At 45.2% G+C, this 144,179-nt stretch overlaps 1 protein-coding gene across 1 annotated transcript; it reads right to left on the bottom strand.

Moving 5' to 3' along the window:
• Nucleotides 1–65,496: 65,496 nt before the first annotated feature.
• Nucleotides 65,497–131,609, bottom strand: LOC143927162 (vomeronasal type-2 receptor 26-like). The gene is made up of 4 exons (XM_077451111.1): nucleotides 130,863–131,609; nucleotides 88,655–88,876; nucleotides 70,396–70,519; nucleotides 65,497–66,389 (listed from the first exon to the last, which is right to left on the bottom strand). Exons 1-4 carry the CDS (start codon nucleotides 131,607–131,609, stop codon nucleotides 65,497–65,499), a joined length of 1,986 nt encoding a protein of 661 aa, XP_077307237.1.
• Nucleotides 131,610–144,179: the final 12,570 nt, after the last annotated feature.

The following is a 144,179-nucleotide window of genomic DNA, read 5'->3' as shown; positions in this document are numbered from 1 at the left end:
GAACAGAAACATTTGTTTCCATTCAGATCGATTCATTATATTACTAATTTAATTTCTTTATGGAATTTGTTTACTTTGGTTTCAGAATTAATTTTGTTTCCTTTTCATTAAATTTTGTTTTGTTTTCATTAAAATTTGTTTCATTTATAAATTTTCTAACAAATTCCAACTTTTCAGAACAATTAGCATTTGGATCGTTTTAGTTGGAAAAAACAATCAACTGTTCAAATTCTATGTGAAGAAATATCTGGTTGTTAAGCAGAGGGATAGGAAGCCGGCTGCCTGCTCCTTAACAACCGTGAGTCATCATCTGTCAGCGGGATTCCCAACTGACAGATGAATGTAACGATAAAGAAAGCCGGGAATAGAAAAATGTTTAAAAAAAATGGTGTAAGGTCCCCCCATGTCCATACCAGGCCCTTCGGGATTTTAGGGGGTACACCAAAATTAAAAAAAAAAGTCAGAGCATGCAAATCAGGAAAGGGGGGACACGAGCGAGCACCCCTCAAACCACACCAGCCCACATGCCTCAAAGTACCTTGTCCCCATGACTTCCAGATGCATTTGGTCCCTGCCTTCTTCTCCTTTTGGGGTGCCTATAAGTCTGTGACCACTTGTTAACCCCATGGCCGGGTTGCCACCATTGGGGTGAAGGTGAGGATGGCTCGCTGGGAGTATCCGGGACCATCAGTGGGGGAATCGACTATCTTTTCTGTGTGTGTTTTTTAGTAAAAATAAGTCTTTGGATAAGCGAGCCTACTCGGTGGAAAAGGTAAATATGAAGTGACTACCAGTTTTTACATATGATATATGCACAAAAAAGTGACTGTACATCATACTATATAATATTGAAATCTATCTTTTCGATGTATCTATAGACGTATAAGAACCCCCTGAGGAAGACCATAATCTTTAAAGTGGTGTTGCCACCAAAAAAGAAAAAATAGTTTATAATTCTTAAAAAAAGAAATAAATAAATAATTGGAAAAACATTTTTTTACTCACCTCTAAATGCCTGTTGAAAGGGGGTCCCTCGTAGTCTGCCTTCTTAATTGCCTGGGCTGGTGACATCACTTCCACTCACGTGTCCCAGATGACTGTGCAGTGTATCACGGCGCCCTGCTCCGCTCGCACATGCGCAGTGGATGCCCGTCTGTGAAGCTACACAGTATGAATGACGGCGCCGCGAGCGGAGTGGGGAAACGAGGGGGGGCTCTGTTCCCCCACATCGCTGGACCCTGGGACAGGTAAGTGTCTGATTATTAAAAGTCAGCAGCTGCAGTATTTGTAGCTGCTGACTTTTATTTTTTTTTTAGGGGGCACCCCACTTTAAGTTGGAAATGCATTGAGGAATTTCTTGAACATTGGACAGGACAACCATAATCTAAATGTTGTGGGTTGATATTTTTGAATGCACATTTTTTCAAATTTAATATATATGGTATAGGGGTGGGCTTTATGTTCAGGTCGAACATGAGTTTGACTCGAACATTGGCTATTCGCGTGTTCGCCAAATACCGAAAAAATTGTGGTGTTCGTGACAAATTCGAAAGCCGCGGAACACCCTTTAAAAGTCTACGGGAGAAATCAAAAGTGCTCATTTTAAAGGTTAATATGCAAGTTATTATTATAAAAAGTGTTTGGGGACCCGGGTCCTGCCCCAGGGGACATGTATCAATGCAAAAAAAATGGCAATTTTTTCGGGAGCAGTGATTTTAATAATGCTTAAAGTGAAACAATAAAAGTGTAATATTCCTTTCAATTTCATACCTGGGGGTGTCCATAGTATGCCTGTAAAGGGGCGCATGTTTCCCGTGCTTAGAACTGTCCCTGCACAAAATGACATTTCTAAAGGAAAAAAAGGAATTTAAAATCTCTCACGGCTATAATGAATTGTCAGTCCCAGCAATACACATAAAAGTTAATTGATAAAAACGGCATGGGATTCCCCCACAGGAGAACCCCAAACCAAAAAAAATGTGTGGGGGTCCCCCCAAATTCCATACCAGGCCCTTCATGTCTGGTATGGATATTAAGGGGTACCCCATGCCAAACTTAAAAAAATGGCATGGGGTCACACTCAAAATCCATACCAGACCCTTCAGGTCTGGTATGGATTTTAAGGGGAACCCCTCAACAATATTTAAATAAAAATGGCCTGTGGTCCCCCAAAAATCCGTCCCAGACCCTTATACAAGCACACAACCTGGCAGGCCGCATGAAGAGGGGGGACAAGAGAGCACCCCCCTCCCCAAACCATACCAGGCCACATGCCCTCAACATTGGGAGGGTGCTTTGGGGTAGCCCCCCAAAGCACCTTGTCCCCATGTTTATGGGGAGAAGGGCCTCACCCCCACAACCCTTGTCTGGTGGTTGTGGGGGTCTATGGGCGGGGGGCTTATTGGAATCTGGAAGCCCTCTTTATCAAGGGGACCCCCAGATCCCACCTTCCTTTGTGAATTGGTAATGGGGTACAAATGTACCCCTACCATTTCACAAAAAAAGTGTCAAAAATGTTTAAAAAAAGACAATAGACGTATTTTGACAATTCCTTTATTCATTTCTTCTTCTTTCCCCGCTTCTTCTTCCATCTTCTTCTGGTATTCCTTCGGTGTTCTTCTTCTTCCTCCATGTTGTTCTTTCCCCGCATCTTCCTCTATCTTCCTCTGATTCTTCCTCCGGTCTTCTTGTCTGGCATCTACCTCCGGCTTCTTCTTCTCCACTTCATCCTTCGATCTGCCTCAATGAGAGATTTACGTAAACGGGTGAACCCGCCCACTCTGACACCAAGGGAAAAGCCAAAGGGATGTCCCCGTGCGTCAGAGGGGGTGTGGTCACCAGGTGGTCCCGCCCTCTGTTTTATAAGAGCTGTCACCTGAACAGAAGCATCACACAGTGGGAGACTCCCATTGAGGTGGATCGGATGATGAAGCGGACAAGAATAAGCTGGAGGAAGATGCCGGACGGGAAGACCGGATGAAGAAGTGGAGGAAGATAGAGGAAGAAGTGGGGAAGAGCAACATGGAGGAAGAAGAAGAGTGCAGAAAGAAGACCAGAAGAAGATGGAAGAAGAAGTGGGGAAAGAAGTAGACATAAAGGAATTGTCAAAAACTGTCTATTGACTTTTTTTTAACATTTTTGACACTTTTTTTGTGAAATGGTAGGGGTACATTTGTACCTCATTACCAATTCACATAGGGGTGGGATCTGGGGGTCCCCTTGTTAAAGGGGACTTCCAGATTCTGATAATCCCCCCACCCACAGATCACTACAACCCCCTGGCAAGGGTTGTGGGGATGAGGCCCTTCTCCCCATCAACATGGGGACAAGGTGCTTTGGGGGGCTACCCCATAGCACCCTCCCAATGTTGAGGGCATGTGGTCTGGTATGGTTCAGGGGGGCACTCTCTCGTTCCCCCTCTTTTCCTGCGACCTGCCAGGTTGCATGCTCGGATAAAGGTTTGGTATGGATTTTTGGGGTGACCCCAGGCCATTTTTTTCTATTTTGGCGCAAGGTTCCCCTTAATATCCATACCAGATCTGTAGGGCCTGGTATGGAATTTGGGGGGACTCCACACATTTCTTTTTATTTTTTTTGGTTCAGGGTTCCCCTGTGGGGGAATACCATGCCATTTTTATCAATTAACTTTTATGTGTAGTGCCGGAACCGACAATTCATTGTAGCTGTGATTAATTTTAAATTACTTTTTTTCCTTAAGAAATGTAATTTTGCTGTCAGACTGTTCTAAACACAGGAAACACGTGCCCCTTTACAGGCATACTATAGACACCCCCCAGGTACAAAATTTAAAGGAATATTACACTTTTATTTTTTCACTTTAAGCATTTTTAAAATCACTGCTCCCAAAAAAAGCCTGTTTTTAAAAGTTTATTTTGCATTGATACATGTCCCCTGTGGCAGGACATGGGTCCTCAAACACTTTTTAAGACAATACCATGCATATAAGCCTTTAAAATGAGCACTTTTGATTTTTCACGTTCGTGTCCCATAGACTTAAACTGTTTTCGAACAATTTTTTTGCCTGTTCGCATGTTCTGGTGCGAACCAAACTGGGGGGTGTTCGGCCCATCCCTAATATGGTATTGTCAACTGTTTGTTTCCCCTTTTCAAATCCATTAGCCTCACATTTGTATATCAGAGCTCATATTTTAACTCTTGTACTAATATTGTCCAATTGTCTTTTGATAATAAAATTATTATAGATTTTTTACAAAAACATTTTGAATCATACTTGCTGCTAAAAAACCCCATGGGGAATTTTCCTTTTTTCTCAAATATTTATTATCGGGATGTACAGCCCTATCAGACTCCGTATATGTGTCATCCAATGTTAGGCCGCGTACACACGGGCGGACTGTTCGCCCAACTTTGTTCGTCAAACAGTACGACAAACAGTCCGCTCAAAATTTGCATGAACGGACTTGACCACACACGATGAACAAACAGTCCGCTGAAAGCGTGCGCGATGACGTGAACGGCACGTACGACGGGACTAGAAAAACGACGTCCTATACACTGCAATGCAACCTTCGCCGTGTAAATCCTTTGTGAGCATGCGCGATACTTAGTTTGACGAACAAGCCTACACACGAGTGGACTGTCCGCTCAAACCAAGTTTCAGCGGACTGTCTTACGGGAATTCCGAAAAACGTTGTTCGTCAGACTGTCCGCTGAAACTGTCCACTGAAGCCCACACACGAGCGGACTGTCCGCTGAAACACTGTTCAGCGGACAAAGTTGGGCGAACAGTCCGCCCGTGTGTACGCGGCCTTATAGTTTTTATTCTTTTTGGGTGGTTAAACACCCCTTCCTCACTTCCTTGACACATGTGAGCTGAAATATGAGCTTTTGGTACATTGTTATTGTATTTTTGGTGATCGTGTATTGAGTTTACATTTGGTTTGACAAGTTTTATTTAATCTAGTACTCTATTGATATATTCTCCCATTTCAAAATGAGTGACTTTCAGGGTGAGGAATGGACTAAACTATGAAACTATGAAACTAACTATGAAACTATAATGTCGGACTATGAGACTGACTTTAAACAGGGAGACCAGGTAGAAACACAGATTGTTTCTCTTATCCAAAAATTCAGTAGAGCCTTGGAGAAAAAAATCTGCCCTTCGCTGGCATACTAAATCGTTTGATTGTTTGAAGAAAAAAATCAATCCATACGGGTTACGGGTCCAGATCTTTCCAAATCTGGAACTAATTAGTGAGGAGTGCAAAAAAGAATGGCAAATTAATTTACAGAATTGCTCACAAGTAATGATGACAATACTTATTAAAGAATATACTAAACAGATAGCTCAACTGGTTTTGTAAATAGGCACTTTGGAGACAATATACTCAAAGTTGCAGACCAAGCTAAAAGAGCACTTGTCAGTTTACAACAAAAATATTCTCCAGAACAAAGAAACAACATTTTGGAGGAACAATACGTCATTTTCAGAGGGAAAAGCCTACATATGGTCAAGTAATAAATCGTATTTATGAGGACGGGCATGAGATCGCCCCCAATCCAATAAACCATTTACCTATTCTCAATCCAACTCCCCTCCGCCCACGCATAGCCAATATACAAAATATCAATAATAGAGGGCGTGGATGCCAAAAGAGGATGGGAAACAATAAGGGTTCTCTGGAATAGGATCAGAAGAAACATACTGTAGACACTGATTCTGATTACATCCAACAAAGCAATCTGAATGAGTGCTTTCCTATGTCGGCAAGAGGAGGTGAATCCTTTTACACAGCACCTGGTGAATCTGATTCGTCTTTATTGGCTGCCACCACTGCTACAACTCCACCATTAAGTTTACTCGAATGTACAGCAATGTACAGAGGACTTTAAACTCCATACGGGGAGTGAGCTCCCCACAATCCAACAAAAACATGAAAGGGATGGACCCACACGTGATTAGTCTGTAATGCAACCCCTTAACGTCATTAACTTGTCTGTACATCATATTAGAGAAGCAGAAACTTGCCTTTTATCGAAGGGTTTGAGTTTTTGCCCTCAACATAATTTTGATTTGTTTGAATTGGTTACAGGTCTGCATCTTTTTGCTTGAAAATTACTTTTAAAATGCCGATATGAATCTACACCCAATGAGACAGATACCACAGATTGATTTATGTACACCATTAAAGAATTTAAAGAGTTACGGGATTTGACCCTGTTATTCCAAGAAAGTAATTCAGATGACTTGATAGATCAACTTGTTCTGGATAAATTATTCGAAGAAGTGAATAAAAAAATTCCCACCAATGCACATGAATCCAAGTGTAGCTACATTCGTGTGACAGACACTGAAGGATATTGCCAAAATATCCTGCGGTATGAATATTCTACAAAACCAGTTGAGGAAAATAAGGTATTAGAATCTCTACGCATGAATGATTCAATCGTAGTGAAGCCATCTGATAAAGGAGGCAATGTTGTCCTGATGGACAACACAATGTATAAAACAATGTATCGCAATATACTCAACAGGGAATGGTAAAAAAAATCCACCTCAGACACTTAGAAAAATCTAATCAGGCTGTCTATAAATTGATTGACAATGCAAATAGAAATGGGACTATCAATAAAGATCTTTATGACTTTATAAGGACCAAACATCCTACACCTTCCCGAAAATCCACAAAAACCCTACCCAACCTACAGGACGAACAATAGTGTCAGGCAATGGTGTGATCTCAGAGAATCTGAGTAGGGTGATTGATTTGTATCTCCAACCTTTTGTGGTAGCATTAACTTCTTTCACAAAAGATACTATTCACTTCTTACGGAAGATAAATGAATTCAAAGTCTCTGAAAACTCAATCTTGGTTACAATAGACGTGGAAGCCTTATATTGTTTAATCCCACATGGGAAAGGACTTTTGGCTATCCAAAATGTATTACACCAGGGTCATGCTATAACAATGCTCTTAACAATTTTATTTTAAGTGGACTTGACCATATCCTTAATAACAACTATTTTTGTTTTGACGGCTCCCACTACCTCCAGGTGCAGGGTGTAGCGATTGGGACATGTTGTGCTCCATTCTACGCCAATCTGTACATGGGGGAGAGGGAGTGGTCGCTTTTCAGTGAAGAGGACCTCGTTGTGTACCTAATCATGTTACTACATGGCTCAGGTACATCGACGACGTCTTCCTCATGTGGGCAGGTCCCGAGGAAACATTGATTCGATTTTTTTGACCATATAAACGCAAATGGTCTTAATCAAAAATTTACTATGACCTAAGATGTCAGATCATGACCTTTCTAGATGTTAAGGTAGAGTGTGACACACAGGGAAATTTAACCAGCACGCTTTATAGTAAATGTACAGCAGGTAATGCTTTATTACATGCAGAGAGTTTCCACCCAAGTCCCCTGAAGAATTCTATCCCATATGGACAATACCTTTTATTGCGGAGGAACTGTTCTATTAAGATACTATTTAAAATGGAGGCTAGTAAGCTTCAGAATTGACTTTTGGAGAGAGGTCACAGTTGTTGCTGTTTATGTAAAGCTTGCAATCAAACCATTGCACAAGCTCGTGAAACCTTGCTGTCTAGACCACAGACCAAAAGTAAGAAAAAAACAGACCCTATGCGCATTATTATGCATTTTTCACGACAACACAAACAAATTTGCAACAACATTGAGAAACATTGGTCTATTCTAACAGATGATGACAAAGTAAAGCATTTTGTTTCCAGTCCCCTCTATCACTTTTAAAAGAGCTGCGTCTCTAATAGACAAACTGGTAAAAAGCGAATATCGGAAGTTTAACAAAAAACATTGTTCGATATATGGCACTTTTCCTTGTGTACATGGTGCCCACTGCCCATGGATTAGAAAGTCTTTATTCTCCCCAATGGTCAGGTATTTAAACCTAAACATTTTGTAAACTGCCAAACTCCTGCAGTAGACTACTTAATGACCTGTGAGTGTGGCACATTTTATGTGGGCAAAACCAGGCAGAGGTTCTGGTGTAGAACGTCTAAGCATGTCTATAGCATGGAGATAGGTAACATCTACCTCCCCCTTGGCAGACATGTGGTTACACAGCACCACTATAAAATGCCAAAAATCGCCTTTGCCACCCTAGACAGGATTCACACCGGAAGAGGTGGCGATTGGAATAAAAGGCTGTTACAAATCTAACAGATATGGATATACAAACTTGGGGCCACTACATATCCAGCCCTCAATGAGTCAATCTCTTATGTTCCCTTTCTTAAGGGCTTTAACTTGGGAAACACCAGTTAGGATTATGTGACTGGAAGAGCATGGGCATAGATGGAGAAAATGGGGAGATATATCTCCTTTTGAACACCATTTGTAATCCTACTCCTTGATGGAGAGAGCATATGTTAGGTATTATATATTATATTTCCATAACCCGGATATGAGATTTAGGTTTCTCTGGGTTTAACAATACATACATACATACCTATGTTTTTTTATATTAATATGTTTCAAGAATAATAACAATAGAGATATCCCCATGTTTTCTATCATTTCCTTCATGCCATCATGTTCATGTATTCCCCACTGGCCATCATATCCTGCAAATAGACTCTGAAAAAATCTATATATTATTTTACTGATGCTTAGATTACCATTTATATCCTATACAATGTACCTTTATTTACTTATTTGTGTTTATTGCAATTAATTAAGAAATACAAAGGTAACAAATCAATATTTATACCAAATTGTGTTGACTATTGGATAATTCTGAAAAAGGATTAATGTATGAATATATAAAGTCTGACAGTGTACCTTTATGTTCTTCTTTCCACTAAATTCTGGACTGCTGTGGTTTTGCCCTCCCTCTGCCTCCTTTGGGGTCAATTTGGGTCTGGTGGTTTCCCGGCAGGGTAGGGAGATGTGATCCATTCACATCTCCTCTGCCTAGTATCACTCACAGTTTCAACAACTACCACAGTGGGGAGCTCCAACACTGTGGGCGGCGTCCTGTGTTCGCCGCTGGACTGGGAGATGATGTGGCGCGTATTCGCGTTACGATCTCCTACACTGAGCAGGGAGTATCTCAGCCGCGCATGTCCCCAGTCACGTAAATTGTGTTGGAGGCGAAGGAGGGGTCCGGGGCATTTCCGCCTTCCAGAATGCCAAGATGGCCACAGAGGGGCTGCCATTAGTGGCTTGATGGCGCCACCGTTTGGGGGAGGTTTTCTGGGGTTAAACTGCACACACCTGTGGATCATTAACATGGATATCTCAAGCTAGGGGTTCCTCAGTTGTCCCCTGAAGAGCACAGTAATATGCATATGTAGATTACTGGATAAGAATATATAGCAGCATATGGTGATATAGCACCATCGTTGTTATACATATTTCACAGTTAGTAAGGTTGAATAGAGACACCAGTCCATCCAGTTCAACCTGAGTGTCTACAATTGTCCCTATCCCTGTACATTGCACACTCACATTGGTCCCTACCCTCAATGAACCCACAATCCAAGGTCCCCACTCATATACTAGGGCCAATTTTGGACAGAAGCCAATCAACCTACCTGCATGTCTTTGGATTGTGGGAGGAAACTGGAGTACCCGGAGGAAACACATGCAGGCACAGGGAGAACATGCAAACTCCAGGCAGGTAGTGTTGTGGTTGGGATTTGAACCAGCGACCCTTCTTACTGCTAGGTGAGAGTGCTAACCACTACACCACTGTGCTATTTCTTTTAATATATTTGTGTAATATCTCTTATTCTTTTCCCCACTTAGAGTCTACATGTATATGTAATTGATTTAAACAATTGGACCTGATTCCTCCTATTATAGAGGCCACAGTGTTCTAACAACTTCTATATAATAATCAGGTACTCATTAGGCTGTTTTTAAACTCACTTGCACATTAATAAGCACGTTTGTCTTTGATATCTGCCTGAGAATATATAATCTTTATATTTTCTTTGCACCAATATCACATTTCAGCACTTACTCCTATTTCACTTTTATTACTTTTTACACAGGTTCACATGTTTCACAATTTTTTCTATTTTAACACACCTTGTACATGTTTTCACTTTAGAATTCTTGAAGTTTTAAATTAGATTAAAAACTGGGAAAGGGGGTGATACAGCTTGTTTGCAATTTTATTAATTTCTGTTTTGTTTTATTATGCCACTAATGCCGCGTACACATGATCGGACTATCCAGCAGACGTAGTCCAGCGGACACACCTCCGGACTTTGCAGCAGAGGTCCACCGGACTTTTGAAATGAACGGACTTGCCCGCCCCACACATGGAGAAAAGTCCATTCATTTTGAACACGGCTCCAGGTAGACGGGACTAGCGAAGGAAGTCAATGTGGCCACCCCCATTGGTGAGATTGACACGTCGCTAGCCTCGTCACCTGGTATGAACTTAAAGGGGAAGCCCTATGCCGAAAAAACGGTGTGGGGGTCCCCCCAAAGTCCATATCAGACCCTTATCCGAGAATGCAGCCCAGCCGGTCAGGAAAGGGGGTGGGGACGAGCGAGTGCTCCCCTTCCTGAGCCATACCAGGCTGCGTATCCTCAACATGGGGGTTGCTTTGGGGAAGGGGGGCTCTGCGGTCCCCCCACCCCAAAGCACCTTGTTCCCATTTTGATGAGGAGAAGGGCCTCTTCCCGACAACCCTGGGCGTTGGTTGTCGGGGACTGTGGGCGGGGGGCTTATCGGAATCCGGGAGCCCCCTTTAATAAGGGGGCCCCCAGATACCGCCCCCCCACCCTATGTGAATGAGTATGGGGTACAATGTACCCCTACCCATTCACCTGGTGAAAAAAGTGTAAATAAAAAAACCCAACACAAGGTTTTAAAATAATTTATTAGACAGCTCCGGTGGTCTTCCGTCTTGGGAGTCTTCTCGCCGGACTCTTCCACTTCTGCTCTTTTGCTAGCTCTTTTACTAGCGGAGGAGCCCGGCTTTATTCTTCGTTGCCACCGCCGTCCGGGGGTCTTCTTCCAACTTTGGGGTCTTGTCCCGATCTTCGGGGGTCTTGTCCCCCTCTTTGGTTCTTCTTGCCGGGCCTCCGCTTTCTTCTTCCAGCTCTTTTGCTAGCATTGGCCCGGTCTTCTGTCTCCACCGCCTCCTTCTTGCCTTCTTGCCTTCTTCTCTTCTTCTTTTCTTCTCCCTTGCGATGTTGACACAATGCTGTCTCTGGCTGATCAGGTGTAAGGGGCATTACACTTCACGTAATATTCCATTTAGTGATCAAACTCTTTGGGCATAAATGATTATACCGGAACCCAAATGGAGATTGGCCATAATATAAAATAGTTTCTATCTACAAAAGTAAAACAATAGGGGAATTATGCGTTTTATAGCACATATGTCACATCATGGCTTGAGATTTTCCTCTACTTCAAACTTTTAAAAAAAGGCCCACTCCCTGTTGTCTCTTAGTGCATATTAATCCCTCTTTAATCCATGCCATCATATTAATATAATAAGATAAATATAGCATACTAATTATTATAATTATGATGACTTCCAGGCTTTAGGTCCCTGCCTTCTTCTCCTTTTGGGGTGCCTGTCTGTGACCACTTGTAAGCCCCACGGCCGGGTTTGCCCCCCTCGGGGTGGAGACGAGGACAGCTCCACAGGAGTAACCAGTACCATCAGTGAGGGAATCGACTGTTTTTTCTGTGTGTGTTTTTTAATAAAAAGAAGTCTCTGGATAAGCGAGCCTACCCACTGGAGAGGGAAAATATGATGTGACTGTACATCATACTATATAATATTAAAATCTGTCTTTTTGACATATCAATAGAAGTATAAGAACCCCCTGAGGAAGACCATAATCTTTAAGGTCAAAATACATTGGGGCATTTCCTGAACATCGGACAGTACAACCATAATCGAAATATTGTGGAATGCACATTTTTTAAAATTAATCTATATGGTATTGTCAACTGTTTGTTTCCCCTTTTCAAATCCATTAGCCTCGCATTTGTATACCAGAGCTCATATTTTAACTCTTATACTAATATTGTCCAATTGTCTTTTCATAAAATTATTATAGATTTTTTTTTTAAAACTTTTGACTCATACTTGACTCATACTTGCTGCTGAAAAACCCCATGGGGAATTTTCCCTTTTTTCCCCTTAAAATCTATACCAGACCCAAAGGTATTCAGCTATTTCTTGAATTCAAAACGGTTTATTGTTCTTTGACCAATCCGAATTCTAATTGTTCTGAAAAGTTGGAATTCATTAGAAAACGTATAAATTAAACAAATTTTAATGCATTTCAGTGAAATCTCTTTCTATTCCTTACTATTTTATTTTAATTCGGATATATCTGAATCTCTGAATAACCAAAAGTTTGTCTGAATTTGTATTTAGACCGAAACAAATTGCACATGTCTAATTCCAGGCACTAGTTTCAAAACACAAGCCTAATGCCGTATACACAAGCCTAATGCCGTATACACATGATCGGACTTTCCGCCGGACTTTCTGAAAAGCACGAGGCTAAAAAGCGTGAATCGTCTCTTACCAAACTTCTACTAACACGAGATAAACACGAGATTAGATGAGATTCTTGTGCTTGTGGGTTCGTATCTGTAACCATAACTAGAACGAAAGGAGGAGGGCCAGTGCCTCATCTGTGAGGAGATAATACTTTGGGCCCTAAACAAGGGGATGAGGGGCCAACTCACAACAAAAAGCCACGTGTGTGAGTTGGACCATATTACTCCTCCACCACCTCCAGCAACACCACCAACACCTCCAGCAACACCACCAGCCACACCCAACCCACCACAGCAGCCTGGAAGGAAACGTGGAAGGAAGAGTTGAGAGCGATGGCCTGGCTTTTGTGTGGTCTGGCAAAAGACACAGGCTGTTTTAAGACCACAATTTTGGGACATATATATGTCATCTGCTGCTGTTCCCGATCTCTTGGAGTCCAGGACCGGATTGTGCTCCCTATTAAATGGACTCTTCAGGTTACCAATTTTGCCTGTCAAATAATTGATGTCTGCCCTGGGGTACAAAGGCTTCACCAATCCCAACTGTTTCAGCAGCATTGCCTACTTCTTTATTTTGTTATGACCCCTATTACATTTATAATTTTGGATTTGACAAATACTTGCCTATGTGTTTTACTTCAAAAAGGACAACTTGTTTGTGAGTAGGCAGGTACAATTAAAAAATACAATGTCAAATTAACAAGCAACATCAACTCTTGTATCTCTTTGAGGTTAAAAAATACTAGGTAATAATGGTGTTGTGGTAACTTGACACACAAAACAACAAGAAATATTATGGAGATAACTATAAAAAAAATTATTCTGCAGATCTGGAGAAAAAAAGGAGATTACTAGAAAAAAAAATATTATATTCTGGAGATCTGGAGAAAAAAAAGAAAAAGATTATTCTGGAGATCATGAGAAATAATAAAAAGTCAGTTTGTCAGAACTGTGTGTGAATATCAGCAGCAAAACAACTTAATTCTACTAGCATTATAAAAAAAGAAGAGAATGTGCTGCATTGAAAGATTAAAAAATTTGCAGCGAGATGAATGTGCTATCTCCATTACGAACGCTAGTTTTACCAGACCGAGCGCTTACGCCTCGTACTTGATTCTGAGCATGCGTGGACTTTGGTGCGAGGACTTGTGTACACACACCCAGACTTTCCGACAACAAAGTGAAGTTGGCAGAAAATTTGAGAACCTGCTCTCAAACATTTGTGGGGCGAAAATTCAGACAGCAAATTTTCGATGGAGCATACACACAGTCGGACTTCTCTGACAACAGGCTCACATCGAACATTTCCCAACGGAAAGCCTGACCGTGTATAAGCGGCATAAGAACCTACCAAAGGGACACGGTGGGATTGAACCCCCTGGATTGCTCTCTCATTCAAGCAAATGAAACTGTTAATTAAAGTGGTGGGACTGAGTGGACTGTGTGGATAATAAGCATTGGATAATATCCCCAAGTTACAAAATTCTGTGTACCTGAAATACTCACATTTCTGGTAATTCTGATCTGCACACATTCTAGAAAAGTAAAACTATGAAAATACAACTTAGACTAGACATGTGCACTTTGTTTAGTTTCAAATTCGTTTTTTAATGAATTTAGTCATATTTGTTAATTCGTAAATATTTGAATTTCCAAAGTTTTCGTTAATTCGGAAATCCAAAAATAAGAACGGAAATCCGAAAATTCAAAAATCCAAAAATTAGAAAATCTGAAATAATAACTAACTAATCATAACTTAACTATTACTGACTATTAAATTATAGGTATTGGAATTTCCTTTCAAATTTGGCTGTTAGTGAACGTAACAAATACAAATTTATCTGAAGCTACAAATTATCCGTAAAAACGAAGTCCGTATCTAAAGTAATGGAACTTAACGAATTAATAATAATAAAATCATAAAAATGTATTATTATTATGTATTATTATATTGTTCCGTTCCCTTTGTTTGGATGAGGCATTCTTTATTTTAGATAATTCGTAACTTCAGATCAATTTGTATTTGTTACATTCATTAACAGCCAAATTTGAAAGGAAATTACAATACCTATAATTTAATAGTTAGTTATTGTTAGTTATTGTTATTTTGAATTTTTGGATTTTCGGATTTTCCTTTCTTATTTTCGGAATTTTAGAATTTTAGGTTTTTTTAATTTCCGTAAAAAAATAAAAACAAATGAAACAAAAATGAATGCCGCGTGCACTCACGACAGGACTTTCCAGCACACTAGGTCCGATGGCATCAGTCCGATCGTTATAAAAATCAGATGGACCTAGAAATAGAACATGTTTCAAATCATCTGTCCGACAGACTCAATTCCTATCGGGAAAACTGACCAAATACGCGCGCAAGTGAAGCTATTGGCTACTGGCTATTGAACTTCCTTTTCTAGTCCCGTCGTACGTCATCACGTACAAAACAAACTGATTTAAGCTGTTCATGTGGGGCCAAGTCCGTTTGTTCAGAAGGTCTGTTGGAACTCCGCTGAAAAGTCGGTCGGGAAGACCGTCGGGCCTAGTCTGCCGGAAAGTCCGGTCGTGTGTACTCGGCATAACAAATTTTTCGGCAGTGCACGTGTCTAACTTAGACTGGACTGAGCCATCTATTGAACACAACCTATTATTACATAGATAATATATTGCAGTGATCACTTACCTGTGTATACCGATACAGACTAAGGAGCTGGGCCAGCGCATGATTTGTAGGTAAAGTGCTGTCACCAATAAAAGCGGCCACTTCTCCACCCCCCTTACAATAATAGTTAGGAGCTTCCTTTTCTCCAGACAATATCTTTATGGCATATCCCAAAGTCTTCATTGGATCATTACAAGTACTGAATATACGATAGCCCAGGGTCACATTGGGCAGAAGATCGGGGTTATTGTTAATCTCCTTGATTGTAAACATCATCACTATCATGCTTCTGTACTCTTCAAGGTCAACACTGAAGGATATTGAGAGGATTTAATACTACATAAAAATCGTTACTTCTGAGATTACCGCAGCCTGAAAAATGAAAACACTTTCATAAAAAAATAATTATTTAAATCTAAAAGGCAAATTCAGATTAAAGTAGAACTCTAAGCAAAACTTTTTCTTTCACTTTGGATAGAGCGGGAGGGTTATAACCCCGGTCAGATTTTTTTTTCAGCATTTGTGTCCCATTGAGGAGCTTTCCCTTCATTCACTGCTTCATAGCCAAACAGGAAGTGAGAGGAAATTCCTGACAATAAAGGAAATTCCCCAGGTCACCATTGGAAGACTACTCTTCCATTACTTTTCTGTGGACAAAATGTGTGATTTTCTTTTACTTTTAATGCTAATGGTAAAGATGACAAATAGAGGCAGGTATCGCCGTGGTTGGCATTTGAACCAGCGATGCTTTTGTATATTTATAGATTATCATTTCCAATTGATCTCACCTGTGACTAACGATACAACGCCCAGCCACTCTAATGCCGCGTACACACGTAGCAGACTATCCAGTGGACTTAGTCTAGCGGACTTTCCGCCGGACTGTCCGCTGGACTTTCCGAACTAGCTACTTGCCCACACACGGCACTTTTTCAGCGGACTAATACGGCGTACTAAGTCCACCGGACTATCCAACGTACTATTGAAATGAATGAACTCGCCTACACACGCGGAGGAAAGTCCGCTCATTTTGAGTGCGTCTCCAGGTAGCTGGGGCCAGTGAAAGAGGTGTCGCTGGCCCCGTCACCTGGTATGGACTTAAAGGGGAATCCCTATGCCAAAAAATCGGCATGAGGGTCCCCCCTAGGTCCATATCAGACCCTTATCCGAGCACGCTACCAGGAAAGAGGGTGGGGACGAGCGAGCGCCCCCCCTTTCTGAGCCATACCAGGCCGCAACATGGGGGGTGCCTTGGGGAAAGGGGGCCATGCGGCCCCCCCACCCCAAAGCACCTTGCCCCCATGTTGATGAGGACAAGGGCCTCCCACCCTCAGACCCCGACAACCAACGGCCAGGGTTGTCGGGGTCTGAGGGTGGGGGGCTTATCGGAATCTGGGAGTCCCCTTTAATGATACCCCTATCCCTGCGGTGGCCTGGCAAGAATAACCGAAGAGGGGGACAAGACCCCCGAAGAGGGGGACAAGACCCCCGAAGTTGGACCCCCGAAGTTGGAAGAAGAGGGCAGCGGCGAAGAAGAAAGCCAGCTCCTCCGCTAGTGAAACAGCTAGCAAAAGAGCAGAAGATAGCGGAGGAGTCAGACGAGAAGACCCCCGAAGACGGAAGAAGACCCCCGGAGCTGTGCAATAAACTATTTTAACCCTTGTGTGATGTGTTTTTTTTTTTTACATTTTTTCACAGGTGAATGGGTAGGGGTACATTGTACCCCATACTCATTCACATAGGGTGGGGGTCGGTATCCGGGGGCCCCCTTATTAAAGGGGGCTCCCGGATTCCAATAAGCCCCCCGTCCGCAGACCCCGACAACCAACGGCCAGGGTTGTCGGGAAGAGGCACTTGTCCTCATCAACATGGAGACAAGGTGCTTTGGGGTGGGGGGCCGCGCGCCCCCCTTCCCCAAGGCACCCCCCCATGTTGAGGGCACATGGCCTGGTATGGCTCAGGAGGGGGCACTCGCTCATCCCCACCCCCTTTCCTGGCCGGCCGGGTAGCGTGCTCAGATAAGTGTCTGATATGGACCTAGGGGGGACCCCCACGCCGATTTTTCAGCGTAGGGATTCCCCTTTAAGTCCATAAAAGGTTACGGGGCCAGCGACGCCTCCTTCGCTGGCCCCGTCTACCTGGAGATGAGCTCAAAATGAGCGGACTTTTCTCTGGGCGGGAACAGTCTATTCATTTAACAAGTACGGCGGACTGGCACACACACGGCCGGATTGTCCACCGAAATGCGAGTCTGGCGGACAGATTGGAGTGCAAAAATACTTTCTTAGTCCGTAGACTTTTGGGTAAAAAAAGTCCGCCAGAGCCCACACACGGGGGGATTGTCTGGTGGACTTGAGTGCGCTGGACTTTTCCACCGGATTGTTTGATCGTGTGTATGAGGCATAAGTCTGAAGTATGATGATGGGTCAGTGACTCCAATGAGTCGGTGATGAAATGTATATCTTCACCACTTTCAGCTCCGGACCACTTTTGCTTGCTTAAGACCAGACCACTTTTTGCGATTCGGCACTGTGTCGCTTTAACTGACAATTGCGCGGTCGTGCGACGTGGCTCCCAAACGAAATTGACACCCTTTTTTCCCCACAAATAGAGCTTTCTTTTGGTGATATTTGATCACCCCTGCGGTTTTTATTTTTTGCGCCATAAACAAAAAAAAGAGCGACAATTTTGAAAAAAAAAAAGTTTTTTTACTTTTTGCTATAATAAATATGCCCCAAAAATGTATAAAAAAAGATTTTTTTTCCTTCAGTTTAGGCAGATACGTATTCTACATATTTTTGGTAAAAAAAAATCGTAATAAGTGATTATTGATTGGTTTTCTCAAAAGTTATAGCGTTTACAAAATAGGGGATTGTTTTATGACATTTTTATTATTTTTTTTTTTTACTAGTAATGGCGGCGATCAGCGATTTTTATTGTGACTGCGACATTATGGTGGACACATCGGACATTTTTGACACATTTTTTGTCATTTATAAAGCATGTGACATCACCCTGTGACCCCGCCCTTATGCCTATATAAGTCTCCGCGCACCGCGTCCATGGCATTACAGTTGGAGAGAGCGTTGTGTCAACATCGAAAAAATAGAAGGAAGAACAGAAGGAAGAAGAGGAAGACGACGATGGCGACGATGAAGGAGAAAGCTGGGCTCCTCCACTAGCAAAAGAGAGGCAAAGAGCAGAAGATAGCGGAGGAGCCCGGCGAGAAGAATCTGAAAACACTGAGAAGTTGGAAGAAGACCCCCAAAGTCGGAAGAAGACTTCCAGAGTCAGAAGAAGACCCCTGGAGCTGCCTAATAAACTACTTTAAAAATCTGTTTAGTGTGTTTTTTATTGACACTTTTCCCCCCAGGTGAATGGGTAGGGGTATGATGTACCCCATGCTCATTCACATAGGATGGGGGGGCAGCATCTGAGGGCCCCTTTATTAAAGGGGGCTCCCGGATTCCAATAAGTCCCCCCCGCAGACCCAGACAACCAATGGCCAGGGTTGTCGGGAAGAGGCCCTTGTCCTATTTAACATAGGGACAAGGTGCTTTGGGGTGGTGGGGCTGCAGGGCGCCCCTTTCCAAAAGCACCCACCCCCCATGTTGAGGGCATGCGGAGGGGGGGTGCTCACTTGTCCCCACCCCCCTTCCTGACCGGCCGGTCTGCATGCTCGCATAAGGGTCTGGTATGGACTTTGGGGGGACCCCCATGCCGTTTTTTCAGTGTAGGGGGTTACCCTTAAAACCCATACCAGGGTGGCTCACAAGGTGTCAATCTTGCCAATGAAAGCGGCGACATTGACTTCCTTCTCTAGTCCCATCGTACCTGAAGTCACATTCAAAATGAATGGACTTTAGTCCATGTGTTGGCAAGTCCGCTCATTTGGAAAGTCCGTCGGACCAGAATACGGACTTTTGGCAGAAAGATTTAAAACATGTTTTAAATCTAGGTCCGGTATACTTTGGGGAAGAAAAAGTCCGCTGGAGCCCACGCATGCTTGAACTGTCTGACGGACTCTGGTCCGGCGGACTTAGATCCTTTTTAAGGGGCATAAGAATTGTTAAGCTTTAAAATAATGCATGTTGATCTTTGGGTTTGATACCACATTCATTGTACATCAATTGATTCTGATTCACAGTGATTCATATATAAATATGTATATGTAGCAAGGTCTCCGGCCTCCTTCAATCTAATGAGAACCTTCAGGGCCAGAGATAGTCAACGTCCTTCTTTATGTAGTGGGTTGTGAGGCATAGTGGGTGCAAGATGGATAAAGTTATTGGGCGCCAGACACTTCTTGAATGCAAAAGAGATGTTTATATCTCTTTCAATCTTTTATGGGGGAAAGAGAGTTAGGGCCAGGACACCCTTAAGTAGTTCAATTGGCAGACTCTGAGAGTTCAATAGGAGGACAGCCATGTAGGGAAAGGCCCCCACCCAGCAAGGTGCCACATTACAGCGCCTAGAGGCGATTCAGTTCGCATTGTGCGCTATATAAGTATTTCATTCATTCATTCATTCATTCATCTGCACTTGCTGGAATGCTGTCTCCTATGGCAACAGTCTTTTAACAATCCCTAACCCAAGCTCAACAGTTCCTAACACAAAGTGTAACAATTCTTCCAGCTTCACTACAACTTCTACTTGTAGTTCTTCAACACACTGAGCTCCCGGTCTCTCACTAGAACCCCCGGATACTCTAACTCTGAACCCCTTGAGCTCCTCCAATCTTTGCGGTGGTATCTCCCTCAAGTGTCACCCTCGCTTCCCTACTGGGTCCCTAGATTGCCACTCCAGATACTTCTCCAGCTTCCCCCCCCCGATGGCCTGCTTGGTCCCTGGCTTGACATACAAAGCTGCTCTGCAAACGTCACCTCCGCTAGTTGAGTCCCTGACTTGATCACCGCCTGAAGTTTCCCAATTCTCCACCGTGCTGCTCCGGTACTTGCTTCAGTTACTCACTGTGGTCCCTGGTAATAAGGTGGTTGGTCCCTTAATGGCAACTGCTTCCCCTCTACCTTCGACCACTGACTGGTTCACCGGCTGGCAGAACTGTTGCTTCTGGTTGGACTGCAAGCTGCAATCCCAACCCTGCACTACTCTATTGCTTCTGGATAGGCCCTCAGATAGCCTAGCAGCCAGACATCCCTGGGATAGGCCCAATTTCTGACCTAGCAGTGCGGGCACACGACACATGTCCACCCAGACAGCCGACCAGGTGGCACAGAACATAGATCACCTGACTCCACACAATATATAGGCTCTCCCAGCAGGCCAAGGAATTCAAGAAAACTCCTACCCATTGGCTGAGATACCCCATACCCATAACCTGACCTTGAGTTGTCAAGTCTCAAATCAGCCAATGACAGCTGATCACGTGATGCAAACAGAAGATCGGTGATCTTTTTTTTCTCCTCGCGCTGACAGCTTGAGAAGAAAAAAAAGCCAATCCCTGGCTTTTGTTTAAGGGACATTGGTCCTGAAGAGCAAGAGGCACAGCCACCTCATCTGTACCCATCAGTGCCGCCTGCCAGTGCCTACGGTGCATATCAGTGCCCACCAGCGTATATCAGTGCCACCAATCAGTGCCATATATCAATGCCCATGAGTGTCAACTATCAATGCCCACTAGTGGTGCCAATCAATGCCTCATCAGTGCCACCTATCAGTGCCGCCTATTTGTGCCCTTCAGTGCCCCTATCAATGACCTTCAGTGCTGCCCACCAGTACCACCTCATCAGTGCCCACCAGCGCCGCCTTATCAGTGCCCATCAGTGCCCATCAGTGCACCCTATAAGTGCCCATCAGTGCAGCCTTGCCAGCGTACATCAATAAAGGAGAAAAATAACCTGTTTACAACATTCTATGACAATATATAAAACAGTTTTGTATTTTTTCAAAATTTTCTGTATTTTTTTTTTTCATTTTTTTTACAAAAAATAAAAACCAAGAGATGATCAAATACCACTAAAAGAAAGCTCTATTTGTGGGGGAAAAAATTATAAAAATTTAATTTGGGTACAATGCTGTATGACCGCTCAATTGTCATTCGAAGTGCAACAGCGCTGAAAGCTGAAAATTGGTCTGGGCATGAGGGGGGTTTAAGTGCCTGGAAAGCAAGTGATTAACCACTTCAATACCAGGCACTTATGCCGTGTAAACACAATCAGACTATCCAGCGGACTTAGTCTGGCATATAATCCACCGGACTTTGCAGCGGAGATCCGCTGGACTTTCCACCTGCCCACACATGCCCACACAACCCAGCGGACTATGGCGGGGGTCTGCCGGACTTTTGAAATGAACAGATTTGCCCACACACAGAGTAAAGTCCATTCATTTTGAACGTGGCTCCAGGTAAATGGGAGTAGCGAAGGAGGTCTATGTCGCCGCCTCTATGGGCTAGATTGACACCTCGCTAGCCCAGTCACCTGATATGGATTTAAAGGGGAACCCCTATGCCAAAAAAATGGTGTGGGGTCCCCCCAAAGTCCATACCCGACCCTTATCGGGTCAGGAAAGGGGGTAGGGATGAACGAGCACCCCAAAGCACCTTGTCCCCATGTTGATGAGGACAAGGGCTTCTTCCAGTCAACCCTGGACGTTGGTTGTCAGGGTCTGCGGGCAGGGGGCTTATCAGAATCCGGGAGCCCCCATTTAATAAGAACCCCCCAGATTCCGGCCCCCCACCCTATGTGAATGAGTATGGGGTGCGATGTACCCCTACCCATTCACCTGGGGGGGAAGTGATAATAAGAACACTGCCAGGCCTCCGCTTTCTTCTTATAGCTCTTTTACTAGCGTTCGCCTGGTCTTCTGTCACTGTCGCTGCCGACGCCTTCTGCTTCTTTTTCTTCTTCCTGGTTCTTCTTCTTCTTCTTCTCTTCTTCTGATGTTGACATGACACTCTCTCTGGCCGTAATGGCAGGGACGCGTTGTGCGGCGATTAATATAGGGATAAGGAGTGGGGTCACCGGGTGATGTCACGTGGTGACCCTGCCCTTTATGATGTCACAGTCCCGGAGGATGCTGGGCAAGAAGAACCGAAGATCGGGACAAGGCCCCTGAAGTCAGAAGAAGACCCCTAGATGTCGGCGGCGACGAAGGAGAAAGCCGGGCTCCTCCGCTAGTAAAAGAGCTAGCAAAAGAGCAGAAGATAGCGGAGGAGTCTGCCAAGAAGACCCCCGAAGATGGAAGAAGATCCCCAGAGCTGTCTAATAAAGTATTTTAAAAATCTGTGTTGTGTTTTTTTAGTAACACTTTTTACCCAGGTGAATGGGTAGGGGTACATCGTACCCCATACTCATTCACATAGGGTGGGAGGCCGAAATCTGGGGGCCCCTTATTAAAGGGGGCTCCGGTATTTTGATAAGCCCCCCACCCGCAGACCCCAACAACCAATGTCCAGGGTTGTCGGGAAAAGGCTCTTGTCCTCATCAACATGGGAACAAGGTGCTTTGGAGTGGGGGGACGCACATATGAAGCCTACTGTCCGATCAGAGCATTTTGTCGGAAAATTTTACCACCAAGTTGGAAAACTTGGTCCGTCGGATATACCGACGGAAACAGTCCGATGCAGACCACACAAAGTCGGAATATCCGACAAAATGGTCCGATAGGAAACATTCCGTCGAAATCTCCGACCGTGTGTACAAGGGCTTTCACTTACGATAAGTTTGGTAGACTTGTGCAATTAGTGGATTTGTTTCAGCACTAGGGATGAGCTCGACTCGAACATTGCCTGTTTGCCTGTTCAGTGAACAATTTGGGCTGTTTGCAGGAAATTCGAAAAGCCGGAACAAGTCTATGGGAGAAATCTAAAGTGCTAATTTTAAAGGGTAATATGCAAGTTACTGTCCTAAAAAGTGTTTGGGGACCCGGGTCCTGCCCCAGGGGACATGGATCCATGCAAAAAAAGTTTTAAAAATGGACGTTTTTTCAGGAGCAGTGATTTTAATAATAATGCTTAAAGTGAAACAATAAAAGTGTAATATTAAATTAAAATTTCGTACCTGGGGGGTGTCTATAGTATGCCTGTGAAGGGGTGCATGTTTCCCGTGCTTAGAACTGTCCCTGCACAAAGTGTCATTTCACAAGGAAAAAAAGTCTTTTAAAATCACTTTGAATTGTCGGCTCCCGTAATACAGAGAACACTGAATGAGTGTTCTCTGTATTACGGAGCCGACAATTCATTCATTGATAAAAAAAAAAAAAAAGTGTGGGGTTCCCCTAAATTCAATTACCAGGCCCTTCAGGTCTGGTATGGATATTAAGGGGAACCCCGCGTCAAATAAAAAAAAAAATTGTCGTGGGAGTCCCCCTAAATATCCATACCAGACCCTTTATCTGAGCACGCAACCTGGCAGGCCACAGGAAAAGAGAGGGGGACGAGAGCGCCCCCCCTCCTGAACACATTCCACATGCCCTCAACATTGGGAGGATGCTTTGGGAGTCTGTGACCCCTCAAAGCACCATGTCCCCATGTTGATGGGGACAAAAGCCTCATTCCCACAACCACTGGTTGTGAGGGTCTGCGGGCGGGGGGCTTATCAGAATCTGGAAGCCCCCTTTAACAAGGGGACCCCCAGATCCCAGCCCCCCTGTTTGAAATGGTAAGGGGGTACAAAAGTACCCCTACCATTTCACAAATAAATGTAAAAATCTTTAAATAAGACAAACACACTTTTAAAAAATTCCCTTATTATTAAAAATAAAAAAAGATTCCAGCGGTGGTAATCCACTCTTGCTATCCAGCGATGGATGATCCTCTCTCCGGGGTCCAGCGATGGCTGATCTGATCCAGCGACAGGTGATTTTCAGTCCAGCACTGTCCATACATGCATCCGTCTTCTGTCTCCACTGAGGAGACACTATGGGATCCCGGCGCCTGACGTTTATAATATTATGAGGGCGGGGCCACCTGTCACCTGACCCCGCCCCCTCTGACACTGGTGAATTGAAGCCAGGGGTTCCCTAATGATGTATGGGTGACCCCGCCCCCTCTGAGGTAACGGAAACCTGCATTACATCAGAGGGGGGCGGGGTCACCCATACATCATTAGGGAACCCCTGGCTTCAATTCATCAGTGTCAGAGGGGGCGGGGTCAGGTGATGGGTGGCCCCGCCCTCCTAATATAAGAAACGTTAGCGCTGGGATCCCCGCAGTGTCTCCTCAGTGGAGACAGAAGATGCATGGATGGACTGCACTGGACTGAAAATCACGCGTCGCTGGATCAGATCAGCCATCGCTGGACCCCAGAGAGATGATCATCCGTCGCTGGATAGCAAGAGTGGATTAGCACCACTGGAATCTTTTTTTTATTTTTTATTTTTAATGAAGGAATTTTTCAAAAGTGTGTTTGTCTTATTTAACCATTTTTTTACACTTTCTTTGTACCCTTTTGTACCCCCTTACCATTTCAAATGGGGGGGCGGGATCTGGGGGTCCCCTTGTCAAAGGGGGCTTCCATATTCCGATAAAACCCCCTGCCCGCAGACCCTCACAACCAGTGGTTTTGGGAAGCCCCCCGCCCGCAGATCCCATCAACATGGGGACATGGTGCTTTGAGGGGTCACAGACCCCCAAAGCATCCCCCCAATGTTGAGGGCATGTAGTCTGGTACGGTTCAGGAGGGGGGGGCGCTCTCTCGCCCCCCCTCTTTTCCTGCGGCCTGCCAGGTTGCGTGCTCGGATAAAGGGTCTGGTATGGATTTTTAGGGGGACCTCCACGTCATTTTTATTTTTTTTTAATTTGACACGGGGTTCCCCTTAATATCCATACCAGACCTGAAGGGCCTGGTACTTGAATTTAGGGGAACCCCCACGCTTTTTAATTTTTTTTTTATCAATAAATGAATTGTCAGCTCCGTAATACAGAGAACACTCATTGAGTGTTCTCTGTATTACGGGAGCCGACAATTCAAAGTGATTTTAAAAGACTTTTTTTCCTTGCAAAATGACACTTTGTGCAGGGACAGTTCTAAGCACGGGAAACAAGCGTCCCTTCACAGGCATACTATAGACACCCCCCAGGTACAACATTTAAAGGAATATTACACTTTTATGGTTTCACGTTAATCATTATTAAAATCACTGCTCCCGAAAAAAATTACGTTTTTAAAACTTTTTTTTGCATTGATCCATGTCCCCTGGGGCAGGACCCGGGTCCCCAAACACTTTTTAGGACAGTAACTTGCATATTAGCAATTAAAATTAGCACTTTAGATTTTGAACAATCGAGTCCCATAGACTTTAATAGGGTTCTAAAGTTCACACGAAGTTTCGGTCTGTTCGCAGGTTCTGGTGCGAACCGAACAGGGGGGTGTTCGGCTCATCCTTATTCAGCACTTTCCACTTTAACCACCTCAATACTGGGCACTTAACCCCCTTCCTGACCAGACCAATTTTCAGCTTTCAGCGCTCTCAAAGTTAAATTACTCAGTCATGCAACACTGTACCCGTATAAAACTTGAATACTTTTTTTTCACACAAATAGAGCTTTCTTTTAGTGATATTTAATCACTAGTGGGTTTTTTATTTTTTGTGCTATAAAAAAACAGACCGTAAATGTTGTGAAAAAATGCCCTTTTCTGTCATAAAATTTGGATAATTAGTAATTTTTCTTCATAAATTTTGGCCAAAATTTATACTGCTACATATCTTTGGTAAAAAAATAGCCCAAAATAGTGGATATCATTTCGTTTTTGTGAAAGTTATAGAGTCTACAAACTATGGTGCCAATCACTGAAAATTGATCACATCTGATCAGGCCTTCAGTACATGCATACAACAAATTACACCCCAAAATTCATTCTGCTACTCTTCCCGAGTACGGCGATAGCACATGTGTGAGACTTTTACACAGCCTGGCCATATACAGAGAACTAACATTGAAGTAGTACCTTCAGGCGTTCTACAAGCATAAATGACACATCTCATCTCTCAACCACCTATTACACTTTTGAAGGTCCTGGAGTACCAGGACAATGGAATTGCCCACAAAATTACCCCATTTTGGAAAGCAAACACCCCAACGTACAGAGGCAGCTCTCCAATTAGGCAAAGTAGGTGGTGGCCTAAGGCCTCTCAGTCACAGAGGCCTTGCACGACTCGCCTACTTTGTATGTAATGTATGAGAACTTTGTTTGTTTGTAATGTATGTGAGAGGGAAATGTCCCTGGTCAGCGGGTAAAGCCATGAAGCAGGTTCCAGTTGTGCCAGCTGTAACTTCCCAGTCACACGGAGCTCATGATCTCTACTGCCTTCTCAGAAAGCCGACACTAGAGCTGGAAGGGGGGGACTGTATTGTGAGCTGCACTATGCTCATTCAGTGCAGGAGAAAAGGCCTGAGCTGAGGTTGTATACACTCTGCTAGTAAGATGAGGTACTAATGTATTTTCTGGATTACTAGTGTCAGCAATACCATTGCCATACATTGGACATTGTAAAATGTCCTGGCTGTGTCAGTCTGCAATCAGTGCTTGCAGATTGCTGTTAAATTATCAGTATCTTGCAACTCTGATGAGATCACAGACCAGCAAAACTTCACTACTTCTCAGGCTCAGAAAACTTTACTGGACATTTACTAAAGGCTATGTGTTTTGCTTGCAAAGGGGGTGAGGGTCTACTAGAATTAAGCCCCAAGCCTGTGATCAGTGACATATGCAGTTATAAATGTAAAAAAAACCTCTCTGCAGTGACTCATTATCAATCATTTTGGGTTATCACGTCTGCATGGTCTCTGGCCATCTCCTGTATCATGTCTGCAGTCTCTGACCATCTCCTGTATCATGTCCACGCAGTCTCTGACCATCTCCTGTATCATGTCTGCACAATCTCTGACCATCTCCTGTATCATGTCCACACAGTCTCTGACCATCTCCTGTATCATGTCCACACAGTCTCTGACCATCTCCTGTATCATGTCCACACAGTCTCTGACCATCTCCTGTATCATGTCTGCACAATCTCTGACCATCTCCTGTATCATGTCCGCAGAGTCTCTGACCATCTCATGTATCATGTCTGCACAGTCTCTGACCATCTCCTGAATCATATATGCAGTCTCTGACCATCTCCTGTATCATATCTACAGTCTCTGACCATCTCCTGTATCATGTCCATACAGTCTCTGACTATTTCTTGTATCATGTCCGCAGTCTCTGACCATCTCTTGTATCATGTCTGCAGTCGCTGTGGGGGGTCTGAACTCTGCCAGGACGGGGGTCACGTGAGGAGTCAGATGTGTGCAGAATGTGCAGATGATAATATAGGTTGGAACCAGAGCCACCAAGCTGGAGCCTAGAGAGGATCATCTGACTGAGCCGTGCAAGGTGCACCTGAGAGGAGGTCAGTCTGAGAGGGGTAACTGATGTAAGGGGGAGTGAATACAGTAAGGTAAGGGGCCACTGATATAAAAGTTCCACCTTACCTTAGTGCATTCACTCTGTGGAAGGTGGTCTGTGGTCACCATAGTCCCCTCCATATCAGAGTTCCTGTTTTAGATGCAAGTTGGAACTCTGCGGACCCTGATGTAAAGGGGACTACTGTGCACTCTGATATAAGGTGATCTCTGGTCATCAGAGCCCCCTTACATCAGAGTTCCCCTTTACATCAGTCTGCAGCATTCGCCTTTACATAAAATGTTCCCTTTCACTTTAAAGGGGAATCCTGCAGACTCTGATGTAAGGGGCAACTCTGTGTTGGGTTATATTACCCTGACCTTCATGTAATTGGAGAGATATGTTATTTGACTTTTGTTATAACCTAAACACATTTGTTTGTACCAGCTACACAAATTGTATCTATATTTGTGTGGGTGTAAAAAAATGTATACATACATACCCTATGTTGAATGATATTTGATTAAAGAATAATTGGTTAGAGAACATTTTAGAAACTGTGAATTCATAGTTCATAGGATTTAAGTCTCTTAATATAGGTGATGTATACCATTAATTTTTTATCGCTTTCATTATTTTTCTTATTATGGGCGTGACTAAGGCCTCACAAAACCCAGAGCCGCCTCTGTCAGTGTATAATCTATGAGGAATAATGAGTCTTTTGAATGGTTCATTTGTTTCCAGAAGTTTTTGGAAAATGTGGGGAAAAAAATTAAAACACTTTTTTTTTTTTACACAAAGTTGTCGATTTATAAGATATTTCTAACACATAGCATGTACATAGCAAAAATTACACCCCAAAATACATTCTGCTACTCTTCCCGAGTATGGCGATATCATATGTGTGAGACTTTTACACAGCCTGGCCACATACAGAGGACCAACATTGAAGTAGAACCTTCAGGCGATCTAGGAGCATAAATTACACATCTCATTTCTCTCCTACCTATCACACTTTTGAAGGTCCTTGAGCACCAGGACAATAAAATTACCCACAAAATTTTGGAAAGCAAACACCCCAATGTATATTCTATGAGGCATGAGCTGCAAATAGGTACTTGTGTACTCTGATGGGCTGGTGACAGGTACTCAGGTACTCTGATGGGCTGGTGACAGGTACTAGGGTAACTTGATGAGCTGCAGACAGTTACTTGGGTACTCTGATGGCCTGATGACAGGTACTCAGGTACTCTGAAAGGTGGTGACAGGTACTCGGGTACTCTAATGAACTGTGACAGGTAGGGATGAGCCGAACACCCCCCCGGTTCGGTTTGCACCAGAACTTTCGAACGGACCGAAAATTCGTACAAACTTTAGAACCCCATTGAAGTCTATGGGACTCGAACGTTCGGAATTAAAAGTGCTAATTTTAATGGCTAATATGCAAGATACTGTACTAAAAAGGGTTTAGGGACCTGGCTCATGCCCCAGGGGACATGGGTCAATGCCTAAAATGTTTTAAAAAATGGCCGTTTTGGCGGGAGCACTGATTTTAATGACGATTAAAGTGAAAAAAAAAGTGAAATATTACATTAAATATCGTGCCTGGGGGGTGTCTATAGTATGCCTGTAAAGTGCCACGCACAATCTCCTACACCTGACTGCAAGCTCTATTAAAAAAGAGCAAGATAGCTAGCTATATAGGTGGATATAGCGGTATATACTGCGGTCAGGACACAAAGACAACAACCACTACAGAAGATCAAGAATGCAAAATCGGCCGATAACGATCAGTGTACACTGTGTTGAAGGTACACAGAACACCCACTAACTCCTACAGACGCCAACACACTACACAAGGCCACCTCGCTGACGGCCTTATATAGTGTGGGGCGTGTACTACACAGCCTGAGCTATGATTATGGCTCTCCTCGCTGCCGGCGCTGTGATTTGCCAAGCATGCGGGGTCACAGTGCATGCTTGGCCAATCATGAGCCAGCGATGCACTGCAATGGTGCAGTACATTGTGGGCCATGAGCGCCACACGAATTTGGCGCGAACGGCCCATAACGTTCGGTATTGGCCGAACGGGCGAACAGCCGATGTTCGAGTCGAACGTATGTTCGATTCGAACACGAAGCTCATCCCTAGTGACAGGTACCCGGGTACTCAGATGAACTGTGACAGGTACTTTGATGGATGGTGACAGGTCCTCTTTATTGGGGGGGGCGCAATCAATGTGTGTTGGTGTGTACAGGTACCCGGGTACTCAGATGAACTGTGACAGGTACTAATTTGGACTGACAGGTACTCAGATGAACTGTGACAGGTACTTTGATGGGTGGTGACAGGTCCTCTTTATTGGGGGAGTGGCGCAATCAGTGCGTGTTGGTGTGTACTGTGGGCAATAACATCTCATTATTACAGTTTGTTGACATTTAGTGATCCTTTCACAGCCGATCACTTGGTAAACAGCGGCTGGCCAATGGCTGTTTACCAGCGTCGGTGATGAGCAGCGTCCCCGGGAACACGCCACCACCGACGTGCAGGCGCAGTGCACTCGAGATCGGGCACATGTACTGTGTAAAGTAGGGCGTTGCCAGCTGTGTTCGGCCGTGACTTCATCATAGCCGATCACGTGGTAAACAGCCATGACCAGTGGCGAGCGGTGTCTCCGTGACACACCGCCGACGAAGGAACAGGGATGCATGCGCATTCCCCTTTTAAATGGACGAATGTCATATGATGGTTCACAGAAGTCTCTACTTTAGGTAGTTTCTATCCGCATTTAGCGCAGTTTATTCCCTTTTTATGTTACCAGTTTTCACCGGGCTGACTATGCTGTGAACGGCCTTTATTGTGAATAGTAAGAGATCACACACACATTATTAAATGACAGCACATCTCCCTCCCTCCTGGCAGAAACAAGGACCATCTAGATTTTCAGCCGCAGGAGGCGTCAATATGTACATGACATGACTATTTCTCAGAAATTCCAGCATGGCCTGAAGAGAGAATACAATGGAAGCCTTGTGTATTACTTGTATATTGGTGAAACACAGACTGTAATCTAATAATGAGAAAATAGATAAATACATTTTCATAAAATATTTCAGTGAAAATAAATAATCGTATTTTCTTTTTGCTGACAGAGAGAGCAAGAAGGAAAAAGAGCAAAAAGAGACTTACTGTGTACAAAAAGAAAAGCTTAGAGGTGAATCATCAGGGCCAATACTGCCATAATCTACATCTCCACAATATGAGGAATGACTGTGAGCAGATATTAATCCTCCAATAATGACATCTCCAGCCTGGTAATATTCATACTCAAATAATGGCTTGTGCATGTTAAGTCTACAAGGTGGTGCTGAGCTCCGGGTCAGTAGTACTCCATAGTAGGTGATGGGAAGGATGAGTATCAGCAGGAAACAGACACAGAACACCGGAGAACATTTCATATCACACGGCAGATCTTCTCAGTCACCGGCAGCTCTGCTCAGGAGGAGACGCAATCACTGGAGCTTTATACACATCGACTGACACCGGTTTACACTACAGAACAAAGAACAGAAGAATAGTAACTTCAGTCTGAAAATAAGAAATCCATATCTGAAAGTGTAACTGATATAATAAAATTGTTGTATTCTTATATTTCATATTCAGTAAAATTTTCAGTAGTTCTGAAATAATTTATTCATTTAAAAGATACAATATACTTTTTCTGGTAAAATTACATTTTTTACATCATAGGATGAAAAGTGAATGTCCAATAGGGGTGAATGAGACACTCAAAAATCACTTAGATTTGTTCAGTTGTTGGACACCAAACTTATTCTGCTAGCAAGAATCAACAACACAAACTGGTAAATCAATAAGATGAGTTACTATAGTGTTGAAGGAGTTTGGGGGTCATGTTATTCAAGCATTTATATTTGTATATAATTACTGAACCACCATAGCACCCCATTATACAGGTATTAGGTACTGGATGCTGGAGGCCAATGGAGAGAGGGCTTCCCTTACAGCTAAATTCTGGACTTCCCTGGAGGTGAGATAGGAGGAGTCGGGCACAAAGTAGCACAGGCCGCCTGTGGAGTTGCTAGAAGATGTATTCAGAAACACTGTTGATGTGAAGAACAGCGTCTGCAGGCAGAAGGCACCTGTGAAATGTGACAGGTCTGTAGAATCACTGAGACAGTAGGATTGTCAACACAAGCTGGGATCAGAAACCAGGTGGGAAGTAGAGCAGACAAAGTCAGGTGGAAGCTGAGGTCAAACACGAGAAGCAGGTAGAGGGTATCTATTAGACAAGCCGGGGCTGGGGACTGGAGACAGGCAGGTAACTGGTCAAGAACAAGCTGGGTCAGAAAATGGGGATCACAGGAAACAAGGAATTATATGAAGACAGGCAACAAGCTGAAGATCAATTAGCAACTTCAACCACTGACAGGTTTCCTTATAAAGGCCAATGTGAAGTAATGGTGGAGGTGCTGGGTCCTAGAGTCCTTCTCCTGCTGTTGGTGCGCTGACAGATGCTGGGTTGTAGAGTCCTTCTCTTGGAGTTAGAGTGAAGCTGAGAAGATCAAAATATTGTTCAGATAGACAATCAGAAGCAGGTTAAGTTACTCTCTGAAGATATTGTTCACAAAATGTTGGAATGTTTCAGGAGCATTGCATAGCCCAAATGGCATCACAAGATATTCAAAATAATAAATAATAAAGTGAGTTCGGAAAGCAGTCTTCCACTTGTCCCCTCTTCTAATGCAGTTAGAGGCCAGCTTTGTGAATACTTGAGTTTCTTGTAACCTCCGAAATAACTCTGGAATGAGGGGAAAGGGGTACCTGTTCTTGATAGTGAATTTTTGAGCTCCCTTGGTTGATGCATGGCCAGAGGGAGTGGTCCATTTTTTTTATTTTTTTATTTTATTTTTTTCTTTGAATTGTTTTTATTGATAAGAATCGGTATACAATACAGGTATAATGTAATCATTTCAAATGAAAATGTGTTACAAGTACATGACTTATATCAAATAAAGTAAGAAAAAAAAAGGAGATGCTGAATCGCGGAAAAAATACAAAAGAAACAAGGGAAAAGTAACAGGAAAAGAAAAAAGATATTGCAGTACGATTGAAAATATAAAACCGTTTTTTCTCACGTGGCTCAAATACACAGCGAAATTCTATAGGCTTATCTCTAACATTTAACTCTAGCGCAACAAAAGTAACTAATGCTTTAAGATGAAACACATACCCCCATAAGGAAGCGGTATCTGTATGACTCCTCCGCACCCCTAGTGGGATCACGCTGTGACAGAGGGGCCATACAGAGCCTCGTTGAGTAAGGTTGTCCACAAAAAGTATGGTATTGCATTGGACAACGGGGAGGAGGCTATTTTCTATACCAGTCCGTCCAACATTTCCACTGCGTGTCTACGTTTTTACCACAAGAGTTCCTAAGGGCCAATAACCGTTCATATTGAAAATTGAGGTTCACTTGAGTTAATACTTCCGATGGGTTGGGGGACAGTGTGCTTTTCCAGTGGCGTGCGATAATCAATTTGGCTGTGTTCAGAATTTGAATTACTACTGTACGGAATTGGGTCGGATAATTATCAATTCCGAGGTGCAAAATTGCTAAGGCGGGGTCTGGAGATTGTAGCACACCTGTAATTTCAGCGAGGATGCTGAACATTTTCCTCCAGTAACTAGAAATACTCTTACAATGCCAAAATATATGTAAGGTAGTACCTACATTGCCACAATCTCTCCAGCAGAGAGGAGATTGTGTGTTGAACATCCTAGCTAGTTGGCGGGGAGCCCTATACCATTTATGTAAAATCTTTTGGGTAAGCTCCCAGTGACTGACACATCGAGTAGCAATATAAGTACATTTAAGGGCTCTACTCCAGTGGATAACATCATAAGATTTGTTCAAGTCCCTTTCCCACGTAAGCATGGACGGGGACTTCACCATTTCCTTTTTATGTTGAAGGGTGTTATAGAACACTGAAATACCCTTTCCCACCGTGGTGGGGGAGAAAAGGAACTTCCATGCCGAACTGTCAATTTCAATGACTGGTGGAGGAGTCTTTAGGAGAAAGGATGAAACCTGGTTGTATAGAAATTCACTCGATTGGGGAATTGCATAAGTGGTTTTTAAGGAGTGGAAAGGTAGTAGCTTTGAATCGGAGTATAAGTCGTCAACCCACTCTAACCCATTCTCCTTCCATAAAGTAACTTTACTATACGGGAGTAGAATGTCCAGTGTTTGAATTGGGAATCTGATGGTGGCACCAAGGTTTTCCCTCGGTTGTTGCAGGCGTAAATGTCTCCAAGCTAGGATAGTCGCCACGATCGTAGGGGAAAGGTATGTTAAGGTTCTAGGTCTCCAAGCGTCTGCCAGTAGAAAAAGACTTAAGTGGGAGGTTTTCGCTATGGAAGCTTCTAGGTTAGCCCATAGAGGATCAGGGCTTTGTAGGAACCAATGTTTGGCTTGCGCTAGAACTGCTGCCCAGTAGTAGTCCTTAAGGTCAGGGAGGCCCATTCCTCCTGCATTTCTATGTAGTATAAGTTTGTTAGAAGGGCATCGAGCCCTTTTTCCCTGCCATATGTATTGTTTAAGGAGCTTATTTAGGTCCTGGAGGTGTGACTGCTTATATACTATTGGGAGGGTTCTGAATATGTATAGTATTTTCGGCAGAATCATCATTTTGTAGGACGCTATTCTTCCTGCCCATGACAACTCTGTTTTAGAAAATTGTGATATAGCCTTCTTCACATCTTGTAGAAGGTTTTTGATATTTACCTCTGCTATATGAGATAAGTCAGTCGTTAGTTGTATACCTAAGTAGGGGATTTGTTTGGAGGTCCATACGTACGGGAACGTTCGTTTGAGATGCGAGCTCGTGTGTTGGTTTATTCCTAAGTTCAATATTAGAGACTTGGTAAAATTCACTTTATAGTACTAAATTTGGCCGAATGTTTCTAAGATTTCATGCGCGAATGGTAGTGATACAGCCGGGTTCGTTAAGTATAGGATGAGATCATCTGCGAACAGATTAACTATATGAGCTTTGTGTTGGACCTTGAGACCTGATATGTGTGGATGTGATCTAATGGTCTCCGCCAGGGGTTCTATCATCAGATTAAATATAAGAGGTGACAGGGGGCATCCCTGGCGGGTGCCATTCGATATGTGGAAGGATTTAGACAAGTGTCCCATAGTAAACACCTGAGCTGAGGGGTTGGAATATAATGCTAGGATAGCCGAAAGGGCCTCCTCCCTAAAACCGAATTTTCGCAGTGCCGCCGCCATGTAGTCCCACTGGACTCTATCAAACGCCTTCTCTGCATCTATAGAGAGAAGCAGAGAAGGCGTTTTTCGAGCCGTCGCCTGGTGGATGATATTAAGCAAGCGCCGTGTGGCGTCCGACGCCTGCCTCCCCTTCGTGAAACCAGTTTGATCCGGGCTTATTAAGGTTGGCATAAGGTCAAAAATTCTATTGGCTACTATCTTAGCGTATAATTTAATGTCTCCATTGAGGAGGGAAATGGGGCGAAAATTAGCTGGTGTATTAGGAGATTTACCTGGTTTGGGTAAGGTAACGACATATGCCTTGAGCATTTCTGCTGGGAACGAACCCGTCGTCCTGGCTGTATTAAAAATAGAAAGAAGATGAGGGGACAGTATTTTGGAAAAAGTTTTATAATATGCATTTGATAGTCCGTCAGGGCCAGGGGACTTTCCTAAAGGTAGGGAGTGTATAGCTTTCTCTAATTCGCTAAGTGTGAATGGAGCATTAAGGTCATGTAGTTGGGTACTGGATAGTGAAGGTAGTTGGATTTTGTCTAAAAAAGAGTTTATTTGTTCATTAGATGGTCTGGAGGTGTTGGGATCAGTGTGTAGGTTGTATAGGGATGCATAATAATCCGCAAATGCATTTGCAATTTCCTGAGGGTGTTCCAGTCTATGTGCAGTTTTAGAGTGGAATAAGAAGGGAATTGCTGTTTTGATTCGTTTTTCCTTCAGGCGATTGGCTAAGAACTTACCTACTCTATTGTTATTCCCATAGTAGTTAAGGCGGAGCCTTTTCATGGCTCGGTCATGAATTGTGCAGTACCATTCTCTAATTTTGTAACGTACGTTAAATAATTGGTTTGCGAGATCAGCAGACGGGTTTAATTGATTACGGAGTTCTAAATTACGTAAGTCAGCTAATAGGTCATTTGGTGTGGAAGCTCGGATTTTTTGGATCTTGGATTTGATTTTAATTAAGACTCCCCTTACATATGCTTTGTGGGCGTTCCAATTGTTGAAAGGGCTAGTACTGTTAGGGTCATTAAGAATAAAGTATTCTTCGAGCTGTTGGGCGATTTCTTTGTGTAATTTCGGGTCTTGTAGGATGGTTTCATCATTTCTCCAAATGCGTACTGGGACATGGGTTCTACCACATTCAATATGAATTAGAACGGGAGCATGATCCGACCAGGTAATGTCAAAAATAGAGGATTTTGTAATTCTATGTAACATGGTCTTATCAGTAATAAACATATCCAATCTGGAGTAGGAATTAAATCTGGGGGAGTAGTATGTGTAAGATCTTTCACTGGCGTTAAGACAACGCCAGGCATCAAGTAATTCCTAGACATGTGCATTCGTTTTCGTCCGAATGCATTTTCGTCCGAATTTCAGCTATTTCCGTTTTCGTTTTGACAAACGATAACGAAAGCACAAAATCCGAAAAACGAAAGATCCGACATAAATAAATGCTTTATTTTCGTTTTCATTGTTACAACAGTTCGATATAGAATAGGAGATTCGACATGACTCTGACAACAATCTGTCTATAGAACCTGTGGTCGAATGTGCCTAACCTTACCTCTATTAGTCCAAGATTATATAGAGAAAATATTCGACAGAGAAAAAAGATTTGACAGAGAGAAAAGATTCTGCAAGATACTGTCCTAAAAAGTGTTTGGGGACCCGGGTCCTGCCCCAGGGGACATGTATCAATGCAAAAAAAAGTTTTAAAAACGGCCGTTTTTTCGGGAGCAGTGATTTTAATAATGATTAAAGTGAAACAATAAAAGTGTAATATTCCTTTAAATTTCGTAGGGGGGGTTGTCTATAGTATGCCTGTGAAGGGGCGCATGTTTCCCGTGCTTAGAATTGTCCCTGTACAAAGTGTCATTTATGCAGGAAAAAAAGTCCTTTAAAATCACTCGCAGCTATAATGAATTGTCGGCTCCGTAATACAGAGAACACTCATTGAAAGTCATTGATAAAAAAATAAATAAATAAATAAATAAAAAAAAAGTGTGGGGGTCCCCCAAATTCAATTACCAGGCCCTTCAGGTCTGGTATGGATATTAAGGGGAACCCTGCCTCAAATTTAAGAAAAAATTTGACGTGGGGTTCCCCCTAAATATCCATAACCAGACCCTTCAGGTCTGGTATGGATATTAAGGGGAACCCCGCGTCAAATTTAAAAAAAAATTGACGTGGGGTTCCCCCTAAAAATCCATACCAGACCCTTTATCCGAGCACGCAACCTGGCAGGCCGCAGGAAAAGAGGGGGGGATGAGAGAGCGGCCCCCCCTCCCTCCTGAACCGTACCAGGCCACATGCCCTCAACATTGGGAGGATGCTTTGGGGGTCTGTGACCCCTCAAAGCACCTTGTCCCCATGTTGATGAGGACAAGGGCCTCATCCCCACAACCCTGGCCGGTGGTTGTGGAGGTCTGCGGGCGGGGGGCTTATCAGAATCTGGAAGCCCCCTTTAACAAGGGGACCCCCAGATCCCGGCCCCCCCCCTGTTTGAAATGGTAAGGGGGTACAAAAGTACCCCTACCATTTCACAAAGAAAGTGTAAAAAATGTTTAAATAAAACAAACACACTTTTGAAAAATTCCTTTATTAAAAATAAAAAAATAAAAAAAAGATTCCAGCGGCGGTAATCCACTCTTGCTATCCATCGACGGACGGTCATCTCTCCAGCGATGTCTAATATCATCCAGCGCAGCGCAGCATCCTTCTTCTGTCTCCGTGGAGGAGACACTACAGACATTCCGGCGGCTGACGTTTGTTATATACGGAGGGCGGGGCCACCCGTCACCTGACCCCGCCCCCCTCTGACGCAAGGGGAAACCCGGGGTTCCCCGTGACGTAGGGGTGACCCCGCCCCCCTCTGATGTAACGGAAACCTGCCTGTGTTACATCAGAGGGGTGCGGGTCACCCCTACGTCACAGGGAACCCCGGGTTTCCCCTTGCGTCAGAGGGGGGCGGGGTCAGGTGACGGGTGGCCCCGCCCTCCGTATATAACAAACGTCAGCCGCCGGAATGTCTGTAGTGTCTCCTACACGGAGACAGAAGAAGGATGCTGCGCTGCGCTGGATGATATTAGACATCGCTGGAGATATGACCGTCCGTCGATGGATAGCAAGAGTGGATTACCGCCGCTGGAATCTTTTTTTTATTTTTTTATTTTTAATAAAGGAATTTTTCAAAAGTGTGTTTGTTTTATTTAAAATTTTTTTACACTTTCTTTGTAAAATGGTAGGGGTACTTTTGTACCCCCTTACCATTTCAAACAGGGGGGGGGCCGGGATCTGGGGGTCCCCTTGTTAAAGGGGGCTTCCAGATTCTGATAAGCCCCCCGCCCGCAGACCTCCACAACCACCGGCCAGGGTTGTGGGGATGAGGCCCTTGTCCTCATCAACATGGGGACAAGGTGCTTTGAGGGGTCACAGACCCCCAAAGCATCCTCCCAATGTTGAGGGCATGTGGCCTGGTACGGTTCAGGAGGGAGGGGGGGCAGCTCTCTCGTCCCCCCCTCTTTTCCTGCGGCCTGCCAGGTTGCGTGCTCGGATAAAGGGTCTGGTATGGATTTTTAGGGGGAACCCCACGTCAATTTTTTTTTAAATTTGACGCGGGGTTCCCCTTAATATCCATACCAGACCTGAAGGGTCTGGTTATGGATATTTAGGGGGAACCCCACGTCAAATTTTTTCTTAAATTTGAGGCAGGGTTCCCCTTAATATCCATACCAGACCTGAAGGGCCTGGTAATTGAATTTGGGGGACCCCCACGCTTTTTTTTTTATTTATTTATTTATTTTTTTATCAATGACTTTCAATGAGTGTTCTCTGTATTACGGGAGCCGACAATTCATAATAGCTGCCAGTGATTTTAAAGGACTTTTTTTCCTGCATAAATGACACTTTGTGCAGGGACAATTCTAAGCACGGGAAACATGCGCCCCTTCACAGGCATACTATAGACAACCCCCCCCTACGAAATTTAAAGGAATATTACACTTTTATTGTTTCACTTTAATCATTATTAAAATCACTGCTCCCGAAAAAACGGCCGTTTTTAAAGCTTTTTTTTGCATTGATCCATGTCCCCTGGGGCAGGACCCAGGTCCCCAAACACTTTTTAGGACAGTAACTTGCAAATTAGCCTTTAAAATGAGCACTTTAGATTTGGAACGTTGGAGTCCCATAGACTTTAATAGGGTTCTAAAGTATGCTATATACTAGCTCCGTCGAATCTTCTTTATACATTCGACAGACACCATAAGCCTTCAAAGACAGATTCGACCGTGATTCATGTGGATTTTCGGACGAATGCAATTTTTGAACGAAAAATGAAATAAATAAAAACGAATTTCGGGAGCAACTAAATAAATTACGAAAACGAAGACGAAAACGAAATTCCGAAACGAAATATTTTACTCTGCACATGTCTAGTAATTCCTCTTTAATCAAGAGATCTTTAAATTTGGGGAGATGATTCCGAACTCCAGAGGATGTGTCTAAATCTTTATCCAATATCATGTTGAAATCCCCACAAATCAGGATGCTGCCAACCCGCATCAGTTCTATGCGGTTGAGGACTTTTTTCAGGAACCTTAACTGGTGCGAGTTAGGAGCATAAATACATGTAAAAGTAATAGGGATTTTGTTCACTTTACACACCAGAACAATAAATCTTCCATCAGGGTCAATAAAAGAGTTATCAAGTTCAAAATCAACTGAGTCTCTTACCGCAATCATGACACCCTTTTTTTTTGCTGAAATCGAAGAGTGCATGATGAATGGGAAGTTTTTATGGGTGCAAAGAGGCATAGACAGTTTGTGGAAATGCGTTTCTTGTACCGCCAGTATATCTACGTTCAGTTTAGTTGCTTCTTGCCATAAAGATCGTCTCTTGGCGGGGTGATTGAGTCCCCGCGCATTAAGCGACAGTATATTAATACTCATAGGTCGTTAGCATGGAGTGGTATGTGCTACCAGGTAATAGACTCCAAATTGTTGTCCTAGAGAATACTCCCAGCAGTAAGCAATGGAATAACAAAAATTCAGCATAATCTTGTGGGAGGTGAACACCTGTGACCGAACAAATGTTAAATGTAGTAGAAAGTTTGCAGGGTAGTTAACAAAGGAAGGCAATCCATGAAGGAATAGTTCCATCTGAAGTCTGTCAACCTTTTAAACGAGGCTAAGCGCCAAGAAATAGCAAACCGTGAATGCAATATTTGGAAAAAAAGGTGTAAATAACCTAAAACAAAGAAAAACATAACGTCATAACCAGAATAAAAAGTAAGGCCTTCAAAGGCCGGGCACTGAGGTGCCCAATGTGAGGGGGTAATGGTACGATGACAGGTACCCGGTGCGCTCGGGGAATCCTGAGAGATCCATTAACGGGGGGAGAACATGTGAACAGATCAGGTGCGACGTGTTTTCGACCTTCTTGACCGTACTACTTGCCAATCGTCATGAAGCTTGGCTGGAAGGTGTCCTACCTGTTGATGAACAGAAGGAGTTGAGTCGGGAAGCACAATTTGCCATTGTCTCAGAAGGGGGAGACCTTCCTCCAAAGAGCGGATGACGTGGGTGGAACCGTTATGGGTTACCTGTAGGGTAGCAGGATATTTCCATTTATATAAAATTTTGTGATTTCTCATGGCCTTAGTTAACGTTGCCATATTGCGACGAAGTTGCAAAGTGTATTGCGACAAGTCAGGTAGAATCTTAAGGGTGGACAGTCCCTCAGGTATATTATCCCCTTTACGTAATGCTTCCATGACTTTCTCTTTAGTGGTATAGAAGTGGAGTCGAAGCAGAACGTCCCTGGGAATTTCTTGAGGCAGGAAAGACGGTTTAGGGACCCTGTGGATTCTGTCGATTGTCAGATCCAGTGGTGACAATGACGGTACTAGGGTGCGAAAGAGGTCTTGGGCGTAGGGCAAGAGTTGTTGCGTAGTGATCATTTCTGGGACCCCCCGAATTTTAAGATTGTTCCTACGGGAACGGTCCTCAAGGTCCGCCATTTTCCGTTGGATTTTATCAATAGCCTCATGGTGTGCTGAGTGCGAGTCCACCAGTGTATTAAATGAGGAGGTGACATCACTCATTTTGACTTCTACCTGTTGTACTCTTTCACCTAGTTCATTTATTTCAACTTTGCATTGGCGTAGGCATGTTGTTATGTCTGTTTGCAATGAGGATCTCAGTAACATTAATAATTCTTTCAGCGTAGTGTCTGAGATGGGCTGCCCTGTGGTCGGAAACTGTGCAAAGGGGTCTTGTGTACATTGAAGGGCATATCGACCGCTGGGCGGGCCACTCACCTCCATGTCCCTGTCTGTTGCTTTGGGTTGCAGGTGGGTGGCTGGCTCCATCCTGGGTTTAGACTTGACTGGGCTCCTGGACGACGGAGATGTATTGGGAGAGTCAGAGTCTGAAGATGGAGTTCCTGTATCTTCCTCCATCTGCGCTGTGTCTTCTGCTCTGGCTAGTGACTCTGTGCGCACTTGAGGCTGCTGGAGCTGCGGCGTGTGTCTCCCTCCGCCATCTTTCTGTGGCCCGCGGTCTATGGCCGGGTAGAAGTCCGGCAATTTCAACTCATTTGGCTGCTTCTGAGATTTCCGCGGCATGTTAGATTGCACGGCGGGTGTCTCCGAGGTGCGGATCGGTCGTTCTTTCGGCTATGTTGGGCCTATAGCGGGCGGTTGCGGCCTGGTTCCCCGAGCGCTGAGCAGAGCTCTTTTAGATAGCGGCCATCACGCTGCGCGGTCGCCACGCCCCCCGTGGTCCATTTTTTTTTGATGAAGAAGATGCCTGCTCCCAGAGGAGGGATAGAAGAAGCCCTTTGCTAGATTGTCATCGACATATTGCCTTAATACCTTCAATTCAACCTCGGACAATGGGAAGATGCGCCCAAAGGAATCCCTGCCCCAGGGGTCAACTCAAATGGACAGTTGTAAAGACCAGTGCAGAGGCAGAGGATTGGTTTTTCTTTTGTCAGACATGTCAAGGACGTAGACTAAAAGGGATGATCTGACTAGTGTCTGTTTAGGGTTGGATAGTTAGGCACATAGGACAAACGACTTGTGTGGGGATGCCACAATGTTGATAGCAGTAACTGGATGAGAAGATGACCTCCCCTTTAGACCAGGTGATCAGTGGGTTGTGTTCCTGCAACTAAGGGATTCTGAAGATGGCTGGAAATAGAGGAGATCAGATTATATCAAAACAGAGGAGTTCCTGATGACCTGTATCTGTGGTTACGAGGATAGGTATAGTCTCTTGGGTAAAAGGCCCTGATCTAGGTGAAGTGCCATCAACAAGATGTATGTCCAGCCTTTGTTCTTGAGATGGAGAGGAATATGTAAGTCTCTGGCAAGATTAATATCCAGGAAACAGCTGCAAGCTCCCAAATAAATGATTGCCCGCAGCTTGAACTCCCTTTCAGCCACCTGCAAAGGGATATGAAGAATGATGTGAAGGCCCTGAACCTCCATCAGTCCCTTGCAAAACGCTCAGGAGTGGGGGCTCTGGGTTCTGGAAAAGGCAGTAATACAGCAGATGGAGCAGCAGCGGCAGCCAGACTGGAGGGTGTCATCATAGGGGAGGAAGTTGTGGTTGGGTTTGGTTTAGCAGAAGTCATTGAAGTAGAGAGGTTATGGAGATGCCCCTCAAGCTGGAAGTAGCCATCTTGCAGGTTCTTGACTGCTTGCATCAATGCTGTCATTTTTTAACATAGAGCTTCCAGTCCAGAAGCACCACTCTCGGCCTCAGACATAGTGGCTGTTTGATAATAGCAGGTACCGGGTGCTGGAGGCCCATAGAAAGAGGGCTTCCCTTGTGGCTTTGTTCTGGACTTCCCTGGAGGTGAGACAGGAGAAGTCAGGCACAAAGTAGCCGGGTCAGAAACTGGGGATTGCAGGAGCAAGGCATCACAGGAACACAGGTAGCAAGCTGAAGATCAATCAGCAAATTCAACCACTCACAGGCTTCCATATGAAGTCCCATGTGAAGTGCTGGTGGAGGTGCTGGGTCCTAGAGTCCTTCTCCTGTTTTTGGTGCCCTGACAGATGCTGGGTCCTAGAGTTCTTCTCCTGCCATTGGTGCCCTGAGAACAGGCTTGGTGGATCATTTCTGCCATCTTTCTAGCTATTTAAAAATGTCGCCCCGAATTTTCTTATACTACCAATGCCAATTAATTAACAATGCATGATATAATATGATGTGGGGGGAAATATCCAAAACAGACAAAGGACTAAAATATTGGACTATTGACTATAATGCACAAAATGGGTTTTCCTGGTTGTCTATGAGTGATTACCTCTCACTTTGTTTCCCAGATAGCATTATCACCAAGAGATATGTGACCCATCACCTTGATCTCCCTCTACACAAAGCAATAGACATCAAAGAAATTCTGAAGGTAATCAAATTGCTGCCCCTGGATCTCCCTTTCAGGTCTCCTATGTTGTACAACCACCACAGCCTGGATATTCAGCAGATCCTGTCATTTGAGTTAGATTCTTTGCTGTGCTAGAGCAGGGCCTAGACAAAACAAACCATCTTTGTGTGATGGTTAATCAAGGGCCTGTATAGGGTTCATCACTTTTTTAACAAGATGAGGGGCATGGCTTGACAATGGCACTGTGATGCTGCAATTTCAGCAGCTCCGTGCTACGTTTGGGCATTCTACAGTGCACAGACCTCAAGCTTTTTACATGTCAGCGACGGACCGAGTGCCCGGGACACCCTCTGCACATAGGGGTACAGACATTTCTGCTTACATCCTTCGGAACTCGGCAACCCCAGTGCAGGCTGCAGAGCCTAACATGGCACTGGTGCGGACTAAAACCACCGGCACGGGCAATGCAAAGAAGACCAGCAAAGGACTGCACAACCTGCCACAAGAGGTGCAGATGCCCAGCGGCCAAGTGGACTCCCCGATCCCTTCCCAGAGATGCCAGGGGTTGATGAAGCCCCCATATTGCCGGAGACTGGCCCGCAGGGACAGCCGCCCACTGAAACCAGGAAGAAAATAATGGCTCTCCTCCCCATGAAGCAGGACATCGCAGAAACTGTGGCAACAATTGTGAGTATTTTATCCAGGGAGATTCATGATTTTAAACAAAATATAGACTCTGTAAACACACAGGTGGTGGTGGTGGAGACCTCCTCATGTGCCATGGAAGCCAGAATGGCAACACTGGAGGAGGCACAGATTAACTACATACGTCATCTGATCATGCTACAGCTATCAGTCGATGATGGGGAAAACCGTACCCGCAGAAACAACGTTAGGCTGCGCGGTGTCCCCGAAGCCATCTCAGGCGGGGACCTCAAGGCCACTGTCACTGCCATCTTTAACATACTATTGGACAAACAATTGAGAGCAGAGCTAGAACTGGACCGGGTACATAGAGTACATGGCCTCAGAGGTGGAGATGTTACTGCACCGAGAGACGTTTTGGCCCGGGTACACTTCTATGCAATTAAGGAGGAATTAATGCATGGGCAAAAGGCCCGGTAGACTTTGATGGAGCCTCCAAACATTTTTTTCCAGACCTATCGTGACTCACACTGAGGATGAGAGGCATGATGCGCTCATTACTAGACACCATCAGAAAAGCAGGAGCCACATACAAATGGGGCCACCCCTTTCATCTCACAGTCCTCAAAGGTGACAGCTCCTTCACCCTGAGATGGCCGGATCAGCTTGCGGATCTATTTTCGTTCCTGAATGTACCAGAGATACTCATCCCTGATTGGCTGGACTTTCCAGTCTCCCTGGATATTGCACGGCCATCACTACCAAGATCCTAAAGACCCAGCAGACGTCATCAACGATCCAAACCAAGGCGAGAATCCAGAGATGGTCTTAGATCCCCTGAACCCTAACAGGGACAATCATAGAAAGCAACACCCACAATAAGTAGACTTTAAATATGAGTATTTCTGCAATATAGACAGGCTACGGACAGTTCATAGTTAATTTGAGTTTACAGAGGTTCAATGGGACAGTTTACCGCAAACCGCCCTAAACCTATACCTAGTACCTGCCTATTAGATTGTTGGTCACTACTATGGGTGCTTGTTATGTAGAGTCAGGATCTGGAGCTGGATGGGGGTGCTCCAATGGCGCCCACCTCCGTCGCTATTCCACCGGCTGGATGTTCCCTTTTTTCCTTTTTTTGATTTCAGCCTGCCTTTTGTTGGTGGATGGTGGGGGTGTGGCGGGTCGCGGGTGTGGCGGGTGAAGGCATAAACACCGGTTGTCTTAAAGGTTAGAGTTCACATAGTTAGTTATGTTATGCCTGACTCACACAATTTAGCAGGGAATGTATAGACTATAGACTTGGGAAGTAAACTGCCGCCAAGATCACTGGTAAAATATATATGCTGGGGAGACTGAGGCGTTCCCCCTATAGGAGCAGTCATTCCCAAATCGAGGCTGTAGTATACCACCTTTTTTCCTAGATGAGGACCCCCACCTGAGCGCACGTCTCCTATTGGTCTGACTGAGTCAATCTTCAAATCCAAACATATAGGTTGCGCATCTGTGTGCAAGGCTTTATTAACACCTTGTAGGGCACCCTAATACTCCCCTTCCCTTCTATACCTTTCTACCCCGGGTGCCTATCTTCTTCCCGCTCATCTTATTACCCTACCTTTTTCTCCACCCCTGTTTCTTTTCCTCACCCTTCCGTACCGACCCCGCCCTTCCACAAGAGAGTAGATGGGGGGTTTGTTCCTACCCCCTCAGTACGACATCCCATGAGAGGTCCACCCAAGGCCGCCCAAGCCAAGGGATCAAATTTAACTCACTAAACACACGTGGCTTGTCCACCCTGGAAAAACGCTCCAGACTCCTCTCAGACCTCAAAAATTCCACACTCAGATAGCGTTATTGCAAGAGACGCACTTCAAACAGCAAGCTGTTCCAAAGCTTAGCAACAGAAACTTCCCCTACATATACCATGCGCCCTCTCATCTACCGAAATCTAAGGGAGTTAGTATCCTGATTGCTAAGTCAATACCATGGACCCCACTAGAGGAGCGGGTTGACCCACAGGGCCGCTATTTACTCATAAAGGGGAAAATCAAGAGTACCATGGTGATCCTGATGAATGTTCACTTCCCAAACACAAACCACATCACTTTTATGAGGTCCCTAACCCCAATAATCTTGGATAGTGATGGATGAACTTCCGACGGGATGTTTCGCGAACGTGAACCACGAACGCGGCCAAAGGTTTGCGAAACGCAAAGTTTGCGGCGGACCCCATTGACTTTAATGGCAGGCGAACCTTAAAAACCTACAGGTCATATTTTCAGCCACAAAATACTTACTAACTGTGCACACATAGTCCCACAACACGGACACTGACATACCAGAAGTATTAAGTGAATCTGGGATTGACAACGACAAGCATTTTTTTTTATCGGTGAAATTTTGACAATTCAGGAGCACGTGAAGGCTATGGAGGAGAGGCAAGGTCGGGCCAGGTTATGAAGGGGGTGCAGGAGATGATCAGTGCAACTGTCAGGGCAGCACAGTCCTGTGCCAGTGTCCCAGTGTGCCAACCTGTGCTTGAGCCCCTCCCTCTGGCCGGTCCTTACCCCCACCTATGCAGGGCTCCACTGCGGTGGTCCGGAGGTGCCAGTCCAGTGCTGATCCTCAGCCATGGTGCTGGCACTGCCTGCTGATTGGCTTCTCCGCTGCTATCTCCCTCACTGTCTGAAACCAGCACCATGATAGAGACTGAGCACTGACACCAGCACCATGATAGAGAGCACTGACACCAGCACTGAGATAGAGATCACTGACACCAGCACCGTGATAGAGGGCACTGACACCAGCACCGAGATAGAGAGCACTGACACCAGCACGAGATAGAGAGCACTGACACCAGCACCGTGATAGAGAGCACTGACACCAGCACCGTGAAAGCACTGACACCAGCAACATGATAGAGAGCACTGACACCAGCACCGTGATAGAGAGCACTGAAACCAGCACCATGATAGAGAGCACTCAGACCACACCAGCACCGAGACAGAGAGTACTGACACCGTGATAGAGAGAGAGCACTGACACCAGCACTGAGATAGAGAGAGAGCACTGACACCAGCACCGTGATAGAGAGCACTGACACCACACCAGCACCGTGATAGAGAGCACTGACACCACACCAGCACCGAGATAGAGAGCACTGAAACCAGCACTGATACCAGCAACTCACTGCGGGACCCAAAAATATGACACCGCTCAACCTCTTTAAACAGGAGGGTATGGGCATATAGTACGGTGTGCTTTTTTTGTACAAGGAAGTGAGCCAAAGGTAGAAAAAAGGTCTGAGTGCTCGATTAAATAAATTGTTTATAGAGTTATGCTTATACATGGTCTACTGGTCACATGTGTTGAATTCCTCCGAGATCCATGCCTCATTCATTTTTATAAATGTGAGGTAGTCAACACTGTCGTGAGCTAGGTGAGTTCGCTTATCGGCCATGATCCCCTCTGCTGCGCTGAACGTCCTTTAAGAAAGGACACTGGACTAGGGGCAAGCCAACAGTTCCATTGTAAATTGTGCAAGCTCTGGTCAGAGGTCAAGCCTGCCCACCCAGTAGTCCAGGGGTTCATCACTTCTCAGAGCATCCACATTGGCCGTTAACCCAATGTAGTCGGACACCTGTCAATCTAGGCGTTCCCTGATGCTGGATCCGGATGAGACCTGTCGATGGGTCGGCTGAAAGAATGATCTCATATCAGAAGTGACCAACACATCTTCAAACCACCCTCTTCTTGCAGGCGCTGTGCTGTTGGATTGGTACCGCAACTCTTTCTCTGGGAGTGGGAATTCCTCTGCCAGCGCACTCAAAAGCAGAATGCAGCATTTCTCTAAGCAAAGCCTGTAAGTGCTCCATTCTGACAGCCCTCTGTGACGGCGGTAACATTTCCGCCATTTTATGTTTGTACCGGGGGTCTAAGTACGTTGCCACCCAGTACTGGTCCTTGACCTTTATGCTTTTTATATGGGGGTCCCTGTTAAAACACTGGAGCATGAAGGCCCCCATTTGCACTAAACTGGAAGTGGTGGCCTGGCTCCTGCTCATCATCCAGGATAATGTTGTCCTCCTCGTTCTCCTCTCCCCATTCATGGACAACAACAGGGATCCCAGAAAGGTTTAAAGCATGCTCTTCTTGCTCCTCCTCATCCTCCCCGGCACCATCCTCCTCTGACTCATCTTCAGACTGCTGTTGTTGACTTGTCTCAGATAGAGTAGCTCCCCTGGGAATTCATCCAGCATTGCGACTTCCTCATATTCCTGCTCCTCCACGGCTTGATCAATGACACAACGCAATGCATGCTCCATAAAGAAGGCATAAAAGTACGATGTCACTGATAGCACCATGGCTGCGACTGACCAGTTTGGTGATCTCATCAAATGGCCACAGAAGTCTGCATACATCGCGCATGAGCAGCCACTGGCACGGTGAAGAAAACAAGCTCCCCAGAACCTGTTCTGCCACAGAGTTCATACAGGTAGTCGTTAACTGCACGTTTCTGCTGGAGCAGCCTATCAGGCATATAGAAGGTTGAGTTCCATTGCGTTGGGCAATCGCAAATAAGACATCTGACCGGCAGATTGTGTAGATGCTGAATGTCAGTAAGGCAAGCCATGGCCGTGTAAGATCTTCTGAAATGGGCGGAGATTTTCCTTGCCTGCCACAAGATGTCCTGGACCCCAGGGTATTTGACAATGAATCGCTGCACGACCAAGTTTAAGACGTGTGCCATGCATGGCACGTGTGTAATTTTGCCCTGTTTCAATGCGCTAAGCAGATTGGCACTGTTGTCACACACCACTTTACCATCTGTCAAATTGAGCAGTGTTAGCCACTGATCTGCCTATGAATGCAAAGCTGAAAGGAGTGCAGGGCCAGTGTGGCTCTTGGCTTCCAGGCACAACAGATGCAGCACAGCATGGCAACGTCTCACCTGGCAAGTAAAATAGGTTCTGGGATCTTGGACGGCGCAGCGGAAGAGACTCTAGCAGTGGAAAAGGAGGAGTCAGCCAAGGAGGAGAGGGAGGATGGCGTAGGAGGAGGAGAAGAAGAGGCAGGCCTTCATGCAATCCGTGGCGGTAAAACCAAATCTACACGAGTGCCACGTGTTACATGCTTGATGGCCATTAGAAAGTTCACCCAGTGGGGAGTAAAAGTTATATTCCCTGCCCATGTTTGCTAGACCACGTGTCTGTGGTCAGATGTATCTTGGCACAAACACTATGTGCCAGAGATGCATTCACTTGCCACTGAACATGGCCATATAGCTCTGGCATGCCCTTCTGTGAGAAATAATTCCTTCCTGGGACCTTCCATTCTGGCATTCCAATGGCCACAAATTTTCGAAAGGCCTCTGAGTCCACCAGTTTATATGGCAGTAGTTGGCGAACTATCAGTTCTGACAAGCCAGCCGTCAACCGTTGGGCAAGAGGGTTATCCGGCGTCATCATTTTTTTACGCTCGAACATTTGACTCATGGAAGCCTGGCTTTTTCCAGAAAAACGTGAGGACGGCATGTTGGAAGGTGGAGTGGAGGACAATTCTGAGGAGAGAGGAGAAGGAGAAGTAGAATAGGCTGGATGGTGAGAGCCTGGAGTGTGGCTTTGTGGGTTCTGTTGCTCCCACTGGGCTCAGTGATGGCAGCTCATGTGCCTTCTTAAGGCGGTCATCCCTAGGTGAGTGTTGGGCTTACCGTGACTAATGCATTGACTGCAAAGGCTGCAGATGGCAACACTATTGTCAGCAGCAGACGCGTTAAAAAAAAGCCCACACTGCGGAGCCATGTGCCAGCGTCCTGGGAGCGCCAGATGTGACCGTACATGGTTGATGCCTCGCTCCTGATATATTAGCAGTCTGTTTTGTCCCTCCTGTGCAATGTAGGTTCCGCCTGCTTCTCCTCCCTATCTGCTGGTCCATATCTCCCTCTGAACTCCCCTCCTCTTCCTCTCTTGTGGGCACCCACGTGACAACACTAGACACGTCATCATCGACGTCACCTTCCCTACTGCTATAATTAGAGATCTTGGAGTAGGCAGCAACACTGGGGACCAACCTCCTCCTTGGGCTGATTTGGGTACTGTCGTCAGACTGCTGCGTGGCGATTGTTGCTACCTCCTATTCCTGATCCAATGCCAAGAGTGACTGCGCATCGGCAATGTCTTGTGATGGATCGGAAAATTATTCCTGTGACTCAAGCAGAGGGTATGTGGTGGTGGTGGTGTTGGTGGTAGTGTCTTTGGGGGTGCACACAGCAGAGAGTGAAGAAGAGGGTGCAGATTGAGAGGATGAGGAGGGTCCATAAGAGTAAGGCTGAGTGAGCCACTCAACCAAGTCTGCTGTGTCCTTTGATGTAATCGAATGCACCTTCTGCAATTTGCCACTTTGGCTCAAGCCTGTTGCTCCTGCCCTACCCCTACCACCCCTGCGGAAGGGCCTGCCTCTTCCTCTGCCTGTCATTTTTTAAATGACCCTGTGACAAAAGTCTCTAGAAAAGTGCAGTATGTATGTGGAAGAAGGTATATAACACCCTGCTTCAATCTGTCGTTTTGGGGGGCCACTGGTCTATCACACCAGTTATAATACTTTTTTCTAATTGCGTTTGTCACTCTTTGTAGTATCGCTGCAGAACCGCTCAGCAGTCACAATGCTGCACAGTGGAAATGCACTATACTATGCTTCTATATGTGCAAGTATTTTATATGTGTATTACACCCCTATATACTGTACACCAAATAGTACACCTATACCAGTCCTTAAAAGGACCTTTGTGTACCCAATAGTAGCTAGCTAGTAGCTAGTGAATTGCAGACTGTCCCTGCTCAAAACACCAAACTGTCCCTCCCTACACTGAGAAAAAACAGCTGCAGAATCGGTCAGCAGCACAGCAGTGCAGTATAATATACTTTCTATATTTGTAAGAAAGTATATTCTAAGTGTATTACAACCCTATATACTGTACACCTATACCAGTCCTTAAAAGGACTTTTGTGGACCTAATAGTAATAGCTAGTGATTAGACTGACTGTCCCTGCTCCACACAGCATCCTGTCCCTACACTGACAAAAGACAGAATGTAAAATGGCCACAAGATCAGGTCTATTTATATGGTAGGGGATATGTCCATGTGCTGCAATTTCTCAATTGGCTGTCCTGTACGCCATTATGGATGTGTCATGGGTCAAAGTTCTTCACAATGTAAACGAATATGTCAGCCACGAACAGTGCCAGAAGTCCATGGGTTTGGCGAATCGCGAACGAGCAAAGTTTGCCATGAACCGACCACCAGGCGAACCGCAAGGACATCTCTAATTAAAAGCAATGAACCAAAAGGTGAGGGACAAGGGCCAGGGCCACCTTACTGAGCGGGCACCCCTGAGCACTGTCCAAGGGGACCCAGATTCACTGTGGGAGCACGGTGACGTACAAGAGGTACGACTAGCCGAGAAAATTGTTCAATAGCCAGTGCGGCTCCTTCTGCTTGATTCCAAGCATGCGTGAACCTTTTTGTAAAGCTCTCCACCTTGAAGCTATTATCAGCTCTTACTTATTGAAGCCAACATCAAGCCATGTATCTCACTTCACCTACTATCTTCAGGGCCGACTACCTTGTCCCAGTGTTTCCTCTGGTCTTTTCCATGGCCATTTGGTGGGGTTATGGATATGGTGGGCCCCGCATAACGTGGAAGCATAACATCTACAGGTGTTTTGGCTCAGATGCTTAATACCATTCATTCTGGGAGCTTTTGAAGCTAAGAAACCATTCAAAGTGCCTGACTTGTTCTGTTGTTTTTAACTATAAACATCATTTAATGTCTGTCTAATACTCTACTCTGATATGTAAGTGCATTATATAGAAATCTATATAATATTTGTAAAGATATATGGTGATTTCTATTTTTTTATAATTGTCATTTGTTTATTGAATAGAAATGCGCTTTTGCTTCACACTCACCCCTGAGGAAGGAGACATGAGTGCTCCGAAACGTGTAGAGTGTTAAAGCAATATAGTTTATTGTATTGTATATTCACTGACAACCATGCTGTTTAACATGTCTTTCTACGATATGTTTGTAATGATATTTTCAATCAATAAATGTATTTTTTATGCTATACTTTTATCTATTGTATGTGCCTTAAAGGCCTTAAAGTCCACCATCAGGGGTCTCCTTTTGCTAGTTCTATAAGAAAAAGTGCAACACAATTAACAGTGTTAGCGAATAGATGTGTTAGAGTGGATACATGAATCACTAATTGACTAATTATTATAGTAATAAGAGGTTTACAAACTCCCAAACCAAACTTTGGGGTAAGAATCCACACAGAATATGTATATTTGATGTATTAAAAAAAAGTCCCAACAGAAACAAATTGACAAGGTGATGAAAAAAAACAACTTTTGATGCCGCCCCTCACCCTCTACAATGGTAACCGATCAGGATACTTTAAATCTGGATAGGAGAAGGGAGCTTTAATAAAGCCAGATGGCCTCTTACCAAATTTGGTGGACCCCAAATTATGAGGGTCAGGCCGCGTACACACGCGCGGACTGTTCGCCCAACTTTGTCCGTCCAACAGTTTCGGCAAACAGTCCGCTCAAAATTAGCATGGACGGACATGGCCACACACGACGAACGAACAGTCCGCTGAAACCGTGCGCGATGACGTGAACGTGCCGTACGTCGGGGCGAAAAATACGACGTCCTATACACTGCATTATAACTTTCGGCGTGTAAATCCTTTCTGAGCATGCGCATTACACATGATTAAACAATTTCAAACATATATATTACTTACATACATAATAATCACATTTATTATTTTATTTCCTCTTTTCCCCCCTCCCAAACATATCTTGAATATTTTAACATTTAAACAAAAAAAAAGGGAAAAAATACACATCCAACCCCCCCCCCATTTCTCTCTCCCTTCCCTCTCTTCTCTCTCCTCCCCTCTGCGAAATCTTTCCTTCCATTTCTTCCCTCCTTCTTCCTCAATTTTTTACCAGTTTCCTATACTGTCTCCAGGGAGTCCAAACCAGGAGGCACCTTTCATACGTATCTAATTATTGTGCTAAAAGTATCTCCATTCTCTCTATGTTATCCATTTCTAGGGCCCATTCGTTTATCGAAGGAGACTGAGTTGATCGCCAGTGCCGCGGTATCACAGTTCTTGCTGCCGTCAACCAGTATCCGAGAAGATTCTTTTTAATGTTTTTATATGTTCTTGGTAACATAGAGAGAAGGGTAATTTGTGGTGTGTTTGGGATTACCTCCCCAGTAACTATTGTGTATAATTGCATAATCTTTTCCCAAAAACCAAAAATTAGGGGACATTCCCACCAAATATGAAGCAGTGAGCCCTTGTCTGTATGGCACCGCCAACATACTGTATATCTGATTTTTCTGGGTATATATGATGGAGTGTCACTGGGCTCCAGTACCATCTTGAGAGCAACTTGTAATTCGTCTCTTGTGCTTTAATTGATAAACAGTGAGAAAAATTAAATGCCTTCTCCCATTCCCCAACCTCAATTTGAGCATTGATCTCATTAACCCATTTATTTATATATTCCGGGGGCTCCGGGTGATTTTTAATAATAAACATCTTATATAGTACTGATATAACATGTTTTGGTTTTTGATCTTGTGTCAGGAGAGTTTCAAGTTGTGTTAAATCTCTACCCAGAGACTTGCTTGAATGAATTGTACACAAAAATGACAGTAACTGACAAAATTCCAACGTTTGCATAAATGATGGTCGCTGTGTAGGGAATAGATTTAATAAAGACGGAATTGTCCCCTGGCATAAAATATTGCTCAGTCTATAATGGGATTCCCTATTCCATATAAGAAAACTTGTCCTATTTAATGCTGGTGGAAAAAAGGGGTTGCCAAATAAAGGTGTCATATGTCCTTCATAGGAGGAAAGTTCCAATTTTATAGCTGTTTTACCCCATATATTCAACACATGAGATGTGAGGGAAGGCATAGACTCTAACAACTCTCGATGTAAATTACTACCAGACAAATCTAACCATGGCAACACCTTTAAATCCAGTTGATTCAACCCTTGTTCTATTTTTACCCATTGTTTAGTTTCCGGACAATAGAACCAATCCACCAATCTAGTCAAAACAGCCGAGACGTAATAATAATACAAGTCAGGTGCACCCGCACCTCCTTTCGTTTTTGGTAATGATAATAATTTCCTTTGTAGTCTTGGTTTTTTATGGCCCCAAATAAATTTTGTAAAAGCCGATTGTAAAGTGGAAAAAAATGATCTAGGGACACCAACTGGGATAGTTTGAAAAAAATACAAGAACCGCGGTATTATATCCATTTTTTAATATATTAATCCTCCCAAACCATGAATGTTGCTTAACATCATATTTTTTTAGATCTTGTAAAGTACGTTGCAGAAGAGGAACATAATTCATTGAATATAGATGGATTGGGTCCGGGGGGATTTCAACACCTAAATATTTTAAAGCTGCAGAGCAAATCTTAAACGTAAAATTAGCTCTCAGCATTGCAACCTGTTCGGGTACGAGCGACACATTAAGGATTTCTGATTTTGATACGTTTACTTTAAAGTTGCTCAGTTTCCCAAACCGCTGGAATTCAGATAGTGTAGAGGGAATTGCAATGTGTGGATTAGTGATATAAAGTAGTAGATCATCAGCAAACAAAGCCAGTTTTATTTCCCTTTGTTTTATCTGTATACCGGTAATGGAAGAGTTCCGTCTAATAGCCGTCGCTAAATATTCCATTACTATAACATAAAGCAAAGGGGATAACGGGCATCCCTGACGGGTACCATTTTGTAAATTAAAACTTGTTGTCAATGAACCATTAATTTTTATTCTAGCTACTGGTTTAGTGTATAGTGCCATGATCTTATGGAATATATTTGACCCTAGTCCTATTTGCATTAAAGAATGTTTAAGGAAGAGCCATCCCACCCGGTCAAATGCCTTTTCCGCATCGACTGAAAGAAGGCATACTGGAATTTTAGCCCTTTGTGCATAATTCATTAACAAAAAAGTTTGTGGAATTCGCAGGATTCTCCTTCTCCCTCTGATACTGTTCTCACCCTCAACCATCAGTGCAAGATGGAGAGACTCTTAGCCTTTATACATTTTAAAGCCATGCCGTTTAGGCTTAAATGGAGTAGCTGGCTCTCCCACCCCAGCTGTTCGGTTAAAGATTGAGTTCTAAGGTTGAGAACTTGGTTTATGAATACAATCCGATTTATACTCTGTTGGGATGTTTAATATACACCTGTTCTTCGTGTTACAAATGGTGACCTGTTCCCCCTCCCCCTACTTCCCCCTCTCTTATCCTCTCCCTGTGTCTGTTCCTTCCTTTCATTGTTTTGGTTAATGTACCATTTTTGGCGGGAAAAGGGGTCTCCACCCTTGCTGGCACAGTGTGATCCCATTGGGGTGCCAGTAAGTGTGTGCGGGATTCCGTCTTCCTGATTATCACTCTAGCCTCAGTATATCTGTAATTTGCCTTATTATTGCTATTGCTTATTATTGTTATGTTATGCTATGTTACTCCACTCTTTCATGTTGATTGTTTACTATTTGGCGGATACTAGCTCTACACATATCCTACTTGGCTGTATTTGTATGTTCTTTCATATGTAAACTCAATAAAAAACTATTTTAACTAAATAGAGCTTGCAGTCAGCGGTAGGAGCTTGTGCGTGCTGTCTGCGTGCTCTGAACCCAGTATACACTGCTATATCCACCTATATAGCAAACTACCTTGCTCATTTTAAATAGAGCTTGCAGTCAGCGGTAGGAGATTGTGAGTGCTGTCTGCGTGCTCTGAACCCAGTATACACCACTATATCCACCTATATAGCAAACTATCTTGCTCGTTTTAAATAGAGCTTGCAATTAGCGTTAGGAGATTGTGCGTGCTGTCTGCGTGCTCTGAACCCAGTATACACCACTATATCCACCTACATAGCTCTTCTCTATTTGAGCCATCTGCAGGAGTTAGTGGAAGTTGTGTGTGCCTCCAGCACAATATACACTACCCAATTGCTGGTTTTCCCAACTCCCTTCAGGCCATTATAATGTCTGGAAGGCCGGCAAGGAGAGGCAGACAGGCGCAAGCCGATAAAAGAGGGCAAGCAGGCTCTGGGTCTAGAGACAACAGTGCTGGTCGTGGACGCGGTGCATCGTCATCATCAGCACGTGGCCATGGGACACGCTTGTCCTTCTTTTCGGCAGCTGGACATGTTGAGCCGCAACATGCCAACGACTTGGTAGAGTGGATGACCAAGCCCTCTTCATCCTCCTCATCCTCTCTCACCCAGTCTCAGGGTACTAGCAAAGCAGCTGCCAACGCATCGTCTTCCCTCCTCTCAATGTCATCATCAGTGACTCCTTCCCTAGACCCACCACGTCCTCCTGAGGAGTCTCCTGAACTCTTTGAGCACAGTGTTGGGTACATGCTCCAGGAGGATGCCCAGTGTTTTGTAGGCTCTAATGATGATACTCAGCTAGAGGAAGGCAGTAGCATGAGCGCAGAGAGAGGGGATGCTCAAGAAGGACAGCAATCTGGCAGTCATGTTCCACAAGCTGCAGCATACTACCAGGTTTGCTCCAGCGATGAAGAGGGAGGGGATGATGAGAGCACTGACTCCACGTGGGTGCCTGGTAGGAGAGAGGAGGAGGAGGAGGAGGAGGCACATGTCCAACGAGGCAGGATGCCCTCCGGGGGCAAGCTTAGGGGCAGCACACCGACTGAATCACACTGCAGAACTCCGCCTGTGCAGGGCGCTGCCTCTGCGCGTTATTCTAAAAGTGTGGGCCTTTTTGAGATGAGTGCATCAGATCTCACCACTGCTATTTGCAACATATGTCTCAAGCGTATCTCGTGTGGCCAAAACATCAGCCGCTTGGGCACCACATGCTTGACCAGACATATGTTGACCTGCCATGCAGCTCGTTGGCAAGCGTACCTCAAAGACCCACACCAAAGAACAAACCGGACCTCTCCTTGCTCCTCATCAACTGGAATCTCCAACCCCACTAGACCTTCAGTCCTCTCTGAAACCTGCTCTGAGAGGAATGAAGGTGTAGAATTAGGTGTGTCACAGCCAAGTGCTTCCAGGCACTCTGCTAGCAGTACACCCACGTCCGATTATAGCAGGCAAATGTCCCTGCCCCAGCTGCTGGACCGGCGAAAGAAGTTAACTCCCAGCCATCCACATGCCCAGCGGTTGAATGCTATCTTGGCTAAATTGCTAGCACTTCAACTGCTGCCTTTTCAGTTGGTAGACTCGGCCCCTTTCGTGAGTTTGTACAATGTGCGATTCCTCAGTGGCAGGTCCCCAAACGCCACTTTTTCTCACGGAAGGCGATTCCGGCTCTCTATTGGCATGTGGAAGGCAATGTCCTTGCCTCGCTGGACAGGGCGGTCAGCGGTAAGGTGCATATTACCGCTGACTCATGGTCCAGCAGGCATGGACAGTGACGTTACCTGTCTTTCACGGCCCATTGGGTCACTCTTCTGGCAGCTGGGAAGGATGCAGGACAAGGTGCAGTAGTGTTGGAGGTTGTTTCGCCACCACGACTCCAAAATGCTACTATTGGTTGTGACACTCCTCTCCCTTCCACCCCCTCCTCTTCTTCTTCCTCCATGGCCTCTTCCAGTGCTCTGTCCTCAGAACCAGCGGTGCTCCATAGGCGTTCCAGGGGCTACGCAAGTATGCAGGCAAAACGATGCCATGCCGTGATTGCGCTGGTTTGTTTGGGGGACAGGAGCCACACTGGGGTGGATGTTTTGTCAGCTCTGCAGTGGCAGGCCGAGAGGTGGTTGACGCCATGCCAGCTTAAGCCAGGAATGGTGGTTTGCGACAATGGCACCAACCTCCTCTCCAACAGGGACAACTGACCCATGTGCCCTGTGTAGCTCATGTCCTTAACCTGGTGGTGCAGCGGTTCTTGGGCAGGTACCCGGGCTTACAGGATGTCCTGAAGCAGGCCAGGAAAGTCTGTGTGCATTTCCGCCGATCATTTAATGCCTGTGCTCGGCTGGCTGAGCTCCAAAAGGAGTTGAACCTGCCCAAGAACCGCCTTATATGTGACATGCCCACCAGGTGGAACTCAACGTTGGCCATGCTTCAGCGGCTGCACATGCAGCAGAGGGCCATCGATGAGTACCTGTGCGACTATGGCACCAGGACAGGGTCAGGGGAGCTCGGTTTTTTCTCACCACGCCAGTGGGGCATGATGAGGGATGCATGCACTGTCCTGTCACCGTTTGAGGAGGCTACAAGGATGGTGAGCAGTGACAGTGCATGCATCAGTGACACTGTACCTCTTGTCTACCTCTTGGAGCATACGCTGCGTGGAATAATGGACAGGGCACTTGAGGCAGAACAGAGGCAGGAAGAGGAGGACTTCCTTGCCTCTCAAGGCCCCCTTTATCCAGACAGTGTTCCTGCTGTGCCACCCATCACACAGGAAGAGGATGAGGAGGAGGAGGAGGAGGATGATTGTGTCAGCATGGAGGTGGAGGCTGGCACTCAGCATCAGCAGCAGCAGCAGTCTTGTAGGGATGATTTACAGTCCCAGGAAATCCGTGGACATGTACGTGGCTGGGAGGAGGTAGCTGTGGATCATGTTGTCCTTAGTGACTCCTCGTATTCTTCGGATCAAGGAGAGGGACCATTACTGCCTGGCCACTCTCCTTGATGCAGGGTACAAGGGTAAGGTTGCCGTCCGTATCTTGCCATCGCAGAGGGAGCAGAGGATGAGACATCTCCGGGAGGCCTTGCAGAAAGGTCTGTGCAACGCGTTCCCAGAGACTGGGAGGTTACAAATTCCTGGTCCTGGACAACGTGTTGCTGAGGCATCGGTCAGAAGGAGCGGTGTAGAAGGTGGCCGTCTGACCGATGCTTTCAGACAATTTTTTAGTCCGCAGCCCCAAGGTATGATCGGTTCTAGCAAGCATCGCCAGCGTCTGATTTACATGGTGCAGGATTACCTAGGGGCAAGGTCAGACTTGGACACCTTTCCCACCGAAAATCCTTTGGCTTACTGGGTCTTGAGGATGGATCACTGGCCAGAGCTTGCACAGTATGCAATTGAGCTACTGGCCTGTCCTGCATCCAGCGTTCTTTCGGAACGCACCTTCAGTGCTGCTGGTGGCTTTGTTACCGATCACAGGGTGCGCCTGTCCACCGAATCAGTTGATCGACTGACCTTCATCAAGATGAATCAGTCTTGGATCACCCACAGCTACCAAGCACCTGAAGCTGAAGTAACCGAATAATTTTTTTTGAAATATCACATCCCTTCAAGACTTCCTATGCTGATGCTGAGTGACTGTCCTGTTATGTTAATTGTTTATCCTCTTCCTCCTCCGCTGATATGTTGGAAGAACATTTCTGGTTCTGGGTGATGCCATCAGCGCAATTTTTCTGCCCCTGTTTAACAGGGGCGTTTAATTACAATTTTTGATGCAATGCTTTGCAGCAGGGCTAATTCCTGCACTACAACTAGAGTATATGGGAGAGTTTGCAGTGTCGTGGCACCAGCACCAGTGCCTAAGGCCCAATTTTTCTGCCCCTGTTTAACAGGGGCGTTTAATTACAATTTTTGATGCAATGCTTTGCAGCAGGGCTAATTCCTACACTAAAACTAGAGTATATGGGAGAGGTTGCAGTGTCGTGGCACCAGCACCAGTGCCTAAGGCCCAATTTTTCTGCCCCTGTTTAACAGGGGCGTTTAATTACAATTTTTGATGCAATGCTTTGCAGCAGGGCTAATTCCTGCACTAAAACTAGAGTATATGGGAGAGGTTGCAGTGTCGTGGCACCAGCACCAGTGCTAAGGCCCAATTTTTCTGCCCCTGTTTAACAGGGACATGTAATTACAATTCTTGATATAATATTTCACAGGAGGGCCCATTCCTGTGCCCACCCAGTGCAACTGTGAGGACTTATAGTGTTGTGGCACCAGCACCACAACAACCAAAGGTCAATTTTTCTACCACTGTTCAAAAATGGCATGTAATTACAATTCTTGATATAATCGTTCACAGCAGGGCGCTCCAGCGCCCACCAAGAGTCACTTTGAGGGCTTACAATGTTGTGGCAAAACCAACACCTTGTTCCGCCATTTCTGCAGAGCATATAGGGCAGGCCCCTACTTTCAAACATCCAACTTACAAACATCTCCTACTTGCAAACGGAAGGAGACAACAGCAAGTGAGATGAAAAAAGATGGACGACAAAACAAATTATACAGGGGTGATAACCCTTCCCTATGTTTTCCAAAAAGCTTAAAAATATTTTTTTTGACTGGAGCTACACTTTAAAAATGAACCAGATGAAAATTACAAACAGATTCAACTTAACACAACAAACCTACACAGTCCCTGTCTTGTTTGCACCGCCTGTATACTGCTGTTCTGAGTATATAGGGCCTGGGGGCCACACGCATTTCCTTTTTTTAATATGGGTACGGGGTTCCCCTTAATATGCGTACAAGACCCAAAGGGGCTGTTAATGGGCAGGGGGGGCTACCCATGCCATTTTTCTCAATGATTTTCAACCATATTGCAGGAACCAGATATAATATTAAAACCGCAAGCAGTTTTAAATGATGTTATTTCTGTTAAATGTCATTTTGTGCAGGGACTGTTCTAAACACTGGAAACACATGGCACTTCACAGGCATACTACAGACACCCCCAGGCACGATATTTAAAGGAATATTTCACTTTTTTTTTCACTTCAATTGTCATTAACCACTACAATACAGGGCACTTTCACCCCCTTCCTTCCCAGCCCAATTTTCAGCTTTCATCGCTCTAGCGCTTTCAGTGACAATTGCGCGGTCATGCTACATTGCACCCAAATGAAATTGTTATCATTTTGTTCGCACAAATAGAGCTTTATTTTGGTGTTATTTGTTCACGACTTTTATTTTTTGTGATATAAGCGCAAAAAAAGCGGAAATTTGGAAAAAAAACTATATTTTCTTTTTTCTATTTGAAAAGAAATCCAATAAAATCAAATTTTGTCATAAATTTAAGCCAAAATGTATTCTGCTACACCGTTAAGTGTATAATAATTGGTTTGTGTGATCACGGATATATGTACGCAAATGATCATGTACATATGTGTGCAGATAATCATTGGGACATGTGATTTTAGTGGGACATATGTGGGGGACATGTTTTTATTATTAGGGTCATGTGTTTTTATTATTTGGGGACATGTATGTTTTGGGGACATGTGTGTTTTGGGGACATATGTGGGGACTGTGTTTGTACTGTGTGGTGTGTTGTGTGTTGACACTAGACTGATGATCAGTGAGTAAAAAGCTGTAAAAAACAGCTCATACTCACTGATCATCAGCCGGCTGCAGCGTTCTGCTCTCCTCTCCTCAGCGATGACTTCTGTGTGAGGAGAGGAGAGCCGATTTCCTAGCAACCGGCTGTTTGTTTACATCACATGACGGCCGTGATTGGACATGGCCGTCATGTGATCAGGAGGGCCAATCATAGAGCCCTCCTGCAGATCTGAGATGTGCAGTGTCCAGGTGACACGAGACACCGGGATCGCGCCGCTGCGCGGGCACGCGCGCGCGCGATCCCGCTACTTCTGAAGGACGTTCCGGAATGTCCTATCAGGAGTAGACGGCTCCCACCAGGCCGTATATATGCATTGGCCGGGTGGGAAGTGGTTAAAATCAGTGCTCCCGCCAAAACGGCCATTTTTAAAAACATTTTAGGCATTGACCCATGTCCCCTGGGGCAGGAGCCAGGTCCCCAAACCCTTTTTAGGACAGCATCTTGCATATTAGCCGTTAAAATTAGCACTTTTAATTTTGAACGTTCGAGTCCCATAGACTTCAATGGGGTTCTAAAGTTCGTATGAATTTGGGGTCCGTTCGAAAGTTCTGGTGCGAACCGAACCGGGGGGTGTTCAGCTCATCCCTAGGACAGGCGAAAAAGACGCCTACAATGGTGGGGTCAGGTAGGGTGTCAGGTACCAATTGTCCAACACTGGGGGAATTCTAGTGTCCTCATAAAGCGCACAGAGATCTAAACGATAGACCTTAGTGATGTCTTGTAGTGTATTTCCTTTGCGTTTTAATTGACCAATCTGGTAAGATTTTTCCACTTTGAGGTGGACCTTGTGGGTATGGAGGTATGTTTGGAGCTCTTTCTGGTAGCAAGATTTGCCAATTTTGTAGCAAGCGGATTCCGTCCTCCAACGTGTTTACCAGATGGTTTATGCCATTGTATGTAATAATGAGCTTGGCTGGATATTTCCAACGGTACATTATTTTGTGGTTACGTAATGCCTTGGTGAGTGTTGCCATGTTGCAACGCTGTTGTAAAGTATATTGTGACAGATCAGATAAAACTTGAATGTTTTGTGCTTGTTCTGGTATGTTTTCAGATTTTCGAAATGCTTCTAAAAAATTTTCTTCGACTTGAAAAAAGTGGACTCTTAGCAGAACATCTCTGGGGATTTCTTGCGGTAGGAAAGTTGGTTTGGGTACCCGGTGGATTCGATCAATAATAAGATCTGTTTGAGTCAATGAAGGAATGACTGCTTGGAACAACTCCCGGGTGAATTGCATCAGGTTTTGAGCCGAGATAGATTTATTTTGGATCCGAACTAGAACCGCTCGGTACCTTTGTTTCTGTCCCCCTGGCCAAATTAATCCTCAATATAAAAGTGTGCACACTTGAAGTCAAACACTGACGCAGACACAGTTCAGTATTTAGATACTTCCCTATTTTATTTCCTGAACTCCGGCTGATATACAATGAGCCGGATATCTTACTATCAAATCAAAAATTAGATGAAAGACAGCGTGTACAAACCAAAAATTAGACATATTCATTATTGTGACGGAGTATAAGCTTTTTAGCTGGGTTATGTCTTAAAAAGGGAAAAGCAGACTATTGTAGCTATATAGGGTCTTGCTTTCAGCCCCTTCTTCCTTTTGGGTGTAGTCTCATGGTGCCGAAAACAGGCGCAATCTTATTTTTGACGTTGCTCTTTTTAACCCTTGCAGTTTCGTTCCGCATGAAGGGAGAAGCTGGCAGACATCTTAATTATGATTAAATGAGTATGATTACGGTTGATAGCTGATAGTGAAAGCTAAGCACTTATATCTACCTGTATATGAGTACCATAAATAGGCATTTCACTTATAACACTCATGATCACAGATTCAGGTTTTCCCCCGAAGTTTTAGATTATTTCTGCGAGAGCGATCTTCAAGATCTGCCAATTTTGATTGTATCTGGGATACGGTCTGTTGTTGTGCTGAGTGAGAATCCACTAGTGCATTAAAGGATGACGTAACCTTGCACATTTGTGTTTCAACTTTATGTACTCTATCACCGATGTCTCTTATTTCCTCCTTGCACTGCTGAATACATGCGATGAAGTCAGATTGGATAGATGTACACAGTGTCATTAACATTTCTTTCATGGTGATATCAGAAATTTGGTTGCACTGTTGTAGGGAATTGGGACATGGGATCTGTGTATGTTTTGCCATATGACACTTGGTGCTGTGGGTCAATCACCTCCATGCACTTTGATGTCCCTGTGTAGGCATCTGCTGTGTCTGATTCCAGCCTAGGTTTAGATTTGGCAGGACTCCTGGACGAAGGCGAGACACAAGTGGAGCGGGTGTCACTGGAGTCAGAATCTTCTGCTGTGCTGCGCTCACCCTCCTGTCTCTGCATTGTTCCACCTTGCTCCGGCGGGATGGATGGCTGAGCGCTGTGCATCTGCGAAGGTCCGGCAGTTTAAGTGCTTGTGACTGCCTCCTCCTTGTTGACATTGTGTCGCTGAGTCTCTCCGCTATGCTCCGGTGATTCCGCTGTGCTCTGTGCGCTGTTACACCCGCTGTGGATTTGTTAATTCCCCCCATGTGGAGCGGAGCTCCTCTCTATGCGGCCATCTCGCTCGGCGGTCGCCACGCCCCCAAGTGTAATTACAATTTTTGATGCAATGCTTTGCATCAGGGCTCATTCCTGCACTCCAACTAGAGTATCTGGGAGAGGTTGCAGTATCGTGGCACCAGCAAGCAGTGCCTAAGGTCCAATTTTTCAGCCCCTGTTTAACAAGGGCATGTAATTACAATTCTTGATATAATATTTCACAGCAGGGCCTGTTCCAGTGCCCACCAAGAGTAACTGTGAGAACTTATAGTGTTGTGGCACCAGCACCTCCACCACAACCACCAAAGGCCCAATTTTTCTACCACTGTTCAACAATGGTATGTAATTACAATTCTTGATATAATCGTTCACAGTAGGGAGCTCCAGAGCCCATCAAGAGTCACTTTGAGGGCTTACAGTGTTGTGGCAACACCAACACCTTGTTCCGCCATTTCTGCAGAGCATATAGGGCAGGCCCCTACTTTCAAACATCCAACTTACAAACATCTCCTACTTGCAAATGGAAGGAGACAACAGGAAGTGAGATGAAAATAGATGGACGGCAAAAAAAAGTATACAGGGGTGATAACCCTTCCCTATGTATTCCAAAAAGCTTAAAAATAGATTTTTGGACTGGAGCTACACTTTAAAAATGTACCAGTTCAAAATTACAAGCAGATTCTACTTAACACAACAAACCTACACAGTCCCTGTCTTGTTTGCACCGTCTGTATACTGCTGTTCTGAGTATATAGGGTCTGGGGGCCCCACACCTTTCCTTTTTTTAATTTGAGTACGGGGTTCCCCTTAATATCTGTACAAGACCCAAAAGGGCTGGTAATGATGGGCGGGGGGGGGCTACCCATGCCATTTTTCTCAATGATTTTCATCCGAATTGCCGGAACCAGATATTACATTAAAACCGCAAGCAGTTTTAAATGTCTTTTTTCTGTTAAATGTCATTTTGTGCAGGGACTGTTCTAAACACAGGAAACACGTGGCACTTCACAGGCATACTATAGACACCCCCAAGGCATGATATTTAAAGGAATATTTCATTTTTTTCACTTTAATCGTCATTAAAATCAGTGCTCCAGGAAAAAACTCAGTTTTTAAAAAATATTTAGGCATTGACCCATGTCCCCTGGGGGAGGAGCCGGGTCCCCAAACCCTGTTTAGGACAATATCTTGCATATTAGCCATTAAAATTATCACTTTTTATTTTGAATGTTCGAGTCCCATAGACTTCAATGGGGTTCTAAAGTTCGCACAAATTTTTGGTCCGTTCGAAAGTTCTGGTGCGAACTGCAGCATACGTTTCCTCTCACCCTGATCTGTGGATCCCACCCCATGATGAGAAACATCCAGTCAAAACACAGTAAAGGCAGCCAATCCTGTGGAAGTTGGAGGGGAGGGGAAGGGAGGTAAGGGGAGGGGAGAGGAGAGGAGGGGAGGGGAGGGGACTCTGTGTGGCAAGACTGGGCTCAAATGATAGGAAATCTTATTCTCCACATTATGACATCAAACAAAATAAAATTTGGGGTTGACATCCACTTTAATAATGTTCATTCTCAATACATTAGCAAAATACTACAATTAACAATAATAGAGATAATGCTATAGCTGCTGGTAACCCAGCGTTGCTCCATACTTATTAGTGGATAAATGTTTTTGTGTTCAGGTCAGGTCTGAACAGAATTATGTAACATTTTGGGAAAAATATACAACCAAGAAGTCCAGAACTTGAGGCTATTAGAGCAAAAACCTCCACAGCCACCATGTATTTCCCTCTGGTGCTCAGATAGGCCGGGATCATGGCGATCCAGACACTGCAGAACACCAGCATGCTGAAGGTGATGAACTTGGCTTCATTAAAACTGTCCGGTAATGTCCTGGCTAAAAAAGCGATAATGAAACTGACAGCTGCCAGAAGCCCCATATATCCCAGGACAGAGTAGAAGCCGATAACTGAACCCTCATTACACTGAATGATGACCTTCCCCTGATAAGAGTGAGTGTCCCGATCCTGGAAGGGAGGAGAAATAGACAACCAAGTGACACAGATTAAGACTTGAACCAGTGATAAGACACAAATGATAAAAGTCGGTAGTTTGGCTCCCATCCATTTCCTCCAGGGGCTCCCAGGTTTGGTGGCTTTAAAAGCAATACACACCATGATACTTTTGGCAAGAAGAGAAGAGACGGCAACGGAGAAGATGACACCAAAAGAGGAGACACGGAGCATGCAGGTCACATCTACTGGATGGCCGAGGAACAAGAAGACACAGAGGAAGCTCAGCATGATGGAGACCAGGAGAAGATAGCTCAGGTTCCGGTTATTAGCTTTAACAATGGGGGTGTCCTGGTAATGTATAAATATCCTCAATATTAAACCAGTCAGAAGACAACAGAGGATGGAGACAGCCGAAAATACTACAACAATGGTATCATCAGTGTAGGAGAGAAATTCCACCAGTTTTGGAACACACCGATCCTTCTTCTTATTTGGCCATTCTTCATCAGGACATTTCATGCAGTTATCACTGTCTGCAAGAAGAACAATACAAACACAATGAACATCGGGGTCAGAGCTTCAATCAGTGCATTTTAGGGACTCAGGAAATGAGATCGGCCGTCACTACATCAGGATTGATCGATTCTCACATATACAATATATCCCATAGTCTGTAGACTCTATAACTTTCACACAAATGATATACACTGATTTGGGGTATTTTCACCAGAGAAATGGAACAGAATACATTTTGACCTAAAAATGTGAAGAAAGATTATTTATTTTCAAAATGTTATAACAGAAACAAAGAAAAATGTGTCTGAGTAATTGTCATTCAAAATGTGAGAGCTCTGAAAACTGAAAATTGGCCTGGACAGGAAGGGGGGTGAAAGGTCGGGACTCTGTGCAGTCCAGTCAAGTTTCTTCACCCCAAACCAGCTCATCCATGTCTTTATGGACCTTGCTTTGTACACTGGTGCGCAGTCTTGTCGGAACAGGAAGGGGCCATCCCCAAACTGTTCCCACAAATTTGGGAGCATGGTATTGTCCAAAATATCTTGGTATGCTGACGCCTTAAGAGTTCCCTTCAATGGAACTAAGGGGCCAAGCCCAACCCCTGAAAAACAACCCCACACCATAATCCCCCCTCCACCAAATGATGTGGACCTGTGCACAAAGCAAGGTCAAGGTAAAGGCAGGAGTCCCAATACTTTTGGTAATAAAGGGTATCTCTAATGGATCTGATCAGTCTTTACATTTCAGCTGTTTTGGGAGAGGTGAAGTTTTCTTTTTGTTCTAATGTTTTTCACAATGCTCCATCAGTCGGGGGGGGGGTATTGGCAGACAGACCTGACGAATCCTCCCTCAGTTACTGCGCCTCCGACCAGCAGGTTCCAAAACTCAGGAACAGACGGATCCATACCCCAGACCAGGCAGGTCTATCAGGGGCCACTGACAGGAACATGTTGCAGGGTGTCGGACACCCCATGACCAGGACCCCTCACGGGGCTACGCCGGTCCTGGAACCAGACCAGGCCACACAGTCTCTCGAACAACTCCGGAACCCCGAACACGTGACTCACACCCGTTTAAATACCCCCTCCCAGACTCCTCAGCGGGCCCCGGCACTCCCACTGATTGGCTCCGAGAAGGCCAATACCCAAACATCCAACCAGACTTGGTTCTAGCCTGTCGTGTGCAACTCACCGTCCACATGATCAGGCAGAACTTACAAACACAGCCTGGCCAGACTGGTGTTAAGGCCTATCTACACAATTAACCTTCAGAACCTTTACTGTTCTGAGGCCAAAAACTAAATTTACAGGCGTGTGACATTTGATCCCAAATGTCATCCGCTACACCTTTATTATCTATTTTATTCTCTTTGGAAATTGGAAAACTATTCAAATTTAGGTCTGTTTAGGCGGGGTTGCTCTTAAATGTACCTATCCTGGGGACATCTGGCTGTGAGGCTGTCTGAGGGTCGATCCAGAAGCAAGAGAGCAGCGTAGGGTTGGGACTGCGGCTTGCAGTTCAACCAGAAGTGACGCCGTCCGGAGAACAGAAGTTCTGCCGTCCGGAGAACCTGTCGTTGTTGGAGGTAGAAGAGAAGCCATCGCCACTAAGGGACCATCCACCTTGCTACAGGAGATCACAGTGAGTAGCTGAAGCAAGTACCGGACAAGTATTCTCACCAAACGGGGACGGTGAACAATTGGGAAACTTCGGCAAGGTGTCAAGCCAGGGACTCAACCAGCGGAGGTGATGCTTGCAGAGCAGTCTTATGTGCCAAGCCAGGGACCGAGCAGGCCAGTGGGGTGATGCTTGAGGAGTGTCTGTGAGTGCCAAGCTAGGGACCCAGCAGGGAATCGGGGGTGACGATTGAGGAAGATACTGAGTGAGAAGGTTGGAAGAGCTCAGGAGATCCAGTGGCAGCGGATCAGCAAGTCTAGTGAAAGACTGGTAGCTCAGTTGAGTGAAGATCTACAAGAGGAGATTGTAGAGGAAGTAAAGAAGCTTGTTACAACTTGTGTTAGAAACTATTATTAGACCGTTGCCATAGGAGACAGCGATCCTACACATGCAGATGTGGTGTCCAACTGGGTGCCTTTCCCTGCATGGCTGTCTACCTATAGAAGTCTCAGTGTCTGCCAATTAACATTGCAACCACTTAAGGGTGTCCTGGCCCTTGGGTGGCTTAAAGTGGCAGCAGGATAGACAGAGGGGTAGACAATGAGCAGCAGAATGGACAGGGGGCAGCAGAATGAACAGGGAGCCAGCCAAATGGACAAAGGGGCAATGGGAGGGACAAGGGGGCAGCAGAATGTACAAGGGGCAGAGGGGGAGACAGGGAGGTAGCAGGATGGACAAGGGGCAGAGGGGGAACAGCAGAATGGACAAGGGGGCAGAGGGGTGGACATGGGGGCAGCAGAATGGAAAAGGGGGCAGCGGGATGGATATGGAGGCAGTGGGATGGACAGGGGGCAGCAGAATGGACAAGGGGAAGAGGGATGGACAGGTAGGCAGCGGAAGGGACAAGGGGGCAGTGGGGTGGACAGGGAGGCAGCAGGAGGGACAGGAGGCAGCAGAATGGACAAATGGGCAGAGGGGTGGACAGGGAGGCAGAGGGAGGGACAGGGGGCAGTAGAATAGACAAAGGGACAGAGGAGTGGATGGGGCAGCAGAATGGACAAGGGGGCAGTGGGATGGACAGGGAGGCAGAGGGAGGGACAGGGGGCAGCAGAATGGACAAGGGGGCAGAAGGACGGACAGAGAGGCATCGGGGTGCACAGGGGGTGGACAGAGAGGTAGGGGACTGGATAGAGGGGCAGCAGGGTAAAATTGAGGGGGCAGTGGCGTGAACTGGGGGGTGGACAGCTGGATGGGCAGTAGTCAGGTGGACAGTGGGGTGTACAGTGAGGAGACAGTGGTGGACTCCATAAGTGTCTCCTGCTGTCCCATTCTGTAGGATGTGAGGAGCTCCCATGTGTTACAAGCAGTGAGCGATCGGCTGCACCCGCTGTTCCTTGTATTGGGCTCCTGTGAAGCTGGACGGTCCTGTCATCAATGAGACACACAGACAGGGAGAAGAGGGGTCCTTTAGCTGCTGGTGGTCTGTCCTGAGGGGTACCTGCTGTTTTGGGCACTTAAAGCCTGAGGTGTAAACTCTGAATGTCAGTGAGGGGGACAGAAACCAGCAGAAGTAAATAGAGAAGAGTGTGTGGTCACTGGAATGGGGACAGAGATGAGGGGAAGACACTTGGGGGACACCGGGGACACCTCACTGACAAGTATGCTGTCTGAATAATGTAATTAGTCCCGGAGAGGTGGCAACCCTACTGGCATGCCCTATTCCTATTACAAGCAATGTTTACATTCCTTCTAATAGGAATAAAAGTGGTCAAAAAATAAATAAAGGGAAAGTGTCAAAATATAAAAATAAAATAAACAAAAAAAAAACTAAATTTAAAGTGCCCCCCTGTCCCCGTGTGCTCACACACAGAAGCAAAGGCAAACGTAAGTGGCACCCCCATATGTAGACGACATTCAACCACACATGTGAGGTATCACCGCAAACGTCAGAGCGAGAGCAATAATTATAGCACCAGATCTCCTCTTTAACTCTAAATGGGGAATCTGTAAAAAAAAAAAAAAAAAATGAAAACTTTGCCTGTGGGGATTTTTAAGCACCGAACTTTGGCGCCATTCCATGACATCATCTTTCACATTATACAAAAAAATTGAGATAACTTTACTTTTTTTTTGTTTTTTTTATTCATGAGACCTAAAAAGCGTTTGAAAAATTGCTGCGCAAATACCGTGTGACATAAAAAGTTGCAATGACTTCCATTTTATGCCTAAAGTCTTTGCTAAAAAAAAATAAATAAATAAAAAAAAACACATAAAATGTTTGGGAGTTTTGAGTAATTTGATGATTTTTCCATGTAGGAGAGGAGTGCCGGAATGGGTCTATAAAAGGATAAAACACGGGGATGACAGAGATGTACAGTACTTCATAAAGACAAATACAAACCTTACCAGAAATGTTGGAGATCTCTCCTTCTGGACATGAGACACACTCATAGCAACATTTATGAATTGAAGACCCAAACTTTTTTCTGGTGCCGGGAATACAGGGATCCGAACATCGAGATACTGTGACCTGAAAATCAGATATTATTATTATTATTATTATTGTAGTGGATGACATTTGGGTTCAGATGTCACACGCATTGTAAATTTAGTTTTTGCATCAGGACCTTACAGTACTGAGGGTTAATTGTGTAGGGAAGCCTTAACACCAGTCTGGCCAGGCCATGATTGATGTTCTGCCTGGTCATGTTGGCGGTGAGGTGCACATGACAGGCCAGAACCAGGTCTGGTTGGATGTTTTGGTATCGGCCCTCTCTGAGCCAATCAGCGGGAGTGCCGGGCCCGCTGAGGAGTCTGGGAGGGGGTGCTTAAACAGGTGCGGGTCACATGTTCGGTGTTCTGGAGTTGTTCGAGAGACCCGTGTGGTCTGTTCTGGTTCCAGGACCAGGGTGGCCCCATGAGGGGTCCTGGTCATGGGGTGTTTGACATCCCGCAACATGTTCCTGTCAGTGGCCCCTGATAGACCCGTCTGGTCTGGGGTTGGGATCCGTCTCTTCCCCGAGTCTCGGAACCGGCTGGTCCGAGGCGCAGTAACTGAGGGAGGATTCAAAGTGTCCGGGTGTGCTCTCGGCTTGGAGGGACACCACAGCTTGTGGAAGTGACCGGGGGAGGACACTTCAGAGGAGGGCCGGCAAATGACATCCTGAGAAGTGCCTGGTTACTGAGTTGGGAAGGATATTGACGAGTCCACACTTTTCCAGTACCACAAAGGAAGCGGGAAACATTCCAGATACAGTTGGAAAAAGGTTCCTGTTCATCTTTAGTTGATTGTTCAAGTTTTGAGCCAACGTGCTGACTGCAATGACCTCTGGCTAGAGATCTGTTCAGCCTTGAAGTACCCAGCTGCGAGTGGCTAATCTCTGGGTGGAAATAGAGACTTTGTTATACCTGCAGTTCAAGGTACCTGAGTTCTTCACCCCGTGCCCTCTGTTCCCTAAGAGACTGTGTTTTGTGAAAGTTCTACTGCAAAATAAAACCTTTGAAAGGGCTTTATCTGTGTCAGTGTAGTCATTGGGTCATTGGGTATCAACCCTGGGAACCCCTAGACGAGGAGGAGCAGGCCAGGAGAAGGTAACCGGTAAGCCCATTAAGTCAAGGCCGCCCTGCAACGGGTTATGGCCGCTACATTATTATTATTATAGTTTAAAGATCCATCATATTTCATGAAGCTTTACAAAAGTGTTACAAAGTCCCAGAGGATGCTGGGACTGTGACATCATAATAGGCGGGGACATCATCCGGTGATGTCCCTATATAAGTCGCGTCGCGTAGCGTCGGTGCCATTGTGAGCAGAGGATGTGACGAGGCAACATCTGAAGAGAAGAACAGAAGGCGGCGACGACAGCGGTGACAGAAGACCGGGCCACCACCTGTAAAAGAGCTAGAAGAAGGCGCGATGGCCCGGCAAGAAGAACCGAAGAGGGGGACAAGACCCCCGAAGTCGGAAGAAGAGGGCGGCGGCGAGGAAGAAAGCCGGGCTCCTCCGCTAGCAAAAGAGCTAGAAGAAGATAGCGGAGGAGTCCGGCGAGAAGACCCCCGAAGACGGAAGCCCCCCGGAGCTGTGCAATAAACTATTTTAACCCTTGTGTGTTGTGGTTTTTTTTTTACTTTATTTTACAGGTGAATGGGTAGGGGTACATTGTACCCCATACTCATTCACATAGGGTGGGGGGCCTGTATCCGGGGGCCCCCTTATTAAAGGGGGCTCCCAGATTCCGATAAGTCCCCCGCCCGCAGACCCCAACAAACAACGGCCAGGGTTGTCGGGAAGAGGCCCTTGTCCTCATCAACATGGGGACAAGGTGCTTTGGGGTGGGGGGCTGCATGGCACCCCCCATGTTGAGGGCACGCAGCCTGGTATGGCTCAGGAGGGGGGGGGCGCTCGTTAGTCCCCCCCTTTCCTGGCCAGCCGGATAGCGTGCTCGGAAAAGGGTCTGATGTGGACCTGGGGGGGACCCCCACGCCGATTTTTTCAGCGTTGGGGTTCCCCTTTAAGTCCATACCAGGTAGCGGGGCCAGCGACGCATCCTTCGCGGGCCCCGTCTACCTGGAGACGTGCTTAAAATGAGCGGACTTTTCTCGCGGGCAGGAAAAGTCCATTCATTTCAAAAGTACGGCGGACTGGCATACGCACGGCCGGATTGTCCGCCGAAATGCAAGTCTGGCGGGAAGATTGGAGTGCAAAACTACTTTCTAAGTCCGCCGTACTTACGGGTAAAAAAAGTCCGCCGGAAGCTACACACGGGGGGATTGTCCGGCGGACTTGAATTTCCTGGACTTTTCCACCCAATTGTTTGATCGCGTGTACGCTGCATAAGGCCCCATACACACTATCAGATTTTCTGCTGATTTTTTCCTTCAGATTTACCAAAAAACATATAATATGAGGTCAAACCTTAGGGGTTTCAATGTGTATGCAATCAGGCAGGCCATTGCACTAGATGGTTTTGGTAAATCTGAAGACAAAAATCAGCAGAAAATCTGATAGTGTGTGTGGGGCTTAACACCCCTTTCACACTGCAGGTTTTTTTCAGGTGCTACAAAGTTAAAAATAGCGCCTGAGAAAAACAGCTCCATTCACTCCAGTATGAAAGCCCGGTTTTCACACTTTCATACTGGAGCGGTGCACTGGCAGGACGTCACAAAAAGTCCTAACAGCAGCTTCTTTGGAGTGGTGAAGGAACGGTGAACTCACCGCTCCTCCACCGCTGCTCCCCATTGAAATTAATTGGGCAGCCTTGTGATACTGTGGGCAAAACTGCGATCCGGTGGCGTTTTGCAATTTAGCCCCTTTTCGGCCGATACAAGGGGGTTAAAACCACCCCACTAGCAGCCAAATAGCGCTGCTAAAACGATGATGATGGTGGCAGCACAGTGTGAAAGGGGTCTTAGGGTGTCCCAGCCAAGAAGAAGGAGATAAACAGCACATGAGGGCACAGTCAGCAGGACTGCGACTTACCCGTCATGCTGCACTCTCTGATCTGTTGTTGGTGTCCGTATCCATGTGCACTGTCGACGAGCTTGCCACTCCCCCTGGCCCGGTCTTGCCCAATCACAGTCTGAGCAAATCATTAGGCTCTGCCTCCGCAGGGATGTAGCAGTATATAATAGCCAGCCGATAAGCAGGTGGGTGATCCCTTCATGTTTGCTCTCCTCCTCTTCAGCTGCCAGCTGATAAGGGTGGGGGGATGTGTGCTGGCGCAGTGATCTACACGTTTCCTCTCCTCCTCAGCTGATAAGCTGTATCATGTCTTATACGCTCTGCCATGGTTGATGGGTGTAGCACCTGCCAAGCATGACCCATTTAAGTGAATGGGGCCGCTTTGTAAGTGCCCTCCAACCTTGTGCAAAACAGCAAACAAGGGATTAAAGCAGGCAGCGTTGTGTTGCTTTCTCACCACCTGCTTTAACCCTTTGGACCCCACAGAAGCATGCAGTTGCAGGGTGCTTGCAGAGTGGCCCTGTTTACTTAAAGAGGTTGTGGTTGGCAGAAGGTAGCACCCACCAAAAGCCTCAGCAGCTAAATTGGGTAGGGATTGAGGACAATAAAACTTCAGGGTTTTACCACCCCCCTAACTTTACATGTCAACGAACCCTAAGGGTGCTGCTGCCGACTGCAACTAAGGGCTCATTCAGAAGTACAGCAGGCACTACTGCTCCTCTGAAAAAGCGATTTGAACGTGTTTGACAGGTGGTGAGGAGGCGATACGCACACAATTGTGACACGGTAGTATGGCAATTCAAGGTTTGAATCAGGTGTGAGAAGGCAACGCTGTGCCCGGTGATCTTTGACTTCTCCCATGTTGTTCAGGTAGATCACCACCTCTTTAAGGTTGCGTACCTCTGCAATCAGGGGTCAGTATTTTGGGGTATTCAATTATTTGGGGTGTTTATTATATGTAGCACTCTCCTAGATAGGTGCTAGAATGTAGTTAATTAATATAGTGGGGTCTCCTAATCCTCCCATTGAATCTCTCCAACAAACATGAATCTCTACTAAAGAGTCTCCCCTTTACTTGGACTAACCAAGCTATCACATACCTGGGAATTAAACTTTCTCCCAAACCAGCTAGACGACTTAAACGATAGAGCCTTCCAAAAACAACTTCCCCAAATACTCCACCAACTGCGACTTCCTGGACTATCCAGACTCGGGAGAATAGCCTCATTCAAGATGATCATTTTGCCCAAACTCATATACCTAGTTCTCACGGTAGTATTGCCAGTTGCCCAAGATTTTTTTACTCCATTCAAGGACAGATCACAAAATTCATACGGGATAAAAAGGCACATAGATGCGCTCACAATAACACAAAGACACAATAACCAGGGCAGGGTAGGGATTTCCCACATCCGTACTTACTACTATGCCCTCTATCTTGGGCCAATTATACTACTGGTGGCACCCATCCTCCAACAAAGCTTGGGCCAACTATGAAATCTCCACATCCCACAACTTACAATCTGCTGGACACCCTTCTCCTCACCACTGTGGGTTCCCAGTTACCTACAACACCCTCCTTCCTATAATCTAGAGCATCATTACTGGCTTGGAAGAAGTACACATGGAACACACCACCCAACCAACCCTAACGACCACCCATCTCTATTAGATTACTAGCAGGTCAAATTCCAAATCTTAGGATCCAGCACTGGCACATGTATGGAATTTACTCCCTACTATATCTCAAATCTCAACAGCCCTTAAATACCTTCAATGACCTCCAAAACTAATTTCATCTCCCAGAAGCATATACGCATGTAAGGATCAGCCACCTCCTTAAAGCTTCTAAACTCCCCCATGAAGTCTCAATCCCTGAAACACTACACAGACTTTACTCCCAGCCCACATACCCAAAACATGGAATGTCCACAATATATACAGCTTTAAATGACCAGAGGCCCTACTCCCAACTTAATACTTTATCAAAATGGAAAGCAGAATTGAATCTCAGTACAGCCCCTACCATGTGGAATAAGGCATTCAAATACACATTTGCAGCATTCCATTGCTCCAATCGTTGGGAAACCTATCAAAAAACCCGACAAAGGTGATACCTGACACCCTACAGATTATCAAAAATGTATCAGAACTCTCCCCCTACTTGCTGGAGGAGATGCATTAATATAGGTACTATTGCACACCTTCTTTGGTTTTGCAGATCCCTTAGCTCCTTCTGGAGGCAAATCTTTTCCTTAATTTCCTCTATATCACAGATCTCTTGAACACCCACCCAATCGTTATCCTTACTTCACTTGGGTATAGAAAAATTTCCTCCCAGGTCATGAGTAGTAATAATACATCTCCTACTTGCAGCAAAAGTAAATATTACTAGACACTAGAGAACTACAGAACCCCCCTCCCTGGCGTCTACACTTGCAGACCTCAATCTCCAATGTGAGATGGAGAGAATAGTAGTTAGGTAAAATGTAGCCATGGACAAGTTTATTTTCAAGTGGTCTTCTTGACTATCACATTCTAGATGTACTGTACAAGTATAATGTTCTTGGTGAATGTTCCTTGTTGAAATGTACTTCACCGGATCAATATGCTGGTACTCCCATTCCCCCCTACTTCCTTCTCATCCCTATCCTATCCCAACCCCCCCCCCCCCCCTCCTCTGGAGCCTCCCTCACCAAAATATCTGCCTGTAAACATATTACACTGACCTGTTTTGAATTTAATTATCTTGTCAATATTCTATATTATGAGTTATTCTTTGTAAAGCTCCAGTTGATTCATTTTGGCACATTGCTACTGCATAGATACAGACAATGTAAGTACTTTTGAGAGTGTTTTTTGGGGGGGGGGGGGGTTATCCTAGCTAATATTACCTCTAATTACTTTAATCTCTACTTTCCGTGACAGGGTCAGACCTTACAGATATTATTCGTTATTATATTACAGCATTCAGTTTTCCACGTGCATGCTCCTGAAGAGTGGATGAATCCACGAAATGCATAGAGCTACTATATGCCATGTTTTATGCCAACCATATGTTTTACTTACTTAATGATCACTTGTAATATGTGATTTGTATTTTCGTGGGTAATTGTTATTGCTGTATGTCTATCCATTGAATGGAATATATTGGTCTTCTTGGTGTACTCATGACTACCCTCGTGCAACTTACCATTGATTTTCCAATAAATGTAAATGTTTTACACCTGCCTGCTTCATTTAAAGTCCCAACCCCCAGTTTCCTGATTGCTTTAATCAAATAGGGATGGAGGCAACTGACCTTACCTGGTCACCGCCTCATTTAAAATCCCAACGTTCTCTTTTTCTTCCAATGTCAGCCATGTCCTTCTCCTCCACCCCTGTGTTTTCCAGACCCCCATCCTCCTCTGACTGCTGTGTCCTCTTCCAGCCTTGTGTTCTCTGCCCCCTGTCCTCCTCTGCCCCCCGTTCCCCCGCAACCGGCTCCCTCCTCTCCCAGCAGCCAGCAGGTGATGTATCAGGATGGAGAGCGGAGGAAGGAGCTGGTAAATATGTCATTTACTGGCTCCTTCCTTTTCTGAATTGGACATAGAGAGCGATCACTAACAAACGCTCTTTTTGTCCTGTGTGTTGCTTGGCTTCAGGTAATGAATGAACAGGAGGAGCCTCTGTCTTCTGTCCATTAATCTTCAATGCTGAGAAAGGGACTGGGGAATCTATTTTCTCAGCCTCTTTCTCTGTCTCAAAGGCAAGACGTCAGGAATCTACAGACATTCCACTTCCCAAAAACACTTAATCGGTGATATTGGCATCAGGGGCTTCATAGCCCCTGGTAATCCAGGAGTAATTCATTTTGATAAATGTTAGATGGTCCACGGAGTCTGCGGACAGATGCATTCTATTATCAGTAACGAGACCTCCATCAGCACTGAATGCCCATTCGAAAAAGCATGCTGGATGCAAGGTTGCCCAGCAGCTCAATTGCATACTGGGCAATTTCTGGTTAGTGGTTTATTCTCATGAGCCAGTAAACCAGTGGATCTTCAACTAGAAAGCTCTCCATCTCTGTATTCGCCCCTAGATAATCATCCACCATGTGATGCTGATGGGATGTGGAAGCTGACCTGAGCCCCGAAATGTGTGCGATGGGAACGAGTACACCAGCCCTGGCCGGTGTCTTGCGCCCTGATTGGATAGATTGGAGACAGCGCAGCCATTGGCTCCCGCTGTTGTCAATTAAATCCAATGACAGGGGGGCCGAGTCATACATTTGATGGCTTTGGACGCCGAAATGCTGGACTTGGGAGTGCCCCCACAAGGAGCGCTTCTCCTAGGGGGTTATCTGATGTGGGGAGGAGCCGCGAGAGCCACCAAGGGACCCCAGAAGACGAGGTTTGGGGCCACTCAAGCTGCACAGTGGAGGTAAGTATGATATGTTTGTTATTCAAAAAAGAAAAACCCTTACAATCACTTTAACAGTGCATGTCAGAGCACAAACCAAGCCATGAAATCCAAGAAATTGTCTGTAGACCTCCAAGACAGAATTTTATGGAGGCACAGATCTGGGGAAGGGTAGAGACAATTTTCTGCATTTTCTGGTCCCAATGAGCACAGTGGCCTCCATTATCTGTAAATGAAAGTTGTTTGAAATAACCAGGACTCTTCCTAGAGCGGGCCTCCTGGCCAAAGTGAGTGACCGGGTGAGAAGGGCCTTAGTCAGGGAGATGACCAGGAACTTGATGATCACTGTGACAGAGCTCCAGCATTTCTCTGTGGAGAAAGGAGAACCTTCCAGAAGAACAACCATCTCTGCAGCAGAGGAAACCAGGCACCGCTCATTACATGGCCAATAGGGATGGCCAAACTGTTCGCCCAGCGGTCGCTTCACAGAGAATTTTGCGTGTTCGCGATTCGCCAGATCGGCGGACTATTGCCGCTGTTCGCCCGGCGGACATATGTGTTTACCGTGTGAAAGAACTCTGACCCATGATGACACATCCATTATGGGGTACAGGACTAGAGATGGACGAACTTCCGACGGGACGTTTCGCGAACGCGGTCGAAAGTTCGCGAACCGTAAAGTTTGCGGCGGGCCCCATTGACTTCAATGGCAGGCGAATTTTCAAAACCTACAGGTCATATTTCCAGCCACAAAATAATTACTAGCTGTGCACACATAGTCCCACCACATGGCCACTGACATAACACATGTGTGAATCTGGGATCGACAACTACAAGAATTCTTTTTTCATATGTGAAATTCTGACAATTCAGGACTCAGGAGCGCATGAAGGCAATGGAGGAGAGGAAAGGTCAGGGTAGGCTATGAAGAGGGTGCAGGAGATGATCACCAGCACCGAGATATAGAGCACTGACACCAGCACCGTGATAGAGTGCACTGACACCAGCACCGTCATATAGAGCACTGACACCAGCACCGTGATAGAGTGCACTGACACCAGCACCGTGATATAGAGCACTGACACCAGCACCGTGATAAAGAGCACTGACACCAGCACCAAGATAGAGAGCACTAACAGCAGCACTGATAGCAGCAACTTGCTGCTGGGCCCCAAAAATATGACACTGCTCAACCTCTTCAAACAGAAGGGTACGGGCGTATAGTATGGTGTGCTTTTTTGTACAAGGAAGTGAGCCAAATGTAGAGGTCTGGGTGCTCGATTAAATAAATCGTTTATAGAGATATACATGGTCTACTGGTCACATGTGTTGAATTCCTCTAAGATCCATGCCTCATTCATTTTTAGAAATGTGAGGTAGTCAACACTGTCGTGAGCTAGGCGAGTGCACTTACCGGTCACGATCCCCCCTGCTGCGCTTAACGTCCTTTCAGAAAGGACACTGGACGAGGGGGAAGCCAACAGTTCCATTGCAAATTGGGCAAGCTCTGGCCAGAGGTCAAGCCTGCCCACCCAGTAGTCCAGGGGTTCATCACTCCTCAGAGCATCCACATCGGTCGTTAACCCCGATGTAGTCAGACACCTGATGGTCTAGGCGTTCCCTGATGCTGGATCCGGATGACACCTATTGATGGGTTGGCTGAAAAAATGACCTCATATCAGAAGTCGCCAACACATCTTCAAACCGGCCTCTTCTTGCAGGATTGGTACCCGCAACTCTTTCTCTGGGAGTGGGAATTGCTCCTCTGCCACACAAAAGCAGAATGCAGCATTTCTCGAAGCAAGGCCTGGAAGTGCTCCATTCTGACAGCCCTCTGTGACGGCGGTAACATTTCCGTCATTTTGTGTTTGTACCGGGGGGTCTAAGTACATTGCCACCCAGTACTGGTCCTTGACACTTATGCTTTTTATACGGGGGTCTCTGTTAAAACACTGGAGCATGAAGGCCCACATTTGCACTAAACTGGAAGCAGTGTGGTGGCCTGGCTCCTGCTCATAATCCAGGATAATATCGCCCTGCTCGTTCTCCTCTCCCCATCCACGCACAACAACAGGGATCCCAGAAAGTTTTAAAGCATGCTCTTCTTGCTCCTCTTCATCCACCCCGGCACCATCCTCCTCTGACTCCTCTTCAGACTCCTGTTGTTGACTTGTCTCAGATAGAGTAGGCCCCCCTGCGAATTCATCCAGCATTGCGACCTCCTCATCTTCCCGCTCCTGCTCCTCCACAGCTTGATCAATGACAGGACGCAATGCACGCTCCATAAAGAAGGCATAAGGTACCTTGTCACTGATGGCGCCATGGCTGCGACTGACCAGTTTGGTGATCTCATCAAATGGCCGCAGAAGTCTGCATGCGACGCGCATAAGCAGCCACTGGCGTGGTGAAAAAAACCCAGCTCCTCAGAACCTGTTCTGCCGCAGAGTTCATACAGGTAGACGTTAACTGCACGTTTCTGCTGGAGCAGCCTATCAAGCATATAGAAGGTTGAGTTCCATCGCGTCGGGCAATCGCAAATAAGACGTCTGACCGGCAGATTGTGTCACCGCTGAATGTCAGCAAGGCGAGCCATGGCCGTGTAAGATCTTCTGAGATTTTCCTTGCCTGCCGCAAGATTTCCTGGACCCCAGGGTATTTGACAATGAATCGCTGCACGACCAAGTTTAAGACGTGTACCATGCATGTACCATGCATGGCCCATGCGTAATTTTGCCCTGTTTCAATGCGCTAAGCAGATTGGCACCGTTGTCACACACCACTTTACCAACTGTCAAATTGAGTGGTGTTAGCCACTGATCTGCCTGTGAACGCAAAGCTGAAAGGAGTGCCGGGCCAGTGTGGCTCTTGGCTTCCAGGCACAACAGATGCAGCACGGCATGGCAACGTCTCACCTAGCATGTCGAATAGGTTCTGGGGAGCTTGGGCGGCGCAGAGGAAGAGACGCTAGCAGCAGAAAAGGAGGAGTCAGCCGAGGAGGAGAGGGAGGAGGATGGAGTAGGAAGAGGAGAAGAAGAAGGAGGCCTGCATGCAATCCGTGGTGGTAAAACCAAATCTACACAGGTGGCACGGGTTACATGCTTGACGGCCATCAGAAGGTTCACCCAGTGAGCAGTAAAAGTGATATACCTTCTCTGCCCGTGTTTGCTAGACCACATGTCTGTGGTCACATGTATCTTGGCACCGATACTGTGTGCCAGAGATACTGTACATTCACTTGCCACTGAACATGGCCATATAGCTCTGGGATGCCCTTCTGTGAAAAATACTTCCTTCCTGGGACCTTCCATTGTGGCCACACATTTTCGAAAGGCCTCCGAGTCCACCAGTTTATATGGCAGTAGTTGGCGGGCTATCAGTTCTGACAAGCCCGCCGCCAACCGTTGGGCAAGAGGGTTATCCGGCGTCATCATTTTTTTACGCTCGAACATTTGGCCCATGGAAGCCTGCCTTTTTGCAGAAAAACGTGAGCTTGGCGTGATGGAAGGTTGAGTGGAGGACAATTGTGAGCAGAGAGGAGAAGTAGAAGACGAGGCTGGACGGTGAGAGCCTGGAGTGTGGCTTTGTGTGTTCCGTTGCTCCCACTGGGCTCTGCAATGGCTGTTCATGTGCCTTCTTAAGGCGGTCACGTGCCTCGCTCCTGATACAGTCGCAGTCTGCTTTGTCCCTCCTGTGCAATCTAAGTTCTATCTGCTGGTCCATATATCCTTCTGAACTCCCCTCCTCTTCCTCTCGTGGGCACCCACGTGACATCACTAGACACGTCATCATCGACATCACCTTCCCCACCGCTATAATTAGAGAACTCAGAGTAGGCAGCAACACCGGGGACCAACCACCTCCTTGGGCTGATTTGGGTACTGTCGTCAGGCTGCTGAGTGGCGGTTATTGCTACCGCCTCTTCCTGATCCAATGCCAAGAGTGGCTGTGCATCGGAAATGTCTTGATATGGATCAGAAAATAATTCCTGTGACTCAAGCGGAAGGAATATGGTGGTGTTGGTGGTAGTGTCTTTGGAGGTGCACATAGCAGAGAGTGAAGAAGAAGGTGCAGATCGAGAGGATGAGGAGGGTGCAGAAAAATAAGGCTGAGTGAGCCTCTCAACCAAGTCTGGTGCGTCTTTTGACGTAATCGCACCACCTTCTGCAATTTGTCACTTTGGCACAAGTCTGTTGCTCCTGCCCTACCCCTACCACCCCTGGGCAAGGGCCTGCCTCTTCCTCTGCCTGCCATTTTTTAAATGACCCTGTGACAAAAGTCTCTAGAGAAGTGCAGTATGTATGTGGAAGAAGGTATATAACACCCCGCTTCAATCTGTTGTTTTTGGGGGCCACTGGTCTATCACACCAGTTATACTTTTTTTTATTGCGTTTGTCGCTCTCTGTAGTATCGCTGCAGAACCGCTCAACAGTCACAATGCTGCACAGTGGAAATGCACTATACTATGCTTTCTATATGTGCAAATATTTTATACGCGTATTACACACCTATATGCTGCACACCAAATAGTACACCTATACCAGTCCTTACAAGGACCTTTGTGGACCAAGTAGCTAGTGATTTGCAGACTGTACCTCAGTCCCTACACTGATAAAGGACTGCTGCAGAATAGGGCAGCAATCTGCAGCAGTGCACCACAACCCTCCAAATAGTACACCTATACCAGTCCTTACAAGGACCTTTGTGGACCTACACCCCCAAAGACTACCACCAACACCACCACCACCATATACCTTCTGCTTGAGTCACAGGAATTACTTTGACGTGCCTACTGATGCCACGTGGGTGCCCACAAGAGAGGAAGAGGAGGGGAGTTCAGAGGGAGATATGGACCAGCAGAAAGGGAGGAGAAGCAGGAAGAACTTAGATTGCACAGGAGGGACAAAGCAGACTGCGAACGTATCAGGAGCGAGTCATCGACCATGTACGGTCACATCTGGTGCTCCCAGGACACCGGCACATGGCTCCGCAGTGTGGGCTTTTTTTAACAAGTCCGCTGCTGAAAATAGCGTTGCCATCTGCAATCTTTGCAGTCAACGCATTAGTCGCGGTAAGCCCAACACTCACCTAGGGACGACCGCCTTAAGAAGGCACATGAGCAGCCAGCACCGAGCCCAGTGGGAGCAACGGAACACACAAAGCCACACTCCAGGCTCTCACCATCCAGCCTCGTCTTCTACTTCTCCTTCTCCTCTCTCCTCACAATTGTCCTCCACTCCACCTTCCATCATGGCAAGCTCATGTTTTTCTGCAAAAAGGCAGGCTTCCGTGGGCCAAATGTTCGAGCGTAAAAAAATGATGACGCCGGATAGCCCTCTTTCCCAACGGTTGACGGCTGGCTCATCAGAACTCATAGCCCACCAAATACTGCCATATAAACTGGTGGACTCGAAGGCCTTTAGAAAATTTGTGGCCATTGGAACATGGAAGGTCCCAGGAAGGAAGTATTTCTCACAGAAGGGCATCCCAGAGCTATATGGCCATGTTCAGCGGCAAGTGAATGTATCTCTGGCACAGTGTCGGTGCCAAGATACATCTGACCACAGACACGTGGTCTAGAAAACATGGGCAGGGAAGGTATATCACTTTTACTGCCCACTGGGTGAACCTTCTGACGGCCGTCAAGCATGTAACCTGTGGCACCCGTGTAGATTTGGTTTTACCACCACGGATTGCATGCAGGCCTTCTTCTCCTTCTCCTCCTACTCCATCCTCCTCCCTTTCCTCCTCGGCTGACTCCTCCTTTTCAGCTGTTAGCGTCTCTTCCGCTGCGCCACCCAAGCTCCCCAGAACCTATTCGACATGCTAGGTGAGACTTTGCCATCCCGTGCTGCATCTGTTGTGCCTGGAAGCCAAGAGCCACACTGGCCCGGCACTCCTTTCAGCTTTGCGTTCACAGGCAGATCAGTGGCTAACAGCGCTCAATTTGACAGTTGGTAAAGTGGTGTGTGACAACGGTGCCAATCTGCTTAGCACATGGAAACAGGGCAAAATTACGCACGTGCCATGCATGGCACACGTCTTAAACTTGGTCCTGCAGCGATTAGTTGTCAAATACACTGGGGTCCAGGACATCTTGCGGCAGGCAAGGAGAATCTCAGCCCATTTTAGAAGATCTTACACGGTCATGGCTCGCCTTGCTGACATTCAGCGGCAATACAATCTGCCGGTCAGACATCTTATTTGCGATTGCCCGACGCAATGGAACTCAACCTTCTATATGTTTGATAGGCTGCTCCAGCAGAAACATGCAGTTAACGTCTACCTGTATGAACTCTGAGGCAGAACAGGTTCTGAGGAGCTGGCTTTTTTTTCACCACACCAGTGGCTGCTCATGCGCTACGCATGCCGACTTCTGCTGCCATTTGATGAGATCACCAAACTGCTCAGTCGCAGCCATGGTGCCCTCAGTGACATGGTAACTTATGCCTTCTTTATGGAGCGTGCATTGCGTCATGTCATTGATCAAGCCGTGGAGTTGCAGAAGCGGGAAGATGAGAAAGTCGCAATGCTGGATAAATTCCCAGGGGGGCTACTCTATCTGAGACAAGTCAACAACAGGAGTCTGAAGAGGAGTCAGAGGAGGATGGTGCCGGGGCAAATGAGGAGGAGCAAGAAGAGCATGCTTTAAACCTTTCTGGGATCCCTGTTGTTGTGCATGGATGGGGAGAGGAGAACGAGGAGGATGACATTATCCTGGATTATGAGCAGGAGCCTGACCACCACACCGCTTCCAGTTTAGTGCAAATGGAGGCCTTCATGCTCCAGTGTTTTAACAGGGACCCCCGTATAAAAAGCATAAGGGTCAAGGAACAGTACTGGGTAGCAACGTCCTTAGACCCCCGGTACAAACACAAAATGGCGGAAATGTTACCACCGTCACAGAGGGCTGTCAGAATGCAGCACTTCCAGGCCTTGCTTTGAGAAATGCTGTGTTCTGCTTTTGCGTGCGCTGGCAGAGGAGCAATTCCCACTCCCAGAGAAGGAGTTGTGGGTAGCAATCCAACAGCGCCTGCAAGAAGAGGCCGGTTTGAAGATGTGTTGGTGACTTCTGACATGAGGTCATTCTTTCAGCCGACCCATCGACAGGTCTCATCCGGATCCAGCATCAGGGAACGCCTAGACCATCAGGTGTCTGACTACATCGGGTTAACGGCCGATGTGGACGCTCTGAGGAGTAATGAACCCCTGGACTACTGGGTGGGCAGGCTTAACCTCTGGCCAGAGCTTGCCCAATTTGCTGGAACTGTTGGCTTTCCCCTCGTCCAGTGTCCTGTCCGAAAGGACGTTCAGCGCAGCAGGGGGGATTGTGACCGATAAGCGCACTCGTCTAGCTCACGACAGTGTTGACTACCTCACGTTTCTGAAAATGAATGAGGCATGGATCTCAGAGAAATTCAACACATGTGACCAGTAGACCATGTATATCTCTATAAACAATTTATTTAATCGAGCACACTAGACCTTTTTTCTACATTTGGCTCACTTCCTTGTACAAAAAAAGCACACCGTACTATATGCCGTACCCTCCTGTTTGAAGAGGTTGAGCGGTGTCATATTTTTGGGGCCCAGCAGCGAGTTGCTGGTATCAGTGCTGCTGTCAGTGCTCTCTATCTCGGTGCTGGTGTCAGTGCTCTATATCACGGTGCTGGTGTCAGTGCTCTATATCACAGTGCTTGTGTCAGTGCTCTCTATCACGGTGCTGGTGTTAGTGCTCTATATGATGGTGCTGGTGTCAGTGCTCTCTATCTCAGTGCTGGAGTCAGTGCTCTATATCACGGTGCTGGTGTCAGTGCTCTATATCATGGTGCTGGTGTCAGTGCTCTATATATCACGGTGCTGGTGTCAGTGCTCTATATCACGGTGCTGGTATCAGTGCCAGCACTCTATCTCAGTGCTGGTCTCAGTGCTCTCTATCACGGTGCTGGTGTCAATGCTCTATATCACGGTGCTGGTGTCAATGCTCTATATCACGGTGCTGGTGTCAGTGCTCTATATGATGCTGCTGGTGTCAGTTCTGTATATCACGTTGCTGGTGTCAGTGCACTCTATCACGGTGCTGGTGTCAGTGCTCTATATCAAGGTGCTGGTGTCAGTTCTCTATATCACGGTGCTGGTGTCAGTGCTCTATATATCATGGTGCTGGTGTCAGTGCTCTCTATTACGGTGCTGGTGTCAGTGCACTCTATCACGCTGCTGGTGTCAGTGCTCTATTTCACAGTGCTGGTGATCATCTCCTGCACCCTCTTCATAGCCTACCCTGACCTTTCCTATCCTCCATTGCCTTCATGCGCTCCTGAGTCCTGAACTGTCAAAATTTCACAGATAAAAAAAGAATGCTTGTAGTTGTCGATCCCAAATTCACGTCATACATGTGTTATGTCAGTGGCCATGTGGTGGGACTATGTGTGCACAGCTAGTAATTATTTTGTGGCTGGAAATATGACCTGTAGGTTTTTAAAGTTCGCCTGCCATTGAAGTCAATGGGGCCCGCTACGAACTTTGCGGTTCGCGAACTTTCAACCGCCATCTCTACTAAAGGCCTGCAAGTCACTGTATATAAGCTCTCCAAATAAATAAATTAACTCAATGGTGCTGTCATAAAAAATATTCTTTAATAATGAATAAATCCTCAATGATCACTGTATATATACTCTCAAAATAAATATGGTGTTCTCATAAAAATAATCCTCAATAATAATCCGCTAAACTAAATGAATAATTAATAATGAATAATTAAAAATATTGTACCATAGGATAATTAAATAAATAAATCAATAGATGTGCAAAGCCGTAATCAATAAAAAAAAAATATTGAATAAAATCAATAATCATCCAGTGTAAATGTGCAAAAAAAAAAAAAAAACACGTGCAAACAAAGAAAGTGCAAAATCAGCAAATAGCTGACTCGCTATTAACGTTCTTAAAATTAATGGGATAAAAACTAGACAAACAATAAAAATAAAAAGGTAAAATCGGGTCAAAGTATGGATTTGTGCAAACAACAATCAAATACGTGCAAAAAAAGCAAAAAATTGCGCAAAAATAGCAAAAAAATGTCCACCATGCATAAAGTGCAATAATGCAATAACAAACAACCAACTTCTAGTGAATAAATGTCATTCCATAGTGCAAAAAACTGTATCGATATAAATTTTTATTTTTTGCACATTTATTATTGATTTTATTCAATATTTTTTTTAAATTGATTAAGGCTTTGCACATCTATTGATTTCTTTATTTAATTATCCTATGGTACAATATTTTTAATTATTCATTTACTTTAGAGGATTATTATTGAGGATTATTTTTATGAGAACACCATATTTGAGGATTTATTAATTATTGAGGAATAGTTTTTATGAGAGCGCCATTGAGCTCATTTATTTATTTGGAGAGCTTATATGCAGTGACTTGGAGGCCTTTAACAGTATGTACATGAAAGGAGCCTGTGATACTTATGTACATGGGAGGAGCCTGTGATACTTATGTACATGAAAGGAGCCTGTGATACTTATGTACATGGGAGGAGCCTGTGATACTTATGTACATGGGAGGAGCCTGTGATACTTATGTACATTGGAGTAACTTGTGATACTTATGTACATGGGAGGAGTCTGTGATACTTATGTACATGGGAGGAGTCTGTGATACTTATGTACATGGGAGGAGCCTGTGATACTTATGTACATGGGAGGAGCTTGTGATACTTATGTACATGGGAGGAGCCTGTGATACTTATGTACATGGGAGGAGCTTGTGATACTTATGTACATGGACTCATAATTATGTACAAAATAATGAATTTATTTCAAAATTGTCGCTCTATTTTTGTTTATAGCGCAAAAAATAAAAAACGCAGAGGTGATCAAATACCACCAAAAGAAAGCTCTATTTGTGGGAAAAAAAGGACGTCAATTTTGTTTGGGAGCCACGTCGCATGACCGCGCAATTGTGAGTTAAAGTGACGCAGTGCCGAATCGCAAAAAGTGGTCTGGTCTTTGGCCAGCAAAATGGTCCGGGGCTGAAGTGGTTAATAAAGTGGCCGGCGAGTGTATATTATGTATAATGTCCAACAATGTACAATTCTTTTATTTGATATACAGTATATTGTGTTCATTAATTTGTCACACTTTTGTATACTGTGTACTGAAATAAAAAAAAGTGATTTTGTTCAGTTGGGTGTATTTATGGGTTCCTGATAGGGATCAATAGAGTCGCTTATATAAAAAAAATTCTGCCTTCTTATATAGGATGATACCATTTTAGAAGGTAGTATACTTTGCCAGTTCTCCACTATTTCTAAGTTCATAAACTTATTTGTCTTCAAAAATGACCCCATTCATGAACAGGTACATTGGCTAGTATCGGTATAAAAAAATGGAGAAATGCTGGTGCCATGGAAGTTGGCTAAAACATGCAGGTTTAAAAAGCCAATGCATTTCAGCCATCAGGCCTTAATCCTGATTAAGGCCTGATGGCAGAAACACGTTGGCATTTTTGACTGTTGTTCACCTGCATTAATAAAATAAAGTTTTAGCCAACTTCCATGGCACCAGCCTTCCTCCCTTTTTTGCACGGATTGTACATGGAGGTTTGCAGAGATTTCCCAGGCTGTGTGCCGTGTTCTTGAGGCTCACCAGGCATTACACAGGAGGTAGTAACTCGGATGTACCTGTTCCATTGACTAGTATATCTTAAAATAAGACTAGAAATTCCTTATGAAATCAAAAATATGAACATCAGCAAATGATATGAAGAGAAAACAATCCAGTGATTCCTTACTTTGCCTTTTCTCCAGTAGACGGGGTCACTTATATTGATAAATGTTTCAGGGACGTAATCTGGGCCTTTTATAATGGAAATTGTTCTAGACAAATTAAATGAAGCATTAAAAAAATGAAAGTTGTATAAAATAAGATCGGATGGAACTTCTCTTCTCTCATTAAAGTAGATATCATCACCGTATGGGTTCTTGTAATAACAATGTCTCACATATTTGTGCAGCTTTCCATGGAAGACATAAAGACACAGTTATACACGGTATATACAGATATAACATAACAAAAAAAAGACAGTCACTTCCAGCACTAAGGGGTTTTCTAAAGTGAAGGGCAACAGGGACATCGGTAACTCAGGACTGGGTGGATGCCGCCTTCCTCAGACGGGGTGATCCGATAGATAATACATGTAACAAAACGTCCCACACTCCGCTCGAGTAATTTCGTCATACACCTCTTCCTCCCAGTCTGAATATAGATATTCCATCCATTAACAACCACACAACAAGGCAATACTCGTTTGGTTGCTGAACATGAACTGTTTTATTGAAAAACACATGTACACAGGTAATACTCTGGAAAATCCCCCCCCCCCCTTTGCATTCCGGGTGGGGTAGACTGTTCAATCAGCAGTGAGAGTTGTTGGAGGAATTCGCCCCCACCAATCTCACAACTAATCTACATACACATCCCATAATATCTAAGACAGACACAATAGAACATTGGAATACAGCCACACCCCAAATGACCCAGCAAAGAGTACACAACAAAATGAGAAAATATACAATAATATATATATATATATATATATATATATATATATATATATATATATATATATATATATATATATATACACACACACAACATTCCAGTGTGAATGTACAGTGAGTCCGATTAGGATTAGTACAGATCAGACTGTATTTCTCGGTCACCCTGTGCCCCTATTAGAGACACAGGGTAACTTAGACATAGGAGGTGCATGGGGAGCTGAAACAAGATTTTCCCAACCACCCCAAGGGATTCTGGGTTCCACGGGCCCCCTGCCCAAAGTGACTCCGTCACATTGAAAAAAGAAAAAAAATGGAAGACGTGCACACCTAGTGCATTACTAATGACATTTAATAAACCGAAACACGTTAGCTTATACCCTGTAATGGTATATGGCACATGGTCTCCTACTGCGTGTTTTTTTTTGGCACAGTCCAGTTGCTGTTTGTGAGTACCCACTTTTTATGAATTCTATTATTAAATGTCATTCGTGATGAACTAGGTGTGCGCACCTTCCATTTTATATATATATATATATATATATATATACACACACACAGATATAAGAGTTCTGAAATTAAAGGTTGCGTAAAAAAAAATACAAAAAAGTGATAGAGTTGGATTCAAGTTGCTAGGAGGTAATTCTATAAATGTAAATTAGAATGACTGAATCTGAACTGAATTTTATCCATTCAAGAGAAACAGAAGTATCTGGCAGCTGCACATGGCATACATGACCCATTTCTGCCGTGGCATCATGACCTATAGGAGATTACATTGTCATACTTCCACATAACCCGTGGCTCTCCATCTTACCCTTTCATATTCTGACAACTCTGATGCCTTGTATACACGGTTGGACATTCCCGACCACAAAATCCGTTGGATTTTTTCAGACGGATTTTGTCGGAAACTTGTTTTGCATACACACGATCGCACAAATTTGTCAGAAAATCCGATCGTTCTGCGCGAGGTGACGTACAAAACGTACAACGGGACTACGTAGAGGCCAGTAGCCAATAGCTTTTTCCCCAAATTTATTCTGAGCATGCGTGACACTGTGCATGAGAATTCTATTACACGCGATCGGAAAAAGTCAGATCGGATTTTCTTGTCTGAAAATTTTAGGTCCTGATCTCAAATTATTTCCATTGGAAATTCCAACGGAAAAAGCCCGCTAGAGCCCGCACACGATCGGATTTTCCAACAACACAATCCGATCGGACTTTTCCCGTCTGAATTTCTGACCGTGGGTACAAGGCATTAGTCTGTGGGTCATTCTTAACCACATCCCCCCCCCGGCCTATAGCACAATGATGGCCGGGTGGTGGTTTCATTATCTTGACTGGGCGTTATATGCCATCCATCAGGATAAGCCACTCACGCATGCCACTGAGGGCACACAGTGTGGTGATCGTGGTGCGGTGTCACTCTGGATAGAGAGATGTATGCACAGGAAATGGTCAGGATTGTTTCAGATCCTGATGCCTATTCCCCACTGATCGTGGATCCAACAATAAGATTCAAAAGGGAACTCAAGGATCTTGTCAAGAAAGGTTTTGACATGGGCATTTTGAATAAAAAGGAGAGATAGTTTCTGGTACCCTTGGCTCCTCGGTTGCCAGTCATCTACTCACTGCCAAAAATTCACAAGTCCTTAACTAATGCCCAGGGTCGGCCCATCATCAGTGGTATTGATTCAATAACATCCCGTGTAGGGAAATATATTGATTGTTATTTACAGCCACTGGTGATGGGCACCCCTTCCTTTTTGAAGGATACGAAACATGTTATTAATGTTTTGCAATCCTTGAAGTGGAAAACAACTTATCTACTGGTAACAGCAGATGTTGCCTCTTTATATACGGCCATTTCCCACCGAATGGGTTATGAGGCGATACAACATTTTTTATCCCAAGACAATACAATTTCAGTGACCCAACGTAATTTTATTTTTGAGCTATTGTATTTTTCAATGACGCACAACTATTTCTGGCACAAGGGAGACAATTTTTTTGCAGATAAAGGGGGTGGCCATGGGAGCTAAATTTGCTCCCAGTATGGCCAATCTCTTTATGGCAAAATGGGAAGAGGATACCGGTCTGGGCAATAAGCCACCAGAACTAATGGCCTGGAAAAGGTTTATTGATGATATTCTGTTCATATGGGATGGCGATGTTCAATCTGTAGAGTTATTCCTATCCCATCTAAATAGTAATGATCATGGCATAGTTCTTAGTCACGAACTAAGCCCCACTGAAATTCACTTTTTGGATCTGAGGATCTCAATTGTGGGCAACAGTATTACAACAGTTACCACAACGTTTTTTTAAAACTATAGGAATGGCTACATCCCTTTGGATTCTTGCCACCATAATTCTTGGTTGGCTGCTGTACCCAAGGGCCAATTTTTGCATTTAAGGTGCAATTGTACTAATTTGATGATTACTACAAGGAAGCATTGTTTTATGAAAAATAGGCTAAGGGATACGATAATAAAACCCTTGATTCTGTTATATTGGAAGTCTGGGATAAAGATCGTCAGGCATTACTGGCTGACAAGCCCTCTAGGGCTGGAAACACTGAAAATTATGGTTTGGCTTTCATTACAACTTTTTCTAGCCAGCATTGGGCCAATAAAGCATAATAAGAAGACACTGGCCAGTAATATGGAATGACCGTGTTTTGGGCCCTCTTTTGTCGGAAAGGCCAAATGTTATCTTAAGAGGTGCCACTAACCTCAGGAATTTGATTGCTCCCAATGTTCCCGACCCTCCAAAAATGTCTGCCTTTTTTGGTGACTTAAAAGATTTCTACCCTTGTGGTAAGTGCAGAGCTTGTAAGCTAAATGCACAGAGAGGAAGGAGATTTACAGAGTTTACTTCTACTGGAACAGGGCTCTCTTACCCCATTAGAACGTTTATTAATTGCTCAACTAAGTGCGTGGTGTATCTTCTTAGATGCCCATGCGGCTTGGAATATGTGGGACGCACAGTTCGTATGTTGCATATAAGGCTTGGTGAACATATAACAAACATCTGCAAAGGGCTTTGACAAACACAACGTCAGTAAACACTATGATATGAAACATGATCGCGATCCCAGGGGAACTACTTTCCTAGCTATTGAAAGGTATGTTCCACACTGGCGTGGGAGTAATGGTAAGTGCACCATCTTAGAGCCGAAACTAATTGGATATTTAAGCTGGGGTCGCATGTCCCTGGGAGTCTCAATGTGGAGTGGGACATCAATTGTTTTATCAATAATGGTTGATGTCCCCCTCCTCGACAGTGTGAGAGAGTTGATGTTCCCTTATTGGGAGGGGTTTTTGCCTTATAAGTAGGACTGATTGGTATTTAACAAATCATTTTTTAATATTTTTATTTTTATTCTAATTTATTAATATATTTTTTATTTAAAATTTATGTGGATCGCTTAATTGGTTAAACATTGATCTTTTATGTTAGAATTATGGGTCTATGTCAGGCAACTCACCTTGTGAATGTCCGTCCCTGTGTAGCAGCAGCTTATTTCCGTTCCAAGGGCCACGCGCGGTGTCCCCGTCAGAGGCGAACGAGTTTCGGAAGGAACGGACGCAAGCATGCGCCAATACAAACACATGGACCCACTCGCGTGCCAAACCGAACGTATGTACGTACTCACGCACGACCACGTCCACCAATCCTGGCACATGTCATCATATATAAACAGGGTCCTGACCTGATACCAGTGCTGGATTGTCTTCAGCTCATTCCTGAGATACCTGATTGCTGTTGTACCTGTTACCTTGTTCCTGATTACCCGGCTTGCTTGACTACTCTTTTGGATCTTCCCTGCTTACTACTTCCTGGATTTATACTGACCTCGGCTTGGACTCTCTACTTCGGCTTGCTTCCTGACTTTGTAACTCACTGCCAGCACATTACCAGACCTCTGCTTATCCTTGACTACGAACCTGCTTTCCGTTCCTGTACCTCGTTGCCAGCCAATTGCCAACCTTGCTTGTTCCTGACGTGCAGTGTTTTCCTCATACCTGCTTGGCACCTCCGGTGATAAGTCTACATCTCTTCCGTGAGGATCCAGTGTCTTCAAGCCTCTATCTTCACCTGCACCCTTTTGCTGCCTCAACACTCCCTGTCCCCACTTCCAGGGGTGTTGTGACCGACACCGTGCAAGAGGCCACCCCCAGCAGTCAGACGCCGCTGTATGGTACGTGACAGTCTATTATAATATGAGCAGGCCATTGGCAAAGGCAGGCAGTATGACTTTTTTTTAAATTTGATTGTTGCATTGGCAGTTATACTTTGCCATCACTAGATGGTGTGATTATTAGTATCATTATTTCTAAAAATTGGATCATTGTGTCTGTAATTTGATTTTGCAACCACTAGATGGCGGTGTTTCTTTTTATACGTGGAATGCTGGTTTTTCACTTTTGTTTGTATCCAACAAAACAAAAAGGTGAAATATATGGTCATCTTTGCCCACTCAGGCCTTTGTAAGTATTGGGCTGTTCATGTTTCATTTCTGTTAGATTTGATACACCCTTTGTTTGTATAAACCTGTCTGGGATATCATTTGTAACTTTAGAGGGCGTTGTCAGCTCAGCCTATGGTCTCCTCCCCTTGCCAATGGACTATATAAGCACTCAGCGCAGGAGTGTGGGCAGAAGTTGTGACATTATACGCACTGACTGACCTCCCTTAACCAGTTCCCGACTGGTGCACGCCGATATACATCAGTAGAATGGCACGGCAGGCATATTGGCGTACAGGAACATCCATTTTTATATGCTGCCCTGCCATCGCGTGCACACCGCCGGTCGGGACCCCCCCGTGAGTCCGGTCGCGGGTCCCGTGGACTTGATCGCCGGGGAGATACCTGCGATCGTCTCACGGGGAGGCTGAACTGGGAGATGCTGAGATGCCGTTGTAAACAGCGTCTCCCCGTTCTGCCTAGCAACAAGTGACGCTGATCTCTGCTCCATGGGATTGGAGCAGAGATCAGTGTTCACTAACACAAAGCCCAGCCCCCCACAGTTAGTAACACACCCCTAGGAACACTTAACCCCTACACCGCCACCCCCTGGTTAACCCCTTCACTGCCAGTGTCATTTACCCAGGAATCGCTGCATTTGTATAGCACTGATTGCTGTATAAATGACAATGGTCCCAAAAATGTGTCAAAAATGTCCGATGTGCCCGCCATAATGTCGCAGTCACAATAAAAATTGCTGATCGCCGCCATTACTAGTAAAAAAAAATTATTAATAAAAATGCCATAAAACTATCCCCTATTTTGTAAATGCTATAACTTTTGCACAAAACCAATCAATGATCACTTATTGCGATTTTTTTTTTTTTTTTACCAAAAATATGTAGAAGAATACGTATCGGCCTAAACTGAGGGAGAAAAATAAATTTTTATATATTTTTGGGGGATATTTATTGTAAAAAAATAATGCGTTTTTTTCAAAATTGTCGCTCTATTTTTGTTTATAGCGCAAAAAATAAAGAGGTGATCAAATACCACCAAAAGAAAGCTCTATTCGTGGGAAAAAAAGGACTCCAATTTTGTTTGGGACGGTGCAATTGTCACTTAAAGCGACGCAGTGCCGAATCGCAATAAGTGGTCTGGTCTTAAGCCAGCAAAATGGTCCGGTCTGAAAGTGGTTAAACAGGGGGTCACTGGTGATCTGGTAAACCCCCATCTTATTAGTGGTGATTAAAGGTGACGGGTCCCACGTGGTCAAGTATATTATTTTTATTCAATCAAGTCACACTATCTGTTAGATTTTTTTGATATTTTTGATATTTCTATGGACATTTATTTATGATTTATTTATGATTTATGGACACACATATGAATTCGTTTTTATTATTTTTTTTATTGAACATTTACATGTTAATATTGATTTCGTTTGAACACCACTTTATTTTGAGTTTTGGATTGTCACCATTTTTGCTCGTTTCACTTGTGCGATTATTTAATCATTATTTATTGAACAAGAGCTGCACTTTATTTTTTTCATTCGCTCTGACATACTGGATTTCCGATCTTGGTAAACAGCCTATGACGTAGGCTCTTTACCATGTGATCAGCTGTGTCCAAACACAGCTGGTCACATCGTAACCAGGAAGTGCCGGTTATCAGCTTTTCCTCTATTCGCACTGAGAAGGCTGGTGACAAGGCCAGTGACAAGGCTGGTGACAAGGCCGGTGACAAGGCTGGTGCCTTATTGCAGATACTGATTCTCTAGTTCTTTCCCCTGCAGTGCAGCCAGAGGTAGGGGGAGGAGGGGAAGAGGATGAGTGGAAAAGAGGATCGGTGTCTGCAATAAGGCAGCACTGTCTGACCTCCTGTACCCGGCCCATCAGTTCAAAAGGGGGACCAGGGCACCTGACGAGCAAGAGGACCAGCTGTACTGCCTTATAACAGATACTGATCCTCTAGTTCCTCCCCCTGCAGTGCAGCTGGAGGGTGTGGAGGAGGGAAATATGGTGATTGGAGAAGAGGATCAGTGTTTGCAATTAGGCAGTACCGCCAGCCCTCCTAATTAGCAGGTGCCCATGTCCCCCTTTTGAATTGATGGCATATTTACTGGCACCATCCCCTGCTTTTCATCCTGAAACCTTTGCCTGTGGGCCTGTAGCACACTAGAGGGTATTTATCAGCCCTTTCCTTTCCTAAATAAACACAGTGAGTGATCAGAACTGATCGCTCCTTTGTCCATTCATCATCGAAGCATGGAAAACTATGTTTACTATGCTTCAGTTTGTGAATAACCTGGAAGCCTCAGAGTGTTTCCTATTCATTCATCTGTGCAGCTGAGGCTACAGGGGAAGGGACTGAAGAATGTATGTCCAAATGTGAGACATCAGAGGTCTGTTTAGACCCCTGATATATCACCCCCCTCACACTCACACACCCGGGGCAGTTTAAAAAAAGTAAAATAAATAAATAAAAAACATAGCATAAAAAAAAAAGAAAATTCTGAAAAATAATAAAAAACAGTGAAAAGACTTGTTCCCATGTGCTTTGCACTCTATAATTTCTGCCATGGCTGTGAAGCATCGAGACCATGTCATGTGTACACCCCTAGCCATTGCTAAAGGGGATAGCAGTTGGTGGGTGGTAAAAGCGCAGCTCATCTATGAAGTTTTTTACTGCACCCTCAACCTCACGTGAGTGAGCCCTAATAAACTTATTTACACAGGTACTCTTTACGTGTAAATGAGGGGATTGTTCATGCAGCTGGAACCGCCTGTTAGCCCCCATTCACACACCGGTGTGACTTGTCACGCGATTTGATAGGTCCAAATCTCATGACTAGTGGCACCCTATTGTCACCAATGGAACTGTTCAAGTTGGTGTTGCACTAATTTGAAAGAAAAGGTTCCTGCACTATTTTTTTGCAATTTCAGGTGTGAATTGCATACACATCTGTGCATGAAGTCGCACAGATGTCAGCCAAGTCGCAACTGAAGTCGCACTGACCTGTGGCTTTGAAACCGTCCAACATAAAGTGAAGATGCTCAATTTCAAAGTTGGATGGACTCTGAGTTGAAGGGGGCTCACTCTAATGCCTCGTACACACGATCGGATTGTTCGCCAACAAAACTGTGGAATTTTGTCTGAAGGGCGTTGCATACACACGGCCACACAAATGTTGACCAACAATTACGAATGTAGCGACGTACTAGACGTGCGACGAAACGATAAAAAGGAAGTTCAATAGTCATGCGCCACCCTTTGGGCTCCTGCTTATCTCGTGTTTATCTCGTGTTAGTAGAAGTTTGGGGAGTGTCGATTTACGCTTTTCAGCCTCGTGCTTTTCAGTCTGTCAGTTCATTCTGAACAGACGTTCGTATACTAGCCATGTGGTGTTCTCGTCGGAGAGATCGTGCTATTGTTGGGCTTGGAGTTATTGCTATAACCCAAGTCCAGTCCAGGAACAGGGGGAGGAGGAGTTCTTGGACCAAGAATTGGTTGCTTAATTGTGACCAATTCTGTCATATGTCTTTGCTGAGGGAGCTCCAGGAGAATAATCCTGATGATTTCAAGAATTATCTCCAGATGACGGACCCCCGCTTTCACCGTCTCTTGGCTTTGCTGTCCCCCTATATTAGTAAGCAGGACACCTGCATGCGGCAAGCCATCACACCCGAGCAAAGGCTCGTCGCCACCTTGCGGTATTTAGCGACAGGTAGAAGTCTCCAGGACCTCAAGTTCACAACTGGGATCTCCCCCCAGGCTCTGAGGATCATTATTCCAGAGACCTGTTCTGCCATCATTCAAGTCCTGCAGAAGGACTATATTTGGGTAAGGTTTTTCCTTTAATATCACATTCTATGTATTTAATGTTTGCTAATGTATTGTATTTCTTTCATCATTCCCTAATTGCCCTGATTGTAATATGCTGTGAATGTCTTCTTGCATTCTGTAAGCTTTTAATGCTCCTTTTTTGTCCTTCGTGCATATTTGCCTTCACTAACCTCCCCATCCTATCCTGGGCCCATACACACCTAGCCTAGTAACGTACAATGTATTTTGTCCGCTACATTGTAGTGCTTTACCTTAAACACCCCCTAAAATGTGTCCAAATGTTATTGTTGTCCTTAAATTCAGGCAGTGCCAGAGGCTATTTTTTGGGGCCCAAACTCATTTGGAACCCTCCCTCCCCCCAACCGCTAAGTCAACCGATACCAATACTCTAACTGCTGACTTTGCCAAACCCATACACACTATACCTACCTCTATTGTGGTCATATTTATGGATGAATTAACCAAAGCATGTAGTGCAATGGCCTGCCTGAATACTTCCAAATGGTTCTGTTATAAGTTTTGGCCTCCTATTATCTTGATATGTAATTTATTAATGTAAAAATGTGCTTCAATTTGGACAGTGCGTATCCATATTTTTGGATTATGACACTTCTTACCTGTCCAGTGGGCTGCCAATAGTGTAAGTAAGGAGGGGCTGGCCAAAGTAACACACATTTATGCATTCAGCTCTCAATGAAGTGGAGAGGGTTACCTGTCCAAAACAGCCGCCCCCCATAACATTTTTCCAATGGGCCACCAGAGGGGGTGAGTAATCTAATAAAGTGTACCTTATACTTTTGTCTTTAAATACTCATTTCAATAAATGTTATACTTATGTTGGCCAAGAATGTTTGTGTCTAATCTGCTTGCAATGTTATGTCCAAAAGTACTATTTTTTTTCTTGTTTGACGCCACAGTTTCCATCCAACCCACAGGGATGGCAGACTGTGGCTTCCCAGTTTCACCACCAGTAGGATTTTCCCAATTGTGGTGGTGCATATATGGGAAGTATGTGAGGATTGTCCCACCACCCAACTCGGGCTCTTATTACTACAACTACAAGCGCTTTTGCAGTATTGTCATGTTTGGTGGTGGTGTAGGCCAATAACGAGTTTATATATCTGGACGTTGGGAAGAACGGCAGAAACTCTGATGGAGGAGTGATAGCCCAGACAGAGTTCTACTGGTGGCTTCAAAATGGCACCTTGCAGTTGGCACCTCATGAGAATATGGAGGGCCTCAACTTTGTTTTTGTAGCGGATGAAGCCTTTGCTCTGGGGGAACATCTCATAAGGCCATTCCCCATGAGGAACATTGCCCCATGTGGAACATTGCTGTCTCATGCCAGAAGAGTGGTGGAGAATGCATTTGGCATAATGGCAAGCCAGTTCCGTCTCTTCCCAACGGCCATGAACCTGGTCGAATATAAACTGAACCATGTGGTGTTGTGCCGCTGCATTCTTCGCAACTATTTAAGGAGTAATGCAGCTAGCTATCTGGCCTCAGTTTCGACTGAGGCCAAATTTGCAGCAGAAAGTACAATGGAAATGGCTCTCGAAAGTGGTCGTGCTGGTATACCCACCCAAAGTGCTTGAGAAGTACGCCAGAAATATATGGAGTACTTTGTGGGTAGAGGGGCAGTTGCTTTACAGCAAAATTTTGCGGATGTCCAATAAACCTTTTTTTGAAAATTAAACTCATATTTCATTTGAATTACTGTTTGTATTTCTTCTCTGTCTCCCAGGTTCTCAAATGGCCTTTTAATGTTGGCCATTTTCTGCAATAGTGTAAACATAACTTATTTGCTACATGAGGTGACAATCTCTTCTTCAGCTAACTATTATCTTGTGCTGTGGGTCTGCTACACACACACACAATGTTTTTGTTGTTAATGTATGTAATGCATTAATTGAAATAATTGATTGGAGTCCCTAAAATTGCCTGAGTTTGGCAGAATTTACAGTACATCGTCACTGTAACTACACCAAATTAACAAATACACTGGTATTGAGCTTTGAAATAAGAAGCCACACATTTTTTAGTACAAAAATAAAACATTTTACTCCAAGCACATTCACATGTGCGTTCTAAAAGTTTTTTGAACAAACCAACATGTTTGTGTATAACATGAATGTTTGACGTAAATTTTCCTTATTTGTGGCTAAACAGGCATGTTTAAAAACATAACGAACACATCTCCAACTCAGGAACTTACAAAGTTTGACTTTGCTAAAGTGAAGGCCATATGAGACATTAGTATGTCAAAATTGTGTTGATGCTGCCTTCCTCAGATGGGGTGATCTCACCCCTCTAAAAGCCCACAATTTAAGCCACGTAGAGGCATAACTGTTAAATGTCCCTTATGATCCTCCCCCCCCCCGAAAATGTGTGTAGGTACAAACAGGTTATTTCCTCAAGCCCCAAAACACACAGTGTGTCAACATGTGCTATCTACCATCACGAGATATCAATGTACGCGTTTTGTGGATGCAACCCCTTTCTCCAAACTAAAGTAGGTGAGAGGAAGGGATTGCACCCCCAAAACACTTCCATTGATCCCCCATGATGAGAGCTAGCACATTTTGACACACTGGGGCTTATTTCAGAAAGGCCAATCCACTTTGCACTACAAGTGCACTTGCATTGCACTTGTAGTGCAAAGTGGTTTTGCCTTTTTTGAATTAACCCCCAGTGTGTCAACATGTGCTAGGTCCCATCATGGGGGGATCAATGGACGTGTTTTGGGGTGCAACCCCTTCCTCTCACCTACTTTAGTTTGGAGGAAGGGGTTGCATCCACAAAATGCGTAAATTGATATCTCGTGATGGGAGATAGCAAATGTTGACACACTGTGTGTTTTGGGGCTTTAGCAAAATAAATATAGGGAAAGACGCACATGGGATCATACGGCAAATCCAAATTTTGAGTCTCAATTTGTGTGCATCTTCAAAATTTGGCTTTTCGATTCATAAAAACACATAAAGATTCCAATTAAAACATTACTTACGGCAGTGTTTCACAACTCTCCTTTTCCAGATACATTTATAGGTCATGTTTTCTTTATTTTTTGTTTTTTTCACAGGCGATGATGTCATTTTCAAGGTTAGTAATTAATACATCTGTTTTTCAAATGCGGAAAATAAAGAAAACTGGACCTGGTGGTGCACCTAGAGAAGTTTTGTGGCTAAACACTGACCTCCGAGTGATTTGTCATGCGAGTTGATAGTTAAAATCGCATCACAAGTTGCAGCCTATTTGAGGCAATGGCATTATTCCAATCGGTGTGACACTGATTTAGCAGCGCAACAATAATTTGCAAAAGTAGTTCCTGCAATACTTTTTTTAAATTCAGGTGTGACTTCAATAGACATCTGGGTATGAAGCAATGATAAATGTACTGCCCCTGATTTTCTCCCTGATTTTATGCAACAATACCGGGAGCTACCATGTCTATGGCAAGTTAAAAGCAGGGATTATTCCAATAAAATCAGGAGGAAGGCAGCGATGGATAAACTGTTGGAATTGGTGTATCTCATGGCAGACATCAATTATTTGAAGGCTAAAATTGGGTAGCCTGCGGAGCACATATAATAGGGAGCTCAAGAAGGTCCAGGATTCCCAGAGATCCGGAGCAGCAGCAGATGACATATATGTCCCCAGGCTGTGATACTACAACAGCCTGTGTTTATTGTCAGACCAAACTCAACCACGACCATCACTCTCAACACTTCCTTCCATATCAGTTGAGGCTCCTGAGGTCTACCCTGGGCCTTCGACACAGGAAGAAGATGTGGAAGAGCCCAGCTTGACCCAGGTATAGCATTGTTGAACATATTTGTTGGCAAAAATTAAATAAAGTTAACTAGATGTTATTGATCGCAAATTTCTGCTTTAACAAAGTGGTCTACATAGCAATAGACAGTAGTGGCCAAAAATGATTGGGGCAAGAATGAAAAATGCTGGGGTCGGAATGATAATCTTTTCTATTTGTTAACATTCAATTTGCAACAGTCATGAGCTCAAAATTGTATGTGATTGATGACCAAAAATCTAAAACTATGCACCAATTTCATACACAGGAAAGTCTCAGCCAAAGCCAAGAGGAGGCCGTGCCGAGCAGCCAGATTGAATGTCAGGTTCCTCCAGTCCGCCCACCAACAAAAAGGGCCAGGAAGTCCAGAAACCTGGATGAGGCCACAGGTGCATTTCTCCGGCATGCCACAAGTGTGATTAGCATGGCCCCTGATGCCCAGGAGGCTTTTGGATGCATGGCAGAGAACAAATTAAAAGAGAGGGAGGAGGACCAGCGCACTATGTGCAATGAAATTATACTTCAGCTCCTCAACAAGGGGAAGAGGGGCAAAATCACCCCTAAAAACGCACTTATGCGAGTTCGGCCATCTTCCACCACCTCCACCAACACCACCCATCACAGCAGCATGCAGCAATAACACCCCCAGCAGGCCCATTTTGCGCTATATTTCGTGGGAGTGTCCCATACAATGTGGATGAGTTTCTCCATTTCGGCCACTTTATTGAGTCTGTGGATCCAGTCTGTGAGTGAAGGTGCAAGGGTGGAGTTCAAAAATAAGGGGATGCATTGTTTTGCTGCATTAATCATATGCATTGCCAGCGATTTGTGGTATGATTGGCGCGGTAAGGATGAGTGATCGAGAAGGAATTGGGCTGGGATGAAATCGAGTGTGTATGAGGTAACTTGGGATGTGATCTGGCAGACTTCCTTCCAGAACGGCAGTGTCTTTTCACCTGTTTATTGCACATTCACCTGGGAAGAGTGACCCATTGCGGAGAAACACTCTTCAGGTGATGGGCAGCGCCACCTACCCCTATATTCATATCATTTTTACTATGTGGAAGAAGGTGCTCTGACCAGATGGGACCAAAATTTAACTTTTTGGCCTAAAAGCAAACCGCTATGTGTGGCGGAAAACTAACATTCCATATCACCCTGAACACACTATCCCCACCGTGAAACATGGTGGTGGCAGCATCATGTTGTGGGGAATGTTTTTCTTCAGCATGGACAGGGAAGCTGGTCAGAGTTGATGGGAAGATGGATGGAGCCAAATACAGGGCAATCTTAGAAGAAAACTTGAGGCTTGGGTAGAGGTTCACCGTCCAGCAGGACAATGACCCTAAACATACAGCCAGAGCTACAATGGAATGGTTTAGATCAAAGCATATTCATGTGTTAGAATGGCCCAGTCAAAGTCCAGACCTAAATCCAATTGAGAATCTGTGGCAAGACTTGAAAATTGCTGTTCACCATCCAATCTGACAGAACTTGAGCTATTTTGCAAAGAAGAAATGGGCAAAAATGTCCCTCTATAGATGTGCAAAGCTGGTAGAGACATCCCCAAAAAGATTTGCAGCTGTAACTGCAGAGAAAGAGGGTTCTACAAAGTATTGACTAAGGGGGGTGCTATACAAATGCCCCCCCACAATTTTCACATATTTATTTGTATCATTTACAATTTTCCTTCCACTTTATAATTATGTGCCACTTTTTGTTGGTCTATGTGACAGACCTAGCCGGGATGGAGGCTTTTGGAGAGGACTGAATGCTAGCCTCTTGAATACTGATTATGGGCCCTGGATATTAAGAGAACGATATTCTTTACAAGGTGTATGCCTGGGGACCTTGAAGTAACGTTACTTTGGCATCATGTCCATGTCCCCCCAAAACACACAGACTCTGGCAACCCTGTATATGCCATATTATAAATAGCGACTGCTTCATAATGTTGGGACTCAAAGAAGATGCTGATGTCTTCAACTCCAGCCACATGTCTGTCTGTTGTCTGATATAATGTGTTTATTGTAAATAAGGTTAGTGTGGGATCCAAGAGTCTTTCACCCATTGTTGTTTGTGTTAATTAACTCTGCTATTGTGTGAAGGAGTTCTGTGTTGATATTTATGATAATGTGTATTGTAGTTTGGGAGCTAGGAGACAACAAGGCTAGGACCTGAAAGGTCATATCTTGGAAGTCACCTAGTCTGGAAATGATTAGTTAGTTAATTAGCTCATGTTAATTTATGTTTCTGGTTACAGGTGTACAAAAGTACCCCCTTACCATTTCACAAAGAAAGTGTAAAAGAATGTTAAAAAAGACACACACACCGTTGAAAAAGTCCTTTATTAAAAATAAAAAAAATTAAAAAAAGGATTCCAGTGGTGGTAATCCCCTCTTGCTATCCAGCGACGGATAATCATCTCTTCGGGGTCCAGCAATGGCTGATCTGATCCAGCAACGGGTGATCTCTCCCTCCAGCGCAGCAGGTTTCCGTTACATCAGAGGGGGGCAGTGTCACCCACACATCATTGGGGAAGCCAGGCTTTCCCACTTGCGTCAGAGGGGGCGGGGTCAGGTGACGGATGGCCCCGCCCTCCTCATATAAGAAATGTCAGGCTACCAGAATCCCCGCAGTGTCTCCGCCAGTGGAGACAGAGGATGGATGGACTGCGCTGCGCTGCAGGGAGATATCACCCGTCGCTGGATCAGATCAGCCATCGCTGGACCCCGGAGAGATGATCATCCGTCGTTGGATAGCAAGAGTGGATTACCACCGCTGGAATCTTTTTACATTTTTTTATTTTTAATAACCTGAAGGGCCTGGTAATTGAATTTGGGGGAGCCCCACACTTTTTTTTTATCAATGACTTCCAATGACTGTTCTCTGTATTACGGGGAGCCAACAATTCATTTTAAATGACTTTTTTTTTCCTGCAGAAATTACACTTTGTGCAGGGACAGTTCTAAGCACAGGAAACATGCGCCCCTTCACAGGCATACTATAGACACCCCCTAGGTACGAAATTTAGAGGAATATTTCACTTTTATTGTTTCACTTTAATCATTATTAAAATCACTCCTCCCAAAAAAACTTCAATTTTTAAAACTTTTGTTTGCATTGATACATGTCCCCTGGGGCAGGACGCAGGTCCTCAAACACTTTTTAGGACAATAACTTGCATATTAGCTTTGAAAATTAGCACTTTAGATTTCTCCCATAGACTTGTGCAGGGTGTTCCGCGGCTTTTAGAATTTGCCGCGAACACCCCAAATTGTTCACTGTTCGCCGAACAGGCAATGTTCGACTCAAACTCGAAGCTCATCCCTATCGACCAGTCATGTGGGCGGTTTGAACAGACATCACTGTGCCTTCCTACTGCCGGGTTGCCAGTCTCAAAGAGCCTGTCCTGTCTGTCTACTCCTGGTTATGCTGGATTGGTGAGTGGGCGATAGCCCATTCTGTGCAAATTATTTCTAAAGGCACTGCATACAGACACCTGTACCCCCGTATTCTTGTCAACGCCTTCCCCAGGAGACACCTTAAATCAGTTGTCCTTTATTCTTGAGCTTCTTTGCATAGAGATCTCTTTGGGTCTAGCTGAAGATATCGGACATCTCCAATGTGAGGACTGGCACGTTTCTTCTTACTTAGCTAAAGACTTAATGCAAAACACTTGTACTCTTTAATGAGGAACTCTGACTTTCAAAACACAAGTTGACATGGTTTGAATATTGTATAACGCATAAACTTTCAGGACCTGTGGGCTTAGGGAGACAGATTGGCCGGTAACAAACTGTCTCTGTTTAAAACTGTGCTGGTTGTAATTTGCATTGTTTCAGTGCTATACTGTTATATATCAGAGTTTTCCCTGTTTCTTCCTACTGGATGACATTATTACTAGGTTTGTCCTGGTACCACCTTTTTAAGACTGAGTACAAGCACCGATACTTTTTTCAAGTATTTGCCAATACCAATTACTGATCCTTTTTTTTTAATGTCATGTGACAGTCAGTAGCTTTTTTTTTTTTTTTTTTTTTTTTTTTTTACAATATAGTTTTTGCCACCTAATTTACAATATAATACTGTGATATTCTTTAAACAGGGTTTGGCTCCCTCTAGTGTTCTTTTCTTTGCATTTATGTTGTTAAGACTTTTGTTTGGTTTTTGCAAGAGCCAGCCCCAATGCATTGTGGGGAATGTAGTGAATGAGGAAGTGACCTATATGTAAATTACCAGTTAAGGAACTACCTACACACAATGCTCACTTAACTACCCACAAGGCGAAGTTAAAGAACTGCATACTGGGTAGAGAAATAAAAGACACAGTGCGGCCATGCTTCGGCCTCTTTCTCCTGGGACACCTTTGAAGACATGCCTGCAGGGAACTGTGTATCAGAGAATTAGTAGACCAGACTGTGTGGACTGAACAGAGGAAACCAGAAACACATGTAAGTGAAAAATAATGGTGTTTATTTACATAGGTGAAAAGTAAGTGAATATAATAGTGCACAACCAACCCAAAACCACAAACAACAATGATATATACAAATATTGGGGAATACCAGAATAGTAACAAAAGCCAGGCCAAGGTCATACACAGGGGGGGGTCAGCAGATGGGTAAGGATGGGGAACCAACAGGGCAGGGCGAGGACAGATGGATGGATGGGCTGTAGAGCAGGGATCCAAGGCAAACAGGAGGGACAGGTCCAGGATGGGGTCAGATACAGGCTCAAGGTCAGGATCCAGAGAGAAAGATACCAAGGCAAGCATGTGTGGGCTTGCCGGGTATTTATAAGACTGCATTAATTGTCCTCAAGTAACACCTGAGTGCAGGAAGTGTTGCCTGCTCCCTATTGCCAGGATCCATCCGCTGGTGGACGCTAGTACTGCGACCCAAAGATTACATAACACCAGCAGGCAAAGTTTCTCCTGACAGTTATAAACTGCCAGGAGACACCTGCTGGTGGACCTCAGCAATGCATGCCAAGTGATGGATCTTACCAGCGGACGGACCCTTTCCTGACACTGTGGGTGTGTGGTCGCGGCCTGGTTGGCACGGAGAGGAACCGCAAGGCCTCTAAAGAGTTCCAGAAGACAGTTATGCTGCATCAGCGTGTGGACGGATCGGAGAACCAGAGATAACCGAAGGTTCCTGCATTACAGTCACCATCCATCAGACGGAGCGGTACAGTGTGATGGTGCCAGCGTGGAGGGAGACTGAAGTGACGGGAGTGGAGCAGTGCAAGCATCTTGGCCCTGTGTGGTGAGCGGGAGTTTGCCCAGACTGATTTAATACTTTGTTGCTGTGCAGGCTCAGTTCCAGAAGGCTAGTGAGACCTGTAGTTCCACAGAAGGGTTTTATCTGTGTACAGTGAGGTCTCAGAGTTTTTTTCATTACACTTCAGAGTGAACACTGTGCTGCATCTTTCAGTAAGGAAGAGGTTTCACAAGTGCTCTATATAACCCAGCACACAGTTACTTGTTCATCAGTTTTCTATAACTTACTACTTATTCGTTTCTGGATTACAAATACTGCAGTCTAATACGCTAGCAGAAGAAAGAAGACTAAAGACTTTACCATTCAATTGAAAGTGCTTCTTACTCTGAGGACTGCAGTATAACCTGGGGGGAGCGCTTGAGCATGTTACATAAATATAAGGGTGCTGTATTACACTGCTGTGTCATATCTCATAGTGTGCTGCAGGTTTAATGTGTGTTTGCTCTGAGGAGAGAGTGGAATGTGCTCAATAGAAAGGATCTACCATATTGAGTGCAGATTCCACTCTTAGCCTGTCTGCTTATGTTATCAAGTGACCATTGGGTGTCGGTTGTCACATACACCCTAATCATCATTATTGTCATATTCTTATACTAGAATTATCACTGTTATTAATGTGTTTAACCAAGTTCCACCAGTAAACAGTTTATGTGGTTAAAGTTACAACTTGTACAACTTGTGTAAGACTCTATCAATTAAGACAGCTGGAGGAGTGAAGGAGACCACGGGTAACGGTAAATTACAGTATATGTACAGTATATTTTGTTACAACAGTGTTCTTCAACATTGCATTGACATTACCACATAGTTGTGCCTAGGGGGGGTCAGTCCTACATACATATGTGTGTGTGTATGTATATATATGTATATATATATATATATATATATATATATATATATATATATATATATATATGTATGTGTTGGTGGCACCTTCAAGCCATAACCCCGATAGAGGTACTCTTGATGAAAGCAAAAATTGGCCTTGCTGTCAAAAATTGAAATGATATGCATCTGTCAAACAGATGCCGAAAAATTGGTCTTTGGGTGTTAATTGTGCCCATGAAACCTACACCAAAAAAAATTATTTCAGATGAAATGAACACCCACAAGTCTAGGCAGCCTAGAAGTCCTTCAGAGATTTCACATACCAAAAACATTTAATCAGTGACATTGGCATCAGGGGGCCTCATGGCTGCTAGTAATCCAGGACTGATTAATTTTGATAAATGTCAGATGGTCCACAGAGTCTGTGGACAGTCGCATTATTTTATCAGTAACAAAACCTCCAGCAGCACTGAATACCCATTCGGAAAGCACGCTGGATGCAGGGCAGCACAGTAGCTTTATTTCACACTGGGCAAGTTCTGGCCAGTGGTCTATTCTCATGAACAGTAACCCAGTAAATCATCAACTGGGAAGCTCTCCATCTCTGTTTTCATCTCTGGATAATCGTCCACCACTTGGTGCAGATGCTGCCGATAGGATGTGGAAGCTGACACCCCTGGGTGGCGAGGACTAAAAAAAATTGGGAAATGCATCACATAGGCATCCACCTTCTTCAGCGCTCCTCTCTTGACCAACAAAAGCCTCAAAACTATGTTTAATAGGACATTGTAACCTGCCTCGTTGGAGATGTGCCTCCTCCTCTCTCCTATCAGGCACCCACGTGGAGTCACTGACCTCATCATCCCCTCCCTTTTCATCACTGGAGAAAACCTGGCAGTATGCTGCAGCTGGTGGAACATGACTGCCAGATTGCTGTCCTTTTTGAGCATCCCCTCTCTCTGCGCTCACGCTACTGCCTTCCTCCAGCTGGGTATCATCATCAGAACCTTCAAAATGCTGGGTATCCTCCTGGAGAATGTACCCAACACTGTGCTCAAACAGTTCGGGAGACTCCTCAGGAGGACATGGTGGGTCTAGGGAAGGAGTGACTGATGAAATTGAGATGAGGGAAGAGGACGCGTTGGCAGCTGCTTTGCTAGTACTCTGAGCTTGGGTGAGAGAGGATGAGGAGGATGAGGAGGGCTTGGTCATCCACTCTACCAAGTCTTCAGCATGATGCGGCTCAACATGTTCAGCTGCTGAAAATAAGGACAAGTATGTCCCATGGCCACATGCTGATGACGATGCACCGCGTCCACGACCAGCACTGTTGTCTCTAGACACAGAGCCTGCATGCCCTCTTTTATTGGCTTGTGACTGTCTGCCTCTCCTTATTGGCCTTCCAGACATAGTAATGGCCTGAAGGGAGATGGGAAAACCAGCAATTGGGTAGCTTTAGGTGCACACTGAGCAGATGACACAGTACACCGCCTGTAATTACTGCAGCTGCCTGCCTGTGTTACAGAAACAGAACAACACCAGCAATAAGGGGTAGCTTCAGGTGTATACAGTGCAGGAGGTACACTACATCCACTGTAACTGCTGCAGATGCCTGTATTACAGAAACAGAACACCAGCAATAAGGAGTATCTTCAGGTGTATACTGTGCACGAGGCACACAACACCCACTCTAACTTCTGCACTACAGATGCCTGCATTACAGAACACCAGTAATAAGGGGTAGCTTCAGGTGTATACTGTGCTGGAGGCACACAACACCCACTTTAACTGCTGCAGATGCCTGTATTATAGAAACAGAACACCAGCAATAAGGGATATCTTTAGGTGTATACTGTGCAGGAGGCACACAACACCCACTCTAATTGATGCAGATGTCTGTATTACAGAAACAGAACACCAGTGATAAAGGGTATCTTCAGGTGTATACTGTGCTGGAGGCACACAACACCCACTTTAATTGCTGCAGATGCCTGTATTACAGAAACAGAACACCAGCAATAGGGGGTATCTTCAGGTGTATACAGTGCAGGAGGCACACAACACCCACTTTAACTGCGGCAGATGCCTGTATTACAGAAACAGAACACCAGCAATAAGGGGTATCTTCAGGTGTATGAAAAAGGAATCAGGAAGAATTGGCGCTATACCTTTAAATTAATATATTTATTGCCACTAATCCTCAACTTGTTAGCACTGTAAAATTGCTATCGTTGTTATACAAATTGTTAAGATATTAGTGTCCATACCCTTTTGCAGGGACCTCCTGCTGAAAAAATATATATGTGTATATATAATAGTGATGATTAAACAGCCCCGAATCGGTGTTTGGAAAAAAGTGAGATTACATATAAAATTGTGATACTACTAAAAAAATTCTTACATGTCTTGATGGCGTCAGCACGACGAAACCGGTAGGCGTGGCTATAGAGAAGTGGCCTCTTCTGAATACACCGCAGAAGTTGGCGGTGTGAGGATTTCTTATAGTGAATCTTGCTCTAATAATATGTGAGTAGTTTTCTGTTTTCAATAAACCTTTCTTAAAGACATACTACACTATGGATTCTCCTTCTTTTTACATGTAACGTTTAAATGAGAATCTAAACTGTGGATGGATGAATAGCCAAATTCCCAGGGAGATGCCAGAGAGTGACACAGGGGGCTATACACTGTGAAGGCGGTTTTCACCCAGCAGGGGTAAAGATCTGGTGAGCACAATATAATTCATTTTCACCAAAGCGCACCGGGGATTTTCTTTGGATATTTGCACGAGGCACCATTTGGATTATGAACTGTTTAATATATTACAAAGGACTTGTCGGCATTTTATGTTTATAGGATAATAATATTGCATTTATTTATTTATTTCAGTATTTTTCACTAGGTTTATATTACCAATTATTTTTTTTTTAATTGGTATGGATGTATAACTGTTTAATCAATTGCACGGATTAGGAATAATTTTATTAATTAATAGAGTTTCACATATTGACACACATTTTATTTAAGGGTATAGCGCTAATTCTACCTGATTTTTTTTTTCACATCTTCAGGTGTATACTGTGCTGGAGGCACACAACACCCACTTTAACTGCTGCAGATGCCTGTATTACAGAAACAGAACACCAACAATAAGGGGTATCTTCAGGTATATACTGTGATGGAGGTACACAACACACACTTTAACAGCGCTAGGTTTTCAAACCACAAAGACACTGTCCCTGCCTATCCTGCTATTTCCCTGTCCGCTGCAACACACTACACAAGGCCGCCGCGCTGGTGGCCTTATATAGTGTGGAGCATGTACTTAACCCCCCTGAGCTATAATTGCCTGTGGCCAATTATTGCTCTCCTCGCTGCTGGCGAGGGTCACAGTGCATGCTTGGTCAATCATGAGCCAGCAATCCACTGCGACGGCGCAGTGCATTGTGGGCCGTGAGCGACACAAATATGGAGCGAACGTCCCACAGAGTTCTGGCTTCGCCGAATGGGCAAACAGTCGGTGTTCGAATCCAACATGCATTCGACTCGAACACCGAGCTCATCCTTACCAGGAACATTTCCGCAGACAAAGAGTCAGTACCATACTGACACCAGGAACATGTCCACAGATAAAGAGTCAGTACCATACTGACACCAGGAACATGTCCACAGACAAAGAGTCAGTACCATACTGACACCAAGAATATATCCACAGAGAAAGAGTCAGTACCATACTGACGTCAGGAACATGTCCACAGACAAAGAGTCAGTACCATCCTGACACCAGGAACATGTCCACAGACAAAGAGTCAGTACCATCCTGACACCAGGAACATGTCCACAGACAAAGAGTCAGTACCATCCTGACACCAGGAACATGTCCACAGACAAAGAGTCAGTACCATACTGACACCAGGAACATGTCCACAGACAAAGAGTCAGTACCATACTGACACCAGGAACATGTCCACAGACAAAGAGTCAGTACCATCCTAACACCAGGAACATGTCCACAGACAAAGAGTCAGTACCATACTGACACACAAAGGAACGTGTCCACAGACAAAGAGTCAGTACCATACTAATACCAGGAACATGTCCACAGACAAAGAGTCAGTACCATACTGACGTCAGGAACAGGTCACAGATTACAGACTTAACAATAACATGCAATGCTAGCAGACTACTCTCATGCAGTTAAAAGGGCATACTTTCCAGAGGTAGATCAATTATTCTACACTTTTATAAAACACTGGTTCATGTTCATCTGGATGATGTAGCTTAGTTTTGGTCACAAGTCCTCAGGAACTTGAACTACAAAGAGTTTAGTGAAGGGCAACAAAATGAATAAGAGTGATGGACCTACTGCCATACACATCACAACCCATAGAAATAGAGACAGTCCATATTAGGATTTTAGACTTGGTTTTATTTGCAGAACGTTAACTTGGATAGGAGAAGGATTCTCTCTCTTCACAGATAGATTTTGGTAGAATTATCCCTGAGAATACACAGGCAAGAAAATAAAGAGTCACTCTGAATAACCCTTTACCTGTAGATCCTTTTCCTTTAGAACAATTCTGCTTCCCCCGGTCATACTTGCTGCTCTATCTCCCCCAGTTGACCGCTACTTCTGTTTGTGCAGCACTCCCAAGTTAAACAAAAGGGCATTACTGTGAATAATTCCTTCTGCCTTACAGATTACATTTCCTTAGGTGTTGAACCTAGAGCCACAGGCCATTACCGCCCATTTCCATGACTCATGTGCCAACATCCCTCAGTCTTTGGAAGTACTGTTCTATAGTTTATACTGTAGATTCACAGTATTCAGCTCCATTTTCCTCTCCATTCCACTCACTTGTCCTCCCAATCAACAGTCCATGTTCCACTCACAGAAAGTCGATCACCCAGTCTCCTTCTTCCGCTTTGCTCCTACTTCCTCCATCCCTCTTCTGCGCATGACACGTTTCTCTCCCCGCAGGGGGACGCCCAGGCTACACCAGCTACTCCATGCTGTCTTCCTCTCCTGCCATGTGACCCCAGCTTATATGAGAGGCCTGCCCCTGCCCATGCAAATGAATGATTGGCCAGAGCTCCTTGCATGAGCTGCCTGCCACTCAGGTCTCAAGTCCTGCCCCTCTTCCAGAACAATTCCTCTGAAAGCATGGGGAAGCATCTTTGAGCCAGAGCACAGGTGGCCACACCCCCCACTACACTGACACTCCCATTCCCCAGTTCAAAACAACCAGGCCTGTCTGCAGTCTCAGGCCTGGTTAAATTTGCCTGAAGCTGCATTCTGTCACTAAAACACTTCCAGATCACCTACCTTTAGGTAGTGACCGCTAGTGATGGACGAACTTCCGACGGGACGTTTCGCGAACGCGAAACGCGAACGGACACAAACGTTCGCGAAAACGACCGTTCGCCGCGGGCTCCATTGACTTCAATGGGAGGCGAATTTCGCAAACCTTTAGGTCGAATTTGCGGCCACGGGGTAATTATTAGGGGGTAGCACGTAGTCCCACCACCTGGACAATAGCATAATACATGTATGAGGTGAATTTGGGATCGATAACTACAAGCATTTTTTTTTTATTTGGGAAATTGTTCTGACAATTCAGGACTATGGAGCTAATGAAGGCAATGGAGGAGAGGGAAGGTCAGGGACCAGGGTAGGCAAACAAGAGGGTGCAGGAGATACAGAGCACTGACAGCAGCACCGTAATACAGAGCACTGACATCAGCACCGTGACATACAGCGCTGACAGCAGCTCCGTGACATACAGCGCTGACAGCAGCTCCGTGACATACAGCGCTGACAGCAGCTCCGTGACATACAGCGCTGACAGCAGCTCCGTGACATACAGCGCTGACAGCAGCTCCGTGACATACAGCGCTGACAGCAGCACCGTGACATACAGCGCTGACAGCAGCTCCGTGACATACAGCGCTGACAGCAGCTCCGTGACATACAGCGCTGACAGCAGCTCCGTGACATACAGCACTGACAGCAGCTCCGTGACATACAGCGCTGACAGCAGCTCCGTGACATACAGCGCTGACAGCAGCACCGTGACATACAGCGCTGACAGCAGCTCCGTGACATACAGCGCTGACAGCAGCTCCGTGACATACAGCGCTGACAGCAGCTCCGTGACATACAGCGCTGACAGCAGCTCCGTGACATACAGCGCTGACAGCAGCTCCGTGACATACAGCGCTGACAGCAGCTCCGTGACATACAGCGCTGACAGCAGCTCCGTGACATACAGCGCTGACAGCAGCTCCGTGACATACAGCGCTGACAGCAGCTCCGTGACATACAGCGCTGACAGCAGCTCCGTGACATACAGCGCTGACAGCAGCACCGTAAGCAGCCCCAGGAGGAAGTCAGCACAGCACAGGGATGGTGTGATCCCCTCATAATAAGAACCCCCAGGAGGAAGTCAGCACAGCACAGGGATGGTGGGAGCCCCTCATAATAAGAACACCCAGGAGGAAGTCAGCACAGCACAGGGATGGTGGGAACCCCTCATAATAAGCAGCCCCAGTAGAAATATGACACCGCTCAACCTCTTCAAAGAGGAGGGTAGGGGCATATAGTACGGTGTGCTTTTTTGGGTCAGGGAAGTGAGCCAAATGAATTAAGAAGGTCTGTGTGCTTGATTCCAAAAATTGTTTATAGACATATACATGGTCTACTGATCACATGTGTTGAATTCCTCCGAGATCCATGCCTCATTCATTTTTAGAAATGTGAGGTAGTTAACACTGTGGTGAGCTAGGCGAGTACGCTTATCGGTCACAATCCCCCCTGCTGCGCTGAACGTCCTTTCGGACAGGACACTGGATGAGGGGCAAGCCAACAGTTCGATTGCAAATTGGGCAAGCTCTGGCCAGAGGTCAAGCCTGCCCACCCAGTAGTCTAGGGGTTCATCACTCCTCAGAGCGTCCACATCGGCCGTTAACCCAATGTAGTCGGACACCTGACGGTCTAGGCGTTCCCTGATGCTGGATCCGGATGACACCTGTCGATGGGTCGGCTGAAAGAATGACCTCATATCCGAAGTCACCAACACATCTTCAAACCGGCCTCTTCTTGCAGGCGCTGTTGGATTGGTACCCGCAAATCCTTCTCTGGGAGTGGGAATTGCTCCTCTGCCAGCGCACGCAAAAGCAGAATGCAGCATTTCTCGAAGCAAGGCCTGGAAGTGCTGCATTCTGACAGCCCTCTGCGACGGCGGTAACATTTCCGCCATTTTGTGTTTGTACCGGGGGTCTAAGTACGTTGCCACCCAGTACTGGTCCTTGACCCTCATGCTTTTTATACGGGGGTCCCTATTAAAACACTGGAGCATGAAGGCCCCCATTTGCACTAAAGTGGAAGCGGTGTGGTGGCCTGGCTCCTGCTCATCATCCAGGATAATGTCGTCCTCTTCATTCTCCTCTCCCCATCCTCGCACAACAGGGATCCCAGAAAGGTTTAAAGCATGCTCTTCTTGCTCCTGCTCATCCGCCCCGGCACCATCCTCCTCTGACTCCTCATCAGACTCCTGTTGTTGACTTGTCTCAGATAGAGTAGCCCCCCCTGGGAATTCATCCAGCATTGCGACTTCCTCATCTTCCCGCTCCTGCTCCTCCACAGCCTGATCAATGACACGACGCAATGCACGCTCCAGAAAGAAGGCATAAGGTACCATGTCACTGATGGCGCCATGGCTGCGACTGACCAGTTTGGTGATCTCCTCAAATGGCCGCAGAAGTCTGCATGTGTCGCGCATGAGCAGCCACTGGCGCGGTGAAAAAAAACCCAGCTCCCCAGAACCGTTTCTTTCGCAGAGTTCATACAGGTAGACGTTAACTGCACGTTTCTGCTGGAGCAGCCTATCAAGCATATAGAAGGTTGAGTTCCATCGCGTCGGGCAATCGCAAATAAGACGTCTGACCGGCAGATGGTGTCGCCGCTGAATGTCAGCAAGGCGAGCCATGGCCGTGTAAGATCTTCTGAAATGGGCCGAGATTTTCCTTGCCTGCCGCAAGATGTCCTGGACCCCAGGGTATTTGACAAGGAATCGCTGCACGACCAAGTTTAAGACGTGTGCCATGCACGGCACGTGCGTGATTTTGCCCTGTTTCAATGCGCTAAGCAGATTGGCACCGTTGTCACACACCACTTTACCAACTGTCAAATTGAGCGGTGTTAGCCACTCATCTGCCTGTGAACGCAAAGCTGAAAGGAGTGCCGGGCCAGTGTGGCTCTTTGCTTCCAGGCACAACAGACGCAGCACGGCATGGCAACGTCTCACCTGGCATGTGGAATAGGTTCTGGGGAGCTTGGGCGGTGCAGTGGAAGAGACGCTAGCAGCGGAAAAGGAGGAGGCAGCTGAGGAGGAGAGGGAGGAGGATGGAGTAGGAGGAGGAGAAGAAGAGTCAGGCCTGCATGCAATCCGTGGCGGTAAAACCAAATCTACACGGGTGCCACGGGTTACATGCTTGACGGCCGTCAGAAGGTTCACCCAGTGGGCAGTAAAACTGATATACCTTCCCTGCCCGTGTTTGCTAGACCACGTGTCTGTGGTCAGATGTATCTTGGCACCGACACTGTGTGCCAGAGATACATTCACTTGCCGCTGAACATGGCCATATAGCTCTGGGATGCCCTTCTCTGAGAAATACTTCCTTCCTGGGACCTTCCATTGTGGTGTTCCAATGGCCACAAATTTGCGAAAGGCCTCCGAGTCCACCAGTTTATATGGCAGTAGTTGGCGGGCTATGAGTTCTGACAAGCCAGCCGCCAACCGTTGGGCAAGAGGGTTATCCGGCGTCATCATTTTTTTACGCTCAAACATTAGGCCCACGGAAGCCTGCCTTTTTGCAGAAAAATGTGAGCTTGGCGTGATGGAAGGTGGAGTGGAGGACAATTGTGAGGAGAGAGGAGAAGGAGAAGTAGAAGACGAGGCTGGACGGTGAGAGCCTGCAGTGTGGCTTTGTGTGTTCCGTTGCTCCCACTGGGCTCGGTGATGGCTGCTCATGTGCCTTCTTAAGGCGGTCGTCCCTAGGTGAGTATTGGGCTTACCGCGACTAACGCGTTGACTGCAAAGATTGCAGATGGCAACGCTATTGTCAGCAGCGGACACGTTAAAAAAAGCCCACACTGCGGAGCCATGTGCCGGTGTCCTGGGAGCGCCAGATGTGACCGTACATGGTCGATGACTCGCTCCTGATACATTTGCAGTCTGCTTTGTCCCTGCTGTGCAATGTAAGTCATTGCTGCTTCTCCTCCCTATCTGCTGGTCCATATCTCCCTCTGAACTCCCCTCCTCTTCCTCTCTTGTGGGCACCCACGTGACATCACTAGACACGTCATCATCAACGTCACCTTCCCCACCGCTATAAGTAGAGTAGGCAGCAACACCGGGGACCAACCTCCTCCTTGGGCTGATCTGGGTACTGGCGTCAGACTGCTGAGTAGCGCTTGTTGCTACCTCCTCTTCCTGATCCAATACCAAGAGTGGCTGCGCATCAGAAATGTCCTCTTGATATGGATCGGAAAATAATTCCAGTGACTCAAGCGGAAGGTATGTGGTGGTGGTGGTGGTGGTCGTGTTGTTGGTGGTAGTGTCTTTGGGGGTGCACATAGCAGAGAGTGAAGAAGAGGGTGCAGATCGAGAGGATGAGGAGGGTGCAGAAGAGTAAGGCTGAGCGAGCCACTCAACCAAGTCTGGTGCATCCTTTAAAGTAATTGAACGCACCTTCTGCAACTTCCCACTTTGGCTCAAGCCTGTTGCTCCTGCCCTACCCCTACCACCCCTGCGGAAGGGCCTGCCTCTTCCTCTGCATGTCATTTTTTAAATGACCCTGTGACAAAACTCTTAGTCCCTATACCGCTGAAGGACTGCTGCAGTATAGGTGAGCGGTCAGCAGTGGTGCACGTCAACCCTATCTATTGTGGACCTATAGCGGTCCTTACAGAACAGCAGACTGTACCGCACTCAAGCCTATGTACCGTAGCACCCTATACCAAGTTACCAGTCCTTATAAGAACTTTTGTGGACCAAGCAGGTTGTGTATTAGTGTTTAGCAGACTGTACGTCAGTCCCTATACCGCTGAAGGACTGCTGCAGTATAGGGCAGCGGTCAGCAGTGGTGCACGTCAACCCTATCTATTGTGGACCGATAGCGGTCCTTACAGAACAGCAGACTGTACCGCACTCAAGCCTATGTACCGTAGCACCCTATACCAAGTTACCAGTCCTTATAAGAACTTTTGTGGACCAAGCAGGTTGTGTGTTAGTGTTTAGCAGACTGTGCGTCAGTCCCTATACCGCTGAAGGACTGCTGCAGTATAGGGCAGCGGTCAGCAGTAGTGCACGGCAACCCTATGTATTGTGGACCGATAGCGGTCCTTACAGAACAGCAGACTGTAACGCACTCAGGCCTATGTACCGTAGCACCCTATACCAAGTTACCAGTCCTTATAAGAACTTTTGTGGACCAAGCAGGTTGTGTGTTAGTGATTAGCAGACTGTACGTCAGTCCCTATACCAATGAAGGACTGCTGCAGTATAGGGCAGCGGTCAGCAGTAGTGCACGGCAACCCTATGTATTGTGGACCGATAGCGGTCCTTACAGAACAGCAGACTGTAACGCACTCAGGCCTATGTACCGTAGCACCCTATACCAAGTTACCAGTCCTTATAAAAACTTTTGTGGACCAAGCAGGTTGTGTGTTAGTGTTTAGCAGACTGTGCGTCAGTCCCTATACCGCTGAAGGACTGCTGCAGTATAGGGCAGCGGTCAGCAGTGGTGCACGTCAACCCTATCTATTGTGGACCGATAGCGGTCCTTACAGAACAGCAGACTGTACCGCACTCAAGCCTATGTACCGTAGCACCCTATACCAAGTTACCAGTCCTTATAAGAACTTTTGTGGACCAAGCAGGTTGTGTATTAGTGTTTAGCAGACTGTACGTCAGTCCCTATACCGCTGAAGGACTGCTGCAGTATAGGGCAGCGGTCAGCAGTGGTGCACGTCAACCCTATCTATTGTGGACCGATAGCGGTCCTTACAGAACAGCAGACTGTACCGCACTCAAGCCTATGTACCGTAGCACCCTATACCAAGTTACCAGTCCTTATAAGAACTTTTGTGGAACAAGCAGGTTGTGTGTTAGTGATTAGCAGACTGTACGTCAGTCCCTATACCAATGAAGGACTGCTGCAGTATAGGGCAGCGGTCAGCAGTAGTGCACGGCAACCCTATGTATTGTGGACCGATAGCGGTCCTTACAGAACAGCAGACTGTACTGCACTCAGGCCTATGTACCGTAGCACCCTATACCAAGTTACCAGTCCTTATAAGAACTTTTGTGGACCAAGCAGGTTGTGTGTTAGTGTTTAGCAGACTGTGCGTCAGTCCCTATACCGCTGAAGGACTGCTGCAGTATAGGGCAGCGGTCAGCAGTAGTGCACGGCAACCCTATGTATTGTGGACCGATAGCGGTCCTTACAGAACAGCAGACTGTAACGCACTCAGGCCTATGTACCGTAGCACCCTATACCAAGTTACCAGTCCTTATAAGAACTTTTGTGGACCAAGCAGGTTGTGTGTTAGTGATTAGCAGACTGTACGTCAGTCCCTATACCAATGAAGGACTGCTGCAGTATAGGGCAGCGGTCAGCAGTAGTGCACGGCAACCCTATGTATTGTGGACCGATAGCGGTCCTTACAGAACAGCAGACTGTAACGCACTCAGGCCTATGTACCGTAGCACCCTATACCAAGTTACCAGTCCTTATAAAAACTTTTGTGGACCAAGCAGGTTGTGTGTTAGTGTTTAGCAGACTGTGCGTCAGTCCCTATACCGCTGAAGGACTGCTGCAGTATAGGGCAGCGGTCAGCAGTGGTGCACGTCAACCCTATCTATTGTGGACCGATAGCGGTCCTTACAGAACAGCAGACTGTACCGCACTCAAGCCTATGTACCGTAGCACCCTATACCAAGTTACCAGTCCTTATAAGAACTTTTGTGGACCAAGCAGGTTGTGTATTAGTGTTTAGCAGACTGTACGTCAGTCCCTATACCGCTGAAGGACTGCTGCAGTATAGGGCAGCGGTCAGCAGTGGTGCACGTCAACCCTATCTATTGTGGACCGATAGCGGTCCTTACAGAACAGCAGACTGTACCGCACTCAAGCCTATGTACCGTAGCACCCTATACCAAGTTACCAGTCCTTATAAGAACTTTTGTGGAACAAGCAGGTTGTGTGTTAGTGATTAGCAGACTGTACGTCAGTCCCTATACCAATGAAGGACTGCTGCAGTATAGGGCAGCGGTCAGCAGTAGTGCACGGCAACCCTATGTATTGTGGACCGATAGCGGTCCTTACAGAACAGCAGACTGTAACGCACTCAGGCCTATGTACCGTAGCACCCTATACCAAGTTACCAGTCCTTATAAGAACTTTTGTGGACCAAGCAGGTTGTGTGTTAGTGATTAGCAGACTGTACGTCAGTCCCTATACCAATGAAGGACTGCTGCAGTATAGGGCAGCGGTCAGCAGTAGTGCACGGCAACCCTATGTATTGTGGACCGATAGCGGTCCTTACAGAACAGCAGACTGTACTGCACTCAGGCCTATGTACCGTAGCACCCTATACCAAGTTACCAGTCCTTATAAAAACTTTTGTGGACCAAGCAGGTTGTGTGTTAGTGTTTAGCAGACTGTGCGTCAGTCCCTATACCGCTGAAGGACTGCTGCAGTATAGGGCAGCGGTCAGCAGTAGTGCACGGCAACCCTATGTATTGTGGACCGATAGCGGTCCTTACAGAACAGCAGACTGTAACGCACTCAGGCCTATGTACCGTAGCACCCTATACCAAGTTACCAGTCCTTATAAGAACTTTTGTGGACCAAGCAGGTTGTGTGTTAGTGATTAGCAGACTGTACGTCAGTCCCTATACCAATGAAGGACTGCTGCAGTATAGGGCAGCGGTCAGCAGTAGTGCACGGCAACCCTATGTATTGTGGACCGATAGCGGTCCTTACAGAACAGCAGACTGTACCGCACCCAAGCCTATGTACCGTAGCACCCTAGACAGACCAAGTTACCAGTCCTGATAAAGAGCTTTGTGGAACAAGTGAGTTGTGAATGATTAGCAGACTGCAGCAGAAGGGCAGCAGTCAAGTATAATATTCTTTCTATATTTGGAAGAAAGAATATTATACGTGTACAAGCCTATTACCGTACCACTGATACCAGTCCTGAAAAGAACCTTTGTGGAACTAATAGTAACAGCAAGTCTTTAAAATTATCCTCACTGCCTGACACACTGCTTCCTGCCTGTCCCTATACAAATTGGCAAAAAAGAGTAGGCTGGAACGATTAGCTGGAACAGCTCTTTTGTGGACCTGATAGTAACAGCTAATGATGATGATGATGATGATGATGAAGAAAGACTAATCTGGCTGAGCTGTCCCTAAAATAGCAGCATACAGCGCTCTGTCCCTTTATCTAAACTGACAAAAGAAACTCAGGCTGCTGACCTAACACCTATACCAGTCCTGAAAAGAACTTTTGTGTACCAAATAGCTAGCGTTTTCTCTGTCCCTACTCCACACAGGATCCTTTCCCTACAGTGACAGAAGAAAGAATGTAAAATGGCCACCGGATCGGGTGTATTTATAGGTTAGGGGGAATGTCCAAGTGTCCATGAGCTGTCATGTCTCAATTGGTTGTCCTGTAACACATGATAAACGTGTCACGAAAGGTTAAAGTTCTTGTATACATTAAACACGTAAGTCCGCCGGGGCGAACGACGGAAAAAGGCGTTCGAACCCGCGGACGGCGAAAGTCGGAAATTCGCCGCGAAACGACCGCCGGGCGAACCGTTCGGCCATCACTAGTGACCGCTACATATATATATATATATATATATATATATATATATATATATATATATATATATATATATATCTATATAAAACACTCACTGGCCACTTTATTAGGTACAACTGTTCAATGGCATGGTAACACAAATTGCTAATCAACCAATCACAAAGATTTAGGCATCTAGATGTGGTAAAGACGACTTGTCAAAGTTCAAACCAAGCATCAGAATGGTTATCTTCTTTACTGATTTCCGTACTATGGTTCTCTATGATGTACACCAAGTTGCACAATTTAACTAAATGACTTAACCACTAGCCGACCAGCCGCTGTCAGTATACAGCGACAGGTCGGCTGTCTCCCGCAAATCGCTGTAGCTGTACGTCGGTACTTTAAACAGCTGTAGCACTAACCCCCGAAGGAGCTGCTGGTTAGATTTGGGCTTACCGTTACCTTCTTTCTCCTCACTTCACTTCTAGGCATGTCCCGTGGTAGATGGCCCAGTAACTTGAGAGACTGACAACAGATACACTTAAAGGGATTTTATTTTCAAAAATGTAGACAATGAACAGTCTCTTAAAATGGGATCAGAGGGTTGGAAATGAAGTTCAGGTACTCTTATACCGCGTATACACGACAGGACTTAAGTCCGGCAGACTTTCGACGGAGTTCTGACGGAGTTCCGACAGAGTTCTGACGGACTTTTCGAATGAGCGGACTTGGCCACACACAATCACACCAAACTCCGACGGATTCGAACGTGATGACGTACGACTGGACTCAAATAAGGAAGTTCATAGCCAGTAGCCAAAAACTGCCCTAGGGTCGGTTTTAGTCCGTCGGAATAGCATACACACGAGCAAATTTTTCGGTAGGAACTGGGTCCGGCAGAGTTCTGGTGGAAAAATTTGAAGCATGTTTCATTTCTAAAGTCTGTCAGACTTTTGCGAATCAAAAGTCCGTTGCAGCCCACACACGATCGAATAGTCTGCCGGAATCATTCCGTCAGACTTTGGATGTTGAAAAGTCCGCTCGTGTGTACGGGGCTTTAGCGGCAAAGTCAATATTGAAGAACTTGCTTACTTTGACTGCATTCAGAGAATAGCCATTCACAACTGGATGATCACTCAGGTTGGACATCCTTCTCTCACAGGGCCTAGCAGCAAACAAGGTGCTTACTCAGGAACAAGTCTCTGCCACAGACGTTGATGAAAAAACATGTAGGAAAACTAAACTTGTAGAACACTCGTGTGATACCTGGATCTTTCGGCCAGCTTGGCGATATCCACGAGACCGGATTCTCTTGGGTACTTCAGCCCCTCCAGGCTCTTGCTAAGAAACCAACCGGTATGTGGCCTTCTTCTGAAGAGTCCTCCCCTGGATATCAAGAAGTCACTGGGTCTCTTCCCAAACGGAGACGGCACCCAAACACCTCAGAATCCTCCTTTAATTTCCTTGCCTCGGGCTAGCCAGCTGCGAGACAGCAAGATCAGGTGGATCCGCACCCCAGGCCATAGCCTTCCTGGGGGCTGGTCAGGAGTACCAGGACCATGAAGTCAGCACATCCTTCTGGACCAGAACCTTGAACCACGTGACATCCGCATCTTAAATGCCCTCTCCCAGAAAGCACAGCAAGAGCGCCACCCCTACCGGGCAGGCTCCAAGAGAGAGTAACTTAAGCACCCAACCAGACCATACTTCCATGCCTGCCAGAAAAGACAATGCCCCCTGTGGCCAGGTTGAACATCCCATAGTCCAGTCAGACTGATGCTGAGGTCCAAATTTAGACAATTGTACCCAAAACAAACTGCAGTTCAGGTGAAACCTTAAATTTGAAAAACACATAGCGTGTGCTCTTCAGGAGCCGGTGCTACATAGCTATAGCGGCGGGGACCCGATGCACGTGGCCAGCGGGCGCGATGTCCGCCGGCCATGCACGATCGCGGGAACGAAAGCAAGAATGGGGGATGTGTGTGTGTGTAACTATACACATCCCCATTCTGTCAGGAGAGGAGAGACAGATCATCTCCCTCACTAGCGAGGTGCAGTGATCTGGCTCCTCCTCTAGTCAGTCACATCCCCATATAGTTAGAAACACCTCCCAGGAAACACAATTAACCCCTTGATTGCCCCCTAGTGTTAACCCTTTCCCAATAAAATTTATACAGTAATCAGTGCATTTTTATAGCTCTGATCACTGTATAAATGTCAATGGTTCCAAAAATGTATGAAATGTGTTCGTTCTGTCTGCCGCCATGTCGCAGTCCCACTAAAAATCGCAGATCGCTGCCATTACTGTTAAAAAAAAAAAATAATATATATATATATATATATATATATATATATATATATATATATATATATATATAAAATAAAAATGCCATATATATATATTTCCTATTTTGTAGACGCTATAACTTTTGCTCAAACCAATCAATATATGCTTATAGCAATTTTTATTACCAAAAATATGTAGAAGAATACATATCGGCCTAAACTAAGTAAGAATATTGCTTTTTTTTTTTTCAAAATTGTCACTCATTTTTTTGATTATAGCACAAAAAATAAAAACTGCAGAGGTGATCAAATACCACCAAAAGAAAGCTCTATTTGTGTGGAAAAAAGGACGTCAATTTTGTTTGGGTACAACGTCACACGGCCGCACAATTGTCAGGTAAAATGACGTAGTGCCGAATCGCAAAAAATGGCCTGGTCATTAGGGGGCAAATCCTTCCAGGGCTGAAGTGGTTAAAGAGGATAGGGTTGTCGCCAGCCCAGACAGTTTAGCTCATGAGGGGGTGTCTGGGAAGGTCGATAAACCCTTTACCTCCACCATAGATCGAATTCCAGGAAGCCTACGGTGTTTTTTAAAAGTATTCTCCCCCCTTGGCATTTTCCGTGTTTTGTTGCTTCACATCCTGGAATTAACATGGATTGTTTGAGGATTTACATCATTTAATTTACAGAACACGCCCACAACTTCGAAGATTTTTTTTTATTGTGAAGCAAACAACAAATAGGACAAAATAACAGAAAAAGTCAATGTGCAAAACTATTCACCTCCCTAAAGTCAGTACTTCGTAGAGCCGCCTTTTGTGGCTATCACAGCTCCGAGTCTCTTTGGATAAGTCTCTATGAGTCTTGTCACATCTCACCACTGAGATTTTTGCCCATTCCTCCTGGTAAAACTGCTCCAGCTCCTTCAAGTTGGATGTTTGCGCTTGTGAACAGCAATCTTTAAGTCTGACCACATATTTTCTATTTTATTGAGGTCTGGGCTTTGACTAGGCCATTCCAACACATTTCCATGTTTCCCCTTAAACCACTCAAGTGTTGCTTTAGCAGTGTGTTTGGGGTCATTGTCCTGCTGGAATGTGAACCTCCGTCCTAGCCTCAAATCACACACCGAGTGCTATAGGTTTTCCTCAAGAATATCCCTGTATTTAGTACCATTCGTGTTTCCCTCAACTCTGACCAGTTTCCCAGTCCTGACTGCTGAAAAACATCCCCACAGCATGATGCTGCCACCACCATGCTTCACAGTGGGGATGGTGTTCTCTGGATGATGTGATGTGATGTGTTGGGTTTGCGCCAGACATAGCGTTTTCTTTGATGGCTAAAAAGTTTAATTTTAGTCTCATCAGACCAGAGGACATTCCTCCATACATCAGACCAGAGAACCTTCCTCCATACATCAGACCAGATCACCTTCCTCCATACATCAGACTAGACCACCTTCCTCCATACATCAGACCAGAGCACCTTCCTCCATACATCAGACCAGATCACCTTCCTCCATACATCAGACCAGATCACCTTCCTCCATACATCAGACCAGATCATCTTCCTCCATACATCAGAGCAGATCACCTTCCTCCATACATCAGACTAGATCACCTTCCTCCATACATCAGAGCAGATCACCTTCCTCCATACATCAGACCAGATCACCTTCCTCCATACATCAGACCAGAGCACCTTCCTCCATACATCAGACCAGATCACCTTCCTCCATACATCAGACCAGATCACCTTCCTCCATACATTAGACCAGATCACCTTCCTCCATACATCAGACCAGAGCACCTTCCTCCATACATCAGACCAGATCACCTTCCTCCATACATTAGACCAGATCACCTTCCTCCATACATCAGACCAGATCACCTTCCTCCATACATCAGACCAGAGCACCTTCCTCCATACATCAGACCAGATCACCTTCCTCCATACATCAGACCAGAGCACCTTCCTCCATACATCAGACCAGAGCACCTTCCTCCATACATCAGACCAGAGCACCTTCCTCCATACATCAGACCAGAGCACCTTCCTCCATACATCAGACCGGAGCACCTTCCTCCATACATCAGACCAGATCACCTTCCTCCGTACATCAGACCAGATCACCTTCCTCCGTACATCAGACCAGATCACCTTCCTCCATACATCAGACCAGATCACCTTCCTCCATACATCAGACCAGATCACCTTCCTCCGTACATCAGACCAGATCACCTTCCTCCGTACATCAGACCAGATCACCTTCCTCCATACATCAGATCAGATCACCTTCCTCCATACATCAAACCACATCACCTTCCTCCATACATCAGACCAGGTCACCTTCCTCCATACATTTTGGGAGTGTCCCACATGCCTTTTCCCAAACTCAAAACATGCCATTTTGTTTTTTGCTGAAAGTAATGGCTTTCTTCTGGCCACTCTGCCATAAAGCCCAACTCTATGAAGCGTACAGCTTATTGTCCTCCTATGTACAGATACTCCAGTCTCCAGGGTTACCTTAGGTCTCTGTGCTCCTCTCTGATTAATGCCCTCCTTGCCCGGTCCATGAGTTTTGGTGTGCGGCCGTCTGTTAACAGGTTTGCTGTTGTGCCATGTTCTTTCCATTTGGTCATGATAGATTTGATGGTGCTCCTAGGGATCATCAAAGATTTGGATATTTTTTTATAACCTAAACCTAACTTGTACTTCTTAACAACATTGTCCCTTACTTGTCTAGAGAGTTCCTTGGTCTTCATGGCAGTGTTTGGTTAGTGGTGCCTCTTGCTTAGGTGTTGCAGCCTCTGGGGCCTTTCACAAAGGTGTGTATATGTAATGACAGATCATGTGACACTTAGATTGCACACAGGTGGACATCATTTCACTAATTATGTGACTTCTGAAGGTAATTGTTTTCACCAGAGCTTTCTATGGGCTTCATAACAAAGGGGTTGAATGCATCAGTTTTATGTATATATTTTTATAATTTTACTTCACCAACTTAGACTATTGTGTTCTGATCCATCACATATAATTCAGATGAAAAAAAAACATTGAACTAAAGGCTGTAATGTAAAAAAATAGGTAAAAAGCCAAGGGGGTGAATACTTTTGCGAGGCACTGTATACAATGATAATATTATCCTACTTTGATATCATTCTGTTTCCTGCTACACATCTATTTACATGTTGTTGTTTTACAGCCTTGCACTATACGACAGATTTTGTTCACTTATTTGATCTGTTATATGTGAAAAACATTAATAAAAAACAATTGATTTAAATCTTCTTCCCTTGATGTATTAACTTTGGATAGTAAATCCCTTTTCCTGGACCTCCCTATGTCAGCCTACTGTGGGTCAGTGCCGCCCCCTCTGACCCCTCCAGGACCACCTTTTCCCTAGCCCATAAAGGGCGGCTGTCTGCCCACACCAATGTGCTTTTTTCGTCCTCGCTCCAGACGCCTTTTAAAGTTTATTTTTTTTTTTTTATTTTTTTTTTTTTTATTTATTATGGCATTGGAGGAGAATTGTCAACTGCCTTGTTTCTTCTCCCGGACCTGGCATCCACAGGCGTTGGGTCAGGGTGCTCTGCCCAGGTCTTGGAACTTCCCCTTGGTTTATGTGTTCCTGCTGCTTCCATTGGCTCTCAAAATCCCGCTGAAGATTCAGCGAGAAAGGATCACAGCAATAGTAGTCTTACCTTACTGGCTCAGGGAGGGTTTCTTCTGGCTTGGAGGGTAAAGTTGGGCTCGCCAATCCCACTGCCTCCTTGTCAAAATCTCCTTCTGCGGAGTGGGGCCTGACACCCCGAGCTGCAGGAGGACGAAGTTAATAACTTGGAAGTGAGAGGGAGGCTTTAACTGGCTTGGGTCTCTCGGGCGGTGTAGTGGAGACATTATTACAGGCTCGTAAGAGGTCCACGAATGTAACCTATCACCAGATCTGGAATACTACAGAAAGGGGTTGGGACCTTGGATCTCCTTCAGTATCTAACATTTTGGAGTTTCTGCAGAGTGGTTTCTAAGGGTTAGCTTATAATTCCCTGAAGGGTCAAATTCCCACTTTGTCGGTTATGTCGTGTACAACATATGCTCTACATCCGTTGGTGATCTGATTTTTAGGGGAAGCCATAGAAATCAGACCTCCATTGAAATAGTTGTTTCCAAAAGAGGACTTAACACTAGTCTTGGGAACTTCGCTGGTTCCTCCGTTTGATTCAAACTTTCTCTTGTTCATTATTTCTTTTAACAGTTTTTTGTTTTTGTTTTTTTGCTAGCCGTTGCCTCGGACAGAAGAGTCTCTGAGTTGTGCGCCTTCTCATCTAAAGAACCATATTGTTTGGTGTTCCCACTCAAAATAGTCCTTAGGCTGATACCAAGCTTACTACCTAAGGTTGCCATATCATTTCGTATGAACTGGGAGGTCATTCTCCCTGCCTTTCCGGCTGATACAGCTGATGATGAGTGGAGTAGGTTAGACCTGGTCTCTGTGGTTGCAACCTACCTGAAATGGACTAAAAGCAGATCAGCTGTAGTTTTTTTCCCAATGGAGCCTAAAAGGGTATGCAGGCAACATCCAGAGTCGTGTCTTCCTGATTTGTCAAAGACCATACATATTGCATACAAAACACTGGGCCTTCCTCCTCCTTCAGAGATCAAAGCACATTCGACGAGGGGTATGGCAGCATCCTGGGCAGCATATGCAAAGGTCGCCCCTGAGGTAGTTTGCAGAGCAGCAAGCTGGAGCGCACCCAACACCTTTTATTAGGCATTACAGGCTTAATTTGGCTTGTCCGCCTGAGGAAACATTTGGCTCTATGGTTATTACGGCGGCTGTTGCCCATTAAAAATTTGAATATCATTGCATTGACAGTTTGGCTTATTTTTTGTCTTCCCTCCCTTTTTAATATTGCTTGGTACATCCCACAGTAGGCTGACATGGAGAGGTCCAGGAATAAGGAAAATTGTTGTCCATAGTTACTGTAATTTTCCTTTCCTTTCCTGGATCCTCCCCATATCAGCCGGAGGATTCCCACCCAGTTTATCTGGTGTGGGCAGACAGCCGCCCTTTATGGGCTAGGAAAAAGGTTGTCCTGGAGGGTTCAGAGGGGGCGGAGCTGACCCACAGTAGGCTGACATGGGGAGGATCTAGGAAAGGAAAATTACAGTAAGTATGGACGACAATTTTCCTTAATACAGCCCACTTCCTGTTTCTTGTCTGGTCATTAGCCTAGGATTATGACATCATGCACAACTCTTAGCCCTTGTACACATGGTCGGACATTCCGACAACCAAATCCGTCGGATTTTGTCCGAAACTGGTGTTGCATACACACGGTCGGACAAAGTTGTCGGGAAATCCAATCGTTCAAAGCGTGATGACGTTATTTTGTTACGACGGGACTACGTTCAGGCTAGTAGCCAATAGCTTTGGTCTAGGAATTTGATTTGAGCATGCATGGCACTTTGTCCGATTGGAATTCTCTACAAACGATCGTACAAAGTCCGATTGGATCATGTTGTCGGAATATTTTATAGCCCAGCTCTAAAACGTTGTCAGTCGGATATTCCGACGGAAACAGTTCCATGGAGCCCACACACAGTCGGATTATCTGGCAAAACAGGGTCCGATTGGACATTTTCCGTCAGAATGTCCGACCGTGTGTACAAGGGCTTATGCCGCGTACACACAGTCGGACCGTCTGACAGAAAAAGTCAGACGGAATCTTTTCATAGGACATTTCGATCGTGTGTGGGCCTCATCTGACTTTTTTTTTCGAAAATTCTGACGGACCTAGAAATAGAACATGTTTTAAAGATTTCAGTTCCTGCAGACTGCAGTTCCACTTTGATCTGTCTCTTAACGTGGTGTATACAAAGCAATTAGTAAAAAAAAAAATATATATATATATATATAGCGCTGGCTCCTGACGAGCACGTGCTATTTGTTTTTGAAAATTAATATTCCTGAAACCACAGTTGGGTTTTATTTTCTCTCGGAACCAGTCCAGTGGGGATGTTTGTCCTGCTGTTTACTCTGGGAGAGGGTATTTGAGGTACTGACATCACGTGTTTCAGGGTGCCGGTCCAGAAGATATTTTCTGTCTGTTTGGTCCTGGTCCTCCTGACCAGCCCTCATGGCCCTCCTGGCCTGGGGTGAGGATCCATGCACCTCCAAGTCTTGGGGCTGGATAGCCCGAGGCAAAGCAACTGCAGGGACAGGCCTGAATGGATATCGGGGCCTAATGATTCAAAGGTCGTCTGGTGCCGTCTCAACTAAGGAGAGGCCCAACAACTGGAGAAGCATCCAGGGGAGGACTCTTCAGGAGAAGGCCATGCGCAAGGCTGGATTCTCTGAAGGAGCCTGGAGGCTCAGTTGAAGGACACTTCATGGATCTACACTCATACGGTATCACTGGACCAGCTGAGAGATACTGGTACCGTGTGATAGCTCTTTAAATTTGTCTACGTCCCTCAGTTTTACATCCAAGTCTGTGGCAGAGACTTTTTTTCAAGTGTTCTACATCCAAGTCTGTGGCAGAGACTTTGCTTTACTTAACACCCTACCGGCTGCTAGGCCTAGTGAGAGGAGGTCTATCCGGGGGTTGTGAGAATCCAGCTGTGAAACGGTAATTCTCTTTGGACTTTCTATTCTTGCAGTCCAAAAGTTCCTGAACTTCCTTCCTAACCCTCTACCTTAAATTTAGAGACTTTGTTTCTATTTTCAAATAAATAACCTAAAAGAAGATCCAGTGTCAGTTTCTACAATCCTTTGGGCCATCTACCACGGGAAAGCCCAAGACAGAGATGAGATCAAGAAGGTAACGGTAAGCCCAATAAAACCAACAGCTCCTTCGGGGGTCAGTGCTATATATATATATATATATATATGAATAAAAGACCAAAAATATCCCATCCAGACAGTGAGAGAGAGGAGAGAGATGGCCGATCATTCTGATAATTATTATATAATATAGGACAGGGTCAGAGTAATACAAACACTTATTATCCAACTTACTCTGTGCTGGAATCCATTGTGTTTGGATATTTTTTTCATGTAGTACATGTCATGTAGAGCTTTGGCCAGAACATATACAGCCGTGTATGCAAAGGAAGGTATTGGTGTATCTTCAGCAAATATGGAGGACGACTCTATTAAACCGGTACAAAATTTTGGCAAAAAAGAATACGCTAAAGAAAAAAGATCATTTTTCTTTTTGTTTGGGGAAAGACAATGAAACATATAAAGCCAAATATCTTCCATTATCGGGTCATGTAAGCAGTGGGAGACGTTGAATCCATGGGGATAAATATAGACATTTATGGGCATTTGTTGTGGCCAAACAAATAAGAAGCTGCAATTGAGTGCTATAGAGTCATTTATATTCGCAGTATATAGTTTATTCCATGAAGGTGGGACAATCAATGTGATCTGATTTAAAATTGAGGACATATAAGGAGTAAAAAAGTGCATTCTGGCAGTTCCACACACTATGACAACTTTAGCCGTTGAATTACCAAGAATATAATTGATGACATTCCGAGAATCATCTTTTTTAAAAACTTCTTGGATTTTAGTGATATATTCTGTACAGATCCCGTGTTGTCTCATCATCTTGCTCAGCTCTTGGGCCTCCTCATCACCGCTGCCGTCCCATGCTGTTAATATTCCAACCCAGTTCCATCCAAAATGCAGCAACAGTTTTATAAGGGCTCTATAATGGACCCGATCGTCTGGGGTCATACGGAATAAAGTTGGATACATTTTCCCATCACTCAGGCGAGGGTCGGTGACTCGATAACTGATCTGGATAAGATATTGAGAACAATTTTAATGGGATGGCATTATACAGACCAGTGTTTCTCATCCGGGGTTCTGCGAGAAGCCTTCACGGGTTCATAGTTACATATAGTTACATAGTAGGTGAGGTTGAAAAAAGTCCAACCTATGTGTGTGATTATATGTCATTATTAAATTGTATATCCCTGTATGTTGTGGTCGTTCAGGTGCTTATCTAATAGTTTCTTGAAACTATTGATGCCCCCCCGCTGAGACCACCACCTGTGATAGGGAATTCCACCTCCTTGCCGCTCTTACAGAAAAGAACCCTCTACGTAGTTTAAGGTTAAATCTCTTTCCTTCAAATTTTAATGAGTGGCCACGAGTCTTGTTAAACTCCCTTCCGCAAAAAAGTTTTATCCCTATTGTGGGGTCACCAGTACGGTATTTGTATATTGAAATCATATCCCCTCTCAAGCTTCTCTTCTCCAGAGAGAATAAGTTCACTCCTCTAGACCCTTTATTAGCATTGTTGCCCTTCTTTGTAATCTCTCCATTTCCAGTACATCCTTCCTGAGGAGTGGTGCCCAGAACTGGACAACATTCTCCAGATGCAGCCGTCTTGTAACCAGAGTCTTGTAGAGCGGGAGAATTATCGTTTTATCTCTGGAGTTGATCCCCTTTTTAATGCCAATATGTTTGCTTTGTTATCAGTAGCTTGGCATTGCATGCCATTGCTGAGCCAATCATCTACTAGGACCCTCAGGTCCTTTTCCATCCTAGATTCCCCCAGAGGTTCTCCCCCCAGTCTATAGATTGCATTCATATTTTACATTTTTGTACATTGAACCTCATTTGCCATGTAGTTGCCCATCCCATTCATTTGTTCAGATCTTTTTGCAAGATATCCACATCCTGCGGAGAAGTTATTGCTCTGCTTAGCTTAGTATCATCCACAAATACAGAGATTGAACTGTTTACCTCATCCTCCAGGTCGTTTATGAATAAATTAAATAGGATTGGTCCCAGCACAGAACCCTGGGGGACCCCACTACCCACCCTTGACCATTCCGAGTACTCCCCATTTATCACTACCCTCTGAACTTGCCCTTGTAGCCAGTTTTCAATCCATGTACTCACCCTATGTTCCATGCCAATGGACCTTATTTTGTACAGTAAACGTTTATGGGAAACTGTGTCAAATGCTTTTGCAAAATCCAGATACAGCACGTCTATGGGTCTTCCTTTATCTAGTTGGCAACTTACCTCCTCATAGAAGGTTAGTAGATTGGTTTGGCATGAACAATTCTTCATGAATCCATGCTGATTACTGCTAATGATAACGTTCTCATTACTAAAATCTTGTATATAGTCCCTTATCATCCCCTCCAAGAGTTTACATACTATTGATGTTAGGCTAAGTGATCTGTAATTCCCAGGGATGTATTTTGGACCCTTTTTAAATATTGGTACTACATTGGCTTTTCTCCAATCAGCTGGTACCATTCCAGTCAGTAGACTGTCAGTAAAAATTAGGAACAATGGTCTGCAAATTACTTGACTGAGTTCCCTAAGTACCCTCGGGTGCAAGCCATCTGGTTCCGGTGATTCCGCCGCAAATCGATTTTATGGTGGATACATACCGCTCAATATTTTCTCAGGTCTGTTCTTAATGCTGAAGGAGATAATTTAGATACTTATGGCAGTGCTGACCATGTGGCTGGATTGGCAGTTGAGCTCTTACTGTACTACTCCCAATTCAGCTGCTCTCTGCTACCTCCCCCCCCACTTCTATAGCTGTGGTAATGCAAGGTGCGGGGGGGGGGGGGGTGGAGAGCTACTGGAGCACATGTCTGATTACTGGATCAGGAGATGAAAGCGGCCAGAGCACATGGCTGCTATGGTCGGATCGGGAGGTGAGAGCTGTGGAGGGCAGAGAGCCCACATGGCTGGATCGGGAGGTGAGAGTCTGGGTGTATGAGATGGGGCATGATTGGAGCTAGTCTTTGTGCTATAGGTTTTGAATATAGTTTGAGGTCCGTGTTTAATAGTGAGATGGGGTGGAAATTGGGTGGGGTAACCAGCTCCTTCCCTGGTTTAGGCAAGGTCACAATGTTAGCAGATAGCATTTAGTCAGGAAAGGCGCCTGAGGACACAGCAGCGTTGAACAATTGACACATGTGTGGAGCTAAAGTGGTGTTAAACTATTTGTAATACTCAGCCGAAAATCTGTCAGGGCCTGGGGCTTTGCCAGATGGAAGTGTTGATATGGCTCATGTGATTTCTGTGGCTGTGAATGGACTATTGTCACGGTACTACTTATACTACTTAAAGTGAGCCCACAGGCGAGCAGGTGACACGGGTTCCACCAGGGCGTGGATTCTAAGAGCCAGCCGATGTTCTGCCAGTGAGCCTCTCAAGAAGGTTTGAACTTAGCTCTTAGCTGCATGCTGACCCCAGGTCACGACCCCTGGGTTCACCCTGCTCGCTAGGGAAGTACCAGAAGACACTGTTAGACAAGGATGGATGGATGAAGCAAAGGAGAGCCGGATAGTGAGCCAAGGTCAGGGCGGGCTGCAGACAACGTAATCAGAACAAGCCGGGTCGGTACACAAAAGATCAGTTCACGAGAGGTCAGGTAAAACAGGTTACACAGGGGAGCTTCAGAAACAAACGTTGCTCAAGCAATGGTAGCTGGTTAGAAAGGGATTTAAATAGAGAAGCACATGAGGGGCTGGACAGGAAGTAGCAGGAAGGAAACATATATTAGGCAACAGGTGAAGGGCGGCGACACTCATAGCTGCAGAGTGCACAGAGCTGAACACCCGACAATGGAAAAACAGATGCCAGCCGACCCACTGCAGTAAAGGTGAGACACAGATCAGCTCTGCAGCTGATCTGTGACAACTATTTACAGATGTAAGTTGTTCGGGGGATAGTTTGGGGAGCATCAATTGATCAAGGAAAGTTTTAATGTTATCTTCTGTGGGTTGTGCAGTTGTGGGGTCATCATTTAGGTTGTATAATGTCTGATAGTATGTTCGAAAGGCATTTGATATGTCTTTCTGGTGATATAATTGGTCACCACTAGTGGGGTGTGTGATGTAGGGAATCCTTTGTTTAGCTCTTCTTTGTTTGACTTGATTAGCTAGAAGTTTGCTGGCTTTATTCCCAGCCGCGTAGAAGGTGGTGCGTAATTTCACCATTAATTTAGCATGTTTGGCATTAAGGAAGAATGAAGATAATTTCTGGCTTGAAAAATGTTATCACTGATGGATGGCATGGGTTTTGTTTTGTTTATCGGTTCTAATTTGGTTATGTTGTCTAGTAGTTCTATTAGCTGCTGTGTTCTTTGGCGCTTGGCTTGACAGCTAAATTTAATAAGCGTACCACGAATAAATGCCTTGTGGGCTGACCATACGATAGATGGGTTTAAAACTGATCATTTGTTTAGATCAAAATATTCTTTCAAGCGACTTTGAATGAGGGCTGTATTGCTAGGGATTGCCATTAGGTGTGGGTCGTTACTCCAATGGGTGAAAAGGGAATTGTTAGGTTTGTCCCCAAGAGCCATTGAGACAGGAGCATGGTCTGACCATGTTATAGGTTGGATGTCTGTTCCATTAGCGTTGAGGAGAAGTTGCTTATCTCCCACAAATAGATCTATTCTGCAGTAGGTGCAATGGGGTTTTGAGAAGAATGTGAATTCCCATTCCATAGCACGTTGACACCTCCAGATATCGAACAACGAATTAGCCTGGAGAAATTGGATCAGTGGCGTTGGGCGCGGTTTCTTGGCGGACGGGCCTCTAACATCAATGGAGGCACCTGGCATTAGGTAAAAGTCTCCACATAGAAAGGTTCGCCCCTTGTTTGAGGCTTTGCACTTTTTTTCCACAGCTTACGGAGGAAACATAGTTGACCTGAATTTGGGACATATATGTTTACCATAGTGTAGATCGCATTACTGATTTTGCCAATAAGGATGATATATCTTCCTTGAGGGTCAGGGGTAACTGAGATTAGTTTGAATGCGACTGTATTTTTGATAGCTATGAGAACTCGGAAGTGTAAACATCCCTTGTAATAGAAAAAAAAGCATGACAGGACCTGTTAAATATGAGATCTGGTGTCAAAAAGACCTCACATCTCATATTTTTTTTTTTTTTTTTTTTTTACTTTCAAAATATTTTATTTTGTTCAAAAGTGTACAAGAACAGAGAAATTGAAACATTAAGAAGAGCAAATCAAGCTCAAGTAAAAACAACAATAGTACCAGAAAACATACAACAATACAGTCAAAAAAATTATTTTTAAACACCAGTTAAGGAGGTTCAGTAACGAAACTACAAGGAAGGAAGGTCAAAACTCGATATGTCACTGTACCTACCAATGGTGGAGGGGTATCGGTGAAATCTACCGGAAGTAACAGGTAAGGCATCTTAAGATGAGGGTAGAGTTATATTATAGCCCAAGAAAAATAAAACCTGGAAAGGGTAACAGAGGAGAACCAGATCCCGTGCCCCAAATGGGATCACACTGCACGAGATCTCGGTGCCTCTCATCAGGGCTAAAAAGGGAGAGCCCCCTCCTTGTTAAAACTGTATCCAATTATAGAAAATTGTTGTTATGGTTGATCAAAATCCCTGAGAGAAAGGGAGGAAAGCCCTCCGCAGAGACAGAGAAAGAGAAGGAAAGGTGGAAAAGGAAAGTAGAGAGAGTAGCAAGGAGATAAAGTATTCCCAGTGATCACTCTAACTTAGTGTTTGTGCATCGGGGATCCCAGGAATTAAAGAGATCCCAACGTATTGAGCCCAGGGTTCCCAGGTCAGTTCAAAACTTTGCTTCTTATCTAAGAGAGAACTAGCTAATTTTTCTTGGGACATAATCCATGAGATTTTTCTAATGGCGAGTCTAATGGAGACCTTGGGTTGTTTCCAAGACTTAGCTATGGTTATTTTAGCCCCTAATAGAATAAAGTGGATTAGCTTCCGCTTGTATTTGGAGATGAGAGGAAGATGTGCATTAAGTAGAGCAGTTTCGGGGAGCCTGGAAATCTCGAGACCTGTAACATTTTTTATAATAATGAATATCTTTTTCCAGAAATGTCTAATTCTAGGGCACTCCCACCATACATGAGATAGTGTGCCCTGCAGATGGCAGCCTCTAAAACATAAAGGGTCAGCTGAAGGAAACATCTTGGCCAACCTCGTAGGAGTGAGGTACCATCTTGAAATTACTTTTACGCTAGCTTCCGTTAGAGAAGTATTTATTATTCCTTTAAAGGCCATAGAAAAGGCCGATTGCCAGGTTTCCAAGCTCCAGTGGAACTGAAGATCTTCCTCCCAAGACAACATATAAGAGGACTTCCCCGTAGGGAGTAGCAGCAATGTGTAGATAATGGAAATCCCCCCCCTTTGTTCCACCGACTGACCACACCAGAGCTCATACTCTGAAAAACGAGGGGGGTTGGGTTTTTCTAGCCACAAACTGTGTAGGAAATGGCTAATTTGACTAAATCTGAACCTCTCCGATCTTGGAAGGTCTAGTTTGCTAATGCATTGCGCAAGTGAGATTGGTCCAGTGTGAGAAAAGAAGTGACCTATTCGGTACAGCCCCTTATCAAGCCACCATTGAAAAGCTTGAGTTTCTAAACCGGGAGGGAAGTTGGGATTCCGGAAAATATGTGACAATGGGGTCGTGCTAGAGACAATATGAGGGTTCCGCTTTAGTTTATCCCAAAGTGTTAAGGAGTGGGAGAGTGTGGGAGCCATGATTGGAGGTCTGCTTTTGGGCGAGGACCATAGAAGAAAGTCTAAAGTATTTAGTGGGGCTGCTAAACTTTCTATTTGTAGCCAGTCAGGCTTCTCCCCGTTGAAGTATAACACTGAGATTTGCGCTAGTCTGGCTGCTTGATAGTATTTATATAAGTGTGGGAGGCCCAAGCCCCCTTTTTTACGTGTTAAGTAGAGTGTTTGTTGGGGTAGTCTGTACCCTGCTCCCCCCCAGACAAATTTCAGAACCTTGCTTTGGAAAGCACGGAGGTGATCCAGCCGTATTGGGATCGGAAGGGCTCTAAAGAGATATAGAAGTCTTGGCATTAGGGTCATCTTGATGGCATTGATTCTACCCAACCAGGAGATATTGTGTGAAGACCACACCTTTAAATCTTGTTCAAGTTTGCGGAACATGGGAGGGTAGTTCTTTTCATATAAGGTTTCGAACCTGGGAGATAGATTTATGCCTAGATATTTGATGGTCTGATCACTCCAATCAAACTGAAAGTTCAGTTTAAGTGAAGCCACCAAAGGTAGGGGGAGAGAGACATTAAGGGCCTGTGATTTAGAGAAATTTACTTCCAAACCCGAGATTTTCGCGAAAGATGATAAAATATTGCATAGATTTGGGAGAGAGATAAGGGGGGAGGTGATGAAGAGTATCAAGTCGTCAGCGAACAATCCACATTTGTGTTCCTGATGACCACATACCACCCCTTTGATATCAGGGTTTACCCTAATTGCTATTGCTAGAGCCTCGATCGCAATTGCGAAGAGTAGTGGGGATAAAGGGCACCCCTGTCTAGTGCCTCTAGCAATTTTAAAAGGGGCGGATAAATATCCCTGCGATTTAATAATTGCTGAGGGAGTAGAATAAAGTGCTTTTATCAATCCCATAAAGCGAACTCCAAACCCCCAACGTTCCAAAAGCCCAAAGAGGTATTGCCAAGACACTGAGTCAAAGGCCTTTTGTATATCTAGTGAGAGAATCATCCCCTGTTGTTTACGACCACCAGGCCAATTTGATTGGAGAATAGAGATTACATCTATGGTTCGTCTAGTCTGGTCTGGGCCCTGTCTGCCTGGAATAAATCCAACCTGGTCTTTATGCACATATGCTCGGATAAAGGAATTTAATCTATTCGCGAGTATTTTAGTGAGGATTTTGAGATCATTATTGATCAATGATATTGGTCTGTAATTACTTACTACCTCAGGGTTCTTGTCTGGTTTTGGGATCACTGTCAAGAAAGCAGAGTTCAAGTCCGGGTGCAAGGGGGAACCCGAAACTTTTTCGTTAAAGAAATTTGTCAGGTAAGGGGCCAGAGTTTCTGCAAAAGATTTATAATAGGGGACCGATAAGCCATCTGGGCCAGGGGCAGAGCCTTTCTTCAAGTTCCGTATAACCGCTAATGTTTCCTCTACAGTAATTCTCTCCTCCATTATTGCTTTATGCTCGTCCGAAAGGGATGGGATAGGTAAAGAATCCAAAAAATTGGTGGAGAGACTAGGTAGACCCTGACAGTCATCTTTATATAATTTGGCATAGAATTCCCGGAAGGCCGAGATGATTTTTACGGGATCAGAAGTGGTTATATTATCATGAGTCCTGATTTTGGGGATAGTCCTGCATCTCATTTTCGGAGTGAGTTTATTAGCTAGCATTCGTCCCAGTTTGTCCGTGTGAGAGTAAAATTTGGCCCCTGACCATCTCAACTGTTTCTCAGCCCTCGTCGTTAATGCTAAGTTAAGTTCTAGTTTAGTGGAGTCTAAAAGAGAGGTAGGGAACCTGTGGGGATCCCTTTTGTGTTTAGCCCTGAGGTCAGCATAAGTGGTTTCGAGCTTACGAATGTCTGCTTCCCTTTCCCGTTTGATCTGTGAAGCCATTTGTATGATCCTCCCCCTAACGGATACCTTGTGGGCAGCCCACAGGGTCTCCGCTGAGACACCATCTGTCTTGTTGAGATCAAAATAGTCCAAGAGCGCTTTGTTAATGTCGACCACTCTAGAGGGCTCAGTTAATATCGACTCGTTGAGTCTCCAGAGAGAAGGCTTGGCCCTATAGGTAGGTTTCTGTATAGTGATAGTGACAATAGAATGGTCCGAGAGAACAGTGTCAATAATTTTGGAGTTGATGAGATTGGGCAGGAGTCGTGTAGGAAGTAGGACATGGTCTATCCTAGAGTAAGACTGGTGAGGGACAGAGAAGTGGGTAAAGTCTCTATTTGTCGGATTGGCTTCGCGCCAGGCGTCCACCAAGCCATGGGTATGGATTAATTTAGCGAATCTAAGACTGTTGTTGGAGGGGCGAGTGAGTCTACTTTTAGAAGGGTTTGATTTATCCAATCCTTGGTCTAAAGCGATATTGGAGTCTCCTCCCATGACCACCGAGCCCTCCATTAGGGGGGCAAGAGCGACCATCATGGATTGGAAAAATTTGTGTTGACCTTTGTTAGGAGCATAATAAGAGATGAAGGTATAGAACTGACCGTCTATTGTCCCCTTAACAAGAATATATCTCCCGTTTGGATCCTTGCGGTCCATCTGCCAGACAAAATTACTAGATTTAGAAAATAATATAGCTACTCCTTTTGTTTTGTTAACCGATTTAGCTAGGAAGAATTGAGGGAACTGTTGGTGCAAGAAATTTGGGCTGTACCGATCAGGAAAATGGGTTTCTTGGATTAGGATTACATCCAGTTTTAGAGATTTATAACTGTCAAATATCTTTTTCCTCTTGATAGGGGAGTTTAAGCCCTGAACATTGTGAGAGGCTATTTTGAGTCTAGAGCCTAGGTGGTCAGCCATGGAAACAAAGAAAAAGGATGCTTACCAGTCCATCTACACAAATCTGCGGAAGGTCCCATGGGTCGTACGTCCCGAATTGAAAAGCATTGAGTTCGATCATAGCACTATAAGAGGCGATTATGCAAGCCTGTAGGGAGAAAAAAAAATGAGTGACCACTGAGAATAATGAGAGATGAGCCGAAAGAGGAGAAAAAGAAGCAGGAAAAGAGGAAGGAAGAAAGTAAAGGACAGAAGAAGGTGAAAAATCCAGAGGATACTCCCTCTGGTGAATCAAGGTCTGCCCCTGGGGACTCAAACATCCCCCAGAGGAGACCCCAACCGAGAACGCCTGCATATCTCAAGGCAGGCACCCTAGCCCACAAATCACAAGGGTTCCGTGGGATAGGGGAGGGCACATAGGACGAATCCAACGCCAAACACCTCCAAGTGATAATAATGATTATAAACTAAGCACCGATATCAAGAAAAAACTTCGTTGAAACGTATTAAAGAATCTAACAATATATGTTGGAATGATAACAGAATTCGTAGACTTCAAGTATAACTATAAAATAATCATAAGTGAAAGGAAGAACTATAAACGGGGTAGGACCCCGCTGCGGGCCCTAGTGTAGAACCTGAATCAAATCAATAACAACATGGTTAGGTTTGAGAAAGATTTCCTGCTCTAGGACAACATGAGGAAGAGGAGAGAGATGGGGAAGGGGGGGGAGGAGTGAGGGGAGGGAGAAGTGGGGTGGAGGGAAGGAAGGAAGGGAAAGGTGGGAGAGGATATTGGGGAAAGGGAGAAAGGGTGAGAAGTGGAAGCAGGAGGCATAAGGCACAGGAGAGAACCAATAACAGTTACAGTAGGAGTTGCAAATGTCTCTCTAGAGAAGGTTCCAGCGCAGAGGAGTCTGCTGTATCTTCCGCTGAGAACAAAACTCTGTATGAGTCGCTGGCCTAGTAAAGTCCAATCAGTATTCTTGGCTAATCGTGTGATGAGGCTATCCAGAGAGCCATTCAGTTAAAGATGGGAAAGTAAAAGAGGCCCGCAGTAGAGGAAAGATCAGTCACCAGGAGATCCATGAGCCGCAGCTCTCAAGTGGTGGGGGGAGGTAACCTCGTAGTGCTCCGCCGTGGAGTGAGGTTAAGGTTGGGAACAAAGAAAAACATAGGTATAGACCAGCCTCAGGTCTGAGATTGTTCCTTAGATCTTTTTGACTGCTGCTTATTCCACAGGGGGGTAATTGGGCTAGCAGGGGGCGGGCGTTTAGCCGGATTGTAGTTCTGGTTTGAGGTATCCATATCTGCTTCCGTTGAGATGAACTTCAGGGATAATAGAATCTTTTCTCCTTCTTGAAAAGTGGTGAAAAGATGGGTCTTGCCCATATGTTGGAATTTGACAGCGAAGGGGAATGTCCACCAATATTTGATTTCTTTTTGATTGAGCACAAGTAGAAGAGGTTTCAAGGCTCTTCTTCTCTGGATTGTAGAAGGGGACAGATCAGCGAATATTTGGATTGGATGACCGTGGTAGGACAGATTTTTAGATGCTCTGGACTGTTTCATAATTTCTTCCTTCACCTGGTAGAAGTGTGGCTTGGCGATAATGTCCCGGGGGGACCCATCCTTACGTGGAGGTCCGAGGGTCCTGTGGACCCTGTCCAGCTCCAGGCGATGTTGCGGTATGTCCGAGATCAGAGATTGGATGATTTCTTGGGTAGCTTGCGCCACATCAGTTATGGATTCAGGTATTCCCCTGATTCGGAAGTTGTATCTTCTGGATCTGTTTTCCAGTTCGTCAATTCTAAGTATGGCGGTGTCCAGTCTGTCCTGTAAAGTCTGGATATGTTCCGAGTTCTGGTTGGTTACTGACACTGTCATGTCCAACTTTTGTTCTATCGCTTCCATCCTGGCTCCCAGGTTTTGAAAGTCTGTCTTAATGTCTCCTGTTATTTTCGCGGCCATGGATGATAAGCCTTTCTCCAGAAGAGCTGACATTTTGTGCAGCAGGTCATCTGTGTGTGGGCCGAAGTCAGACTGAGGGAATGGAGGAGATCCCCGTGGAGGCAGATCTAGGATAGGGCCCGCTGGGGAGTACGGTGAGTCCCCAAAATTTCTGCCCAGCAGTGATTCTGTGGAGGCTGGAGAAGGGGTGGGTGGATGCAATGCTCCACTTTGGTGAGATGGGGTATAGTTGAGGGAGGCCGGAGCAATCACTTGCCTTGCTTCTGGAGGCGCTTCTTTCCCTGCAGCGTGCTTCAGGGCCGCGGCGGCCATCTTGGTACACCCAGTCGGCGGAGAACCGTCGAATTGCGGGACCAGGTCTCTACGGACCTGTTTTTTGGGCATACGGAGAGCTTCCCTGGGGTGAGGGGGTGACGGATCGCTCGCTGTCTTCCTCGGGCTTGCTGCTTGCGGTGCGCATTCGGTGTCGGTGGGGCTGGACTCGGCGGAGCTCCGGCTCAAGCGTCCATATCGGAGACTCCGCGCATGCGCACTCCCTCACATCTCATATTTACACTAAAATACAATTAAAAAAATAATGTCAATTAAAAAAAATAAATCCCCTTTTAAGAGCATTGGACGGAAGTGACATCGCTTCCACCCTCCAATGCTATGGAGCCGAGTGGGGGCTATCTTTCCCTCACTCGGCGTCAAGGCTCAGAGAAAAATGGACTTGATCGTCTCCGCCGCTACTGATGGCTCCAGTAAGCAGCGGAGATGACGGGAGCGTAGCAGGAGGGGGGCTTCTCTCCCACCCCCAATAAAATCTTGTGGCAAATGTGCTACAGAGACCACTTTTATCTGAAAGTGGACCACCCGCTGAAGAAGAGGATACCGGAGTTATGGTAGCTAGCTGCTGCCATAACAACAATATTCCTCTTCAAACTGCCAATGTATAACGACGGCGGGAGGTCCGTAAGTGGTTAAAGAATATAAAAATATAATCAACAATTTGGATGAGTCTCTACCATTTTGGAACAGTTTCTCAGCAGTAAGGCATAGAAACCTAAATATGAAAAAATTAAACAATCATCAGGGATGATTTACTAAAAATAACTATAACTCAAGGCAAAAATGTTTTCCTGGTGCCTCCATGGCAGCATACATGTGATAGTAGCTCCACCTACTTCTGCCCACAGGACTAGTGCATGAATATAAAAAGTTAACACCCACACAACAGCCCATTCCTTTTTTATTTTGTCCTCATGGAACTCACAGCCAGTGTGAAGAGAAGAAGCCCTTGCCTGCCACCTTTGGTGGTCTTCTGCTCAGGTTCAGCCTCTCATGTAGCGCAGTCCCTGACCTTGGGATGCAAAATGCTCTGATAAGGCAGAGAGCCCCTTCTGTGGATCTTTTTGGGTAAAAAAATCATGTGCTTACTGGCCCCGCATGCAGCAGTGCAGCCTATGTTCCTCAGAAGAGGTCAGCGGTCAGTGTCTGGAGCCTGCCTCCCGGAAGTGAGTGGCTTCATGGAACTGTGACACTGCATTTCCAAGACAAGTATGTTTTCTCAATTTTTGGAATTTATCAGTGAATGACCTCATAAGTTGTGTGTGACATCTCCTCCCGGGTGGGCTGCAGCTGCACTGTCTTCCAGTATGTTTTCTGGTGGCAATTGCGGAAGAGAAAGCTAAATGTCTACATTCAAGGGAATAATGCATTATGGTGAACAAGTCAAGTGGATAGAGCTCACGAGGGGGCCAGCTTTGGTTTCAGCAAGTACTTCCCCAGTGGCCATCTTGAAGTGGGGCAAGATTACCAGGAAGCCATCTTGGAAGTGGGCAAGGTAAGAAGGTTGCCAGGAGTGGGAGGAAGGCAGAAGAGTTGAGGAACATGGGTTTAAAGACCAAGCGGCTTACAGATAGCTCATTCACAGTCATCAGACCAGGAAGGTATTTTGCTGCCAAAAGAGTGCATCTGGGTACTAAATGCCTCTCCCTCGGCTAAGGAGCCCAGCCTGACCTACTGACAGGAATATTCA

Source organism: Lithobates pipiens, unplaced genomic scaffold (genome assembly GCF_037356315.1).
Source record: "Lithobates pipiens isolate NorthernLeopardFrog02 unplaced genomic scaffold, aLitPip1_a1.2 Scaffold_23, whole genome shotgun sequence".
NCBI classification, from domain to species: Eukaryota; Metazoa; Chordata; class Amphibia; order Anura; family Ranidae; genus Lithobates; species Lithobates pipiens.
The sequence above is the reverse complement of the archived record's forward strand: the minus strand, read 5'-3'. Positions and strand labels throughout refer to the sequence as shown.

Bases quoted from the DNA above. Each gene is read 5' to 3' on its own strand.
- LOC143927162 (XM_077451111.1), bottom strand. From the start codon at position 131,609: ATGTATCCAACTTTATTCCGTATGACCCCAGACGATCGGGTCCATTAT. The intron at 88,877-130,862 runs GTAAGTTGGATA...TTCCATGGAAAG, and splicing joins ACAATGGATTCCAGCACAGA to CTGCACAAATATGTGAGACA. The intron at 70,520-88,654 runs GTAAGGAATCAC...TCTGATTTTCAG, and splicing joins TCTACTGGAGAAAAGGCAAA to GTCACAGTATCTCGATGTTC.